This window comes from Microchirus variegatus (genome assembly GCF_963457635.1).
Source record: "Microchirus variegatus genome assembly, chromosome: 19".
Classification (NCBI taxonomy): domain Eukaryota; kingdom Metazoa; phylum Chordata; class Actinopteri; order Pleuronectiformes; family Soleidae; genus Microchirus; species Microchirus variegatus.
Window position 1 is genome coordinate 14,694,848 of NC_139820.1, and position 144,179 is coordinate 14,839,026.

The window sequence follows — 144,179 nt, forward strand, 5'->3', positions numbered from 1 at the left end:
TTTTTGCTGTGGTTCCCTAAGACTTATTATAGTTAACGAAAACTAACAAAATAATTAAAACAAAAGTAGAAAAACATTTTATAACAATAAAAATTAGAGTATAATAAATAAATAAAAATATAAATAAATTAACATGAAAACTATCTGAAACTGAATTCAGTGTTTATGAAACAAAATAACACAAACTCTACCCGTTTCAACTCAAAATGTGCTTAGTTTTTGTCTTTTTAAATTCATTTCATACATAATCCTTTTGGCTTCATATAAGTCTATTTATTTATTGATATTATTTGATTATTATATGACTGAAATTTAGATTGAGGGATGGTTGTGTATCTGTGCACATGCATTGTATGTATTTTATGATACAATACTTATTATGACCTTTTTGAATCTGGCACCTGGCAAATACTCCACATTACTAAAACTAAAACTAACTGTAAAATTCATAAAAACTAAAATTAAGCATTTACAAAAAAGACAAATGAATACAAACTAGCGAACCTGCTCTAAAAACGAATGAAACACATTTTAAAAACAAAAAGTCAAAACTAAATAAAAACTAAAAAATAATGAACTATTCTAACCTTGGTTAAGACCCACAGATGCATGGATCATAAGAGGGTTGTTCAGATTTTAATACCTTTGAGCTAGCATGTATGTATTTAATAACATTTAAGTAAATGTCATGTTCCTTAGGTAACACAGATAAAAGTACACTTGAATGAATGTACCAAACATCTCGCTGTACGACAGTATGCACACATTTGCTCTTGTCATGATTAGCTGTCTTTAAAAAGCGGCTCTTCATATAGAAACACTGCTTTATTTGAGTTTAAATCTCATGTTTCAATATTTTTGGGGAAAAGGAAATGACTCCACTTCTGGTCCTAACATTAGTTAAATCCATGCCATTTTCACTCAATGTTGTGATCTAAAACTTTTCAGACTAATTTAAATAATGATACGTCCACTAAAATGCTTTTAAACTCAGGTTACTTGTATTCAAATAATATTGACACTCATTTAGATTTTAGCCTAGAATTATCTAAATCTGCTAATATAATTTTAATCCTGCTCAGATCTGTGCCGCATGTGCACCCATGGTCTATGGACTCCTTATATCCTGGAGCTGTGTGTTTATAGGTCACATATTCAGGCTTTTAAAAATGCATATGTGTTGTTGAGTCAAAATGATGACTCATTTTATATCACATTTTTAGTAGTGATATAAAGTAGCAATAATTGTGCAGGTCATAAAATAGAGCATTTTCTTCTCTTTTTGTTAAAAACGAGCCAAGTGAGCTGTGATGTATTTCTAAATTTCACAAATTCAATCTGATTTGAAACATTTCAGAGTACTTTTTGCTCAGGTGTGTTTATATAGTTGTTTCATCAGATTGAACACTTAATAACAGAAGTAATGGGAACAGTGTTACAGAAGCACAATTACCTTCATGTTAACAGGCACATCTCACTTCAGTCATCAGAGCATGTGAATCTGAGATACATTTAATGGTTTTCAAATTGAAATAGCAATTTGAAACAACACAATTTGAAAATTGCAAAAACTGGAATTTGTGTTGGAAACAATTCATATGTTGAAAGTTCTTAACCTTGCATTAAACATGGTGAAATGTGTGTGATATGCAGGTATACACCATATACCCACTATAAAGGGCCAGACTTTCTGTATAAGCACGTAACAACATGCATTAATACACTGCTTTTTGACAGAACGATTACTTGCAATTTGTTTCTGCAAATAAAAGGGTGGGACATTGGTCAGTTTCATTAGAAAACTACTGTAGTTAAAACAAGAAATCTAGCCACTCAGTCCAAAGCCTGAGTGTTGCACTGCAAAGAAGCATCTGGCATAAAAATCGCTAACCAATCAAATATATGGCAAAAACAACAACACTTGGATATGCTGTGAAGATATACTCAATATACAGTATGAAATCATATAATCAGCACATTTTCAATCAATTCTATTAAAGTCTTTACATGTTGCTACACTTACAGTAGACCACACTTAACCACTGCACTGTAGTATTTCAATGGAATCTATGAAGAGATTTTCATTCATTCATAATCCACTTCCATGGAGTTCAGCCCTAGATGATACTAAAGCCCACATACTGGTCATTTGCCAATGCCCTGTTATGTTTCTATATTGAAATCAAGTTAACTTAAGAAAAACAACTTAGCACAAATCAAACTCAGAAAAATCAATGAGATATCTTTCGGAAATCTGCATCAAATTCTTTTCTGGAGCCACTGGGTTCACTTTGACAAGCACTGATTCTAAATATGTGTGAAAGTAAATGTTGATCCTAAAATCCTATAATAACGTCCGTCTTTACCAACAGGAATAAATATCATGTGTCTGTCTCGGTTGGTTGTGCTGCTGGGGCTGCTTCTGTGTGTCGGAGCTCAGCTGTCAAATGCTCAGCACTGGTCTCATGGTTGGTACCCGGGAGGAAAGAGGGAGCTGGACTATTTTGGGACATCAGAGGTCAGTGAGTGTGTACTTGTATTTGTTACTTTTTTGTGACCTTTACTGGAATTAAAACTGACCAGGTTGTGGAGGAAGAACCTGGTCTTAATATGGCAGAACCTCAATCTGAGGTTAAGTTATCCCTTAGGTTTAAGATTTGAATTGTTCAAATGAATAGAAGTGAGTGCAGTAGAATTGAAGTAGAATAGATGCGCAAACCTGTGTGTATGTGTCTCTTTGTAAGGACCAAAAACTGTATAAACCACAGCAGGGGTGTCCAAACTTTTTACAAAGAGGGCCAGATTTGGTAAGGTGAAAACGTGTGGGGGCCGACCATTCAGCCTGACATTCTTTGAACCAATAACATTAAATACAAATTATCTATTTTATTAAATTTTTATTGCAAATTACATCCTTAATTTTTTTTTAATTTTCAGGTTTTTACCAAAATAACTCTGCCTTTCATATTTGAAGACCACATAAAATGAAGAAAAAGTGAAGAAAAAATCTGCAAAGAAACACTTTAGCGAATATTAAACATATATCAGTTCATTTGAAACATTACATATTATTCACTATTAAATGTATTCACCTCAGAGGACTAAACAAATCATGTCTTCTGCATTAATGTGAAGTGTGATACTGAGATCTTGACTGCAGTATGTAGCTCAGTTCTGGCTCAGTGGTTTTAATGCAAAGATGTCACACAGGTGAGAGTCACTTAGGGCGCTTTCACACCTATAGTTCGATTGTTTTGGTCTGCACCGGACAGAAAATGTTACAAACAGACGTGGGTACGGTTTGCTTTCACGCATGCATGGACGAACCAAATGGCCGCGAAGACCATCGGCACCGGAACCAGATAACCCCCGATTTCCCCCTTTCAAAATGAAACACAATACGCAGGTCATATAGCCTGTCACAACTTCACATCAACATTACGTCGTGACCGGTGCTGCCAGGTCAACAGTCAATAATCAGAGCGTCAGAGAGTCACGACGAGAGACTGATTGTTGAAGTGGAGAAACATAAAATCATTTATGACACCAGATCAACAGTTCTTCCACGTCGGAGAATGAAAAGAAGCTGTGTTGTTGTTTCCTTTATACACACAGTCTATCGCGGGATCTCAAGAACTCACGTCCGTTCAAGATCATCGTGCGATCTTCCATGAATACCACTTGCTCCCAAGGCACCGCGGCGCTGCTGGGGATTGACACTGGGCAGAGGACGAAGCAGAACCGCACCGCTTACTTGGAGCGGCTGTAACGCGTCAAGTGGAAATCCGGCTGCGGGCCGGTGAAAATTTGAACATGGGCTGTAATTGGCCCACAGGCCGGACTTTGGGCATGCCTGCAGGGAGTGAGGACATGTGTTGCACCACACATGGCTACTAGATGATGCTCAAGCACAGAAACACTGACACCCACCCAAAAAAAAAAAAAAAAGTCAGGCAAAAAAATTAATTAATTGGCAAATTAATTGGCCATGGCTGCCTCTACAGACGCGTCTATTAAGCGGTACTTCAGAATCGGCTATAATAATAATCATGTACACGGTGTGGTGATACGTATTAAGACGCTGAAGAGACTGTGTCGGAATCTTGGTTTGTTCAGGAGGATAAACCATACAAACTTGGAGGAGGTGGCCGCATTCATACAAAATGAAATAGGAAAGGGGCAGATGCAGGGGTACTGATGGTTGCACCTGCGTGCGATCCAGAGAGGGTATGTTGTATCACAAGATACAATAAGGCAACTGATCAAGTTGCTTGATCCTGTCGGTGTGGAGCTCAGACAGACGCGGTGTCTGAGACGCAGACACTACCACACCAGAGGCCCAAACACACTTTGGCATATGGATTCCTGACAAGCTGAAGCCATATGGCATTGCCATTAATGGTTGCATTCGTTTTCATGTGATGGATCTTAATTTTTTTGCCAGACTTTTTAATTAATATGATCCTTAACTTCATTTGAATAATAATCAACTATAATGCCAGTTGTTTAAACAGTGGATGAACTGCTGACAGATGCTGAAGACTTTCAAACTGTTTGTCTCTTATGTTAAAAGAAAGAAAAGACATAAAAGCTATAATGAGCAGCATCTCCATGACAAAAGGATCTGCTCTCGCTCTCTCTCAGTGTGTGTGTACTTGTATTTATTACCTATTTATGACTTTTTCTGGCACCATTAATCCCTCAAAACCTGGTCCTAATTATAGACAAGACCTCGTTTCTGCAGAACTGGTTATATTTGAAGATTTGAATTTGTGGTGAGGTTAAAGGGTTTAGATATAAAATTATTCTTTTGAAGTTGTGGATAATGCTTTGTTCAGGCCCGTGTGTGTGTGTGTGTGTGTGTGTGTGTGTGTGTGTGTGTGTGTGTGTGTGTGTGTGTGTGTGTGTGTGAGAATTAGAGCTGGGTTTAGGTTGGAATAGGTTAAGGTTAGTAATTTAGTTCTGACAGTTGTAACAGTCAGGGTAAGTGAATGCAGTGTCCTTACTTAGATTGCTGTACAAGAATGTGTGTGCGTGTGTGTGTGTGTCAGGTTGAGAATTTCCTTTTGTAAATAGAGAAATGATTTAATTGTTTTCTCTCATATCTCCTCTTCTCTGCATATGCTCTCTCTCTCTCTCTCTCTCTCTCTCAGATTTCAGAGGAGATTAAGCTGTGTGAGGCCGGCGAATGCAGTTACTTGAGACCCCAGAGGAGGAGCATTCTCAAAAACATTATTGTAAGTAAACCCATCAGTGCACCTACTGTGGTGCAGGCTCTACTAATATATCATTTCCCACATTCTCACACACCTTTATATACCAGCAGCATAGGCATGAAATGTTTTTTGGGTGGGCCAGAGCAAAAGTGGGGAGACCATCTTGTTGTAGAATAAGTAAAAATAGAAACGGACAACGAACAAAGCTGTCTATTAAGGCTGTACACAATCTTCAGGCCAGCAGAACCAGCAATTCATGAGCTGTCCAATAGAACTGAAGCTGCAATGGCTGAAATAAATGCACAAGGGATACCGGACATGTGTGATATTGTGCATTCCTTACAGCCATTGCAGCTTCAGTACCATTAAACAACTCATGAATAACAGCAAATGTGCACACAGCTGCTTTGATGGTAGTTCATCAAATGCAGATAAATTGGCCAAACCAGCGTCAGCCTGACCAGGAGAGGACACCGACAACATGGAGCAAGTAGCCGAGTCCGCCAGGCGCCTTCTCGTGAGCTTATGTCTGAACTGAGCTGGGTCGGGGGATGGAGGCGCTGGGGTTGGCGGTGTATCTTCTTCCTCAACTCTTTTGAAGTAACGCATTAAGGAACTTTGTTTAGCCGTTGTAATAATAAACAATTTTTTTATTTTTTTTTATTTTCATTCACTGCTTTATTATTGGCGTTGATAAAGGGCCCCAAAATCTAAATTAGCATAGGGCCCCATTAAGGCTTGGGCCGGCCCTGGGCAAACAAACAAACTGACGCCCTTGCAACTACTAGTGTGTCTGTGACCCAGAACAACACCATTACTCTCCCCAGGTGTCTGACCACTTGTTTCAATGGTTCAGTTTTAATTAAACACAGAACAAGTTAATAAATCATGTTTATATTTATCTCTTTCGAATGTTTCATTTTTGTAATTGATTGTTTCTTTGGCTGGAGATGGCTGTGTGGGCCAGTGAGTCATATGGGTGACACTGATCAGGGACATCCTTTATAGCAAAGCATCACTTACAGTATCACAAAGATGGGCATTTTTCTATAAAGCACTAAATATAGTTTTTTTTGGGAAGCTGTCATGTTGGAGAGTAAGGAACTTCATAACAGCACCCTTTTTGATTGGAAGGGCACCCATAGGAAATAAAGTTGCAACGGTATCTTCCATCTTGCCACCACAGACACCCGTTTAAAAACAATCATTTTTTATATTTTGCTTTAGAGGCCACATATGAATGGAAGATTTCATATGTGGCCTCTAAAGCAAGTGGAGTCATGTCTTCACTTTTTATTCCACGCTTAGACGAGTGTTTTCGGGAGGAAATCTGCGCGTGCATACGGTGACGCAAAAGTGTGGGGAATTGGATTGGGTATGCATGCCAGGCGGCTAGGTGGTGCTGTGATACACTATCACACAACACTGCCATGTCTGAGTGCATGCATACAGTAGAATCTTCCTTCTTCTCATATCTGTGCCGTGACAACCAAAACATATCCTGTACACTCCTACAAGTTTATTGGTGCTGCCAGAGCAGCTTGAAGGTCCGATGCATGGAAATAATCTGACGTGTTTGTTTATTTCCCTGTACTGGCGCATGTACTGTATGTGACGTAAATGCCTACGGGACATGAGCAGATCTGAGCAGTTTTGCGTCTTGGCAGTGTAGACTGAAACGCTATGGCGGAGTATATTGAAGTTTTCCACTCTGGAGGGTGATTTCAGATTTTTGCATTTTTCAGTCCCAAAAAACGAAAGGCACTTTTTATAAAATATTTTGTTCTTTTTACCCGCAAGCATCCTCGTGTAAACGGGGCCTGAATGTGATAGAAAATGCAGTGCACATAGATGTGTTGATTGAATGGGTGAATGGCAAAACTGTAGAGTAATGTATAAAGAGTGGTCATAAAGACTAGAAAAGCACTTTATAATTACAAAACCATCTTTGTACTTGTTATACACCTTCATCATATACCTTCCTAACCTTCTATCTTTCCACAGCTGGACGCCTTAGCCAGAGAGCTCCAGAGAAGGAAGTGACAGTTTTCCACCTTCCACTGCTTTTCTACCTAGTGATGCTCCTCAGTGTCAGTGTCCTGATGGTGTCGACATAGGTTTAATCCTCTGAACGTGTCTGTTATGTTGTAAGCAAATTTGTTTTTTGTGTTGTTGAAATTACAATGTCCCAGAATAAAGTATCTATTTTGATATTCACATCTTTTAGTTTTTTTCTGTGTCCACTGTCTACGGCAGAGACATTATGAAGAGTATAATGTGGAATAAAATAAAGTGTTGAGTACTTAAAATCCAAACCAAAACCTTATCATTGCTAGATGCACTTTGCTAGATGTGAAACCAGGATTGGATTTTGACACCTAATTCAGCCTCATTGCACTGGCTCCCATAATTATTTAGACATTGATTTTAAGATTTCTCTTACAATTTGACTTTTGAAGTTTGTAATGGCTTTATCTGACTTCTTGGTCACATAAGAACTTTTATCTATTCATGAGGTCAGAGTCCAGACTGAAGACCAGAGGTCAGAGAGCTCTTCTAGCACCAACTGAGGAAATCAGATCAGCAGAATCACTGACCTCTGTTAAAGCTATCATTACATTGTATTTATTTATTTATTTATTTATTTATTTATTCAGTCATTCATTGTTTTGGTTTTATTTATTATTTTGGTCTAATTTGTATCTATTGCCCTGTTGTCTATATTATAACATTTGTATGCTACTGTTTTTGTTTTGTGGTTGTTGTAGGCTGTTGTAAGTGAAACATTTTAACATGTTGGAAACAATTCATATGTTGAAAGATAATCTATCATTATATTATATGATATCATATTATAATGATTGTGCTGTTGTTGTAAGTAGTGTGTTTTGCTACTTGTGTATCCTGATGTGTCGAAAATGAACCCTCTGTTATGACATTAATATTGTATTTACTTGTACAATGAGGTATATGACCAAAAGGATTTGGTTTCAGGGTTATTGATAAATATTATTGGGGAGGAAGCGCCATTCATCAAACCCAACTCAAACAGCAGGCGTCAGCACGCACGTCACACTAGCAAGAGAGAAAAAATGGACTACGTGAGTGTCTGTGCTCCGCTGCTTGCGGAGTCAGACACTCAAAATAACACCAGTAGTGCCCCTAATGCGGCTTCTGTGATAGATACTGACAAAGTAATAAACACTAAAATAGATCATTCCCAGGGTGAAGGTGAGTTTTGTCTAGAATATGAAAATTCAGCCACACGGCGTTCTTTCTGCCGAGCCAACCGTAGTACATTAGCTAACTGGCTAGCCAGCTCAGCGATCGAGTTAGCTAGCTCCTTAACTTAATACTCTAATGTCGGCTGTTCGGCGCTAGCTAAAAGTTGAGTTACCCAACGTTTAAACCAGCATGGTCGTTGAACCACATAAAGTCCGAACTTCGTTTGTCTTCACATGCCTCTAAGGGTGGTTGTCCGGTTGCTATTTGGCTAGCGACCCATACGGCCGTACGGCCCGTCGAGGTTTGCTGGTTGGATAGCTAATAGGATCCTGCAGAGACAACATGGCAAACAGCTTATTATCCAATTGTATTTTTGTAGTGTGTGACTAGGTACGTCAATGGCAGTACATGCTTACTAAGATAACAGTGACGCAGTTGGAACAATTAACTGCACTACCTACCAACACTGTAGCAAGTGCGAAAGTTGAATAGCAGTCACTTGCTAATTTGTAGCATTCGTTCCATTAACCGCTAAAGTTAAATGTAACTTAATGTAGCTAAAGTTAAATGGCTAATGACTGGAGTTCAGACTAATTAGCTCTGAGAGTAAAGGCCCTCACAACTTCCCAACCCTGTTGTCTTTCATTGAAATAATAATTTGGGCAAATGCTTAGTCGCCCCACATATCACAGTAGGAGAATAAAAATGCAATCAGACCAGATTGTGAATAGACAAACGATTATCCCCACTGTCAGACTCTACATAGTCTGGGATACAGAATCTACAATGTCTGTAATCTCGTTAACTTCTACTGTGATTATCGTTTGGTAAGTACAATGTTTGACATGTATACGTCAGGCAGATACAATCACTGTGTATGTGTAGTTTCGCTCTCCCCGTATTTGCTTATATTTACGTAAACAGGAGGATTGTTGTATATAAGAGTGGAATTATTCAGTTGATTGCATTGCAGAAATACGTTTTGAAAGTCAAGCACATCACATGGGGGACTAGGGCTGAACAATTTTGTGGAAAAATTCATATAATTGCTATCATTTGCCGTCCAGTTTTTGTTTTTATATCAACTTCATCGCAACAATTAGTGAAATAGTAAAAATCTAGAGGTGAAGTTGCATATTGCAACAAACTGAATGGGGAGTCATTGGAAGAACCTCCATCATGTAATAGACTCAAAATCATAAGACTGGGGGAAAATAAGAATTATTCGCATTTCACGCTGTTGGATCGTAACCAGGCTTTAAGCAGAGTCTCAAAATGGAAAAAGAATTTAACAGCATTTAAACTAAAACAGGCTGCTCATCAGCTGATCAAATATTTTAGACCAGAGCCTTAAAAAGTCAAAAGCAGAACTAAAAACTCCGTTAACTGCTAACCTTAACCCTCCTTAACCTGTAACCCTACCCTTGTGATGCCAGTAACATTGGAAGAAACAGGATTGTCAAGGTGTTTTTGTCCGTCTTCGGCAGCGACGGCACATTGTGAGAGGCAGCTCAACAGTCCTGCCACATTCAAAGACAGACATCCTCAGGCAATGGTTGTTGTTTCAAACTGTTTCATATTGAATTCAATAAATTGCCTTTAAAGCTGTATTTGCACTTAAACGCTTTAGTTACGACTCACCAGCGTAAAATGCCAAGACTTGTCAATTTTCTCCCGGGCTTAAGATTTTGATTGTATAAAGGGCTTTTTATAAGTTAATCGAAAACAAACTGTTCCGAATTTAGCTGTGATAATAAATAAATAACATGTTTATATATATATATATATATATGTTCATGTGTGTGTGTGTGTATATATATACATATATGTATATGTATATGTATGCATAAATATATGTGTGTATATATATATATATATATGTGTGTGTATATATATGCAAAATTTTGGGCACCCCTGTGCTGATTGAGAAGTGAAATAAAGTTTATATGATTTACAGAAAGGGTGCGAGAATTATTTAAACCAAATTAGGCATGTGCATAAGTTCAAGCAAAGAAAAGTTTTGTGCATCCTCCTTTTGCAGAAATCACAGCCTCTAAACGCTTCCTATAGCTTCCAATTAGAGTATGGATTCTGGCGGAGGGTATTTTGGACCATTCTTCTTTACAAAACATCTCCAGTTCAGTCAGGTTTGATGGTTTCCGAGCATGGACAGTCTGCTTTAAATCACACCACAAATGTTCAATAATATTCAGGTCTGGGGACTTTAGATGGCCATTCCAGAACGTTGTATTTGTTCAGCAGCATGTGTCTGCAAATCTAACATGTTAGAGATACATATTATTATCAAGTCGAGAGAAGCAACCAAAGAGCACAATTGTCTGCCTGGGCTGATCAGTGTTTAGGGTCGTTGTCTTGTTGAAAGATCAAGCTCTGGCGCGCTTCAACTTTGTCACTGATTCCTGGACATTGTTCTCCAGAATCTGCTGATATTGAGTGGAATCCGTGCGACCCCAACCTTAACAAGATTCCCAGTCTCTGCACTGGCCACTAGAGCTGCAACTAACGATTATTTTCGTAATCGATCAATCTGTCGATTATTTTCTCGATGAATCGATGAATCAGTTGGTCCATAAAATGGCTGAAAATGTAAAAAAAAACATTGATCAGTGTTTGTCAAAGCTAGAAATGACCATGTTCTTGAATGTCTTGTTTTGTCCACAAACCAAAATGATTCAGTTTTAATGATTTCTTTGTTATGTGCAAAGACGAAGAAAATATTCACATTTAAGAAGCTGAAACAATCAGAAATGTTGTTTTAATCATGAAAAAAGCTTCAAATCGATTATCAAAATAGTTGGCGATTAATTTAGTAATCGATTAATAATCGATTCATCGATTAATCATTTCAGCTCTACTGGCCACACAGCCCCACAGCATGATGGAACCACCACCAAATTTTACTGTAGGTAGCAAGTGTTTTTCTTGGAATTCTGTGTTCTTTTTCCGCCATGCATAACGCCCCTTGTTTTGCCCAAATAACTCTATTTTAGTTTCATCAGTCCACACCTTATTCCAAAATGAAGCTGGCTTGTCCAAATGTGCTTTAGCATACCTCAAGGGACTGTTTGTGGTCGGTGCAGAACAAAAAGGCTTTTTCTGCATTGCTCTTCCATACAGCATCTCCCTGTGTAAATTGTGCTGAATAGTTGAACGATGCACAGTGACACCATCTTTAGCAAGATGATGTTCTAGGTCTTTGGAGCTGGTCTGTGGGTTGACTGTGACTGTTCTGGGCCTTAACTAGAGCTGTGCCTGAGGTCTCCACATTCCTCACAATGTTCCTCACAGTTGAAACTGAGAGCTTAAATCTCTGAGATAGCTTTCTGTATCCTTCCCCTAAACCATGATTTTGAACAATCATTGTTTTCAGGTCATTTGAGAGTTGTTTTGAGGCTCCCATGTTGCCAATATTCAGAGAAGATGCAAAGAGGAGAAACACTTACAATTGGCCTCCTTAAATACTCTTTCTCATGATTGGATTCACCTGTGTATGGAGGTCAAGGGTCACTGAGGTTACCAAACCAATTTTGAGTTCCAATAATTAGTGCTAAAGGTATTGAAATCAATAAAATGACAAGGGTGCCTACATTTATGCACATCCCTAATTTTGTTTCAATAATTATTGCAGACATTCTGTAAATCATATAAACTGTATTTCACTTCTCAAATATCACCGTGTTTGTCTCCTATGATATATTTAACTTTATGTTAACTTTGACATTTCTTATCCAAACAACGAATGATTTATAAAAGAAAATCATGAACATTTACAGGGGTGCCCACACTTTTGCATACCACTGTATATAGTACTGTATATATGTATAACATTTTGCAATGTTAAACATTTTTAAAAATTTTCCTCTAAAACTTATTTTCCAGTATTTTCCAGCCCTAATTGGAACATGAGAAATTTTAATTCAAGTTCAAATTGCAGCTTGAAACAGTTGCATATGCTTTAGAAATGCAATAAATTAATGTTGGAAGCAATTCATATCTTAAAGATCTCATCCATGCATTAGAATATAGGTTGGTTAATAATTTGAATGTTGATTTATGATGATCCTGCTGAAAATGTTTCATCCTGTTTTTACACAGAGAATATAGTGCACATTATGAAATGATTAAAAAAAGAAAAAATATATTGAAAATCAAATTGTAAGTTCAACCCCAATTAATGTCAGTTATTTTTTCATTTTAATTTTTTAAATTCTCAATGTGAGAAAACCATTGCAATTTAGATACTGAATATTTGAATATATTAATATTTTAAGAAAATAGACCTCAAACATAGATTTTTTGTTGTTGATGATGATTGTGATTATGTAATTGAATAGTGGATTGTTCAGCTTAAATTGAAAATTAAAGCTTATAGTGATTATGTTCTATGATTAAAACAGCATACCACACATCAAACCATGAGTATTGTCACGCTGGCATGTCAGAATCCGTAAATATACCATATTGTTGCACGATATTGCAACATTTAGTCTGTGCTAAATAACTGTTAAAAGTGAATATGAGCAACAACAAATATTTTCATCATTGATAAATCTTTTTTAATGGATTAGTTGTTTGGTTCATAAAATGTAATAAAAAGTTGAAAAATGTTGGTCAGTATTTCTCAAACCTGGAAATGATGATGTTCTCAAATTTCTTGTTTTGTCCTCAAACCTAAATGATTCTGTTTGAATGATTTCTTTGTTTTATGGAGCAAAGAAACCAGAAAATATTCACATTTTAAGGAGCCAGAAAATCTAAATATGGTTTTAATTATGAAAGAAGGAAGTTGCATTTTTGCAAGTACTGCCATGTTTTTTGTAACATTATTAACATTACTTCATCCATTTTCTCTGTTTCTTCTTGATGCTTAAGAATGTTAAACTGAATGTAGAATATGGACAGAGAGCTCTGCCCATTTCCATTGATTTGAACGTTTCTGAAAAAAATTGGTCCCTTACTGATGAGGCTGAACAATTCATTGTTTTCAAATTCAAATTGAAACAAAAATTGAATATTCTGTTATATTCAGCGTTGGTAAACAATTATGGATATTTAGCACCATTGTCTGCTTTTTATGGATAAATCTTCTTTCGGCTGCAGCGAATCAACCTCCTTAGGGTTAGCCTAACTCTAACCCTAACCCTACATTTTATGGATAAATCAACCAGGTAAAACAATCATGAAAACAATTGTTAGTTGCAGCTCTTGTCCTAACCTACAAACACAGGCTATGTTTATGCTCAAAAAATGTAGCATTTACTTGTCTCAAAAGTAATCTGTTGTAATCAAATGTGGATCAACAGTCAGTGTCTTGAGTTTACCCTTTGTAGAGTTCTGTTTGTTTATTTAGACCTAATACAGGTTTACATTATATAAAAGTCTATGGAAGTAAATGGTTCACTTGGTAAAAATGTATGTCACCCAGGTATTTGATGAAATTAATGTCAGTTCTTCTGGCCAAAATACTGCAATTTACTTTTCATTGTTATATAATTGTAAATATCAGTTTTCTATGTCTGTATAACACACTGAGGTCGCTTTACCTTTCATTTTGGTGAGAAACAAATGATGTTTGTTTTATGCATCACAGATGGGACATTTTTAAGTGGAAAAACAAGAATCGTAAATAAGATCATTATAAATCATGAGGTTGTGGAATGATTGGAAAGATGCAGGCTCCCCCAGGTGGCTCCTCAATATAAATCACTTGGACTGTATGTTAGCGATCTACACAGCATTTTCACTTACTTATTACTTATTATCACTATCACTGGAAACAACACTCGCTCTCTGACCATAACTTATCGCTGGTTACAACACTCGCTGTCTGACCCAGGCGTGCTGGCAGGGTGTATTTTGTAGGCACTGAGCTGCCTTGGTGAAAGTCTGTGCTCTCCGAATGCTTTTTGAGTTTGTTATTTGTTTGTCACACTTTATGAAACTATTAGTAACAGTGAACTCTTGTACACAGGAGACACAGATGAAGATGAGCTACTTCAAAGCCTCCTCGCTGACACTTACTGCCATGTGTGTGACATTGTGCTGAAATTCAAATCTCAGCGATTGGCCCACTATGAGGTGTGTACCACTTCTCAAACACTAATCACTGAACTCTTGTCCAGTTTATAGTATTGTTTTTTTATATACCCACCATATGCAGGGAAAGAGACATGCTCAGAAGGTCAAGGTTTACCTGCAGACTAAGAGAGCAGAGAAGACCAAAAGAGTGTCTACAGGAGTCCAGGTTAGTGCTCATATTTAGATTATATCTGATTTGAATATATTGATCTATAAGCAATGTAAAATGTACAAATGCAAGTACATTAAAACATTTTGGTGTCAAAAAATTGGTTCATGTAAAAATTCTTGTCCTTAAAAAGTCTAAATTTATTAAAAATGTCCACATTTTTTTGTTATTTTTTTCCTTCAAGTTTGATTGGATCATTTCAAAGACCTTTATAGAGTAGTAAAAAGGCATACTCGCCAGAAAAACACATTTTAGCCACTTTCCAAAGTGGTTTGTGTCGTTGAACTAAATCTAAATGAAGGATTTTAAACGCAGATTTAAAGGTGAATTATGTAATAAATCTAAAGCAACTGGCCATAAAATCCTCCTAATATGTCACAGAGACTCAGGAATAATGTTCATATCACAAACTGAACTCACCAACAACAACAGAACAGCCAAAATATTTGCATAAAAAAAATATTTTGCAGACTGCAAATCATGTTTATGTTTTGAAATCATGTGTTGGCATGTGGCGCCACCTACCGCCGTCTACCAATCATTGCAGTCAGTAGAGTCTCAGCTGCCGAGCAACCACAGGTTGCCAGTTACGTCAGAAAACGAAACCTAAAAGTCCTTGGTATTTTGAATTTGAATGTAGTAACCGTTTTTGGCCACATTCTTACATATGGCACTTTTAAAAAAATAACCCATTCTCTGTGGGACCCTAATTAATGTTACTGGTACAGCCTGTGTTTGTTCTACTGTATATTCTGTGAAAAAGGTATATTACAACATGTTTATTCAAGACAGACTTGAACATTACGTGCATATGTTGTATCAGTTAGTTAATAAGACCAACTTTCAGTCGCATCAATACAATCCAAATGCCTATGATTACAGAATTTGACAGACACAAACACATCACAGCGAGTTGTGGGAGCTGACAGTTCTATTTTTTATTTTCATTTTTTAATACTAATTTCCTTTCCTACATTCATCTGTCTCCTGATCATTTTGTCTTGTGTTTGTCCTGTTTATTGCAGAGGACCATGACCACCGATAAAAGCCGTTTCTGTGAGCTGTGTAATATGGTGTTTTCTTCACACATGGTGTCAAAATCACACTACGAAGGCAAAGTCCATGCAAAGAATCTGCGTAAACAAGGTTTCCAACCCCCAGGTAAGTGCAGGTACACATGAAAACAAGTTCAGTAGAATCCTCTTAGTTTCCAATACGTTTTTCATCCATTTATGGGAGCACTGAAACATGATTTTTGCAGAAGAGAGTGGGAAAATTTAAATGGCACCCTTACGTTTTCATGTAAACAGCTAATACGCTACTTACAGTTAACAATGATGTCATAATCCCACCTTGCTCTATTTTTGGTGTATTGCTGTAACAGTGCCACGCAAACATTCTTGCAATGATGCCGTGTTTTATGATAAACAAGGCCAAAGCAAAATATAATATCGGGACATTTCTGTTTCTATGTTGATAAGGCCTAACAGTGAATTTTGTATGATTCAGTTGTTGGATGAAGTTGTTGGGGGACATTACCCTGTATCAAGTGAGGCACCATCAAGTGGGGCTTTTTGTATCAGTTATTGGCTATCAAGAAACAACACTCAGAGAGAACAGACCCCACACGGATCATGGCCAAAATTTTATCACTTGTTCCTGGTCCCAATGAGGTCAATAATAACATTAACATTAAAAATATTAATATAAGGGGGGCGCTGTTGAGCTGGCGATGGAGTAGGACGTGTTTGTTTGAGCTCCCGTCGAACTTCTTTTTTATTTTAAGTTAATAAGCGCGCAGTACATTAAAACATCGACTAATCTGCTCTGAAATCATTTCCGAAGCTGAGAAACAGCAGCAGAGCGAATGGCGACGAATCCGAAGCTGAAAAAATTTCAATATACTGGAGCAGCGAACACGAGGCCCAACACCGCCGGGAGCTACACTGCTACTAGCACCGCGGCAAGACCATCTCCACCACATCTACGGTCAGCTAACGTTAAACCAGAGATGGACGCCAAGTCCCTGAAGTCGGAGATTCTTCTCTCGCTGAAAACAGAAATTTCGGCGGTGATAAAATCAGAAATGAAAAACGCACTTGCCGACGACTTCGACTTCCTTAAAAATGAGCTGCAGGCATTAAAAGCAGAAGTTAAAAATAGCACGGCGGCGATTCACTCGGAGATCGACCAAGTGAAAACCACAGTCCGAGACATGGAGACCGGATTGTCAGCATGGTCAGACGAGGTGGTGACTTTGCAGACCACGGTGAACACCCTAAAGACGGAGGTGGCGGAGCTCCGAGACAAGTGCGAGGACATGGAGGGAAGAGCGCGGCGGTGTAACATCAGAATACTTGGGCTGCCTGAGACGCCAGGATCAAGCTCAACGTCATCGGTCTCAAAGCTGCTGCGAGAGGCGCTGCAGCTGAACAAGGATGTGCTCATTGATCGCTCACACAGGAGTCTGGCTCCAAGAAAACCCGGCGGGAAACCACGAGCGATAATAGCCAAACTTCACTATTTCCAAGACTGTGTTGAGGTACTGAACCGGGCGCGCACCCGTGCTCCACTTCGGTACAACGGAGAGTCAGTTGCTATCTTCCCGGATTATACTACAAGAGTCGCCAAAGCCAGAGCCGCGTTCACCGAGGTCAGAAAGCTGCTCCACAACCGCAAAAACGTCCGGTTTGGCATACTGTTCCCAGCCCGTCTCCGTGTCACACACAACGGGGAAGAAAAGGAATTCACCGACGCAGAAAAAGCGATGACCTACGTGAGGAACCACATCATCCCCGCCGAGGAGCCAGATGTTGTAATACTACAATAACAATGCGCTGAATTGGTTTTCATGAAGCGTTCGATGGGAGCCTGAACAGTTGGCTCTATAGAGTTCCCCAACACAAACACATATGTGTGGATTTGTTCTTGAGGGGTACCATGTTCGCCTTGTTTCTCTAGGCACTAGGTGGGGTGGGGGAGGGTGGGATTATACCAGACTTGTTTACTTCTTGGATTTATTTTATGTATGTCTTTCTTCCTTTCTATTGGCTCAGCCAGATGTAAATTTCAAGTGCACTAAATCTCTTACTCAGTAGGTTATGACTGATCCTAATTCTACTAGAGGGCTGGATGGACTCTCATCAGTGAACTTAGTGAGTTGGAACGTGAAGTCACTTAACCATCCAATTAAGAGAAAAAAGGTATTTACACACTTAAAACAACTTAAGACCGATATTGTGTTTCTTCAGGAGACGCATTTGCGCACAACGGACCTGTTCCGAATAAAAAGAGGATGGTCAGGACAAGTTTATCATTCTAATTTCCACACAAAGACTAGGGGGGCAGCCATCCTCATTGATAAAAATATACCATTTACAATGACTAATGTCGATTCTGATTCTGCAGGGCGCTACATTATTGTGACAGGGCAACTTTTTTCATTTCCGGTCATCCTGGCCAATATTTATGCACCAAACTGGGACAATCCAGAATTCTTTTCAAATTTTTTTTCTCGTCTACCAAACATGACATCACACCATCTTATCCTTGGTGGTGATATAAATTGTGTACTTTCCCCTACCTTAGATCGCAGTTCCTCCAAAAAGACGTCCTTGTCTAAATCAGCACAAGCAATCCAGCTTTTTCTTAAAACATATGGTGTAGTGGATGTATGGCGATTTCGTAATCCCACTGCTAGAGCATACTCCTTTTTCTCCCCAGTGCATAAGAGCTATTCTCGCATAGATACTTTTTTCCTGGATAAAAGACTTCTATCTTCTGTAACTAAATGTGATTATGATGCCATAGTCATTTCAGATCATGGTCCGCTAACCACGAAAATCAGCATTCCTAACACACAAAATAGTTACCGCCCTTGGAGACTCAATCCCCTTCTCTTATCAGAAGAGTCTTTTACCAACTTCATTTCATCTGAAATACAATTTTTTCTTGAAATTAATCAAACGCCAGGAATGTCATATTTAACTATATGGGAATCTTTAAAAGCTTATCTACGAGGCCAAATCATTTCTTATTGTGCAAATAAGAAGAAAACAAATACAGTACGCCTTAAAGAACTAACAGATCAAATCCTGGAACTAGATATGTTATATAGCCATCAACCATCTCCTGACATAGTGAAAAAACGTCTGTCTTTGCAGACCGAATTTGATATCCTATCAACGCAACAGGCAGAATATCTCCTCTCCAAATCTAGACATGGATGCTATGAACATGGGGTTAAAAATTGGACGTATTCTCGCACATCAGTTACGACAAAGAACTGCCAATCAGACTATACCTGCAATCAATGATGAACAAGGTTCAAAGTGTACAGATGGCCTCAAAATTAACTCCTGTTTTCAAAATTTCTATCAAGTATTATACACATCAGAATGTCCAACTGCACCCTCAGTGTTCGAGGATTTTTTAAGATCCCTACATGTTCCATCCGTAGACCCAAACATGGCTGATTCATTGGAGAAAGACTTCTCGGCCCTGGAAATAATATCTGCAATCAGATCTATGCAAAGCGGCAAGTCCCCAGGGCCGGACGGATATCCGACAGATTTCTTCAAAAAATTCTCAGGCCAACTTGCACCTTTACTATTGTCAGTTTTTGAAGAATCACTTTCACTTAAGACGTTACTTCTGACCATGCGCCAAGCAGTAATCTCTGTAATTCTCAAAAAAGGAAAAAATCCTCTAGAGTGCAATTCATTCCGCCCAATTTCTCTCCTTAACACGGATGCAAAAATCCTTGCTAAGGTTCTGGCACGCCGACTAGAAGGGGTTCTTCCTTCCATTATATCGCCTGACCAAACAGGCTTTATTAAGAACCGTTACTCTTTTTTCAATGTCAGACGCCTTTTTAACATCCTTTATAGCCCCTCTCCACCTGGTGTGCCAGAGGTCGTCCTCTCACTTGATGCTGAAAAGGCGTTCGACCGGGTGGAGTGGGGCTACCTTTTCAGCACACTGGAGAGGTTTGGATTTGGCAATAAATTCATATCATGGATCAGACTTTTATATACTTCCCCGGTGGCTGCTGTTCGTACTAATAATAATTTGTCCCCTTTCTTCGAGCTTAAACGTGGTACAAGACAGGGATGCCCCATGTCACCGCTTCTTTTTGCGGTTGCAATGGAACCACTAGCTTTAGCTCTGAGGCAAAATACTGATATCAGAGGAATTCACCGAGCAGGGGAGGAGCACAAGGTCTCGCTTTACGCGGACGACATGCTACTATATATATCACAACCCCTTTTGAGTCTTCCTAAGCTAATGGTCTTACTAAAAGAATTTGGCAAACTATCCGGCTACAGGGTCAATGTTCAAAAAAGTGAGCTGATGCCTGTTGGCACTAGTAATGATGAGACATCCTTAAATTCACTCCCCTTTAAAATTAGCCCCAAAAAATTCAAATACCTCGGCATATGGATTACAGATAAACATAAAGATCTTTATGCTGTTAACTATCAGCCCCTGTTATCAAACTTAAATCAGGATATCGAACGATGGGATCCCCTGCCTCTATCTCTGGGTGGAAGAATTAATACAGTAAAAATGAATATACTGCCCAAGTTTTTATATATATTTCAGTGTCTTCCCATCTTCTTAACTAAATCTTTTTTTACAAAATTAAATAATCAGATATCAAGTTTCATTTGGAATAAAAAACCGCCCCGGATAAAAAGAAGTGTACTTCAGAGACCTCGCTCAATGGGAGGAATGGCACTCCCTAATTTCTTGTATTACTATTGGGCGGTTAACATTCGAGTACTGTTATATTGGATGGATAACGATAATGATAACACTGACATTGAATGGCTAAATCTGGAGGGGGCATCTGTAAATTCCACATCTTTAAAAGCCTTATTGTGTTCTAAGTTGCCATTCACACAGCCCATTTCTAACTTTACCTCTAACCCTGTTGTTTTGCACTCAATCAAGATCTGGAACCAATTCAGAAGATCCTTTGCACTTACAGATCTTTCTCAGACTGCCCCAATTACACTGAATCATATGTTTGTCCCATCATTAATAGATGGGGTCTTTGATATGTGGTCCAGAAGAGGTATGGTATCACTGTCTGATCTGTATATTGACGGCAGCTTTGCCTCCTTTGAACAGTTGGTACAAAAATATCACATTCCCAAATCACATTTTTATCGATATCTGCAACTTCGGAATTTTGTATTCTCAAACTTTATATGTTCTCCCTTACGTCCTCCAGCTGGCCTGTTGGATTCAATTTTTGATTGTAAACTAGTCAGAAAACGAACTATTAGCACAATATACGAAATACTATATTCTCATAACTTGATGCCTTTGGACCTCCTCAAAAATAAATGGGAGACGGACTTAAATGAGCAAATCACAGACGACATTTGGCACAAAATAATACAGGGAATTTTTTCATCTTCCATCTGTCTTAGACATGCTGTCATTCAGTTTAAAATTGTACATCGTCTGCACTGGTCTAAAGTAAAACTCTCTAAGATCAATGCTGATATAGACCCCACTTGTGATAGATGCGGGCGAGATCCAGCCACTCTCCTACACATGTTTTGGACATGTCCAAAGCTTGGCACTTTCTGGCAGCGCATCTTTGAGACCTTTTCTAAGATCTTTGCGAAAAGGCTGGCACCGTCTCCATTTATTGCACTTTTTGGTGTAACTCGGATAGACTCCCATCTAGAGACGTGGGAAAGAATTATGGTGGCTTTCTGCTCTCTCCTAGCTAGGAGACTGATATTATTGAAATGGAAAGATCCAGCACCTCCAACATACAGTCATTGGGTCCGGGAAATCATGTCCCATATCAAGTTGGAGAAGATCAGATACACAATCAGGGGGTCTACTAGAAAATTTTATAACATATGGCAGCCTTTCTTAATGTTTATTGAAGATATGGAAGCAGACAATATAGTACTGTAATCCTCTGTTGTTGTCCTCAGTCATCTTTATTATTGTATCTCTTTTTTGTTAAAGTTACTGTTTGTTTGTTTTTTGTTATCTGGCTATATGAGTTCTGTATATTGAACTATGTATTTCACACTGTGTACTTTGTATGTCTGGTATTTGTGGGTGATTGGGCGATGGGTTTTACGATTTGTTTGTTTTTTCTTCCTGTGTGTTCTGTTGAACTTATGTTAAATTGTAAGCTATAACTTGTAAAACTAAATAAAAATACCTTGATCAAAAAATATTAATATAATATGAATGACATTACTTCATTAAGTTCCTCAAGGCACCACCCTTCAAAATAAGAGAAAAGATTTACTGATTCAGTCTCATGAATTCAGCCGATTACCAGTTTAGATTATGTATAATAATTAACTCAACAATTGATAAATCACAATTCAATTGAAGGATTGAAGTTCTGCGGGGAAGAAGTAGGCGACAATCCCACAATATTAATCAGAGCAGAATGTTTGTTTGTTAAATAGCTGTGTTTTTTTACATGCTCCCAGTGGTGAAGAGGCAACACTCTCCTGCGAGTAGCAGCCGGAGTAGTTCTCTTTTTATATTGTGATGTAATGTTTTTCTCATACCACCCAGCACCAGAAACTAAATACACTGAACAAAAATATAAATGCAACACTTTTGTTTTTGCTCCACTTTTTCATGAGCTGAACTCTAAAACAACTAAACGATCTAAAACATTTTCTATATAGACAAAATCACCATTTCTCTCAAATATTGTTCACAAATCTGTCTAAATCTGTGTTAGTGAGCACTTCTCCTTTGCTGAGATCCATCCCACCTCTCAGGTGTGGCATATCAAGATGCTGATTAGACAGCATGAATAATGCACAGGAGTGCCTTAGGCTGGCCACAATAAAAGGCCACTTTGAAATGTTAAATTTTATCTTTATTGGGGGGGTCAGAGAACCAGTCAGTATCTGGTGTGACCATTTGCCTCACGCAGTACAACACATCTCCTTTCGCAAAGAGTTGATCGCGTTGTTGATTGTGTCCTGTGGAATGTTGGTCCACTCCTCTTCAATGGCCGTGCGAAGTTGCTGGATATTGGCAGGAACTGGAACATGCTGCCGTATACGCCGATCCAGAGCCATGTAAGAAATGGGATGTTTTCAGCTTCCAGGAATTGTGTACAAGGAGAAGTGCAGACAGATTTGTGAACAAATGGTGATTTTAGAAAATGTTTTAGATCTTTGAATTCAGCTCATGAAAAATGGGAGCAAAAGTGTTGCATTTATATTTTTGTTCAGTGTATATTCACGTGTGCATGAATAAATATATAAAGAAAAGAAAAGAGAAAAAGATTTTGTTTGTCGTTTTGTTGAGACAAACGGCCACAAACAAGCTGCTGGATGTCCTCCGTTGTTGTCCGATGTGTTATTGTCTGTTGTGTAACATTCACTGTCACCTACCAAGTAAAAGGTACTGTTCTCAGTCTAAATACAAGTAGACCGAGGGCTTTACCATTCCAAACCGGACCATACTATACCATGATGGAAATACGGCTTTTGTTTTTGAACAAATGGATTATGTGGTCTCCTGCAGAGATGCATGTTCATTTTTAATAAGCTCATTCTCTACAAAATGTTGTATGTTTTCAATAGCTCTAACACAAATGAGACTAAATGTCTTTCATTTCTAACTCAAGTCATTAACAGGAACACTGAGGTGTCTACTTTACCAAGGCCTACTCAGGACCCTCATAAATCTCTCCAGAGCTTAGCAACAGAGGGGGGTGTGCAGCATCATGTGGACCTTGGAGCCACCACAACCACCTCCAGCACAGAGGTTGATCTGAAGGACCCAAATAAGTACTGTGCTCTGTGCACTGCCTCCTTCAACAATCCTCAAATGGCTTTGCAGCACTACAACGGACGCAAACACCAGAGGAACCAGAGCAGACAGGAGCTGATGAGACAGCTGGGAGATGATGTCCAACAAGGTACAGGCTCCTGCCTTCCTGCAACAGTAGAGTGATTGTGATTATGCATGCATTTTAAAGTGATAGTTCATACTGTGACATACTGTCACATAGCTCCCTGTGGATGCACCCAAACTTGCAGAAGTAATGAGAATTCTCTTTGAGTGTGAATCAGAGGCTAAAAACTCTCTGTTGTCTGCAGCCAACCACCTGATGTGTCAGATGTGTAGTTTGGAGTTCAACTCTGTGGAAATGTACCAGGCACACGTTCAGGGAAGCAAGCATCAAATAAGGTAAGATCCAGAAGACTCAAAAACAGTAGGACTGCAAAAACTAAATGATTATGAATTGATTTCTAAAAGAATTGCCAACTATTTTGTAAATCGATTAATTGGTTGGTTTTAACATTTAACATTAAACAGAATCCTGTTGGTTTGGACAAAAACAAGAAATTTGAAAACATGATATTCCAGGTTTTTATTTGATGCACCAATCCACTTTTTTTCACTTCAGATCCGATACCTGAATTTGGATATCTGCCGATACCGATACTATTCCAATATGGATGCTGTTTGCTTTTATATTATTATTATTGATTTTATATAAGGCTTTAATAAACTCTTTTATACAGGCAAGTATGATATGTACGACTTTACAGACCCCTGGCGATTGTTTTTTCATTTTTAAAAACAGTGACAAATCTAGTGAATTTATGTCATAAATCTAAATACTACGAGAACACAGAATTCTGCTGCACGAGTGAGATCCATCTAACTTTATTTACTCACACACATGCACACAAGCGCTGTGTGGGCCGAGCAGCGCACACACAAAATCACAGACACACACACACACACACACACATAAACGGAGTCCTAAAAAACTGTCTCCATGTGGACAGCCCCTTAATCATTGATTTAATTATTTGGCTTTTTTTCCACTTGAAATATTGGCGAGTAACAATTATTTTTGCCGGCCAAATTCACGTGACAACGGCCCAAACCCGTAAACCCTGACTTGGAGGAGTGTGATTTTCAATCTTTTTATGCCGCTGTCAGTACTGTTCTCCTCAGTGAGCAGGCGTTTTAAAAAGGTGATGGCTGGGATTACGTTGGCTGCAGGAGGTTGCTGAGCTGATGTTCTTAAATTCTGGTCAATAATGCTCGCCTGCTGGCTGGCTGTAAACTGTGGGGTTTCCCGAACGGAGGCGTGCATCAGTACTCCACGCCTCATTGCGGCGTGCCTCCGTTCGAGAGGTCCGTTCCACTTTTTGCAGCCAGCTAGCAGAGCAGTCAGGGATTCACCTGTGGAGACATTTCAGCAAACAACATTAAAGCACAGACGGATCGGATCGGTAATCTCTACAGTTGGATTTTTACGTCTGTATCAGAACCTGATACTGGATTGGATCGGCCCCATCTCTATTTTATGTATCCTTTATTTAGCCAGGAAGGTCCCATTGAGATACAAGATCTCTTCTTCCAGGGAGTCCTGGTCAAGATGGCAGCACAGATAATACAAATAGTTACAGAAAACATTATTTCAGATACAAAACTCAAAACAGAGTATACAGCTAAAGGGAAGTAGTTAAAGTACAGTAAAGAGACAACCAACCTACAGATTCATACAAAATACAATGGTGAGTGCGTGAACCAGCATTTGTTACAAAGCCTATTGCAGCATAATATACAGAGTCCAGTTTCTGAAGCTGCATGCATGTAAATTAAAATCACCATAATCTAACACAGCTAAAAATGAACACTGTACAATTCGCTTTATTGTCTCTAAGGGAAAACATTTCTTAGAAGCAAGAAGGTTTGATCAACACTTTTCAATATTGTATGGACATTTTATTGACCAAACACCTAATCAATCAATCAAGAAAATGTTGTTAGTGTGGTTGTATATGGTGATGATACATAGTCAGTGTTGAATGTGTGGTCTCCCCCTGTTCCAAGAACCACCTTGAGAAAAGGAGGCTCACTCTCACTAAAAAACATGGCTTTTGTTTCGATTTACCACAGTGACACAAATTCACCAAATGAGGCAGCAGTATACCAGCAGCTCCTGTGTCCCTGTGAGCTCAATACACTGATTTATTCTATGGACTTTGATACAGGAGAGTGAGTGATTACAAACTCTCTTATTGGAAAAGGATGTCTCATGGTAAGATAAGGAGGCAAAATAGTCTCAAGACATATAGACATAGTCATAGACATGCAGGCATAGATTTTTTGTGGCTAAAACTGTTCTCGATTGTCTCTCCGCTGGCAGTCATGTTCTCAGCAAGAATGAGTGTCCGTGTCTGGTTCTCAGTGCAGGGGGCGAGCACAGTGCAGTCAGACTGACTATTTTCAGTACCTCATACAACCTCAGGCCTTTGTGTGATTTAAAGTTGAATAAACTAAATGAACTAACTATGACTTAATTCCTCCTCACAGAAAGAAGAAGGTCATTGACCTGTGCAAATCCCAACAAAAAGTCTACAGCACATTTGCAGATGAACTGGCAGATTATGTCCAGGTTCAGAAAGCTCGTGGAATTACTCCCAATACCACTCAGGTCCTCCTTCAGGGTGACACTGTCAACAAGGAGGAGGAGGAGGAGGAGGAGGATGAAGGTGAACAGTGGGTACAACAAGTATTAAATAATACTCCTACCCCTGACCCTCTCCATCTCTCTGACCCTGATTGTTTCTATCCAGCTAAAGAGTGGCATCCTTCATATCATCCTTACAACTGGGATTATAGCTGCTCTCCACCAGTCCTCCCTGGACCTGGCTCACCTCAGTTCACCAGTCGGCCCACGAGTGGAAGGAAGCGCAGAAGGCAGTCAAGCTCCTCCTCCTCGTATACTACCTCATCATCATCATACTCCTCCTCTTCCTCTTCCAGCAGTAGCCCAAGTGAGGGTGCTGACAGTGAATACAAGCGGAGGGAATGTAAGAGGATCAGAAGATCCAAGAAGGAGCGAGGCAGGAGGACGAGAGATAAAGATTCAAAAGAAGAGGAGAAGAGGAGGAGCAAAAAGCAGAGGAAAGAACAAGAAAACGAGGAGAGAGCAGTGGCAAAACGTGGGGAATTGGTAGAGTCAGAGCAGGAGCGGAGGAGAAGACAAAAGGAACATGGCAAGAGGCAGAAAAACAAAAAATCTCAGGAAGTTGAATTTGAGGAGGGAGGAGATAAAGCTATGCACAATCCAAAGCCGGAAGACAGTGTGGACAGTAGAAAATACAATGACGTGCATATTCAGACTGAAATGAACGTTGAGCAGCAGGAGGGTGGGCAGGACGAGGCCACTAAAGCCAAATACAGGAAAGAGAAGAAGAAAGTGAAAGAGAAAGTAGACACAAGGTCTGAGGAGGAGAAACTGTGGGACGACTCCATCCTGGGCTGTTAACACGAGTGTGCTTCCTCTGAACTGCTGACACATGGAGATCATCAACATGACTGTCAACACTCAAAAAGTTTTAAGTCAAAGCATTATGTGTTTGATAACAGTAAACAAAGCAGTGTTGAACATCTGCTACAAACTAGAAATGAGGGTGATTCTTATTTTTTAAATTTAACACAATTATAATAGCTTTATTTTTTCTTCACATTGACACTTATCTCAGCCACAGTTGTGGACTGTAATCATATTTAAGATCTACTTTTTTCTTTATGTTTTAGAGTCATCAGTGAAGTCACTTCACTTCTTAACACTGAAATATTACATTTGATTGTGTATGTAAGCTCCTGGCAAGGGTGTACTAGGTTGTGATCCCTTAAGTAGCCTGTGGTTGGCGCTGTTGAGCTTAATTCAGAGCATCAAGCAATTAAAGTGTCATGTCTTTTGTGGCCAGGGGCCTCATGTACAAAGGTTGCTTAAGCACAAAAACGTGGCATACGTCCTTTTGTATGTATTAGGGATGCACCGATTAACCGGCCGATCAGTCAGAATATTCCGATTTAAATAAGCCGATCAAAATGCACCCGCATCGGCATCAGCACATGTAGTAGAGTGTAGGGCTGGGCGGTATACCAGTTCACACCGAATACTGTTTTTTTTTTCAGTTATGATATGAATTTTTAATATACCGACATGCCGATGTATTTGATTACACAACATCCGCGCAGCCGCGACGCTGCTGTCTGCTTAGCGAGTGAACGCTCTGCATGTAAACGTTTCATTAATGTTTATATATTTGTTTCAATCACTGAACGAAGCCTGTCATATTTGGGACAAGAGTCGGGATCTTAAATCACTTGCACAAAACTTTTGATCAGCACTCAGCATTTGTTTGTTTGTCATTTAAACCAGTGTGAGCAGAGAGCGCGAGGCATTGTTGTCACGGGGCGGGAGAGAGAGAGAGAGAGAGGTCTGCGCTCTTGGTCATTAGTTCATTTACTTATTTATGTGTAGGTATTATGTTGTGAAATATGTCTAAACTTAAATAAACTACACATACAGGTAGTGATTCATTTTTGTATTTTTAGTTGGATATTGGATGTGAACTGATTGTATTTCTATGTTAAAATGTTCTATTAAAGATTATGCGAATATATATATTTCTGTATGCTGTAAAGTGGTTTAAAAAAATTGAAATCGGCTAAAATCGGTATCGGCAGGTCAAACTTCTTGAAAAATCGGAAATCGGAATCGGCCCCAAAAATGGCAATCGGTGCATCCCTAGTATGTATGAAACATGAATTGACTGTGGAAATGTGCGGTGCCCACGCCAACTTCATGGCTGGCGTACACTTGTTTCTACACCTATTGTTCCTTTAGCGACACTTAGTGGTGATGCTGGGAAACTGTTAATAATGTGAAAACAAATAGTCATCATAGTGATGTGCACATCAGAGACACACTTATGAACAATTAATACACCCACGTGTTTGCAATTACATGTGTGGATATAAAAGCAGGCTCAATGTGATGAGAAAACGGTATTAACAATGGCAGCGTTATGTTAGAGGACCTTGCAAATGGTGCAATCCGACGTGAGCGAGTATTTAATGAACGCAAGGATTTACTTGCAAATGATGATCATTGGCTCATAAGCCAATTTCGCTTACCAAGGTCAGTGTCACTGGAGTTGTGCGCAGAGCTTCGGTCAGCCCTAGAGTGCAACACGGCGAGGAGCCAGGGGTTGTCTGTGTACAGGTGCACGTGCGCATTCATATATCAAATATCATGTTTTTTTTTTACTTTCTTCTGGTGAAATTAGAGCTACAGAGCTTTCCAACAAGCCCCTGATCGTCTCCCTGTGTTCAGTGTTCATGTCAGTAAAAGTGGGCGTAAAGTTGGAAATGTCAGCTGTGGTAATTGTGTGGTTAATTTAAGTGGTGTAATGTATTCTGACTTCATGTGACCCCAGGGGACCATGGCTACCCCCTAAGAACGTGGCTGATGATGGAGAGGGCAATCGGCCTGCTGAAGGGACTTATCAGAAAGTGAGATAATAGATTTAAATGTGCCTTTGGCCTACCAACATAAAATCATACAGTGGTATGCAAAAGTTTGGGCACCCCTGTAAATGTTCATGACTTTCCTTTATAAATTATTGGTTGTTTGGATAAGAAATGTCAGTTAAATATATCATATAGGAGACAAACACAGTGATATTTGAGAAGTGAAATAAAGTTTATATGATTTACAGAAAGTGTGCAAGAATTATTTAAACAAAATTAGGCATGTGCATAAGTTTAGGCACCCTTGTCATTTTATTGATACTTTTCAATACCTTTAGCACTAATTATTGGAACTCAAAATTGGTTTGGTAACCTCAGTGACCCTTGACCTCCATACACAGGTGAATCCAATCATGAGAAATCATTCAACTATTCAGTAATGCAGAAAATGCCTTTTCTCTGCACCTGCCACAAACAGTCGTTAAAGGTATGCTAAAGCACATTTGGAATAAGGTGCTGTGGACTGATGAAACTAAAATAGAGTAATTTGGGCAAAACAAGGGGCGTTATGCATGGTGGAAAAAGAACACAGCATTCGAAGAAAAACACTTGCTACCTACAGTAAAATTTGGTGGTGGTTCCATCATGCTGTGGGGCTGTGTGGCCAGTGCAGGGACTGGGAATCTTGTTAAAGTTGAGGGTTGCATGGATTCCACTCAATATCTGCAGATTCTGGAGAACAATGTCCCGGAATCAATGACAAAGTTGAAGTTGTGTCGGGGCTGGATCTTTCAACAAGACAACGACCCTAAACACTGCTCAAAATCTACTAAAGCATTCATGCAGAGGAACAAATACAACGTTCTGGAATGACCATCTCAGTCCCCAGACCTGAATATTATTGAACATTTGTGGTGTGATTTAAAGCAGACTGTCCATGCTCAGAAACCATCAAACCTGACTGAACTGGAGATGTTTTGTAAAGAAGAATGTTCCAAATTACCTTCAGCCAGAATCCAGACTCTAATTGGAAGCTATAGGAAGCGTTTAGAGGCTGTTATTACTGCAAAAGTAGGATGCACAAAATTTTGAGTTAATTGTAATTTTTTTTCTCTAAATTTATGCACATGCCTTATTTTGTTTAAATAATTCTTGCACACTTTCTGTAAATCATATAAACTTTATTTCACTTCTCAAATATCACTGTGATTGTCTCCTATATGATATATTTAACTGAAATGTCTTATTCAAACAACCAATGATTTATAAAGGGAAATTTACAGGGGTGCCCAAACCTTTGCATACCACTGTATCCACTTAGGTCCATAAATATTGGGACATCGACACAATTCTCTGTATTTTGGCTCTATACACCACTACAATGGATTTGAAATGAAACAAAGAAGATGTGGTCTAACGGCACACTTTCAGCTTTAATTTGAGGGTATTTACATCCAAACCAGGTGAACGGTGTAAGAATTACAATACTTTCTATATGTGCCTCCCACTTTTAGGGGACCAAAAGTAATGGGACAATTGACTGAAAAGCTATTTCATGGACAATTGTGGGCTATTCCCTCATTATTTCATCTTCAATTAAAGGGACACTGTGTAGTATTTATGGGTTTATATAACCCAAAATCCACCTTTTTATACATATTATGTGCTCCTGCATTGTCTAGTCGCAGTATAATAGTTTTTGTTATGTAATGTAAAATAACATGGTCACGCTGTTGCATTGCCACTGTTAGCAGCCAGACGCCATGTTTCTACCGGAGCCTGTAAGGACAAACCCGAGAGAACAAATCAAGCGTCGCTTTACTTGTAGTGGAAGTCCCGCCTCCACTCTCTCCGCTTTGTCTGCTACAGCCGCAGTAGCTCGCCCTCTCCCTCACTGGCTTCTGACAGCTCTACCGCGGCCACGAAGATCTGTCCCTCGTCCTCGTCCTCTCGTTGTCTGAATAAATACTAGAACCTCATCTGCTGACACGGAGAAAGAGAGAAAGACGACGAGGACGACATTTGACCGAGGATACCGTAGCGCTCAGGGAAGGGAGGGAGTGAGCAGAGGAGCAGTTCTTTGTTGTAAATTTCAGCCTCTCCTCTAGATGTCACTATAAACTACTTACTTCACCTTTAAGCAGGTAAAAGTTCTGGAGTTGATTCCAGGAGTGACATTTACATTTGGAATCTGTTTCTGTGAACTTTCTATATGAGATCCAAGGAGCTGTCACTGTCAGTGAAGAAAGCCATCATTAGGCTGAAAAATCAAAACAAATCCATCAGAGAAATAGCAAAAACATTAGGTGTGGCCAATTCAACTGTTTGGAACATTCTTAAAAAGAAAGAATGCACCAGTGAGCTCAGCAACACCAAAAGACCTGGAAGACCACAGAAAACCACTGTGGTGGACGACAGAAGAATTATTATTTGAGTGAACGAACTAACTGGGATCACTTCATGAACTGATTCATTCCTTTCTTAGTTGGAGTGGCCGGAAGTGAACTGCCACGTTCTGTGAATCACTTGTGAAGTCGTTCGCCGACGTCCTCACTTACTCGTGAATCTTTGGCTCATTTGGATGGCTGCTAATGGAACAGGGGTCCGTTTCACAAAGCAGGTTCAACAAACTCTTGAGTTTAACCCTGAACTCTGAGTTGATCTACTCTGAGATAGGAAACTCTGAGTTTTCGGTTCCACAACAGCTGATTTGAGTTAGTTTGTTCAACTCAGAGTAGTTTCACCCCAAGTTAAGCGCGTGCACCACACGTCTAAAAAGACAGCATCAATGGAGCCCCGTTTCAACGAGTCACCATGACAACGGGGAAGGGGAGGGTGACGTTCTTCACCGACTGGAGTTGAAAATATTAATGTGCTCATACGGTGAATTTGAGCATGTTTTTAGAAGGAAGTGTAACAGCAGCAAAAGAGAGGGAGACGGCATCGGAGAGAACACTGCTGCTGATGCGGAAGTTTAAATGTCGTCCTTTGCACAATCACAATAATATTACAGGGGGAAACTGCTTGAGTTGTAGATTATTAATTTATTTATTTAGGTGTAATCCCACGGGGGAGAAGTGCACTTGGCAGCAGTTTAATATGAAACATAAAAACATTGTTCAAACAGGTAAGACCTCTGGATAATCTCATGGGATTACCTCATTTTGATCATGTTTTACATAAAGTAAATATGAAGTGGCTTTTTGACTGTACAGTTGTTTTATCACCAACATAATGCTGTTTTCACACATAAATTACTTCTCATTCTTTATATCACGCTCAAGTGCTCTGCATCTATGACGTTGTATAAAAGAAAAATGTGTAAATTGGTAAGTAATTTTAAAAAAATGCAGCGCAACACACAATATCTGCTGTGATGTGAGAGCGTGACTCTGGTTGTTAATGTTGAAATGTAAGGACAGATTAGGTTGTGAATGTAAATGATGAACTGTGACGTGAAACAGTTCCGCTCAAAAAGAAAAGTGTCTGGAAATGTAAGAACATCTATGAGGTCTGATAATCATCTCTTGACGAATATTTAATTCTCTGCGCAGTAATGCTGCACCTTTATCCACATGAGCACTGTCAAAAGGACATGGTAGTGAAAATAGTCTCCACCTAATATAACTTCTAATGTAGACGCAGAACAGACGCAGAACTATACTACGCCAAAACTCTGCTGACTGAATGAATGAGGAAATCAAATACCGTGTGTGTCTGAAAGAGGGCGGAGACAGAGAGAAACTCAAGGTTTGTTGAGAAAAACCTGCTCCCGACCAGGTTAGGTTCAAAGAGCATGTTACCATGGTAACTGACCGAGAGCTTAAGTTACCTCTCTCTGTTAAACAAGCTAGAGTTACTCCTCTTTCTCTGGTTTGACTTACCTCAAAACTCAGAGTTTCCCTCATTTCAGGGTTAACAGACTCAGTTTTCACTAAACCTGCTTTGTGAAACGGACCCCTGGTTCCCTGAAGTGAAGTGTTTCCAGCAATATTATCTGCTCATATTCAGCAAATGCTTCACAACACATTGGACAACACTTCACACTGCAGATGGACAATGACCCAAAGCAAACTGCAAAAGCAAAGAGTTTTTTTAAGAAAAAAAAAGTGGAATGTTTTGCAATGACCAAGTCAATCACCAGACCTGAATCTGATTGAGCATGAATTTCACTTGCTGAAGACCAAACTGAAGGGAAAATACTCAAAGAACTAGCAGGAACTGAAGGCCGTTACACGAGAGGCCTCACAGAGCATCACCAGGGATGAAACCCAGTGTCTGGTGATGTCTATGCCTTCCAGACTTCAGGATGGAATTGACTGCAAAGGATTTGTAACCAAGTATTAAACAATGAAAGTTTGATTTATGATTGTTTACTTTGTCCCATTACTTTTGGTCCCCTAAAAAGTGGGAGGCACATATAGAAAGTGTTGTAATTCCTACACCGTTCACTTGATTTGGATTTAAATACCCTCAAATTAAAGCTGAAAGTGTGCAGTTAAAGCACATCTTGTTCGTTTCACTTCAGAATCCCAGGTCTTTTTTCTGTCAGAAAACCCCCACAGTTTTCCCATAATGATTCAGCGCTAGTCATGATATTGTTGCAATAATTAAAAAAAAAAGATTTTAAATCTTATGCATGTGCTATGCATTCATTTGATTTGGTTTGTAACATCACCTGTTTTTTCAGTACCACAATGTAAGGCAGAGGACTCAAACCGGCAACCCGTGGGCCTCATATGACCCTCCAATCGATTTCACACAGCCTGCCACTTAATTTCAACTTATATAGCTATTTCTGTATGGGTTTTTTTATGGAAGTAAAAGTAAATGGTCTGTCCACTTAAACATTCATAAAACATATCTATGTGTGTTACATCTTTCGTACACATTTTCATGCCAACACAGCCATCAAGAGCAGCGAGGCGCTGTGCTCTAGCCCAGCTCCAACTCCCTGACTGATGGCGGGAGATTCTGGTCAAGAATTTGTTGATATTCCAGAGAATTTATGGTTCTTTGGATAATATGGAGTCATCCAGGTCCAGAAGCAAAAAAGCAGCCCCAGACCTTCATATTTCCACCACCATGCTTCACTGTTCTTTTCTTCATATGCAGTGTTCGCTTTTCTCCAAACATGGTGGTTTTGATTGTGACCAAATAATTCTATTTTGGACTCGTCTGTCCAGAGAATGGTTTTCCAGAAGGCCTCAGGTTTGTACAAGTGCTATCTGGCAAAGTTGAACCTTCCCATGAATGCCATGGCTGTTCAATTTTAGTCTGATTGTAGACACATACACATTTGTCCCAGATGCTACGAGAGAGGTCTTTTTTACTGGTGCATCTGGGTGATAGTTTTGATTAGCTTCCACTTCTAGGCAGAGTTGCTGTCATTTTGAAGGCCCTCCATTTGTAAATGATTAATCTTACAGTGGATGGATGGAGCTGTAATCTTTTGGAGATGGTCTTAGCCCTCCTCAGACTGATGGGCTGTCACTACCCTCTTCTTCATGTCCTCGATATCTCCTCTGCTCTCGGCATTGTTGATTTGTATGGGGTCGCAGTGGTTTGGTTGGTATCCTCTTTCTTTTAATTAGTGCAGGCCAAACCATTTCCCAAGGATGTCTCATTTCATTGAGTCTGTTACTTGCTTGGCTTAACCAATGCAGCTGGGACAACAAACATCTAAACTGCTCAAGGGGTTCACATACTTTCAAGCAGCTCTGTATAATATTGGATTAGATCTATATGGTGGCATGAGGCAAGATATGGTCTTTGATTTTGGATGAAGGATTTGACTTTTCCTGGTTTTAAAGGCTGTTTCATCGATAATCATCATCCCTCCATTTTCTACCACTTTATCCTCAACATTAGGTTCACCGGTGGTGCTGTGCCAGATCACCAGTTCTGTGATCTGGTGATCTGTCCAGGGTCACAACCTGGACAGATCACTAGTTCATCACAGGGCCACAAATAGACAAACAACCATTCACTCACACACTCACACCTATGGTCCAATAGAGTGTCCAATTTACCTAATCCCCATATTGCTGGTTTTTGGACTGTGGGAGGAAGCCAGAGAACCCGCACAGGAAGACACCTTTATTCAGTACAGATGCAAGTGTTGAGAGGGTTTGTGTGAAAAAAAAAAACATGATAGCAAGACTAAGAGGACACACAGGGCTCAACCTCCAAACTGGGAATTGTGCTTACAACTACACATGTGGTCCTTGATAATCATCATATTATATTAAATAAATATGTGATGTAAAAAGCATGGAATGTAATGTCACTCTAATGTCACTTAATATTTATTTAGCCTAATTATTTGTGTTAAAGCAGAATCTGACCATATTTATAGTCAATGTCATTGTTTCTAACACATAAATATCCATTATAAAAGCCAAAGAAATAAAGCTGCTATTACCAGAAATGAATAACAAGGGTATTTTAAGATCATGTAATGCAGATTGCAAAAAGTAGATATTTTATCTTAGAATGTATTTACAGTGAATAGTCACGCTCCTGTGAAAAGTACAAACATCTCAAAAGAAAAAGTGTACAGCTTTATATCCACATATATCTTGGATATCAAGATATATTCTAACAATATCCAGATATCATTAAAAGGCCATGTTGCCCAGCCTTACATGAATACTGATTTGATTTATTATGTGATGTATAGATATCCCTGTTTTTTTAAAGCAGTTGTGAACATTGTGTGAAAAGGGACAACGTGTATGACACTGTGGGAAACAACTGATCAGCCCAGGCAGACAATTGTGCTCTTTGGTTGCTTTCTCTCGACTTGATAATAATATGTATCTCTAACATGTTAGATTTGCAGACACATTTATTTAAATGTGGGCCGGGTCGCGGGGGCAGCAGTCTGAGAAGGGACGCCCAGACCTCCCTCTTGCAGGACACTTCCTCCAGCTCTTCCGGGGGGACCCCAAGGCGTTCCCAGGCCAGCCGAGCGACGTAGTCACAGTGTGTCCTGGGTCTTCCAGTGCGGACTCATTTAAGACTTCAAACTGAACGAGTGGTCGTCTAATATTTGCACTCAACATAAATTAAACAGTTGATGTAATGGACTAGGACATAAAAAGGATTGTTTATTATTCAGGATAAGAACAAACAAAAACAAAAAAAACAAAGGTTTAAGTTAAATTTGTGTTAAATGGCAAACTTGCAACTGATGAGAAGTGAACATATCTGTGGAGAAGTAAAGTAAGCTCGGGCTGGTGACAGGATAAGAGAAGTGAAATAGGCCTCCAAGAGTCGGTGGAGAGAGACCAACAAAGGCTTCACAGCTCGTCAGTGTTGAAAAGAGCAGCTTAGAAGCCCTTGAGATCTCCTGTTTTCAAAGAATCCTGTGGTCTTGTTCCCTGTCTCGCTCGAAGCTTCGACCCCCGTACAGCTATATGTCAGCCACATCCTCTCGTTTTAAGACCCCCGCCCGACCCAGCTACAACCTAAGCTTACTTAAACACTCACACACGGGGGAAAAAAACAGCTTCATGCTCATCAGTGCGTGGATAACAGAATGTAAAACAAATAAATTCAGGCCTGATTTTATTCAAGACTGCTTTACTGTCTTTAAGTCAATTCAACATGATTAAATAATAAAGGTACAGTGTGTAAAATCTGCATTCCATTTATAGTGGGACATTTCCCAGTTAAAGGTGTCGTATTTGTTTAACAGTAAATCAGTCATACACATAAAACTGGACACATGGGTAACACTTTACAACACGTGTCAAACTCAGGGCCCGGGGGCCATATTAGCCCGCGAGTGATTAATTGGTCTTAAAAATCTGAAAGTTGATAAAGTAATGCTTATTTACAACTGTTATGCATTTCCTAAGGGATACATGTTTACACTTTCCAATAAGGGTCCAAAAAGCACTCAGTAATGGTTAATTAATGCTTATGAGGCAGTTATTAAGGGTTGGGTCAGGTTATGTTTAGTAATACATTACATAACGTTAGGTAACGGCTACCCGATGACATACACAGCATTAGTTAACGATTAAGATTAATTACAAAGTTTATTAATGCTCATCCAGGTAACATGTACACGATGTAGTGAATGATTAGACAATGCATTAGTTAGCTGTTACTTAATGCTTATTCACTCCAAATAATGTGTTAAAGGTCCCATATTATACCCTATTAACCCAAGTTAAACTAGGTCCTGGTGCCCTAATGAACATGTCTGTGTCATGCTTTAGTCAAAATATCATAAGGATAAAGCACAATAGCAGTTCAATAACTCTGCCAAAACGTTTTTTTTCAGAACGCTCGGTTTTGTGCCTGATCATTTACATGTGAATGAGACCCAGGTTAATACACATCCACTGCTTCCAGGGGAGTGTCGCCACTTATCACCTATTATTAGATTAGATTAGATTAAGAACCCTTTAAGTCCCGCAAGGGGAAATTCAATTCTGCAGTGAGTTAGTGAACACACACAGCACACAGTGAGGTGTAGAACATGTAACCCAGCGCAGTGAGCTGCCATGCCAGTGAGCGGCGCTCGGGGAGCAGTGAGGGGGTTAGGTGCCTTGCTCAACAGCACTTCAGCTGCGGACTGGTCGGTCTCGAGCTCGAAGCCCTAACCACTAAGCCACAGCTGCCACTAAGCCATTGTCATGCAGCGTCGTCACAACCCCCGCTCCATATACCCCATAGTAATGTCCGTTTACCTGTTGTTACTGCGTTTCACCGTAATGCATAGAGTGACCACAATTTTGGCTTCTCGCGATCATAAAAAAATCGAAGAAAAACGATTAATGCGCCGTGCCGCGCGGCGTGTATGTAAATTCCCATGCTAGAAAAAGACCCTGAACGCACCAGTGTAACTGCGGCTCCAACTGGTGTGTGGATCAACAACACGAGGAGAGAACTGGAAACACGACAGAAAGGCAGCCTTTGGTTGAGAAGAAATGTAGGACAACATCTACATCTTTCTGCAGTGCTTTCAAACGCGTGCTCCTCATATCACCGATCCACACGTCACTCGCTAACCGCAGGCACGTAACTGGTGCGCTCAAGGTGTCCCTCCAGCATAGGAATTTACATACACGATCAAATATATCCACTGGACACAAAAATCCTCTGAGGCTGGAAGTTTGTATAAAACACTGTGCTCTGCTGTGCAGCCACTCTTCCTCCCTCGCCTGCACTCTCGTATTTCACAGGGACAAGGGGGAACTACGGTGGAGCTGTGAAGTACTCTGCCTGGCGGGGTGCCAAAATTCACGGTTAAATGTAAGCACTGTCGTCATTTGGTCGGGAGGTGTAAACATCGCATGTTTTATCGCCTATACTTACACAAAGTGGAACCACTAAAACATGACTGAGTCTTGTTTTTTCACATTTTGGGGACTGGTATGGCCCCCTGAGTCCCAAATATAAGTACTAAAAGATTAAAAAGTTGATTTTGCATAATAGGGGACCTTTAATGCGGAGTAATGCATACCTAATAATTAATTACAATATTAAACTTTTATTAATGCTTAATTATTGATTAACTAACTGTGACTAGTAAACATGAATTAACTGCTTATTAATGTGTTAATATGTTTACTAATGCTAAGTAATACATAATAATGATTGTAATATATTATTAAACTGCTAAAAGACCTCACCAGAGCGGGTGGATACAAACGGAGACTTAAACCAAATGCCTGTCCGACAATTCTCCCACATAAGGAGCCTAAACGCCCGCGTGAAGCGAGTGAAATTCGCGTTATAAAGCGGCAGAGACGCTGGACGCTCTCCTGAGCAGCCAACCCGCCTCTGCATTCGCCGCTTAACTGTATATCCATATATGGAGACGCAGTTGCCGCACGTACACCACCGGTTTTGTCCCACTCTCGCCTCATCCCGTCTTTCTTGCTCTTCATTTTGATGCTCGTTTTGTGGAACATTGTCAGTGCTGTCCTCCTCCTGTATGTTTCGCTCGGGTTCAAATTGAAAAGGCTGAACATATGACATGTTTATGCTGAACAGTCACAACAGGGTCCCGAAGCCCCCAATACAACCTTTATACGTCACTACCCAGAGTGCATTGCGACGTTAACAACAATGGCGACCTACGAGTTAAACTATTTTTACAAATTTTATAAAAACGAAGACATCAATTTATTATAACTGATACTAACATTTATCTTATAAGAACTACAAGTCTTATAGCCAGGGTTCCTTTTAAGGGACCCTTATTGTAAAGTGTAACCAACACGGTAGCTACACACTGTCGAGTGTTTTTATCAACTGCTATTGCTAACAATCGAGTCCTCTAGTTCACCGCTTCTCAGGGGTGAACTAGAGGGTGATGTCACTCCCAGTCCTGACTTCCTAGTTCCAATTTACAGTGGTATGCAAAAGTTAGGGCACCCCTGTAAATGTTCATGATTTTCCTTTATAAATCATTGGTTGTTTGGATAATACATTTCTGTTAAATATATCATATAGGAGACAAACAGTGATATTTGAGAAGTGAAATAAAGTTTATATGATTTACAGAAAGTGTGCAAGAATTATTTAAACAAAATTAGGCATGTGCATAAGTTTAGGCATCACAAAAGAAACATTTTGTGCATCCTCCTTTTGCAGTAATAACAGTCTCTAAACGCTTCCTATAGCTTCCAATTAGAGTCTGGATTCTGGCGGAAGGCATTTTGGACCATTCTTCTTTACAAAACATCTCCAGTTCAGTCAGGTTTGATGGTTTCTGAGCATGGACAGTCTGCTTTAAATCAAATCACAAATGTTCCATTATATTCAGGTCTGGGGACTGAGATGGTCGTTCCAGAACGTTGTATTTGTTCCTCTACATGAATGCTTTAGTAGATTTTGAGCAGTGTTTAGGGTCGTTGTCTTGTTGAAAGATCCAGCCCCGACACAACTTCAGCTTTGTCACTGATTCCTGGACATTGTTTTCCAGGATCTGCTGATATTGAGTGGAATCCATGCGACCCTCAACTTTAACAAGCTATACTCACAATAATGACTATACGCTCCTTTCCATCTAAAGGGAGAATCCTGAAGAAGATTTTCCCCCAAACAAATTTGCTGAATTTTCCTAACTGTGAAGCTCAAAAGCGTACATATTCTTTAAATAACATAGTTTGCTGTCTTTGAAAAGAAGAGTAAGTTTGGGAAACACTGTCACACTGTCAAATATAAGTGTCAGTGGGAAAGAGAGGCACGTGAGAAACATATTAAAAATGTCTTCATGAGGTCAAACATGCCAACGTTTTTCATAGTTGATTAAAAATCCCAATCCTTCATTGACTCCAGTCTTGTTTATAATGTTTAGATTTGCAGTTTTTCTTCCCTCTGTTTTATCTAAAATGAATGATTGTTGCAAAACAATTCCATTTTATAATAATTATGGTTGATGCAGCACAAAATGAGTTATTCTAAATGACTGTAATTGTGATGACAGTGAACATTCATAAAAAACAGCTTTGTCGCTCTTTTGTTTTTTCTAAGTGTGGTCTTCTGTCTCTTCATGATCTTTGTTTCTATAGTTAACTTGTCCAAGTAATAATTGTTATTATTACTTATTTTAATCATTATCCGTTTGATTTGAACTGTCAGTGATTTGAGGTTAAAAAAAACTGAGAAGAAGAAGTTCTTTTAAAATTTAAAATTTCAAAATCCAACCCAGCGTTATTTATAAAAAAAAAGGCGCTGAATTGAAATACTTAAAAATAAGCAATATTACAAGACAAACGATTAAAATATTAAAATACTATTAAAGTAAGTTCAAACAATTAGAAGCTGAAAAGGGCAAATTTCAAACCCATACAAACCACACTGGCTTTCATTCTAAAAATGTTGAATTTTTTTAGACCAGTTTGAAAAGCAAATTAAATTAAAATGTCATTCATATATCAACATTCAGTTTGTTGAAATAATAATAATAATAATATTAATAATAAACATTTTCACAGATGATTGATGACACTAATCCTCATTCCTCATCAACTTCATATGAGAAGTTCAAATGAAAAGAGAATGACGCGTCAGTGCGCGATTGCGCTGTGCTGTGAGGCTTGATGTTAGCATACATACAGATTGTAGGGTATATGTAGGACTCTGCTCAGCTCTATGGGTCACACACCTGGGCAAAGACCACAGCACTCACTGCAACATGCACAACAACTCTCTCATTGTTCTCAGCTGTTTGTCGTGATCTGTGTGATAAACAATACAATAAATGCTTGGTAGCAAGCTCAGCTGCAACTCTGAGGCTTTTTAAAAACTCTTCTTTCTTTACACCGCTATTATTTTTTTTCCATCTTCTGGTTTGGTTATATGTCTTATACATATACATGTGTGTGTGTGTGTGTGTGTGTGTCATATTGGGGTTTCACCTTGTCATCTCGTGGCTCTCTCAGCTCAGCTCAGTTCCTCCTCCCATCACCTCTGATAGATAGACAGCAGGAAAAGAAACTATCAGCACTTTTTACTCAGCCACCTCAGAAGAAACAAAGCCACCCGTATACACACTGTGGTGATCAGACAGAATGACCACGCTGCTGTTGGCTTGGTCACTGCTGAGCGTCTCTCTGTGGTCGGCAGGTAGGACCTACAACCTTAGAAACTTTTTATTTTGTAAACATCCAGTTCTGGCCACACCAGAACTCTGTCAGCCATCTGCAGCGATGGAGGCGTCATTGTCCTCGTAGACTGAAATGAATCTGTACTTCTTCTTAAATTATATTACAATGTCATTATTATTAATAATAGTAATATTATGTGCAGTTTTTGTATCTTTTTCCCCAACATCAGGCCTCTCCTGCCTCAAAGAGTTTGAGAAAGCCTGTTAGATGATGAAGTTATTATATAGATGCGATATTTACTGTCAGGATTAAAAATCACACTTATCATTATTGTCATAATTCTTCTTATTTAAGTTTTTATTCTGTAAATGTTTCTATCAGGGCATTGCAATGAGCATTGTTCTTCTGTTAGGTCGCTGAAATGAAGTTTGTGTTTTTTGCAGTGTAAACTGTAGCTCATTTTGAAGAATGATTTAACACTACAATATTCAAACATTTCGTAACCATTTCCAGTTATATATTGAAGTATAATTTGGTGAGAAGTTTGTGATCATCCAACAGACTTTAGAGGTGGCGAGTATTAACCTTTCACACACACACACACACAGCCTTTAAATTGCTGCTCACCTTTCGAGATTTTCTTTAAGACGAGTGACAGTTGTGCCGTATGCCAACATATACGTACCTGCACTTCAAAACAAAGACAGGCCTCAGAGCTGATCAAAGCTCTTACAGTGATACAGTGATGACATTGCTTAAACGTTGCATAAATCAGCCTCCCCCATTTTGCTATTTTCAAAAATGTCAACTTCACAAAAAAAGATTTCCTCATAGTTCGACTTCTTTAATTCGTGCCACACTTATTATTGGTGTATTTTGAATCACCGTTACTTGAAAGTAACTTTACCTTACAGTTCATTTTATGTAGGGAAAGTAAACGACTTTGCCTCAAACCTCTCAGAACACTGACATGATTTTATTAAACTGTCATTTATTGAAATCTCTGACATCCCTCTGTTTCTACACCTGCAGGCTCCAGCCAGCTTCTGCTGCAAGAGCCCGTCACAAACCTTTACCCTAAAATCTCCAGTCAGGAGACTGTTGAGTGTGGCTGTGGTAACTCCTCCTGTGACTCAGTCTACTGGTTCAGAACCATTCCCCCAAAAAACAGCTTAACCTTTTTAGCTAAATGCAACAACGCTGAGCGTGTGATCTACGGGCCGAATGTCAAGGACACACGGATCAAACTGAGCAAGAGAGGTATGTCCTTTGTGCTGCGTATCCTCGATGTGCAGGAGGACGACAGAGGGATTTACTCCTGTGTCATAAAGGACAAGGCCAACACAGAGATATGGAGGCCGGGCTCTTTCCTTCAACCAGGAGGTTTGTATCCTTAAACACCTCCATGCACTTCTCTCTGCCGTTAGCTGAAGTTAAGATAATATATGGTATGATAAGATAAGTTTTGATAATGTACAATATAAAATAAATTAAGATAAGAAAATCCTTTATTAGGAAATCATAAACATTAATTTTCCCATCTATCAGAATATACAGTAAACCACTTTATCCACATGAGGGTCCTGATATTGTCATATCATATTGTGATGTGAGTTCATTCCGCCCCCTTTTTTCACTGCACTGTCTACATTTACAAAATGTCATAGTTTAATGTGTGATTTAACAAAGTTTAATTCACTTTTCTCTTGTTATTAATAAGAGAAAACTCTGACCAAAGTCTACACTCACCTGCGGCTGTGGTTCAGTGGTAGATTGGGACGGGGTTTCATCACTTTGTATTTTTTATTGCTGCTGTATGGAAACATACTTGGGTGATCACCTACCCTTCACAAAACAAGCTCATCTATCTGTCAAAAACTGTAGAAAGGAAATTACTAAGAGAAGAACAAACAGAACCGGTCAGCATGGAAGTGTCAAGCTAGACTGATTTGATGGTTTTCGTACACAGTCATTAATAATGGATATTGGATGTAGGAAATAATGACATGTTGGAAGTGATAGGGATCCATATATAAAATTGAATGAACTTGATGGATATTGGTGTTCTCTGAGTGCTCAGTCTTGAGGCTTTTGTTTTGGTGTGGTTGTGACAGTGACTCCTCCAACACCACCTCCTCTGACCAAACCTCCACCTGTCAAGCCTGGCTGTCGCTGTCCTAAGAAGAAGCATCCTTCACACGGTAACTTCTAGCTTGTTTGCGTCAGTGAATTATTTGTGTACTATTTACTGTATGTGTGTTTAAAGAGATAAATCTGTTTGAATGAGGCTGACTACAATGTGATGAGACACAGAGGAGCAGAATAACCGATTATTGCCTTTTTAATTTGTTTTGTAAATCCAGAAGACATTTTGAAAGTCACAGGGTAACACATCATGTCTCACAATGCCTAATAAGCTATAATACATAGAGATGGAGTAGTGAACTAAATCAATGCCAATAAGAACCAAATACACATTGAAATATATATGTATTTTATATAAATCTTTGAACTATTTAACTTAATGCTAAAAAGAGTTCAGTTTTATCACTAACCCATGGTGGATTTTGTCCTAAACTGAACGGGGACTTCATTTTCTATGTGGACTTTGGTGTGGTTTATTTCGATCAATACGGTGCCTGAAATCAGTTTTTCAGTTACAGCCATCATACATACAACCACAGTGCATTCATTATCCCTGTACCAGGACCCAAAACAAATCATATGTGATGATGTCACATGGCAACAAAGCAATAAGCTATAATTCAACGGTAACGGTAACTTTTCTGTAAAAAAAAGGAATATAAAAACAGTAACTAACGTCATAAAGGACCAAATACAGTTTGAAATAGAGTTCGATTTGAACTATTTTGGTGTTAGTTTAATGCTAAAATTGAACTCTTTTAGTGTTGCATTAATACTTAGGTAAACAAACACGTTTGACTGTGTGCTGCGTTTGCCGTAGATGAATCTGGATGCGACTCCCTGCTTCTGTGGCCATTGGTCGGATTCACTGTGGTCCTGGCTGTGACTCTCATCTTCACACTGTACTACTTCAGCCGTGAGTAAAACATCAAATAAAATTGAATAAAGTAAACTAAAATTATTATTTAGTCATTTAAATAAAAATAAAGCCCTCAACTTTCCTTTTTTTGCAGGGCTGCCAAAAAAATGCTACCACCACTTTGGAAAGTAAGACGATTACTACAGTATTATTTTCCTTTTCATATTATTATTTACTATGAGGTACTATAATTGACCATTCATTAATCAAACTTTTTGTTTTCCTCTGTCAAGAGTGAGACAGATGTCCTGAAGAGCTGCGTCGACTGCGTCAAACTATAAGTAGGTTTAAGTAATAAAAAATAAAACGCCTATTGCCCAATGTCAGCTGAGACAGGCACAGCACCCCCCACGACCCTCTGGTGGAGGATAAAGCGGTAGATAATGGATGGATGGATGTTTTACTGCCATGTGGTTGTACACTAATTCTCTTGTATTTGTGTTCACAGTTTCCCTTGAGCTGAAGTCCAGTGCAGCATGAAAGTGTGGTCAGAGAAGAGTTTTATACTGAGCTTTCAGCAGCAGAAGCTAATGTAATGATGTAGATGTAATTACAGTGTCAAGTGTTTTGTGTGTTTGTGGTTGTAACAGGTGTCCTCAGGCTCCAGTTCAAGACACACACCATTGTTCTCAGTGGACAACTTGATTTGAACTCAACTCATTAAATCACTGTCACTGAAGTCTGCATCTCATTGAAAACTGCTCCAAAGTCCACAGAGAAAACCAGTGATTTTACTTCACAGCGTGTTTGAAACCCTTCATTAAGTTTACCCTGTGAAATGAGGCAGAAGACCAGCAGCCTCTTGTTTTCTCTGTGGACTTTGGTGTGAGAGGATGAGCTGTTTACACTCCACAGAAAAGACAAAACACCTGGAACCATCACTTTAATTTAACATACAATATATGTTGTCATTTTCCATCTATAATATTACCATGCTTCCATTTAATTAAGGAATGTTTTCAGTTCACCTGCTTTTTTAAAAACATTTTTTTAATGAATTATGAAAAAACACAACATTTTATTTTATGTGTTGGGTAGATGATCACACAAGAAAGTATGTCAGAGTTTACCTATTTTTATAATGGGCCAAACTATAGAAAGAATCTGACTGGATTTGAACGTGTTTGTATGCAGAATCAGACACTCCACATGTATATGTAACATAGTTCAGATGTGTTTATCTCAGTGGATGAATTATGTCATGTAAAATGGTAGCAGAGATCTTTTTTGTCTTTCACTATTATTTCTTAATGTAAACGTTTCATATGGAGGAAGAGAATCAAAATGATTTATTTCACAATCTTTGTAATTATTAAATTCATCTCAAGACATCTTTTTTTTCCATTACAACATACTGTGTGTGTGTGTGTGTGTGTGTGTGTGTGTGTGTGTGTGTGTGTGTGTGTGTGTGTGTGTGTGTGTGTGTGTGTGTGTGTGTGTGTGTGTGTGTGTGTGTGTGTGTGTGTGTGTGTGTGTGTGTGTGACACAAGAAAGGTTTGGAGGTGGGTGTTGAACTTCCATTGTCAATATTGTGTTAAGAGGAAGTTGAGTAAGGAGGGAGGTGAGTAACAGGGTTTCCTTCTGATGTCTAAACTTGCATCACCTTGGAGCCGCCTCTAGTAATGACAACGATACGTGTTGTTCTAACCTTCTAACCTTAAATATCTGATGGTTGACTTTCATCTGGGACCTTACTTTGAGCGTGTAAACAGAACTGTAAGAGCAGGAGCAGAAGTGTCATTTTCTCTCAGATCATTTGATTTACTTCTCCTCACTCATGGGAACTCTGGGTTTCATGGGATTCCACAATGAACTTTTACCATTAACAGTTCACAGAGAACTGTTTCAGTCTTAACCATAGACATGTTGCTAGTGTTGTCTTTGCACACAAAAAAACATGGTTTCTAAAACTGGTTTTACATCATAATTAAAGTCAACATCAACTTTATTGTCAATTCAGTCACACAGACAAGACACGGAGGAAATGAAATCACATTTAAAATATTCAAAGTGAATATGTACATGAACAAAAAGAGATTCATTTATATGGCACAAGCCTTTTTAATACACAGAATTATATTCAATCTTACATCTGTTCATGTTATGATCAGATCACAAAAAAGCTTTTTCATCATAATAAAAAAGAATCAAACAATAATAATTATAGTTATATTATAGTAAATCTTTTGCTCTCTCTTTTTTGATGTCACTCTCTGTCTCTGACACACACACACACACACACACACGCACGCACGCACGCACACACACACACACGCACGTACGCACACACACACGCACGCCCGTACGCACACACACACTCACACCTGTGCTGTTGCTGTGTGTGTGTGTGGGTGTGCGACCCTTTCCTGTGTGCTGGAGAAACAGGAGAGACAGAGACGTCTTCACTGAGATGTTATCGCTACACTCAGCTTTGAGCTCTTCATCTAAGTCTGAAACAAAACAACCACAGAAATACCACAGAGCCAACCACAGGCACTGACACACAGACACAGGCACTGACACACAGAGACACAGACACACAGAGACACAGACACACAGAGACACAGGCAGTGACACAGACACAAACACTGACACACAGAGACACAGGCACTGACAGAGACAGAGACACAGACACAGAGACACAGACACACTGACACACTGACACACAGAGACACAGGCAGTGACACAGACACAAACACTGACACACAGACACACAGAGACACAGGCAGTGACACAGACACAAACACAGACACACAGACACACAGACACACAGAGACACAGGCAGTGACACAGACACAAACACTGACACACAGAGACACAGACACACAGACACACAGAGACACAGACACACAGACACACAGACACACAGACACTGACACACAGAGACACAGATACACAGAGATACAGGCAGTGACACAGACACAAACACTGACACACAGAGACAGGCACTGGCCGAGAGACAAAGACACAGACACAGACACCCCGACACAGAGACACAGATACTAACAGAGACAGAAACTGACACGGACAGAGACAAAAATTAAACTCTATTTCTGAACGCATTCAACACTTTTTTGAACTCGTTGAGTCATTTTCTGGACCAGCTGTCCTGAAGAAAACCAAAACCTGGTCCTAACTATGATAATCCACTAAAGATGGTAAACTATTGTGAGCTAAATAATAATAGAAATTAAAGAAAATTCTGCTAATATGTTTTGGGATGAAAGGGGAAAACTCTGTGACACATCAATGGGCGCTATACAAATAAATCTACAACAAGGTAAACCAAGAAGACAAAACCCAAAAACAAAAGTGTGGGCCCCACTATGTGGAACTATCCCTTTAATAAGAACAATTAACCATAAATCAGAACCATGTAGATGTTTTATTCATGTTTCAGAAAAAAATGAATTAATTCAAGTAAAGGAAATTATTTTTTGTTGTAAAGTGTCATGCTATTAATAAACAATTGTATTGTATGCTGCACATTATTTTGACAATTATACAAAAAATACATACAACTACAAGAAAACTACAGAAAACTACAAAGAAATTACAAAGAATTACACAGCAATCAAATTTGATTTTATTTATTTTTTAATATCCACTCTTTAGAGAGAACTACTGACGTATAGCTACAAGTTTAACAATGTAATTACCAAATACTTTCAGATTCTCTATTTGTCATTTTTAAGATGTTAAAAAACTATTTTGAATCATAATACAATAATTTAACAACGTACATAAGCCCCACAAAAAAAACATTTTGCTCTTTCGTCACGATGTTAACTCTGACTTTACATAGAAGAGTCCCAGTTTTCTGCTTGGCGTGACATGAACCTTCATATATATATATGTTATTACAGTTATAATAAGATGAATAATTCATTTTAAAAGATACAGCATGCTGTATATCACTGTGAAGCATATGTAGAGCATCTTTGAGCACACTTCAAAACCACTGTATAAATGAAATGTATAATTATTAATTGGTAAAACAGAAGTCAATGGCATCACAACACTATGACTGTGGGTCACATCGTGCAGGACAGTCAACTGCACATGTTCAACAACAGACGTTCAACCTTCAATAGCTTTCCCCATAAACACTGGCAGATGGGAACCAAAAGCAACAGGAGTTCACACCAAATATTGATTTCATTTATTTTTTTCTTCTGTTTCCTCACTTTGCATTTTGTAAACTGAATAAAAGTAAACTTGAATGTATAGTTGTGAAGGTATTCTTACTACTTTCAATAAAATAACCTCGTAATTTAAAACAGCATATGAAGGTAATGGTTATAAGCAGAGACAGTCCATATCGAGGACCCACTTTTGTAAAGATGTCAAACTCTTATGACACAAATCAAGCAAAATGTGCATATTTTATTGACTAATTTACAGACACATCCACCTAATATCATTTGAATAGCTTATTTTTTCTTTTTTTTCAAGAGATGTTTGAAAAACAATTAAAAATGCATGCATGTTGTTTTTTTTTAAACATACACAAGAATCTTGGCCAAAAGGGCCATGTTTATGTAAACCATATCCATACAATATGCCCACAATGGAAAATCATATTTTTCAGAACAAGAATCGAGATAATCTGCCACCACAATTCAAATAGTTACCACAGGTATAAACTGTATACATGACGCACATAATGGTCCAACCATCCAAAGTCATGTGTATCAGAGAAATAAGGAGGAACTTGTTGTACACAAGTTCAAGCTGAAGCCGTACAGGCTTCTTCTATCGTGAGTGATTCTTCTACATACTCACCCTTTTGGTTTCATTTAACAACTCCAAATCCCACAATTTCTGAAACTACCTGAGAGACGATACTGATGACCTGCACTGTCCAGAGACTGCAGCTGCTGCTCCTCTGACTTCAATTTAATTTCACCTTGTGTGACTCTACGATGGGCTTCACACACACACTCACACACACACACACACACACACACACACACACACACACACACACACACACACACACACACACACACACACACACACACACACACACACACACACACACACACACACACACAAACTGGTTTCAAGTTGGATCCCCCTCGTGTGACTAAGACAGGGAAGCCCATGCAGCAGGTGTGTGTTTGTGAGTGAGTCAAAGCTGAATCACCGGTGTGGAAGCTGAAGTGGGCTCACTGAGAGCGTTTTGACTGGGTCTCCCCTCTTAGATAAAGAGCATCAACATAATAATAATAATAATAATAATAATCATAATCATAATCATAACAATAATTATAATAAAAATGTAATTCAACATAACATCTGGATTCAGAGGGAGTTATGTTTTTCTGCATCAGATAATTATATACAACATGGTCTCAGTCTTGTTCCACCCACCAGTGGAACAGATACATCGCCTACACACAAATGTCAGCAGTTTTTACCATTACTGAATAGTTGACTTTCCATCGGTGAACAGGAAACTGGAGGTGAGGCCTCCAGTTCAGAGCCTCACCTCCAGCGTTCAGGATCTCACCAAGGAGGTGAGGTCCTGAACGCTGGAGGTGAGGCTCTGAACACTGGAGGTGAGGCTCTGAACGCTGGAGGTGAGGACCTGAACGCTAGAGGTGAGGACCTGAACGCTAGAGGTGAGGACCTGAACACTGGAGGTGAGGCTCTGAACACTGGAGGTGAGGCTCTTAATGCTGGAAGTGAGGTCCTTAACGCTGGAGGTGAGGCACTGAACGCTGGAAGTGAGGTCCTTAATGCTGGAGGTGAGGCTCTGAATGCTGGAGGTGAGGCTCTGAATGGTGGAGGTGAGGCTCTGAATGCTGGAGGTGAGGCTCTGAACGCTGGGGTGAAACCCTGAATGCTGGAGGTGAGGTCCTGACCGCTGGAGGTGAGGCTCTGAGCGCTGCGGGTGAGGTCCTGACCGATGGAGGTGAGGCTCTGAATGCTCTGAACGCTGGAGGTGAGGCTCTGAATGCTGGAGGTGAGGCTCTGAACGCTGGAGGTGAGGCTCTGAACGCTGGAGGTGAGGTCCTGACCGTTGGAGGTGAGGACCTGAATGCTGGAGGTGAGGCTCTGAACGCTGGATGTGAGGTCCTGACCGCTGGAGGTGAGGTCCTGACCGTTGGAGGTGAGGACCTGAACGCTGGAGGTGAGGTCCTGACCGTTGGAGGTGAGGTCCTGACCGTTGGAGGTGAGGACCTGAACGCTGGAGGTGAGGTCCTGACCGTTGGAGGTGAGGTCCTGACCCAGTGGAGGTGAGGACCTGAACGCTGCAGGTGACGCTCTGAACGCTGGAGGTGAGGTCCTGACCGTTGGAGGTGAGGACCTTAACACTGGAGGTGAGACCCTGAACGCTGGAGGTGAGGCTCTGAAGGCTGGAGGTGAGGTCCTACCCTTCTTAACTGAAAATTATTCTCGTATTTTTTGTTTTTAATACCCGTTATTTGATTGTGTGCTTTTATTATTCATTGTATGTGAAGCACTTGACTCTAAAGTACTATAAAGAAACACATGTTAAAAGTCAAATTTTACTTGTCTTAAGACAATAATTCAGTTTTCTCAATGTCATGTAAACACATTAGTCTGACTAAAATGGAGGAGTCTTAGTCAGATAATGTGAGTCATAGACTGATTACTCTTGCATGTAGACACTTAGTCAGACTGGAGTCAGACTCTACACGTGCACCAAAATGTACTCGTGGAAGTAGAAGGAGAGTATAACCACAAAAGCTAATTCTAATTTGTATCAGGATTAACATCCACAGCAGATACGAAACATACAGAACCACAGCATGGCACGGTTTGTTTTTCTGTGATGTAAAGGTCAACGGGAAACTGGATTCAATACAGTGCCACTCATGGAGGCGGAGTCAAACGTACATGTTGATTTTCTCCTCTACATGTATACCATAGCTTGTTTACATGTGACTTATGACACTTGAAATCCTCCATTTCTATATACCTCAGTGACACAAAGTGACCACTCGAGGCAGCAGCAGACAAGCAGCTCCTGAGTTATTGCAAACTAACAGTATGAAGCTACTGTTAATGTCAGTAATAACTGAGAGTTAAACATTGAAATGATTGAAGTAACTGTACATGTCATTTATTAAAGGTTTCTGTGTCTGTAAATTTGATAAGAAAAATTGTTCCTTAAAGTGACACATTAATTTATAAATTAACAAAGGTTAATAATGGTTCATTATAATTAAGTAATGTTTATTATGTAATCACATACATTTATGAAGTCATAGTTAAAGGGTGCTTGTTTTACTCTTTACAATGATGGTCATAATGAGCATTAATTAACGTGAAGTATGCTTAGGTAATACTTAGATAACAGTAACAATAACAGAGTTAAACTAAAGACAGACATTTGCACGTCATTTGCAGGTTAAATGGTCTATTTAAAATGACCATTTAAGAAATGGTCATTTGAAGCAGATTAAGAGACGACACGTAAACACTGTTGCACTGATAAAGAATAGAATATCATATTTTATAATATGTGCGCTGGGTGCGTGTTAACTTTGTACGTGACAGTGTGTGTGTGTGTTTGTGTATGTGTGTGTGTGTGTGTGTGTGTGTGTGTGTGTGTGTGTGTGTGTGTGTGTGTGTGTGTGTGTGTGTGTGTGTGTGTGTGTGTGTGTGTGTGTGTGTGTGTGTCACATGGGTACACATGTGAGTACACATGGGTGGGCTCCACTTGACAACATGTGGCAGACCACGACTGTGCTGCACGAGGCCTCTGCACTGCTCTGCTGCAATGGTGCCATTGGACAGAGAAGCAGAGAAGAAGGTTACAGGTGGGGCGTGGTTTGATATCTCACTGAATTATCTCTGTATGCAGACTCCAGCAGGCACCGCAGAGACTTGCTTTGCAGCTTTTTGTCATCTGTCACATTAAAATGGACCAGAAGTGGATTCCGATTCTGGTGATTCTGGTGTTTTATCAAAGTAAGTTCACTGAATTATTCTTTTGACAGCTTTATGCTCCATCCATTTTCTTTAGGGTACTTGATATTGAGGGTTGATGTGAATTAATGCTTCCACTTCATCACATTTGTGTTTAGAAATGGCTCATGGAGATGTGGCCACAGTAGCAAATGAAGGGGATAAAGTTGAAATCAAGTGCCAGCCTGCTGACGTTGGCACCATGATCATCTGGTTCCGAGTTCTGGACGAATCAGGGATTGAGTTTATCGCATCTTTCACCAGTACTGGCATCAGAAAGACCACACAGACGCCTTTCTCCCCAAACTTTGGCCACTCAAAGATGGAGCAACATATCCTGACAGTGAATTCCTTCAGCAGAGCTCGTGACAGTGGCTCTTACAGCTGTGCCAGTATAAAACTCAACGAGCTCAAGTTTGGCGAAGTGACCAAACTGATTGGAGGTGAGTTTTTTTTGTCTTTGTTCCTGGTCTAATTTAGGACATGATGGATTGATTTTTCACATCACACCACCCCTTAGTCTCAGAAAAAAAAGCAGAAGTTGTGACAAAAGCACCTGCTGTCACCACCCAGAGAAATCTCCCCGCGACCACCAAGGCCTGTCTTTGTCCAAACAGTGAAGGTAAAACATCCAGGCCTCACTTGTCAGTGTTTGTACAAAGTGTTTGTGAGCAGATGCTAAATGAGGACATTTTTCTCAGAGAAAACCACTTTGCCCCTGTTTTGCTCCCCGCTCATTCTGGGCCCGGTGGCTGGAAGCTGTGGCCTTCTTCTTCTGCTCCTCATCATCGCCATCTTCTACTGCAACCGTAAGTCCAGCTGCATCACATGCTTTTAAAAGATGACCCCTGACCCCTGACAGCTTAGCTCTTTTTTCACTGTGTGATGTCATATGTACTGTATTCTAAGCATTGTTATTGATAACATTGTAGGTATAAGGACACGCAGATGCCCACACCATCACAAACGAAAGTAAGTCATTTATTTCCATTTTTTTGTCTTTACATTTAGAAAAACAGAGTAGTGTCAATTATCCAAACATTTCTAAATATTCTATTTTTCCTTCTTATATATCATATGTAGACGTGTTCATTCAAGGACACTCATCACAAACGTCATCTATGGTGTATATTCCATAGTGAATTATACTTTTTGAAATACAGTATTTGTACAAAGGATTGAAAAAAATATATTGAGTGCTTCACACTTTTATATCAACATATATTTCAAATCTACTTTTTTTTTTAAACCTATATCTTTATATTTTCAGAGCATGAATGTATGTAAGAATAAAAAAAATAAAATAAAAACATATGTGGGACATACTGAATATGGAAATTTCCATACTGGAAATTAAATAATTGTTCATGAATTAAAAATAGTGAACTCAGATTACTGTTAATGTAAAGCCTGTGAATAACATCCTCTATTGTTTGGTACTTGACACTGACTTAACAATAATTAACATTATTAATGTTTATTAATGCTCTAAACACACAGACTTTACAATAGTATATTATAATATAAGGGTCAGAAGGAACATTAAGGATTATAATAGTTTACAAATGCTTCATTATAGTTCTTTTCTGAACACAAATATTATTATTTACTTCTATTATCTTGTCATGACTGTGATCAGTGATGTCTTTTGTTTGAATAATTATTTGAAAATGATGTGTTTTGTGTAGACCGCGGATGATGGCTCCTCAAAAACAAATGATGACCAACCGACACGTTTGATTAATGTCTTTAAAAACAGAGAGCAGTTTACAATGTTTGCTTATCTTCACATCTTTAAATGCACAGTGAATTGTTTGCTGGGAATGAATAAATAAAAAGCTTATTTTCAGGTATTTACTGCATCATAAACTTTAAAAGCTTTTCAAATTTAGTCGATTGCGGATTGTTGCTGCTCCGTCACACGCATTGCTGAGTGGCTGTGGATCATAGTAAACTAATTAAAACCTGGTATATTCTGTTTAACTTGTGAAAAGAAATGTATATATGTATTTGAGTTTTTTAATATAAATTTGATTTATGGTCACATTTACAAAATCTAAAACCAGGAGACATATCATGGTCGCAGAAAAAGGGCATTTCCATTGTTTCCCTTTTGTGGATGCATGTACAGTCTCTAAATTTGTTGTAACTTTAAATATTGTATAAAAAAAAATGTAATAAAATGTACTCAACTCAATACTACCCAGAAAAGCAGTATTTTTATTTTTTTTGCAATGACTTGTGTTTGCTTTTATTCATGTTTCTGAATCCTTTTTGTTTCACACATCCCACTTGTTTGCATTCACATCAGTTATTCAGGGTCTTTACACATATACACATATACGTGTATATATATACATATATATGTATATACACATATACATATATATGTATATGTATATCGACATTGTGAAGCCCCCCCGCCTTGAGTGAAGAGGAAGTGGCTGCTACATCTAAACGAGTGAAAAGCAACAACCACCGATTCGGAACGAGAGAAAAATTAGATTCTGTGTCTGTTCACTTTAAGACAAACACAATTCTCTTTCAGAGTTTAGTGATTTTTAAATTGAATATATTGCTTTTTCTTGACATATTTAGCTTTTGTTAATTCACCCACAAAAAAACCTTTGACATGAAAGATAAGAAAGTTGGGGAGAAATAAAGTGGAGGAAAACCAGATTATGCAGTCTTGTATATGTAATATACTAATAGAACTGTAATAGAACAATTTTTTACAGTTTACAAAATGGCCACCTTGTATTGTACAAGTTGAATTGATGCTGGGGACTTGTAATGACATTTCTTTAAACTAGAACCAGTTTCCATGTAAGTAGGTTACTTCTCATCGCACAGCAAATATTCTGTTCCTGTTCACTTGAATACAAACACATTTCTCTTGAAAGGTTTATTGATTTTTATCTTGAATATACTGATTTCTTCTTGACATATTCACTTTTTATTGTTCATATCTTTTTGACTCACACCCACATAAAAATTGACATGAAAAAAGAGAGAAAACTTGGGGAAAAATCCAAGTGGTTTTACTTCACGGATGAAAGCCTGATGTAAATTATACAGTGTTGTCTTATATATTGCAAAAATAGATTTTTTTACAGTATACAAAATGGCAGTTTGCAACCATCTTGGCTTACAAAGTGCACTTGCAGACACCAGTAAAGGTCAAACACTACATAAGCCTTCTCTTGACAGATATTTCTCTACAGAAAGAAAAAAAGGCACTTGCAAGAAGCTCTGAGATTCAGAACAAAGCAGAACACCTCCTGAAAATCCTCCACATATTTCATCATGTAAACGAGAGTCCAAAACTTGAGCACACTAAGCTGTACACTAGTGTCTTAATGGCAGCTGACCACACGGTGATAGAAAACTATTGATTTTTTGTGTACATGAAGATTGCACAAACTTCCCGATACTATACACCCAGTCCACCCTCCTCCCACACAAGCTGTCACAACACAACCGCTGTGCTCGCATATTAGACCATCACTGGAAAATTATACATGCAACGCCTTCCTTCTGTCAGGAACATGTTTTTTGTTTTTTGTTATACAGGTCTCTCAAACTATTCCCTTCTTTCTTTTCTTTGTCTGTTCTCATCACTTTCGTCACATCCATCTTGTTTCAAAAAGTCAGAACAGAAACAGAAAGCTCCTCATCCACAGAGAGATGAGAAAGAACGGCGTTGCACGCATAGTGTGTGTGTGTGTGTGTGTGTGTGTGTGTGTGTGTGTGTTGAGCAAATGTTATGGGCATGTCTAGGTGTGGTCTTTTATCCAATAAACATTCTTGATGATTTAGAAAAATAGAATCGACATCCAGAGAGCAGCTTGTGTCTCCAGGATAAATTGCACCAACAACCTGCAACAACATAAAGAATAATAACATGTTAGAAATAGGAATGGCACTACGTGTCCTCAAAGACTTAATTCTCTAACTGTGGAATTAATATTCTTCTCTCATGAAGAAGAAATAAACAGCCCACAACAGGACTCAGCTAAAATGCTGTTGCTGATTTTATTTACATTACTCAGTTTATTTACATTTTTACAGTCTGTAATGCATGTTGGATTTTCCATTTAACTGATTATTAGAATCATATCAGCTATGTTATTTATGATGCATTTAAACATATTATTCTAGTATTCACAATCAGAATCAGAAAACTTTCATAATGAACACTTCATTCATCCCTGGTTTGATACAAAACATTTGCTCCAATTAAAATAATAGAAATAAAATTAAGAAAACACAATATTAGCAACAGCTAATATATACAGTATATAAACATATATATATATATGTGTGTGTGTGTGTGTGTATATATATATATATATATATATATTCTATTACAGTTTTTCTCAATTGTTTACACACAAATACTGGTACTTGAGACACAATGACCACAACAGGTAACTCATGCACCAACCCCCTGAACCAACTCTGCTAAACTACAAGCACAATTCCTGCTTTACTATCAAATTGCAGTTCTAAAACACACGTTTTTTTCAGAACACTACACACAATTCTCTGCATTTGGCACAATTTTCATGAAGAAAATCTCTTGTTTTCAAAATTCTAAAGTTAATTTCCCTACTATGCAAACTGACTCATCACATGGGAAAACACCTGTCACACAGGTTTACAATCTGCAATCAGAGCTTTAGCATAAAAGGGTTATGTTTTGTATGTAGACCACTGTATGTGCAACTATGTGTTGGTTGGGATAGACACTGTGTGTATTGTTTCTGTGGGAAATATATAGGAATAAAATATTATATAATATACACATCAGTGTTCAACTGGTTCTTATAAATGTCTGTTCATATGATGGTTTGTGTGTCATTTGAAAATAAAATACCATTTTGAGAAGAAATAACATTGTTTTGAATGTAAAGTTTCATTTTGCAGGAGAATTGAGGGGTTTTGCCCATTGTGTGTGTGTTTTTGGATTTGTGTGTAGAGTTCTGAGAGCATGAGGCATGCTTTCAGAAAATGTGTGTAAACAATCGAGAAAAACTGTAATACAAAAGTACTTCATGAGGCAGCACATACAGTAAAACAATAGTTAAGATGCATTATTATCATAGAGGAAAGTATAAATACAGCCTGACTGAGCCTATTTCTCCTTGTGGTGTTCGTCGTCCTCAGTCACCAAAGAGGAGGAGAAGGACTCACCTCTCCTCGTGGTCTAGCTCTTGCCTCCCTTCTTTGTGGACAATGGCACGACGTCTGTGCTGAGCTGAGCTGAGAGCTGCTCAGCGGCAGACGGCTTCTCCTCTGCATGATGTTTCTGAAACACAAAACAAGGTTTCACTTACAAATACATGGAGGAAGAGTCGGAGCAGCAGCAGCAGTGATTCCAACAGGTTTGATTGAACATGAGGCAAAGCAAAGACAGACAGTGTTTCACATGCAGCGTGAGCCTGAATTTTAGTGCACTGATTCATTTGTCCAGCTGGTTGCAGGTCTTCATGCAGCAGGTACAGTTGTTTGCTTACTTTAGACTTTGACTTTGACTTGCTCTTGCCCTGAAACAAAGTCGACACCATGGTTAAGTGCAACTGTCCCACGTTGCTCTGATATTGGTGAACACTGACACAGTCAGTGCTTTAGAGGGCGCCCTGCAACTGTCGTGTCTCAAGAGCAGCAATGCTGGGTTCTATTTACATCACAAGTCGGAACTTGGAGTGACGTCACCACCATTTGAGATGTCAGAAAAGCTACGTGTCTCAGGCTAGCCATTGTTAGCTACTGTTAGCAATTTCAGCCAAAAACAGCGCTCTACATGAGGATATTTGGCAGAGAGACATTAAACAGCATGTGTACAAATGTTATTAATAATAAAAGTGTCAGTGTTTGCCATCATAACTTGAGGTAATCTGGGACACAAATAACAACAGATGTTAGCCACTTTAACCACTTAATAAATGTTTTCAGAATATGTGTTGCTTTATCTTGAAAATGGTGGTTTTTAAGGAGTTGCTGCTCGACTGCTGCACTTGTTTAGGAAGTTTGAGTCACATGTGCGGTCGGCTTTGGTTCACTGACAGAGTGGGTCGTCTTCTAAATGGAGGGTAAGGATTCGATCCCAGACTCCACTAGTCACTTCACCTCAACTATGTGGAAGTGAATGAGTTATCAAGACTAGAAAAGTGCCGAACAAAGACTTTCAACACTGACTGATGGAGGCAGTGAGCTCACCAACATTTTACAATACGGGTACATAAATGAACGTTATTAAACCGTTATTTAAAGCTTTTAATGCCATTTTAATTGTCAGTTAACAGTTATTACTGACATTAACATTGGCTTTATAGAGCCTTGAATAATTCCTAACTTTACTAATGTTTTAACTAACCATTATCGATGTTATTCAGGTTAATGAACTGTTAGAAAATGCTTCTAACAACATGAACATGTACAGTTACTATAAAGTGTAAACAAATAGTTTATAGTTTATAACATCGTTAATAAATACTGAAAGTCATATGATAACACTTGTTGAGTTTAATTCTTATTGGTTTGATTAGAGGTTGTAGGAGCCATACATGTACATACAAGTTTTGCTTATTCATTCTGTGTTGATTGATGCTGGAATTGGTGCGCACTTGGGATTGGTACATTGGTGATGGGTGTGTCACGACCGGGAGTATGTGGCGATAAATGACTGCTGCCCCCAGTTCACTGGTTGCTGGTTGTCAGTCGTGACATAGGGTGAGCACGGTGGAGCGAAATCTTATAAAAATGATTTTAGTGTTCTGTGAATTATTTCCCTTTTTGTTAATAGCACGAGTACAAGTAGAATGGTATGGAGTCTAATGTGCAGCGTGTAAGCCACAGACAACTACATGCGTTCGTGTTTAGCCTACAGCGGCTCGTCATTGAAATCATTTAAAGCGGAACTAGACCGGAAGTTCCTATTAACGCTGTTTTTTTGGTGTGTATCTGCGTCATTACCTTGTTTATGAAGCCCTGACGGTTCGAAACAAACAGTTCGGCCACTGCTGAGAATGTTGTGTTTTATTGTAAATCACTGAAAATCCCGTAAAAGTTACGTAAGCAGCGGTTCTCCTGAACAACCGATCGTCCTGCTCCGGGCGGTAGTCCGGGCACATCCGGTTGCGTACATTGAACCGCAGAAGAAGAATAACGTCCGTTGTGGAGGTGTTTCACGAGCAACAGCGTCTTTAGATTCTGGGTCTGACTCCGGTTTAAAGTCATAAAAGGGACTGTGGCGGGGAGTCGTGACGAAGCTATTTTTAAACACTGTTATAACAATGTTTTGATAATGAGTAGCAGTGCATCCACCGTTCCAGAGGGGGGCGCTGCGCTTCTGAGAACGGATGTGCTGAATAGTACTGGCCAATCACAAGACTCTGTCTTCTGGGGGTGAGAGTTCACTCGGAAATCTCGCAGCAGAAAAACACCGTCAGAAAAGAGGATTTCTATTGGCTCGTTTATAGAAACTAGGAGGTTTTTGACCATAAAAACAAGTTAATGTATGTAAGTAGACCTCCATAACTAACATTTATGTGCAACAGGACCACTCTATGTGACCTTTAATGTCGATTGGCCGCCATAGAGGTCCTGGTCTTTTCTTGTTGTGAAAGAGTGATGTATGATGGGAACTGATGGAACAACGTAAGACAAATGTTCTTTTTACCTTGGGTTTGTCTGTTTTGGATTTGGACCCCTGGGCGTCTGGGAGCAGTGTGCCAGTCAAAGAGTCCAGAACAGGACCTGCCATTGGCTAAAAAGAAAAACAATTTCATCAACTCACATTTCATCTCCCCAACTTGTTGTTTATGCTCTTCCTCTATGTGTTCTTATTTTGAAGGGGTCCCTAATTCCAGAGCTTCAACATCCAGACACGACGCTACAGGTCAATTACTGTTACTATTACTACTAACATTAATATTGCAGCGTGTCCTTTACTGAGGTCACATGACGAGCTGGAACCAATCCCAGTTGACACTGGGGCGAGAGAATAAAGATGATAGTGATGATTATTGTGAATGTTATTGATTTTTGACATGCTCCTGTCTCCATCCCTACTGTATCTTATTCTCTCCTTTCCATTCTTTTTCTTACCCACATCTCCTACACACACTAACCTCCTTCCCTTCCCCCTCCTTTCCCGCCGAGGCAGATGTTCGTACACTCTGAGTATGGTTCTGTCAGAGAGTTTTTTCTCTCCACTGTTGCCAAGTGCTTGCTCATTGTGTGAAGAGTTGGGTTTCTCTGTATTCATTGTGCAGTCTTGACCTTACCAAATGTATGTTAGGAATTACTGTTATACAAATAAAATTGTGTTGAATTGAACTGAACAACTCTTAACAAGATGACTTTGTAATTAACCTGAAGCTATTTCATGGTATTAGCATGAGGAAGCAAGAAATGTTGGTGTATTATGATTTTTTCGCAATGATTTATAATGATTCATACATTGGCTTTATCCTCCACATGAAGGGGCCACTGGGCGCCAGAGTAAATCTCAGCTGACATAGGGTGAAAGGCGGGGTACAACATGAACAGATCATCGGTCCATCACAGGGCCAACATACAGAAACCAACAACCAGTCAAACTCACACTAGTGTCCAGTTAAACTCTGCATGTCTGGAGACCCAGGAAAAAACCCATGGATACACAGGGAGAACATGCACACTACCATTGATCGTCTTGCTTCGAGGCAACAATGCTATCCACATGTACCACCGTGTGGCCCTGATTCATAATCTATCCCCAAGCACGCACGCACGCACGCACGCACGCACACACACACACACACACACACACACTCCTGATTTTTTCTCTACCTTCAGAGGCTCTGAGTCAAGCACAGGAGGCTCCTGCTTAGTTGTGTCTGCAGATGCTATGACAGGTGCAACAGGTTTAGGAACAGCAGTGAAATCACTGGACAGCAGGTCCAAGGCTTTATCCTCATCCATGGTCTTCTACAGGCAAGAGAAACATGGCACATTAAACACAAGCTGCACACTTTTTGAATATCGTTACAGCATTCTGTGATGGACTAACCTCCTTAGGTGCTGCAGGCGTTTCTTCTGCCATTTTCTTTCAAATAAGATCAAAGTTTATTATTAGATACATTTGTAATTATTTTTTTCTCTCAAAGAAAAATGAAATTTTATCTCCAAGTGGGAAAAATGAAGGCATAGAGGGCCAGTTACATTCTGCAATAATAGCACACACACAGTCTACCTTGAGGTCCTCCTCAGTGGGTCTGTACTCTGGGGGCAGTGTGTCATCTCTCTCTCCCATCTTAATCAGCCTCTCTTCAACAATCTTTTTCTCCTGCAACAACCAAACAAATCAGAACACTCAGACTCTTTGTTTTTCTGAAGAGAATCCAATCTCCCACACAGTAAAATAAAATCAGATTCTTTCCCCACTTGGCTGAGCCACTGAAAATGTTCACGTGCCAGCACATTTCTATTTGATTCTATTTCTGAAGAGTTCACTGGCCGTGCTGCATTTGCATGTTATACTTTATTCAGACTCTAACTGAGGACTCCTCAGAGCTTAGTTTCTTTTGTATTTGTTGAAAACTGCACTGTGTGCCTTGAATTGCCCCCCTGAGAACAAATAAAGTTGAAATAGAGAATTTCAAGTGAAGCATGCTTTACCTTGACGACGTCTTTGGCAGGGACTGGGCTGTGCTGGTGAGTGGTGGGTGTGATGCCCTCCAGTGTGTCTGATAGAGCATCCAGAGCACTGTATCCTCCTGTCACCGACTAAGCATAGGAACACAATTCACATCATCACCATAAATAAACACTGACAGTTTGTATTCACATGAAGACTTTGATATAGTTTGTTATTTTGGCCTGAATTTTATTTGAGTAAATAAACCTGCATCAACTTTTCATTTCTACCTTACTTGTTTTCTTTTTCTTCTCTTGTTGCTGATTGCAGAATCTGTGACTACTTTATTCATTCTTTATTCAACAAAAAACAAAAAAAAACATTCAGGTGTGTTCACCTGTGGATCAGGGACTGAGAGAACAGCAGCCTTCACAGTTGAAGCAGAAGCGGAGGCAACGAATTCCCCTGCCAAGGCATCCAGAGCAAATTCTGTAGATGGCTGATGGAGGGAGCAGAGGGATATTTCTCAAATCTATGCAGGCAGGAATGATCATACTATCATCAAATATATCAACTGTATAGTGCACCTGTGCAGGAGGAGCTGACGGGGCGACGACAGGAGACTTAACGGTCGGAGCTGCTGAGCTGGTCTGCAGGTGGACGGAGAGGAGAAGAGGAAATGATGAGGATCTGTCTGAGGTTTTGGTTTTTAAGAATATTGCTGCTAATTAGAGCCGCAACTAATCAAACTTTTCATAATCAATGAACCTGTTGATTACTTTTCTTAATGAATCAATTCATTGGTTGGTCCATGAAATGTCAGCAAATATTCGTCAGTGTTTTACGAACCTTAAAATGATGATGTTCTCAAATGTCCAGTTTTGATAATTAGAAAATAATAATGATAATAATAATAATAATAATGATGATAATAATAATAATAATAACAGTATGAATCCCGCTTAACCTCACTGTTAGATGGACTTTTCAAACAGGAAACTGAACCAATGTTCACACAGAGAAATCAAGTGTACAGTGAGTGTACCTGTGCAGCAGGAGCTGAGGGAGTGACAACAGGAGCCTGGACTGCAGGAGCTGCTGAAGAGCTCAGGAAGTCTGCAGACAAGATGTCCAGAGCGTCACCTGTATCCATGGTGGGCTGCAAGAGACACAGGGAAAGATCGGTCATTATCAAATAACCCTCGTCATTATAAAATCAGTGAAAAGTGATGAAAATATCTCTTCTGACTTTTTCACCCCACAGAAAAACAACTTGCAAAATCTAAATCATCCAAGTTGCTAAGTGTTTAAAAATGAGGTTTCAATTCATGTCAACTTCAGCAACATTCAACATTCAACAGCAAACATGAGACGGAAGTCTGTCCTCTCCTCTCATTCTAAACACATACTAAAGTACACAAAGGTGTCTGTTACTGAGTTTTTGTACAGACAATAAATGTCAACGCTACAGTATTCAACCTCACATTAATTTTCACTAATCTGGTGACAGTTGAACAACATACTGCACACAAACACAGCTGGTTTGGACAAAGGCCTGCTCTCTGTCTCCCTCTTACTCTATCAGTGGTACTGCAGCCACCCTTTCTGTTCTTCTTGGCCTCATTCCCACATCTTTAGAAATGTAATGGTGTTTTCTGTGTGGTTTTAAATCATCACATTTTCAGGACAAAGACCCCTCAGCTATCTGTCGTCTGTAGTTACTCACTTGTTAGCAGGTAAGCAGCATCACTACCCATTTTGAACTGGAAATGCAGAAATTTGTGAAGTGTGACTATTTCCTGTTGAGATTATTATGGCATATTGAGGGATTTTAAATAAAATAATTTAATATTATTTTGTATAAGTCATTCTTATAAAATAAACATGTTTTCATACCATCTTTTATTTTAGGAGATATTCTTCTAAAATGATCTGTCCAGGGTGTGACCCGCCCTATGTCAGCTGAGTTTGGCACAGTTTGAGGAGGAATTATGGTAACTAACAGCTGCTAACAGCTCCTGTGTGTTATTGAGCCATACTTTTTAGACAAACTTGTGAAGACAAGACTCTAGAAATACTATTTCTACATGATTCTTTACTCCCATTGTAATTCTTTCACACTGTTCTCCTGTATTTTCTGACATATATATTTTGTGAAGAGGATAAACTCTGTATTTGTTTTACAGGGACTTTAAAGCCATGGAGTGAATTAAACCCAGTCTCACCTCAGGTTTAGGAGCAGGCAGCTTTTTTAGTTCCTCTTTATTAAACCTGTACTCTGGAGGAAGTGTGTCCTCCCTCTCTCCTACAAGAACACCCTTCTCCTTATTGAGATTGTCCTCCTGTGACAACAGAGAAGAGGAGGAAATAAGAAGATCTTCAGGTGAGAATGTGATTATGTGTGGAAGTTAAACAGGAGTAGAGTGATAAGAGGCTTTCAGGAGGTTGTTTTTGTCCCATACCGAGACAATGTCCTCAGGTCTGGGTTTGGGAGGTTCAGGTTCAGGTTTTATAAATGCAGGCAACAAATCACAAAGATCACTGAGAGCATCCAGAGACATAGAGGCGCCCTGAGGAGAGACCAGTGGAGTAGTTTAGAGAAACATTACAATAAAAACAGAGGACAGTGAAAGAAATGAAATATCTCACCTGATTAGTCTTGGGCTTGTTATCAGTTGTGTCTGTTTTAGCAGGTGCTTTCTTATCAGCAGGGGGCGCTGCAGAGGATTCAACTTTCTACACCAAACACAGATGAAAAACCATCACAGAAATGTCCTATAGCCTTGCTTGTGATCACATAACATGATAAAAATCTGAGGTTGTGTGGTAACTAACAAGGTGTCATGTCTTTCATTGGAATACATACTGCAGACAGAATCACCTTAAAGAGGAGGAGCAGGATAATTTAGTCATGTAATCTTTTTCATAAAATAAACTATTGCTATATGAAAGTAATAAACAACAAGTGAAGGAAGTATAATATTAGAGGTGAGTTTAGTACTTCTCAATTCTTCAAGTCTAAACTGTGGTAGTCAAAGAACAATAATGTACAATTAAATTAAAACATTTAAAGAAACAGTGCATCATCGTGGTTACCGTCACAATCTTGGGGGCATCAAAAGTACAAACTGCAATCTGCAGGAAAACAGGGATACATAGATTTAAAAAGACATGAGAGGACATCAGACTGATGATAGTGAAAACAACATGGCATTCATATCATTTATTTGAACTGTGTAAGGAGAGTCGTGTAACATTCAATGCAAACACTATGACAGCTGTAACTTTACCTCTGGCTCCTTCATGGTAGGGCTGGGTGCTTGAACTCCAGAAGCTTGAGTTGGTGCCACAAAATCTTCGGAGAGCAAATCGAGAGCTGACAAATCCTCTACTTTGGCCTGGAGAATAGAAACAACATGATTTAGTGTTGAATTAAGAGTTTCATATCAACTAAAAAGACAAACCCTTCATGATTCTAACAGTCTTACAAGTTTGACAGTGTTGGAAAAACATTTCTTTTCTGCCAACATTCGCTAACTTTAGGATACATTTGTGGGATAGTTCAGATGAGTTTTAAGTGTCATTGTATGAGATGCTACTACACAATCAGTGCTGACTGCATCAAGTACATCCCCTGCACCGAGAGCCAGCTTGAGACACATCGCTCGCTATCTGTGAAAATACACCTGATAAAAGCTACGCCAGCTTGTCTATGATAACTTGTGTTCAGAAGTTAGCAGATTTATCTCACTGTTAGACAGACTTTTTCTGAATGAAAACTGAAGTTTCTCTCACTTTGTAAACCATTTTCCTCAACAAACCAAAGTCCATAGTAAAAAAAAAAGGACAACACAGGACATGGGAGTTGTCGATCCACTGTTGCTTTCATAAGTAAGTTCAAATGTGTTATTTTGTGACTTCAGTGTTTGAAATCCTTCTTTCACCTTTACCTCAGGTACATTAAACCTACCAAATAAGGCAGCAGCATATCAGCAGCTCCTGCGCCCCATGAGCAAAAATCACAGATTTTCTCTATGGATTTTATTGTGGGAGAATGAGCAGTTTACAGATTTAGATTTCTGACTGGAAGAGGCTGTCTAATGGCCAGATAAAGAAACAAATATATTCATATATCCAGGAGCAGTCATGTTCTCACTGAATCTCTGTGTCTTGGTGCAGGGGCCACACCACACTTCAAAAAAATACTACTTTCAATATGAACCTAAGAGAGAGCTTGCATAGTTTTTGAAACTAAAGAAACCCTCTGTCACTCTGCCTTTTGGCTGCAGGTAGTAAACACAGTTCCACATTGTACCTGTATAACAGGAGCTGAGGGAGTGACAACAGGAGCTTGGACTGCAGGAGCTGCTGAGGAGCTCAGGAAGTCTCCAGACAAGATGTCCAGAGCGTCACCTGTGTCCATGGTGGGCTGCAGGAGGAGATAGAGTGAAAGATCAATCATTACTGAATAACCTCATCACTCTCAAGTGTCATTTTAAAGCCTTGAATTGAATTAAACCCAGTCTCACCTCAGGTTTAGGAGCAGGCAGTTCCTCTTCATTAAACCTGTACTCTGGAGGAAGTGTGTCCTCCCTCTCTCCTACAAGAACACCCTTCTCCTTATTGAGATTGTCCTCCTGTGACAACAGAGAAGAGGAGGAAATAAGAAGATCTTCAGGTGAGAATGTGATTATGTGTGGAAGTGAAACAGAAGTAGAGTGATAAGAGGCTTTCAGGAGGTTGTTTCTGTCCCATACCGAGACAATGTCCTCAGGTCTGACTTTGGTCGGTTCAGGTTGTGGTATGTCTGGATCCAACAAATCACCAAGAGCATTGAGATCATCCAGAGACATAGAGGCGCCCTGAGGAGAAGAGAGGAGCTCATCAACTATCCTTTAACTACCTAAATAAGAATGTTAGAGTTAGATTGGGGTGTAGACTAGAATACTGTTTACTTCATATCCAGTGCAGGTCACCTCATTGGTCTTGGACTTGGTGTCCACTTTGGTGTCCATCATAGCTTTTTTCTCAGCAGGAAGTGCAGGATCCTTAGCCACAGAGGGAACTGCTTTCTACAACAGCCAAAAGAGAAAACACTTAACACTGTACACGTCCATGCATATATTAAGATGCCTTGGAACTGATGCTTAAGTTAAAGGTCCAATATGCAACATTCTGCTCAACAAGACAACAGGAAACAAATATTAACTCTGTAAATATATGTTGTGAGCAGATAATGACAACACACTGTGTTGTGTTGTTGACTGTTTCCATGAAATAAATTAACCTCTTCTTCCCTGACCCTCTTTTTGGAGTCCCTGCTCGAAAATGACAATGCCTGAAATAGGGCAATGACAGTGTGACCTGGAGAGGCGTGATTGGGAGGAATGGCCTCCCCGATCTGAACCCGAGTGGTGTTTTGTTACTGGACTTCAGTGCTAGTCACAGTTTGTCCATAACAAACACCATGTTCGAGCATAAGGGCGTCCATCAGTGCACGTGGCATCAGGACACCCTAGGCCGGAGGTCAATGATCGACTTTGTGGTCATGTCATTTGACCTCCGACCGTATGTCGGGTGAAGAGAGGGGCTGAGCTGTCAACTAATCACCACCTGGTGGTGAGTTGGATCCGCTGGCAGGGGAGGAAGCTGGACAGACTTGGCAGACTCAAGCGCGTTGTGAGGGTCTGCTGGGAACGCCTGGCGGAATCACCTGTCAGGGAGGACTTCAACTCCCACCTCCAGGGAGAGCTTTGACCAGATCCCGAGAGAAGCTGGAGATATTGAGTCAGAGTGGACCATGTTCTCCACTTCCATTGTGGACGCGGCTGTTCAAAGTTGCGGCCGCAAGGTCTCCGGTGCCTGTCGCGGCGGCAATCCCCGAACCCAGTGGTGGACGCCGGAAGTAAGGGATGCTGTCAAGCTGAAGAAGGAGTCCTATCGAGCCTGGCTGGTACTAGGGACTCCTGAGGCAGCTGACGGGTACCGACAAGCCAAGCGAACAGCGGCCCGAGCAGTCGCAGAAGCAAAAACTCGGGTCTGGGAAAAGTTTGGGGAGGCCATGGAGGAGGACTACCGGTCGGCCTCGAAGAAATTCTGGCAAACCATCCGGCGCCTCAGGAGGGGGAAGCAGCACTCCGCCAACACTGTTTACAGTGGAGGTGGGGAGCTGTTGACCTCGACTGGGGACATTGTCGGGCGGTGGAAGGAATACTTCGAGGATCTCCTCACGTCTTTCCTAGAGGAAGCAGAGGCTGGGGACTCAGAGGACTCATTCATTACCCAAGCCGAAGTCACTGAGGTAGTTAGGAAGCTACCCAGTGGCAAGGCACCGGGAGTGGATGAGATTCGACCTGAGTACCTAAAGTCTCTGGATGCTGTAGGGCTGTCCTGGTTGACACGTCTCTGCAGCATTGCGTGGCAGTTGGGGACAGTGCCTCTGGACTGGCAGACCGGGGTGGTGGTCCCTCTTTTTAAAAAGGGGGACCGGAGTGAGGGAAGGATGGAGCGTGAGATTGACAGGCGGATCGGGGCAGCGGCAGCGGCCGCAGTCTGTTGTGGTGAAGAAGGAGCTGAGCCGAAAGGCAAAGCTCTCGATTTACTGGTCAATCTACGTTCCTACCCTCACCTATGGTCATGAACTTTGGGTTATGACCGAAAGAACAAGATCCCGGATACAAGCGGCTGAAATGTTTTCTCCGCAGGGTGGCGGAGAGCTCCCTTAGAAATAGGGTGAGGAGCTCTGTCACCAGTGAGGAGCTCGGAGTAGAGCCGCTGCTCCTCCACATCGAAAGGAGCCAGCTGAGGTGGCTCGGACATCTGTATCGGATGCCCCTGGACGCCTCCCTCGGGAGGTGTTCCGGGCATGTCCCACCGGGAGGAGACCCAGAGGAAGACCCAGGACACGCTGGAGTGACTATGTCACTCGGCTGGCCTGGGAACGCCTTGGGGTCCCCCCGGAGGAGCTGGAGAGAGGGAAGTCTGGGCATCCCTTCTCAGACTGCTGCCCCCGCGACCCGGCCCCGGATAAAGATTAAAGATTAAGATTATTAATCTTATTAAAGATAAGCGATAGAAGATGGATGGATGGATGGATGGAACTCGCTGTAAATAGATGCTCCCTGTGCAGTGCGTAATAACAACTCTGTGACTCTGCAGCGTCTTCAGTCAAAAGGACACAAATGCATATGACGCATTTGTGTGGACATTTGCCCTCCTCTAATCAGAACGATCTAATGTCGCTCTGTAATGATCAATCAGACCGGGAATAGTCCCCAAAGCATGCTGGAAAGTGTAGTTCTTCATTAGAAGCAGTTTTGTTCTGGTGGAAATAACTTGTTTTGATAAACAACAAAGGTAAGACAACATTTCTGCTTGTATTTCTTGAAAGTCAGTTGTTGTTTTGCTCTTATTTTGGGGCTGGATCCGTGAATCTTGGTCGTAGAGTGTTACAAATGGTACCGTTAGAATCTGTGAATTCTCCGCTGTCCAGTCGACACGTTTTTCTTTGTTTACATAATCACGCTGACGCTCCGGTGCCGCGTTTCTGACCTTTCTGTGGGTATGTAGCATGTCTGTGTTTGTTAGATAAGGTTTTATGACGCTTTTGTCGCTGAGTGTGATGCTGCATTAAACAGTCAAACACAACCCTATCATCTTCAAAACCTGATCGTTGGGTTTCCTGAAAGCTTATAGTTCAGGTTTATGTTGTGTGTGCCATAATTACGAGAATGCCACAGTAAACACAGCCAGTAACAAGCCACACACGTCACACAGTTAAGTGATGGTCATTAAAGCAAGATGGCAGAAGGAAAAGCTGCCTACTGCAGGGTTTTCTTCATACTCTTTGCTCCACAGTTGTAAAATCTAGTTTTTTAAACATATGCCTCATCTCTGACTATTTCAAAATAAAAGTTATTCATGTGGAACTGCAAAACAGAAATGTTTGGTGTGTGTTTGCAGTGTCTCTATAAATGTTTCACCATATCAGACTTTTAACAGACTAAAACATTCTGAGGCAACCTATAATAATCGTAAGGTCTTGATAATGTTATGAATTGAATGTCATAAATTGAACCTTTCCATTTCTGAGGCACTCAGCTCCAATTCTCACGTCGGACATCTCTGTTTGCAGGCTGGATCATGTTGCCCATGTGTGGTATAATGTGTGAAGTGTCTGCATTTGCTTTGCACCCACTTTAAATTCTGAGCATCATTTTTTTACTTCAATATAAAGACAGCGATCTGACCGGCCGACACATTTTTGCGTGAAAAGTACCGTGGTAGTTACAGAGGGAAGTCCAGCCGCCAGAGAGAAATCATCTGAGACTTCCATCTTGGCTTTCTTATCAGCAGGAGGAGCAGGAGACACATTTACAGGTGGGACAGCTGCAGAAGTTCCCTTCTGCACACAGACGACAGAGGAACATAAAAGTCTTAGCTTCTCTTGTCAGAAGCCGCATTCACATTATCACAGAGACTCAGAGATTTGTATTTATTTTCTTTTTAGTTTACCTTAACAGGAGGCGGTGCAAAGTTAGCAGGGCCAGCAGATGAGGCACTGACAACATGATCTCTTTGCTTCATGTTTCATGGAGAAAAGAAGAAAGAGAAAAATTTTTTGGGGCAAAATGCAAACCAAGGCGCTTTACACGGACAAAATAAAAACACAAAGGCAATCAAACAGAAATAACTATTCTTGATCTGAGGTGGTTAAAACTCTGTGGCCTTTTGAGAGAACTATACTTTTATTGTGATTTCTATTATGCAAATAGCATGTATTGGCATGTCCACCTCCATGTCCAAAGCATCTAAAATCACTCTCTTCGTCTCTCTTCCTTTGGCTCCACAAAAAAAGTATTTTTTTAATTATTATTATTACTCAACTGGGTGTTAATTGTAAATGTAAATGCAAAATTGGGTCCATGAACTATGAAACAATACATTATAAATATTCTGAATTCTGAATATTTTCCTGAGACTAAGCAGGGAAAACAAATGATGGTCCGGCTCAACCTGAATTAAAAGCCAAGGAGAAAGGGTAAATCGAGGGGCTGCTGCCTCAAAGTCTCCTCTCGTCTTCAGTTTAGTCTTCAGGACTTTCAGCAACAGCTGGTTAGCCGACACAGTAAAAAAAATACTAAAATGCAATAGTAGCCATATCAGATGAAGGGCATTGTACCATCTATGATTAGACAGGCCAATCTTGAAATTTTAACTATGCACCCCTTAAGACCGAGTATGAACAAGCAACTGAATGCTTCATGCTTTTCATATTTGTCTTGCAGACTCTAACCTCTGGCTTCTTGGCTGCAGCTGGAACCGTAGAAGTCATGAATCCAGATGAAAGGGAATCCAAGGCTTCGTCTGTGCTCAGTGGTTTCTGAGAAAAAGAAAAAATATCATGTCAGAAAACCACAGACAACCTGCTCTGATCAGATCTGTTTTTCTGTGACTAAAGCCTTTAATATTGGTTTTCTGACTTTAAAATGAATTACGACAATATCAGCTGCATGGTTCTCCACTAGAGGGCATGCCAGGCCAAACAATACCGCATACAAAAGCTAAACACTGTAAACCAGATGGCATGGACCAAAAGTGAAGGAAAAGTACAGACACACCCTTAAACTTTCCATGGAGACAACCAAAAATATAAATAAACTCCTCAAAAATGATGCAGACACATAAAAGCTAAGTCGATCCAGCCAAAATATGAAACATTTAAAACACAAACCTCACACTGGAGAAAAGTGTGGAAACAGATCATGAGACAAAAGCAAAGAAGACTCTTCGATAGCAAAGAAGGAGGGAGGCTAATGTGTGAGTAAACAACATATGGGTGGACATGGAAGTGTGCAACAGATGTATCAGCATGTCTGTGTGTGTGTGTGTGTGTGTGTGTGTGTGTTGCTGCACACATATTTGGGACTGGCAGAACATGAACAAACGAGTCCGAGCAGAGATGGTGGTTGTTGTTTGCTCAGGCAACACCCACCAATGCAATACAACATTCCCCACTGTAGAGGAAGCAGCAGATCACAGTCAAACAGCTTCCTGTGTGTGTGTGTGTGTGTGTGTGTGTGTGTGTGTGTGTGTTCATTTTGCTGACACATACAAGTTCAAATGAAGCCTCAGTCTGAACTTGAGCTCATTTCACTTACAGGAACATCCTTGGGTTTTACATCTGCAGGAACTGGAGCCTGGAAAACACACAAGAAAACAAGTCAGATAGCTTTAGTTTCATGTGCCTTTGATTTAAGATCCATTTCTGACAGTGGCAAAATAAAGTGTTGAGCTAAAAAGTCATCTGAAATAAGCAAATGCACAAATGAATGAATTAAAACTAACACAAAGCAGAAAATGTTATGCTCTATGCTTCAAACTAGGGATGTCAACTATTAACCATACCATGGTAAACTACGGTAAAGAATTCTTAAATGAATGTGTTTCAATTCAGAAATAAAAATGAATATTATATTGTATAGGGCAAGATGGAGGCAGATGATGATATGTGGGCAAATTTTAATTTAACCAACAATATCTGTTTGATTTTGTTTGCAGCCTCTGTGTTGCACCTGCATGGGGAATAGTGCGACTCGTCTGCAAAACAGTGTGGCGACTGCTTGTGGATCACCACTTTTCAAATGCATGTAACAGCATGGAGTTTTTTTTAAATAAAACATCCTCTCCACTGGATGTCGATCTTGTTGACTGGTGGAAAGAGAACAATCCCTAAGTCAAGGGTGATTGAACTCAAATGTACTCAGCAATGCATTTAAAACATACAATTGTGTGGAGCATTACCACACCAGATTTCATCAAACTTTTAACGATAATGGATGAAAACCTGGAGATATAAGAATATGAACAAGTGTCAAATGAGCTGCATAAACTGCAGGATTTGTGATTTGTCCATTGCATTTTTTCAAATTGTCATTGAAAACTATTGACTATGTGCATGGTCTCTTCCCTAAACCCAGCCGGACTATTTCCAGTAAGCTGTTAGCCATAGATGCAGAGATGTTCCATAGTCAATGTCTGAAGAAGTTACCAAGACTGTTTAGCAAGGAATTAAAGAATTGAGTGGAGGCTTGGCACAGAGGGATGCAGCAGTAAATGCAGCAGTGCTCTGTTGTTGACCCCCCTACAACGCTTAAAACACATTTATGGCCACGTTGAATCCTAAAAAACAATGTCAACTTTTTAACCTATATCACAAATTTGAATAATTGACGTTACCTTACAACACCCGGAATTCCCCTTAGCAACAACTGCTCGCCTTAAAGGGATACTTCACCGATTTGAATGTGGCTTTGTATTGCTAGAATAGCAGTAGTATTTTTAGAAAATGTGCTTCCCTCCCTCAGTTTTTCACTGAGTTGTAAAAAAATCTGTTTTCCATTTTCAAAATTTGCCCTACTGTGATGCAAAACGCGTCATTTGACTCACAGTAGGGCACAATTTGATAAGGGAAAACAGATTTTTTTTTTACAGGTCAGGGAAAAACTGAGGGAGGGAAGCACATTTTCTAAAAAATACTACTGCTATTCTAGCAATACAAAGCCACATTCAAATCGGTGAAGTATCGCTTTAAGTTATAAGTGATGCTTCATCCATTTACTGTTCAATTCAAGCCATGAACACTCCATGGTTCCCTGGGTTTGCCAGATAATATATTTGTATCCCAGGGATACAGACAGTAGATTATTAACTGTATAGATTACATATATATATATGTGAGGGGTTATAAGGGACATGAGGGAGAACTGACCATATCAGTGAATCTGTATCCTGGAGGCAGCGTGTCCTCTCTTTCTCCACACTTCTGACCCTTCTCAGTGGTGACGTCATGCTGTGACACAATCAATGCAACACAATCACTCACACCAGGTCCATGCTTCAGATTAGTGCAACCACAAACCTGCACAACTGATACCCACAAACACACATACACTAGGGCTGGGTAATATATCAATATTATATCTATATAGTGACATGAGACATAAGATATGGTCTTAGATTTTGGATATCATCACATCATCTCTACTTTTCTATTAGATTTACATCCTGATATATATTGATATGGAATGATGGAAAAAAGTATATTGCTCCAGGACTTTTTGGCCACATCACCCCAGCCCTAACACATGCACACAGGGGCTTTGCTGTACCTCTTTGACCTCTGGCCCAGTGTACACTGGCTGTGGAGGCACGACACGATCCACTGATGGCAGACTGCTGGCCAGGGCTTCAAATGGATCAACTGCAGGAGCCTGTGCATGTAACACAATTCAGTACACTCTAGAGCAAGCAACATGCTTTTCACAGCAACGTAATACTGCTTTAGTTTTTACCTCTTTGGCTCCTGTCACTGCAATGGAAGGAACCTCTACTTGCACCTGAAAAAACAGACCCACGTGTTCATGTAACATGGTTGACATGGTGGAATTAATCTGTGGTTCAAATTTGAGTGAAAAGAGGCGCTGTGAACAAACAGGTTTCATTTCTGCTATGTATTGTAGTGTAGGGACAATGGGATAATTTCATATCACAAAGTAATAAAGCAGGGTTTCTCAATTCTGGTATCATTATCAGCTTTTTATCGTGATGTACGATGAGATAATTATCTGTGTTTATGGGCGAATTGTTGTTAACTTGAACACTGTATGACAGAGCCCTTCTTGTTTGCAACTTGAGGTCAGGTTGGAGTCTCTGTGGACTATGTTGTTTGCAGATCATATTGTAAGACAGAATACATGTGTGTGAATGAGAGTGAGACAAGTGGTGAAGATGTAAGGGGTGGAGTGAGAGAAAGTGGACTGGGGAGTTTAAATACCTGGGGTCAACCATCCAGTGCACAAGAGAGGTGAAGAAGAGAGTGCAGGCAGGGTGGAGACGAGTGTCAGAGCGGATGTGTGACAGAAAGAGAGCAGCAAAAGTGAAAGTGAAGGTCTACAAGAAGCCAGTGAGACCTGCTATGATGGATGGCTTGGAGACAGTGGACCTGTCTAAAAGAGAGGAGGTGGAGCTAGAGGTGTCAGAGCTGAAGATGCTGAGATTTTCATTGGGAGTGACCAGGATGAATATCATTAGAAATTAGCATAATCAAGGGAAAGCTCAGGTTAAACGTTTGGAAAGAGGAGGTATAGAGATTATATTGGACAAAGAATGTTGAAGATGGAGCTGCTGAGCAGGAGGAAAAGAGGAAGTCCACAGAGAAGGTTTGTGAATGTTGGGACAGTAAGAAGAAATCCCTACAGTCCATGAAGACAATAATCATGTGATCTTTTCAGTCCACAACAGAGAATAGGACAGAAGTATCAGATAGCTTCCACCTTGCTTGGTTTAAGACTCCTCTACCTTTGCCTGTGTCGATTTAGCTTCTTCTTTCTTCCCCTGCATGGATGCACTTCCTGCTGCAGCTGGAACCGGCATTTTGGCAGGAGCAGCTTTGAGTGTTGCGGTGGCAGTGGTGCTCTAAAACACAAGAGTGATATACTCTCTTATCCCTTAAGTACGAGTAAAACATATCAAAATCCTCGATGAAAGATAGCAAATTCAGCTGATGAAAAAAATCCACCATCTTATTGAGTCAGCTAAAAAAGTACAATCCAAAAATCCTATATATTTCATGATTCACTATGCACAAAGACTGTAATAATGGAAATCAGAAACAGCCTTTTAAAGTTTCCAGGTCTACCTTGGCTATGTTTTTAGGTTTGGTGACAGCAGAGGCTGCAGCTGCTCCAGCAGCAGGAGCAGGACCTGTGGCAGTAGCTTTGACTTGGGCGACGGGTGTCGTCTACAGACAATCAGCCACAGCATCATTATTATATTATTGAACAAACACGGTGATGACAGATACACTGCCTTTTTTACAGCAGTGGACAAATGACGATGTGTAGAGGAATTTTGACAGTGTTAGTGAAAAAGGAACATTAGCTGTATAATGATCACTGATCATTATTTCAGTGCTTTACCACGCTTTAGCCCATTTAAAACATCATTTTACCCTACTGCTGAACACTATCATTATTATTATTATTATTATTATTATTATTATTATTATTAATAATAATAATCATTTACATTAAAGGGGTATTCCTGGCTTTTTTTTTAAAATGTGAGTTTGCATGAGGTTCTGTCACTTAATCAGTGCTGAATGTGTATGCATCCTCTAATTTAGTAATGGACGAATTGTTGCAGCCCTAAACAGCAGCACAATCTCAACACCACTCAGCGTGAGGAATATTTCTGCAGAGCTCGCTGGCTGTTGTGAAATATGAAAGTGATGTCAATTAATTCACACGTTTCAAATGATAATCAGATTACAGAAGTAACAAAAACAGCACTGAACAATGCTTTGACCATGAGGACACCATTACCTGTGGCATCTGTTTAGGACCGCCCCTCACACCTGTTGATGTCATGTCAATAACAGTAGCACCAGCGGACGACATGTCAATAACAGTAGCACCTGCCAGTGCGGTGTTAGTCTACAAACCAAGGAGCACGTGTTTAGAGAAAGCCATGAGAAGGTTACTGGTTATTTATGAAATCAGCTCCGCAGTCTGTGAAGAGCAATGCGAATGATATGAGAGCTTATTAAAGCGACAGTTGTGGACAGAGCTGTCCATTTCTTAGGGAGTCAGGGAAAACCTGCAGAGGTTCCATAATAAGAAGATGAAGCCAGTGGAGAAGAAGTGTGAGCTGCTTCATGTTGAGCACACACACCCACACAAAAGTGACACTTCCATACCAGGGAAACTGTGACTCAGGTCACATGACACCAAGCAGCCACTAAAAGCCTTCACCACTCCGATTTCGGCATCCACAGTTCTTCTACCTCTGCTTTAGGTGCTACTCTTCCTGCTGTCCCAGCTGAAGCACTTCCTGCGCCGCCCCTTCCTGCTGTGGACCTTGTAGCCATGGTGGATCCAGCAGATGCCTTCTGCAATGCAGTTTACTCATCATTAGGAGTTAAACTCAGCCTATGTAAACAGCTGTATGTTGGATGTGATGTTTTCTCGGTAGAGCTGAGACCATGATGACATCACAGTGACATCATTCGAGACATCTGGACACTTCCTACACATGCCTGTGCTAAAAACTGTAAAAACTGTGTTAGGAAAAAGAGAGCGTGGGTGGCAGGGAGGGGAGGGGCAGTGACATCAAGCCACAGTTGCATGATGACAGGTCTTGTTGGTGCTGCCCATCACCTGTCAGTCGAGCTCATCCTGGTGTGTGAGAGCTGAATGATGAGGAATCATTGTGTTTCATTACCAAGATGTGTCTATGAGCGATAATACCAAATAAAGTTTATTTTATCTGTAATTATACTATATAGATATGTATATACATTTCAGGGTCACTACGGAGGCCTTCTTCGTGCATTCTTCGATACCATTCGATGCAATTGAATTATCTTGTGTGTGAGTTGAATAATTGTGTGCATAATTGTGCACTGAATTTATGTAAACAGTCTATGTCAGCTGTGGTCTGTGCTTAATATATGGCTGTAGATTATTTATTACTGTTATAATCATCATTATTTTTTATAATTTTCTTCAAGATTAACTGAATACCTGTCTACATCTTGTCCAACATCGCACACCAATGCTCAAAAGTATCTGCTTCACTTTTCAAAAAATACATTTTCTGACAACTTCATGAGGCAAAATCCATCCTGATCTGTTAAGATGTTGCTGAGATCTGAAATCTGTGTCTGATCCTGTAAACATACACCAAAATGCATTCAAATCCGATGAGTTTTGAAAGCAATATGATATTATGGATAGATTCTTACCAAAATGTAATGGGAACATACTTGGGTGATCGACAACCCATCACAAAAACTGATTGATCAATCAAAAACTGTAAACAGGTAGTTGCTAAGAGAAGGACAAACTTACAGCTAAACCAACAATGATGATAACACAACCTCTTTGGTGGAAATAACAATGATAAAAATGATAATTATGATAGTTACAATTACAATGAGTTCTCCAGTAATTCTAATTGCTGATGACTCACAGCCAAATAACGTACTGATGGGGGACCAGAAATCCATCTGAGGTTGCTTATCATACATGATTATTATACCGTTTATAATACCACATTGATCATGTCCGTGTAGAACATCAGTCAATTGTGTAATTATCGAGGATTGAAAGGCACAGAGCTTACAACACTTGACCATTCTAACACTACATTGTGTCCACATACAGTATACTGCTGCACTTAATACTCTGCCACTGAAACATGAGGAGCTGTTCACAGTTATGGCAAAGCTAACACAAAGAAGGATCACCAAGGTCAGATGCTAACAAGAGTCCCTCACATTTGATCTATAAATACATGAGCACCTTCTATTTTCAACATTATAAGACCTATTTTTTGTACACAGCTGCTTCCAGATATCACACTAAAGCCTTTCTCTTAAGAGCAGACACCAAAATAGACAGGTGATGAAAAGACCTCGAGCTGACACTGTTGGTTTGTCTGAACCTACACTGAAAGACAGTCAGGCTGTGCAGGCGGCCCGCCAGGCTTTACCTGCCCCCCCGCCAGGCTAAGCGTTGCTTGTTTATTTATTTTAAATAGATTTTTTTATACACCACGGATTTTTCTATACCGGGGAACAAGGGCGCATGCTCCCCCATGTAATCAGCACAGCGCACGCTTGTCCAGGTGCCGATTGAAACCCAAGTCACACTATCAAGTGCGTCATTATTACGGTTACATTGTTCTTGTCAATAAAGATGTTATATTTAGGAATGCACCGATAATTTGGCAGTCGAAACAGAGCTAGAACACTGTGGAACAGCAACTATTAAACGCTGGAAAGTCTCTACGCAAAAGCAAAACTTGGCTGCATACGGAGCAGATTATGAAATCCCCACGATATTCACTTCACAGCAGAGAACATTCTGTCTCTTTGAGCAGTCAACTAAAGACATCAGCTCATCTGATGCATCTGTTATTCCCCTAACTAGCCTACGCTGTCGGGGGCCGACAGCAAGGGGTATATCCGCGAACTTGTCCAATCCTCAACTTTCCAATATACCCAAAGTATACGCACTCGCACCTGCCACTAACTGCTTTAATTAATTATTAATAAATTCAACAAAATAACTGTTAAATATTATGATATAATGCTGACTACACTTTATATATGTTCAAAGTATCCATATAAACTCGATATTGAACACAGAATACCTGAACTCATAAATTTCTCTCTAGTTTTTAATAAAACTAGTTAACCTATTATACCTTGTTAAATATTATGAATATTAAAATGCTAACCACACCTGCCATATCTTCAAAGTGTCCAAATTTCATGAAAAAGCATACACTATGTTTATTAAATTTCATGAAAAAGCATACAATATGTTCAAACTTTCTCCATTCAATGCATTAATAAAGAAATGGAGGCTTAACTATTTTTTATATGATCTTTAATAAATGTATATTATAATGTAATTAATATTATCAATAAGTGCTAAATAAATCCATGATATCCTCAATGTGTCCAAATGAGCTCAATAATAAAGAAAAAATGCCTTAACAATTTTTTCTGTGTTCACTAATAAGTTAACCAGTTAACTTATTATGTAACTATTACCAATCATAGCTAAAATGTGTTTTTAGCATAATAAATTTATTAATTTGCTAATTAATAATAAAGCTACAAAGATAGGGATAATTCTCAGGTGGTATGTGATGCCCATGCAAAATTTGAAGACAATACCTGCAATACTTTGGAAGATACAGGCGAAAATATGTTTTTTATATCATTAAATAATTAATTAACTAATTAATAATAATGGTAGACAGCTCAAAATCCATAGGGATCATCTACAGGGGGTATGTGACCCATAAAAAAACATAAGAAAATGTAATCTCAAACGCCTTTCCAGTTATCGCGTTAACGGCTAAAATCTGCGGACGCGGACGCGCGAGACCGATTCCATAATATCCGCATTTGTCGTGGATATAATTACAGCGCTAAAGCGTCTTTTACATAAATATTGAGACCAAGGAGTAAAAACAATGAAAAGTGCGCTCTGATCTTTAGAGTCAGTCACCACATTTTACTGAGATCTACTCGTATAACCTGCACTTCATCGCGACTGTACTCCATCCTCATCATAAAGATCATTATTTTTATATGGGGATCAAACACATAGAGAAATTATCCAGTCTGCTTTGGAAGAGACCGCTTGGAGACGCAGAAGCGCAGAAATAAAAGGGCCATTTGTCTGCACCAGATGAGGCAGATGAGGGGGCACTACCACTTTTGGATTTATAATAATAACAATAATAATAATGCATTATATTTCATGACACTCAAGGTCGCCCTGTTGATTTATTTTACCTTTAAATGTAACCATTGAATGGCTTGGTTTAAGATTCACTGGCCGATTACTTAATTAGTATTTAAGTTAAAAAATGTATATTATTTATTTAATTTCAAGAGTGTGTCTTTTTGTAAGACTCTATTGTTGCCGTTTAAGTATTGTTAATAAATGTCTTACAATAACGCTGTGGGCCGCTGGTGGGCTGCCCTAGAGGTCCTACCACCAGGCTTAGCAGGTTTTCTGGGAGAAACCCTGCTGTGAACTTCAAGCACTGACAAGTCAAAGAAAATTATTTCACTAACAGAAGAGAATAATAGTGCAGAAAACATTTTTGGCAAATTGAAGAAGACTAACCTGGACTGACAGTGGACATTGTGGTGTTACGGTTGGGATAACCAATATATTTTTTTTTAAGTTGTACGACATAGTGACACATCCATAGTCTTCCAAACTGAAACAGATCCTCACCTGTACAATTGTTGTTTTTTTAAAGGTTTATGTAAACACAGCATATGCAAATGTTGTTATCCACACAAAATGACTAAACACTGTAGTACATATGCCAGGCCCGTACATGGTGCTGTAACACTGTTACAGGAATACACCAAAAACCAAGAAGAGATGTTGAATTTTTAACAAAGCTTTACACAGAAAACAACTAGGGCAACTAATGAAAACAAAAGCAAAGTTATCATTAAGCAAAAAATCCCAAAAAATAGAATATTGGATGTATACACAAAACCCTGTTTTCAAAATAATAGCATTCCAGTGCTATCAAAACACCAGTTCTGTGTGGATAAAAAGCCAACACACAGAAAAACATGCTTTAGTGGATTCTCCTGAACTCTTTTTCCTGTGTAGGGCCCCAGTGTGTCAGTACCTCATAGACACACACTTCAAAAATCTTGAACTCTCCCTTCAAAACAAACCAGAAAAACAGCCATGTAGGGAAAAACAAACATTTACTTTGATCCATTGTTTGGGAGCAGGAGGGGTTTGACTAAGAAACTGGGTGTTTCCTCTGAGTTTGAATGGAAGGAAGAGAAGAAGTTTTCTTTTCTGTTCAGTGACTGAGGGCAGGGGGTGGGCTCAGGAGTTCAGCCAGACACGGGAAGTGAACAAATGAGAGCGAGAGAGAGCGAGAGAGAGGGGGACTGGGTAGAAGTGGAATGATAAATACCTCAAACTGTGCAGGGTTTCCAGTGGAGACCTGAGCTGCTGGTTTGGGTGTAGCCTGGCCTGGCAGCGACTGCAGAGAGAGAGAGAAGGAGCGAGAGAGAGAGAGAGAGAGAGAGAGAGAGAGAGAGAGAGAGAGAGAGAGAGAGAGAGAGAGTGAGAGAGGGATCATAATCATTTCAAGATTCACATTGGGGGAAAAAAGTAATGCTTTCACAAGAGGAACGACTGGTGGTAAACAATGTCACATGACACTGTGCATCCCTCACACCACAGAGGTGCTGCTTTAAAACACTGCATTCCACATGACTGGGTGTGACTGTTGTTCTTCGCTGGAGTGTTGTCTGTGGTCACCATGGCAACTGACAGCAGTGACAACAAATATAAGTGTAGAGAAGCTGACGTCAGAGACTGTAAAGGTATCACTGACATCATTTTAGATGTGATCTAAACCCAGGAGAACACAGCCTTTAATTCTGGCACTCTTGGAACTTTATAGACAAAATCACGCAAACAAGACTTTCCAAAAACAATCCTCTTCTTTGCCATTTTGAAAAAGTTCTCCATTAACACAACATCGTTTCAGGAAATGTCTTCATCCACACAAAACCAAAACCACTCTGAACATTGAAGTACATATGCCAGGCCTGTACGACGTGGCACTGTAAATTTATTCAGCTTCATTCAGACAAGTACACATTACAATGTACACACATACAGAAATTGAGATGGAATGAATGAAGTCATGGTGACTAGGAAAATAAACGACAATAGACCAAACAATCTCCAAACTAAATGAAAGTTTGAATGAATGAAAATAATTGTTAGTGGCAGTCCTGCTTCAATTAACAGTGTGAAGAGTTTGTTTAACAGTGAGGTCAAATGGCAAACATATTCTTAAAACATAAAAGTAGCTAGATTAGATTAGATTAGCCTTGTGTGAGGCCAAAGTGTCCATTTCTCACCTGGTCACCTCATACAACCACATGTTAAAAACCTGATCAATCCCTTTAAATGTTATCCTCCTCAGGTGTCTCACACACATAAACCACTGCATTGGCGCTTGTCACATGATATTGTTGCCATGACTGAATATGTTTTAATATTTTTACTTTCTTAAACTTAAACAGGGGCAGCCTTCTATCTGCACTTACAATGACCAGATACTATTTTATTTTTGAAAGACTATTAATTTATTAAGGTCACAATAAGTCATGAGGAAAGATGCAGCTCCCCATTATGGTACATTCATAAAAGAAATCACTTTACATTGGTATGAGTTTAAATCACTTAGATGAAATATAAATGTTTTTTTTTCATTCACGATTATGAAGATAATAGAAATTCACTATGATTAATTCGAGTGCTGATGAGTGCTTTTATCACAATGAGTGATAATATCGTATAATATACGATATTATGTCACAATAAGTCATGTGACGTATAATATACGATATTATGTCTCATCACTCAGAATGATTTCTGCAAAAAAAAGTTTTGATATCAAATTCTGTTGTCAAATATTTAAATACACTTACAAACCTGAAAAAACAGAATGACAAGTGAAATCTAGAGCAAGTACTCACTCTGTTGTCTCTGTGTGATTTCCTAAAGTGTGTGCAGTCTGAAATTGACATATAGTAATATATACTGTGATGCCAATCTTGTAACTCAATTCGTATTTAACTGTGGAGCCCAGCCCTGCTCTTCCAGGTACTGCGTGTAAAAAAAAGCACAGGGCCTCCACCCCACTGACACCATGTCAGTGCTACTGGTTTCACATCCAGCCCATTACATTGTACACCACAGTATCTTTGGATTTGTTAAGAGACATGATTTACTCTTCACATTAATGTTAAGTCTCAAGGTGATTAGTAATTGTTGCGTTCATTGACAGACACCATAAAGTCCCATGACAAAAAAACAAACTCAACCAATTATCATTATGGCATGTCTTAGCACCTATAAGCGGTCGTAGCAGCTGTGCGGCATGGTTTACAGTCATGCTGAGTGAGCTGGATGAACTGGATGCATGTCTTTGAAAGACTGTAGTGAGTGAAGAAGAGGACGAAGAGTACGAGACAGAAAGATGCTACTCACGGTGGATTTCACCACTTTGACATGCTATATGTAATTTAGAACATTTGAATTAAGAAATTACTGCAGGCTCATCGCCATTACTGCCAAATTGCTGGTGTTACATTTATCTACATATATCTTTTCAGTTTTCTCTTATATTTTACCAGCAAAATATGACTGAAGATGCAACTGAATAAAAGCCAACATAATGAGTAAAACATGACTTGAGTTCTTCTTATAAATATAAGTTATCGCTTGCATTTGTATGAGTCCATAAACTCGATATTGAACACAGAATACCTGAACTCATAAATGTCTCTCTAGTTTTTAATAAAACTAGTTGACCTATTATACCTTGTTAAATATTATGAATATTAAAATGCTAACCACACCTGCCATATCTTCAAAGTGTCCAAATGTCATGAAAAAGCATACACTATGTTTATTCAATTTCATGAATAAGCATACAATATGTTCAAACTTTCCATTCAATGCATTAATAAAGAAATGGAGGCTTAACTATTTTTTATATGATGATTAATACATTTATATTATAATGTAATAATAATTATGAATAAGTGCTAAATAAACCCATGATATCCTCAATGTGTCCAAATGAGCTCAATAATAAAGAAAAAATGCCTTAACTATTTTTTCTGTGTTCACTAATAAGTTAACCAGTTAACTTATTATGTAGCTATTACCAATCATAGCCAAAGTAATAATGATTGTACTTGTAGATAGTTATTACATGAATCATTGTACAACATTTGAAGGGAATATCTCCATCAGTCTGGAAGATAAAGCCGAAAAATGCGTTTTTAGCATAATAAATTTATTAATTTGCTAATTAATAATAAAGCTACAAAGATAGGGATAATTCTCAGGTGGTATGTGATGCCCATGCAAAATTTGAAGCCAATACTGGCAATACTTTGGAAGATACAGGCGAAAATATGTTTTTTATATAATTAATTAATTAATTAATTAATTAACTAATTAATTAATAATAATGGTAGACAGCTCAAAGTCAATAGGGATCATCTACAGGGGGTATGTGACCCATAAAAAAATAAGAAAATTTAATCTCAAACGCCTTTCCAGTTATCGCGTTAACGGCTAAAATCTGGGGACGCGGATATAATTAGCCAGAATTCAGAGAAAAAGTCAGAATTCTGACTTTAATCTTCTGACCTCAAAATGTTTATTTTAATCTCAGAATGCTGACTCTAATCTCAGAATGCTGACTATAATCTCAGAATACTTACTTTAATCTCAAGAAACATGGACACAAGTCCAATCATGACCAGTGCTATCACCAAAGTCACAGACATAGAAGAGGCATTCATTTACTACAGACGCAGAAGTGAAGCTTCTTCTTCTGCTTCTACCTCTGGAGAATTAGACAACACTGTTCATGTCAAAATAGTCCATTCTGACTGAACATTTAACACGTGCGTTCACACACCACAATCCGATCCGTCCATGTAAACAATGGAATCATAAATTCCACTGTTCCACAATGAAGACATTTAGCACATGAAAACATAGCTTCAGAATTCTGAATATTTCTGTTTTATTTTGTTTCCAGAAACATTTTCATGTGGCACTAATCCTCTTCCATAAAAACTGTTCATATTACATAAAAACATCTTAGTTTAAGTATATCCTAACAAATGTGAAGAATGTATGAAATGTAGTCCTACAAAGAACAAAAGCAAAAACTGTTACAGTTTTATCATTTAACTGACAGTGTTTGGAGAGAAGGAGTAGGAAATGGCACACACAGAGGAGAAAGTGAGGTCACAGGCAGTGAGGGCATCCTCCTGCAACAGGGGAAGTCAGTTTGCTCCTGTTACTGCAATAACTGCTGTTGTCTCTATGGAACCACAAAACACTGTAAACACAGTATCACCACCTTTCCATAAGGTCATTAATAATGAGTCAGATTATAATGAGTGTTTCACAAGATGGATTTGCATGTGACAAAAATAAACAACAATTTAATGACACAACTGTGAAGCTAAAAAGTCAGGTTTGAATTATGCTTATATGCTTCAACCTACACTGTTTTGTTTTTATGTACTATAAATGAATTGAAAGAATGGTAAATGGTCTGTATTTACATCAAGCCCTTCTAGTCTCGATGAACACTCAAAGCTGCTTTACCTACAGTCTTCCCATTCACTCACCAGCCTATTCTCATGAAAGATTCTGACTGAACGCTACGATGATTAATGCACATCATTTTCCCCACAGAGCCTTGGTCACGTGACAATGCACTATATCACCTAACCCAACCCTAGCCTCCGTGTCTCTCGAGTCGCAGGAGACGTGGTGACCTGGAGGAACAAGTGGTGACTATTCTTCAGGGAGTCAAAGGGCCAATTCCAATTCCTATCTTAACCCTCAAGCTCAACCCTTAATCTTAACTGGCCCTCAAAACCAAGTGTTGAGGGTTATTTTGTCACTTAGAAATGGGACACTCCTTAAATGCAGATACGTCTTCAGACTGTGGGGGGCAGAATAACGCCAAAGCTGCGTCCAGTCTGGCGCGTCCAGTCTGGCGCCATCTTTGTTGTATCAAGACACACAAAGCATTCTGGGTAGCCCTTGCTCCCAAGGTTGGTCTCGGAAAATCTCGATATTGAGGGCGATACAGCCCTTAAACTTGCCCCTCAACGTAGTTTTTCTGAGAATCGGGACAGCACTTGCACTAGAGGGAGCGCGCATTTTTGAGATTGAGGGTTAAGCAAGGAATTGGAATTCACCCTAACTCTTTTTTCAAGTCCCTGCATTGGTGGCAACCACAATTGAAGTGAAAGAAGCATCTGCCTTTGTCTGAACCTCACACAGTCACAACCTGGGACCACTGTGCAAAATACATGGGGGTCTGGGGGGGTTAGACCCCCCTGATTAACACGCGAGACCCCCTGTAAGCCTCAAAGGCAAAATTTGAGGGGGGTCTACACTAAGGCTGGACAATTTATTGAATTTTATTCATGATTTCGATTTTGGCTTCTCACGATCATAAGAACATTATAATCGAAGAAAACCGGTTAATGCACCACGTGTATGTAAATTCCTATGCTGGAAAAACACCTTGAATGCACCAGTGTTACGTGCAGCTGCAGCAAGCGTGTGACGTGTGTGGATCAATAATATGAGGAGCGAGCGATTGAAAACATGGCAGAAAGGCGGCCTTTGGTTGAGAAGAAAGGTAGGACAACATTTTGGCTCCAATTTGAAGGACATTGAGCAAAAGAAAATTATTTGCAAAGTTCGCGCTGTCGTGTCTGCTCCTGAAGGCAACACGAGCAACTTATTCAATCACTTAAAGTTCAGTCATAAAGTGGTCTGTGACCAGGCGATAAAGCTCCTCAGTCAGCACCACTGCTATCATTATTTTAATTTACTATAATGATTATTATTTTTTTAATGGTTACTAATGTATTTCTGGCTGTTCTTTTGTTATATTTAAAGTTGAGTTTTGGTGGTTCAATAAATACTCGTTTTGAAATCAAAGAATATCGTGTCTATTAATCATGATTTCAATACCAGTCAAAAATAATTGTGACTAATATTTTTGCCATAATCGTCCAGCCCTAGTTTAAACATGTTACAGTGTCATTGAAAAACATGTCTTTTTTCCTAATTTTAGTTTTACATATATGATCTACATACATAATACACTTTGCATTCTTTCTTATCCTTTATTACCAGACAAAATGTAATTTATTTTATTTGTAATTTTGTATTTTTAATGTTTTAATGAATTGCTTTCCAAATGGCGCTGTGGAAAAGGCCCTCACAAGCCCACATCTGACAGGGAAAATAGCCAATACTGCAGTGTGGCACCTGGGGTGGTGAAACAGTATTGCGCACAAATGGGAGATGGGAGATGGGACCCCCCCGATTATTAATGGGTATTTTGCACCAACAAAAAACAATCAATAAAATAGTATATCAAAACACAAGCAAACAAGTAGTGTCCCTTAAATACTGTGTGCACTAACCAGTTTAGCAGAGTCTCAGTCAGTGACTCGTGGTTGCACACTCTGAAATAAAAGGTCATATATTAGCTTGTGCTGGGATTGTTGTTGGAAAATAGCTAATCTGTCACCAGCATCTGTGCTCACCTCAGACCCACCCAAATAGTTTATGTGTTTCAGGTCAGCTGTGACTCCCAGCTGCACATGCCACAAACATTAGGACTGCTGCTTTCATGGAACACACCTTACAGTATGAATGCAGGTGACTCTCAGCACCAATAACAGACCAATCAGAGCTTAAGAATGGGCCTCCCTCCTGCCTCTGCTCTGGATCAGGTTTCTGCTGAGTTTGTTTGTCGAGAAAAGCAGGAACATGACGTTTAGTTTCTGTCCCACTATTAAAGTGAGACTGTTTTTCATCACATAGGTGACATTAGATAGAATTTATTTGGTGTTACTGATCAACTGTGAGAGAACACACCTCCTGTTCACATCCTTATAACCATATATGTAGCATCATGGAAAGGATTTGACCAATCATAGGCCAGTTCAGACAGACAGCGGGTGATTCGGTGGACTGATCCAGCAACAACTTCCTATGCTGCAAAGAAACTGAAAAGAGTAAAGTCTAAGGAGAGAATCAGATATTAAACATAATAAATCATCAGATGATGAAAGGAGTGTGTATTTCTCTGATGACAGGAGCTCAGGACAGAGCAGCAGCTTTCCTTACTGGATATGGAATAGGGCTGAATAATTTTGAATAAATATCTACTTGCACTTATTTTTGACTGAAATTATGATTGTGATATGATTCACATTATTAGAGGGAATGGTAATCTTTACATCATTATTCTCATATTTATTGAGAAACCCATCTAAATGACTACTGTGTGAGCAAATCTGTGCAAAACAAATATGTTGTATAGAATATTTAATATTTAGTCTGCAGTGGTATTTCAACATGCTTTAACAAATATTGCGCCTCATGTGTAAAAAAAAATTTGCCTAAGAAAATGATGAAGTATCATACTTCCATCCATCCACTGTCAACCACTTTATCCTCCACATGAGGGTCGCGGGTCAATGGAGCCAATCCCAGCTGACACAGAACAAAAGGCGGAGTCACACCCTGAACAGGTCGCCAGTCCATCACAGGGCAAACACAGAGAGGAACAACCATTCACTCTCACATTCACACTTACAGGCATTTTCAATGAGCCTCTACATGGTTTTGAGCTGTGGGAAGGAGAACCTGGAGAACCCCGTCACCCATAATCATTTCCTTCAGATTTCTCTGCAACATATTGCCTCCCCCATACATTGTACCCTACACTGTAGATTTTTTTCTCCACACTGCACTCACTCACACCACCACATAAAACCTAAGTGTTGTCGTTTATTTGCTGCCCCGTCACCATGAATCTCACACACATCTATCTTTCTGTTCACTTTACAAAAAAGTTTGTAATAGATAAGTGTGAAAATCAACACAGATTTGTAAGCCTGGCTAAAATCTTACGGGGCCATTTGAAAATCTCATGTCACAACCATCAAGACAAAAATAACTGCACAATTACCACAATCAAGTTACTCCTATGCTGATGCTTGACCACAGTGACCACTGAGGACTAACCCTCACCCAGGCTGGCATGACAGCACACTGATATCAACCCCGTGATCATTCTGGCAGAAGCCGGCACATTTCTTTTTTAAACCCAGTGAGTGAGGCCAAGATTAGCCATACATATGACCGGAAGCACCTGTGACTGTGAGGTAATGTGGCACTGAAAGGTGCATGACACAGACTAATGATGTGTTTAAGGTTTGACTCCGGATTTATCAAAGCATGTTGCCATCAGAATCATCGCCCAGGAATAAGCACAACTCACAGCGTATTTGTCTGCCAAGTCTTAGAGACCATGAAGCACATTCAGAACTCATCCAACTAGAGAGTGTGTAAAGCAGCAGCTTGTGTCTGCTGTGAAAACTGATGACTAATACTGGGCCCCACCCCAAAAAACCACAAACATACACATGAATGTGGCTGAAAATGGATTCCAAAGTTAGCTGCATCCAGTGCTTTTAAATAGTTTCAAGAGTTGGGCTTGACTCGGCTATGACAATGTGGACCAGTAGAAATGACCAAAGCTTCTGTCTGTGGTACAAAGAGTTGCGAGGTGACTATGAAGCAGGGGGTTAAAATTATCAACAGAGCTTTACTTGCTGTTGTGCAACTGCAGTTTGTTGAGCTACATGGAGGAATAATAATATCGCTGTAGGGAAGATTTCATGAACAGCTGGGTAACCTCAAAAAATGCTCATCCACCCCAATATAAGAGTCTGCCTCATTCTACAGAAGGTTGGTATAGGCTGTTCTTCTATATTTTATTCTCTAACTCTGTTTTAAACTTATATGCACATTACCAAGTTGATCAGACACAGATAGACATCAGCTGCTGCAAAGATCTTGTATTTTGTCACATATTTGGATTATTTTAGCTACAATAACTCACTTTACACAAGTCTGAATGGTTTCAGATTAAAGCAGACCATTAAGTTATGCATGCCTTAGTTGTGACTCGGGTAACAAATGCTGTCATGGTCCATACATGTAGCACAAGCAGTAACACAGCACTCCCCGGGTCCCTTTGCTAACACTGCTGAACTTGACTGACAAAAAGTTCCAGCTGAACATGATTTACATACTAGAACACATCAGTCATGCGTCAGCCTGTCTCTGACACACAACAGGTATCAAACAGGAAGCCCTTCCACACACAGTACGAGCACACAGCACAGATACATACCATAGGGTTGGTTGTGAGTGTGTATCCTCTATATGCTGTAATACTACCAATATGCTTTCTTGATTTCCCTCTGTGGAAACACACACACACACACAAGCATGCATGCACACATGTAAACACGCAGGCAGACACACACACACCCTGCAGTGAAAAACTTGACAAGCTGCCCCGCCTTCCTGAAAGAGGCACAACAAGTCTGAGCTGTTCAGGCTCCACCTCCTCAGTCACAAGGCAACAGAGCAGGCTCAGTGATATTGGACAGCCAGACACGCAAAGACCCACCCACTCCTCAATGACTGCCAGGGGGGGGGGGGGGGGGAAGTATTTGGGCTGAGCCAGACTTGGTGAGGAGGGTTTGTTGTTGGTCGATAACAGATAAGATGACCCACAGCAGGATGTTTGAGGCAGAGTTTAAGCATGAAGCAGGTGAGGTGGATTTGCTGCAGTAGTGTTATTAGGCAAAGTCTGGGTGTGACTCAAAGTCTCACTGCTCAGGAATCTGGACATTAGAGTCACTGGGACAGCCGAGACTGTGTGTGTGTGTGTGTGTGTGTGTGCGTGCGTGCGTGCGTGGGTGCGTGCGTGTGTGTGTTTGTCGGTAAAGAAGAGAAGTTAGGGAGGAAGGTCACACCACACTGAGTCCAATCCACACCCAAAAACTAGCAGAGAAGAAAGAATGTGCATTTTAAAAAGGTTAAGGAGGAAGGGAGAGACAATAAAACAAGTTGGTCATCAACACAAGTTAACACAGATCTGTGTGGCCTTTACATTTCAGAGGAGCTGACAGAGCTTATGTAAGAATAAAAAAGCTTTTCAAACAGGGAGGCACGCATCCCTGCATCACTGCAGGGGGACTTCAAACACTGACATGTTTTTTTACAACATTATTAAAATGATATGTGTAATGTGGTTGAACATAATATTCTGTTTGTTCTCTCTCTGGTTTCTTTGCTCCTTCATAAAACAAAAAATACACATTTTACTGATATTAAATATTGAACAGATTAACCAAGAATACAATCAACAGATTAATCAATAATAACAATAACTATGGTCTATGTAGTCATTCCCAGAGACTGGGTTAGGATCCACACATGGCTCAAAGAAGATATTTTTGGTCTCCAGCTTTTTTTTTTTTTAAGATATATCAAATAACACATGCATAAAATGAAGACATGATTCATCTCTCTGAAATGGCTGTTTTACCTATTCAAAATAATGTAATAAGGTGTTAAAATAGAAGTATAAAATAGTCAGTTATATGTTTTTATGCACACATTTTCTCTTAGTTGTGAATAATAATGTGAATGATGGACCAGTGGACTGTCCAGAGGGTACGCCGCCTTTCCCTAGTGTATAAAGTGAGAGTAAGTTAGTAAACTGGTGTGAGGGAGCACTATTATCCAGGTGCACACAAACACATACAAACACACACAGGTTTGTGCAGCTATTCTTCTCAGGACTCCACATTGGCTTCCATTCATTTAGACAGACTAAACAAAGCCTTTTCCCTAAAGTTGACAATGACCAGTTAATGTCTAACTCTAACCTTAATCTAACTGCAAATCAAACCGTAGTCTTAAACTTAACCAGTTCTCCAGAAATGAGGTTATGCTTCATTTGGACCAGGTTTTGGTCTCGGTGAGGACTACAGGTCCTGACTAGGTCAGCGCTAATGTCAGAAAAGGTCCTGAACACGCAACAAATATAAGAACACACACAAATGATTGTCCAGTACCTGCTAAATTTAAAAGTCCACTCCCAAAACCATGAAAAAAATGTCAAGGTGGGGACCTTTGTAAAACAGCACCCCCCTGTGTCCTACAACACTCACAGCACTTATGTGATAATGGATAAGTGAGTCATGTGAGACTGCTGTGACAGCTCACTGTGTCTGACTGACAGTTTCAGACACAGTGTTGTGTTATGTGTGTTTACTTTGCCTGCACTTTAAAATACACAAATGTAAAACAATATATTTTTAGTTGTGACTAATAATCATTCTTGGAAGCAGTAGACATGAATAAACTTACTAAAGCAGGATAATTACCACACAATATTGTAGTGGTACTTTCTGTTTTCTTCAACAGCAACAGTCTTGACAAATCTTCATACTAATAATATCTTTGACGGAAGCGTTAGCTGCTGCTCTTTATCCCAGCGTCTCCTAGTGTTGTGTCGGTCATGAGTGATTTGTTCGAAACGAACTGACTGGGATCACTTCATGAACTGATTCGTTCCTTTCTAAGTTCAGTTGAGCTCAGCAGCGATCGTGGCGGCCGGGAGTGGAACTGCCGCGTTCTGTGAATCACTTGTGAAGTCATTCGCCGATGCCGTCACTCACTCGTGAATCTTCGGCAAACGACGCCAGCCAACGTACGCCGAGTGGGGAGGGAGTGACTAGTAAGAAGAACTGTGTCACTCACTCTATGACCCGCGGCGCGAACGTACTGCACTCAGGGAGGACGTGAGTCACGTAGCAGGGCACTGGGCTCCTGCTAAGCACTGAACGATTCGGTGAACGAATCTTTTGAACGAATCATTTTAATGAACTGATTCTAGTGATTCAGTACACTCAAATGAACTGCAGATCCCCTCACTAGCGTCTCCTTGGTAAAAAACAAAAACAAAAATCCATGTCTGTTTTTCTTTCAAAATAAATCTCCTTTAACAGCTTTCACTTTCAGAATACAACAGTGTCTTTCCTCTGCTTTGTGCGACATGCTTGGCTGCATCCAAATGCCTTCCTTGGTAACCAATAGCAACACTTATCTTTACTGACAACTACTGAGCTAAATCAGACCCACCCACCCTCTGTGAGCTACCAATCTGAACTCTAAAACAGTGTGGGTTAAAGAGGAGTGCCTGCAATAACTCATCTATGTGACAAGGAAACAAAGAGAGCAGCTATTAAACAAGATAAAACACAGTGAATGTACCCTTTAAACATCTGTTATAGGTACAGCAGAGGTGTCACTGATCATAGCAATGGCTCTGTTCGTGTAAGTCACAATATGTGGGACAATGATCATCATGAGTTTGACTTCTTTACACCTGTGGTTTTCCCACTGTGACCTGTGCAAAGGGCCAATTTAGGACCAATAGATTCACTAAAACTAAAATATTAAATAGTACCAATAACTAATAAGAAAAATAATTTTATTTATAAAACGTTTTTATAGAAGTTTTACAAGTGGAAGGCGGTTCTAGAGAGAGAAAGAGAGAGAGAGAGATGTGGGGGAGGTCAGTGCAGTCAGTTCTGTGTTTGTGGAGAGTTCCTGACTGAAGACCAGAACTGAGACCACACAGAATGAAAACTAATTCCAGGAACAGTAAGCAGGTTTTTTTTTAACTGTGTACATTATTGGTTCTCTATGTGCTTACTGCTAAGTAATGCTCATTGCTGCAGTTACTACCATAGTTACTTCTTCAGCTAAGCATTTTGCATGTGTGGTGCAACCCTGTCCAACTGTGTTTTTCTTTGCCACATTACGTTTTCATGTACCGGTCTTATGTATCAGTATATGTACCAAATAACGCCTCACCACTAATTTTCGCATTTCCACCGGCTCGTCTCGGCACGGTTTAGCGAGTGTTTCCACTAGCGTAGTACCTGGTATCAGGTACTATTTGTAGTACTTGCTCTGGCGAGGTTCCAAGCGAGCTGAGACACTCAAGGTCACCTTACAACAACAAAATAATAATAACAATAATAACAACGGGTAGAGAGTTAGAGAGTTAGAGGGAGTAGGCCTGTTTGGGATGGGGAATGAGATGGGATTTGAAGATGGGGAATGAGACAATGTTCCTGATGCCGGGGGGGAGGGAGTTCCAGAGGCGGGGGGCAGAGCGACTGAAGGCTCTGGCCCCCATGGTGGTCAGACAGACAGATGGATGAGCCAGATCTTAGTGTCCGGGAAGTGTCCGGGAAGTGTCCAGGAAGGAGGTCAGATAGGTATGGGGGAGAGAGGCTATGGATGGCCTTGAAGGTGTGAAGCAGAATTTTGAAGTCGATGCGGAATTTAACCAACCAACTGAACCAATTGGAGTTTATAGATGGACTTGTGGGGAAGACCAATGAGAAGGGAGTTACAATAATCAAGGCGGGATGTGACCAGGGAGTGGACCAGGATAGCAGTGGAGTTGGGAGTAAGAGATGGGCGGAGATGTTGATGTTGACTGTGACTAAACTGAACTGAAGTCTCTGTGAGAGGTAACTGCAATTCATATGTTAAAGGGATAGTTCATGTTGTGTTAAGCACTTACATATGTGAGCTATGTGATGTGACATAATGTCATATGGGCAGCCCAGGGCTGAGTGGAAAGGGAACATGGCTTGTATGCAGATGGTTGATGATTTGAGTCCCAACAGGGGAAGGGCTAGTGTACCTCTGAGCAAGGTACCCAATCCCCATTGACCCAAACCACTGGGGGCACATCCAGTGTACAATAAAAGCGTGGATTGTGTCAGGAAAAACATCCAGCCTAAACTATGTGGATCGGTGAGCAAGTGATCCACTGTGACCACACTTCAGAAAAGCTAAACTATTTCTTTAAAGGTACAGTGTGTAAAATTCAGCAACATTTACTGTTAAAAGTACAGCTATCCCTCACCTTAGGCTTTCCTTCCAAGTGTGTTGGAGAATGTATGTAGCCTTCAGGTCAAATCAAATCTCAAAAAGATCACTGTGGGCTACTCATAAAATAAAAACAAGTACAACTATTTTAGCTTAATTTCCTGCCAAATGACCAGACTTTTGAGTCATGTTCATGCCGTCAAACATGAAACTCCAGCTAACACAATTGTGTTATATAAACATATAGTATTTACATATACAAAGGTTGATAATGTGATATATATATAGTGTCTTCTATCCTTTTTTCAGAACAATGTAGGCCAGGGGTGTCAAACTTATTTTCATGGTTACCCTCAAAGGGCCATATGTAACTGTAAGAGAGAATAAATTTAACTAAATGTAACCAAATATAATGTAGAATAAAGGTAACTACTCCGCAGCATGTTACTAAATAACTTTCTGTATTTATTACTTATTCAAGTTACAAATATGATGCATTATAGATGTAACCTGGTCTGCAGTGGTGTTTCTTCAAATTAACAGCATGCACTGCTTCAAAAACACATCCTCAGAAAAAGACTTTGAAGCATGGGGGATTCTTCAGCCACAATTGAGCTAGCTTCCACTGCCACGTCGTTTTTGGTTGTGGCTTTTGTGAACGCATTCTGATCACAGTCTCAATCTCAATTTCACTCGTCAAGTAATGCATATACAATGATACACTGCGATCTAGTGGCGGGATGTCATCACTTTTCGGGTAACACAATCACCATGCATTATGGGGAATGTAGTTTATGGTCAAGCCACGCCTTAAAGCAGCATTTTCAAGACCAATTAACCAATTAAAAACGCTCTATTTTGTGACTTCTGCAGAATTATTAATACTACTTTATATCACGAAAATGCTATATAAAATGAGTCATAACTTTGATTTAACAACACATAAGAAGACGGAAAAAACACATTTTTAAAGCCTGAAGATGTGACCAATATACAGATCTGTGTCACGTGAGCCCTACGGGTTTACCCGTGCAGCTGAACCCACATTTGTCTCCATCAGAAACAGTTTTAAAACAGTCTTTATAGACTGTTTTCATACATGTGAACATTTCATGAGAATGTTGCACACTGCAAAACCATTGCAATGATTTTAAAGTGCAATCTGTGCTGGGAAGATGAGACGTGAGAACTGTCAAGTGGCAGCTAAGAATGTGGATCCACAGCCTACAGTGAACATCCATCACATGGTTGTAAGAAGATCATGTGAAGCACACGATTCACTGCTCATCAATATAATACATTTAGCAGCAGTTTATTTTTCTATATCTATAATTGTGGGTGCAGGGAATCAAAACAACAAAAAGTGGTCTGAAGAGCTTTATACTGGTGGGAAACTCTGCTTTCCTCTTGTGCATTCACGTCCCTGACTATTCCAGGATACTATAGATACCCTTTGCTGCTTATCTGATCATAGCTACATTTAGCACTGCACTTTTTTGACCTACACGTCATCACACTGTCTCGAACAGTGTTCTTCAGCCCACATGTCATAACCACCAACTTCAACCTTAGCGTGTTTATGTGAAGTTACTCAGAACCTGAGTCATTATATCACTTAACAGTTCCCAGTAACCGTCAGGCTATTTGTTCTTTATTACCTATCTGTAAACATCATGAGGCAACGAGCATCAGCTTTCCCTCTAGCATGACTGATAAACTGGTGCATCATGGTGTTTGACATGTCGAGATGTTAGTCCAAGTCAGACTAACACATCCACCCAGACTGACCTAGAGGTTCTGTACATATGCCTCAGTTAAATCTTTAACCCTGAAAATAACAGAAGAAGAAGAAAAAAAACATGGTGAAATGAAGACCAATAGATTATGACATGATTTCATATTTTCCCCTCTAAAGTCTCAGTTTGTGATGTAATAGGTCGACCTAGGGCTGGGCGATATGGAGGGAAAAAAAATCTATATACTGTATATCACAGTGTACATCAAATTAATATTTATGTAAGGCTGGGCAATATGGCTTATAAATAATATATTTTATAAAACAGATATAACGTTTTCTTTTGCGATGTTCGGGCTTCTCACAGGAGTGTGAAAAGACACTGCAAAATAAATATCTATAACATACAGTTTTTTCATTTCAGATAATACCTGGCCCTACTTTTAGGCAGGATGCCCTATTTTCTCCTTCACTATTTTCCCCGGTAACTGATGTGACTGAAATCTCAGTTCTTAGCTCACATCTCACATTACATTGGTCGATTTTCCGCGACGCATCGTGGACGGGTGCTGTTATTTGTGGAATATCTGACATCTCTGTAACCTTTTTCATGGGAAGAAAGCACAGATAAGCTTGAAACAAACCAATGTTGAAAACCTGATAACTATAGGAGTATGTCGCAGTTTTTCGGCTTCTTTGGTGGCAATAACTGTCGGTGCACCGGGGGAAAAACAACAACAAAAAAAAAGCCTTAACTTTTAAAAGGTGGTTAAATTGATGTTTGTGGAGAACAGTGTGCTTAATTCCCACTATTGACATATTTACAGCTGATAATGTCCTTTATAATATGAAGGCTATAATAAAATAACTTTTTTCTTCAAGATACAAAGTCACTTTTGTGAAAAACGAGGAAGGAGACAGGCAGTAATTAATCTCCAGCTTCTTCCAGAAGAGTAATAATGTAAGAATGTTTTTTTTTTGTGTGTGAATGTTCAAAGTTGTGAAAGGTCAGAAAACCATCACAAACACAGCTAATACAACTGTATGCATTAATACACGATACAATGCGATGCGATGCAATAATACAGTGGCCCTGAGCCCTAATCACTGAAGCAGACAACACAGAAACGTTATCGCACAACGGAAACGCAAATCAAAAAACGCAAACACTAAAGCAGACAACACAACAGAAATACATGTCAAAATGGAAACGCAAATCAAAAACCACAATTATAAATTCTTAATAGGAACAATAACAACATGTTAAAGTATTATTATAACTGGTGTATGTGTGTGTAAAACGTCGTGCATTTACACATAGTACATCATATGAATAATTATTTTGTCTTTATTAAATGAAAAAATGATTTTTTTATTTTTATAAATAAATCGGGGATTTTATTTTTAGGCCATATTGCCCAGCCCTAATAATAAGTAGACAATAAAGCTGGTAGTCAGGGAAGAGGGAATAAGACATTTATAAACTGGAAAACACCTCAAAATGCAGGAAATAGTGTGTCAGAGAGTTGTGAATATCAAAGTGCACCAACCATCAAAACCAAGAAAATTCATCACTGATACTTCTACTCATAAAGATATGATGATATCCAAAATACCATATCTTGACTCATGTCACCACATAGATATAACATCAGTATATTGCCCAGCCCTGCTCCAGGGTTACTTTTACAGTGTACAACTGACAGGATAATGAGTGAAGCTGAAGCCAAACTCAGAGTGAGGTGAGGAATCTGACAACACAAATCTCACTGAGAGCTGGGAAATATCACACAGCCTGCCAACGGGATAAACACCAACATTAAAAAAACAAAAAAACAAAACACTTCGAACAGGGAGTGGGAGGGTAATATTAGCTGTGTAGGAAGTGTCAACATTAAACAACTGTGTATTTATGACCTACTTGCTCTCCCTCAAACACACACACATGCAGCCGGAGGGTTTGTTACACGTGACCAAGCTTCTCATCAATACAGCTGATGTCATCATGTCTGTAGTCTTTGAACATAACAGGCAAACACACAGGAGAAAACACAACACAGTGAGAATAAGCCAACATGCGCTCTACCTTCCAGCTGCAAGAATGACCTGCTGCTTCTGATGCATTCCAATATTCATAGTTCAGGTTCATAATGCAATAAGTATGGCTGCAACTCATTATTCCTCTCTGCCCATTATTTTTGCAAATAATTGATTAGTTGTTCCACAAAATTTCAACCCACATTATTCCGTTCTAATTGTTTATTTGTGATATGGAGCACGCTGCTCACGCCCCCCGAGACACAGGAAAAACAGTCAAGCCACTGAACTCACACCCACAATTGACTGGAAACTGACACATTTTGTGACACTTTATAAACCGCTCATTCCCTGTACCAAAGTCCAAAGAGAAATTCAGTGATTTTATGTAGTGATTTTTAGTGTACACAGCTACCTCCACCAGTGAGTTTAGATGTGTCGTTTCATAACTTAAGTGTAAGGGCAAGGTCACACCCTGGACAGATCACCAGTGGGGGAACTTGTGAATATATTTATTAAGAGGGTATCACCCCATTGACATTGTACTGTTCAAGTACTGCTTAAATACACAATTATAACTGATAAATAATACATCCACTTCAGCAGGAGTATTGCTGTCGGGCTGTAAAGACGAAGATCTGTACTAGTTCATAATGGATGTGTGTGTGTGTGTGTGTGTGTGTGTGTGTGTGTGTGTGTGTGTGTGTGTGTGTGTGTGTGTGTGTGTGTGTGTGTGTGTGTGTGTGTGTGTGTGTGTGTGTGTGTGTGTCTGTGTCTGTGTGAGAAAGTGTACTGTAAGTATGTGTAAATGTTCAGCCATTGTGTTCTGATGGACAAGCATTGGCATTCAACAATGTTCTCATCCCTGTAGTCATTTCCTGTTCCTCTCAGGACTGTGGAGCAAGATGAGTTTGTTGTTTCCATTCAACCTTTCACAGATAAAATGACACTAACACAGCCCTGATAACAAATGGCATTGCAACAGCATCGTTGACCTGATACAAATCCCACACAGAGCTGCTGTCTGTGCCAGACGTGAAACAGGAGCAAAATATAATGATGCTGAGGCTCCAGGATGTGACGACATGCACATCCCAAGGTTCTCATGAAAAGAGACATAAAGGGATAGTTGCAACAAGAACCAGCCTATGATCACTCTCATTCTGTGTTTACATGACATAAGAAATATTATCATAGTCACACTAAAGCTGAACTTTTAAAATCCATTAAAACACACTCAGATAGTCTATCATTAGTGCATCTTTACCTTCAGTTCACTGAGAATATCTGCAATTTCTCATAATGGGACACAGAAGTTGTTGATCTGCTGCTGCCTCTATCAGTAAGTTAAAATAAGTTATTTTGTAACTTCAGTCTTTGAAATCTCAACCACACTTAAAAAAATGGAGGTTTTGCTTTTAATGGAATTTGCAGCTACACGCCCAGTAAGGCTGTCCTGGCTGCAGATTACCTCAGGGGAATGCTGTATGGGCGAGACAGTGAAATGTTCTGTCACAAAGCTCAACATTTTTGGTTTTGTTTTGTTCACTCCTGACACCATCAAAACAACACCATCGACACAGTTCTGCAAGACTTTCCCTGTGATTTGGTGCTTGTAGCAACTGGTAGCAAACACTGCACACACTGTCCCAGCCTCAGTTTAATGACTCACTCCTACAAAACACACACACACTGAACTCTGAGAGGCTAACCAGGAGACATTCCAGCAGAGAGCGAGCGAGAGAGGGGGAGTGAGAGGTCCAACACAGTCTTCCTACTTATCTGTCTTTCCCTTCTAACATATGGGAATAACAAGACCAACAGCAAACAACCACCTTTATATTCACATGCAAAACAAAACACACGTGTGGATTCCTCAGTGGCTCAGCACATACCATGGCTCAAGCACTTTCTGTAACTCTCTCTGTCTCTCTCTCTCACACACACACACACACACACACACACACACACACACACACACGCACACACACACACACACACACATTGGCACACACCTGCTCCTCCACAGCCACATCATGCAGGGTCGAGGAGTCCCGAGGGCCTCTGATCCAGCTCAGTATCTGGCCCATGTTGGCTGAAAAGTGCCTCCAACTGTTTATATGTGTGTATGTGTGTGTGTCAGCCTCTGCTCTGTCTGTCTGCTTGCAGCATGTTTCAACCAAGCACGGAAGGGAACAAGAGAGGGAGAGAGAGAGAGAGAGGGAGAGAGAGAGAGAGAGAGAGAGAGGGAGAGAGAGAGAGAGAGAGAGAGAGAGAGAGGGAGAGGGAGAGGGAGAGGGAGGAAAGGAGGGGTGTGTGATCAGGAAGTGGAGCAGAGGGGCAAGGCTCAGAAAAGGGAGTGACAAGAGGCAGGGCCATAAAACTCAGTGAGCTATAAGGAGAAGTGAGCTGACTATGCACCTGATGAGGGGGCACATGTCGCTTCTCAGGAGAACATTCACACACACACACACACACACACACACACACACACACACACACACACACACACACACACACACACACACACACACACACACACACACACACACACACACACACACACACACACAGCATGTAGGAAAAAACTGCACATATGGCCCATGTGAAACTATTTTTTACAGTGTGGAACACATTCTCAGTTTAATCTGAGACAGTCAGCGCACTTACCTTGACGTTAGAAAAATTGATTACTGAATTAGTCTGACTAAAAAGACTTTCATAATACATGTGAACATGTTCAACTGAAATAGTACCAAGCAGAATTTCTTAGACTAACACGCCCAGACAATACAGCTGGGAGTTGCAGGACTAATGCAATATGTTCAACTGGACCCAAACAGGTTTAGATGCTCTGCACATGTTGAACAGTTCCTGCCCCTGGGCTTTGACCCAGAATTAATAAAAGAAGGCAGTACACAGAAGACGGAGACGACAAGAGTGAGAAAAACATGGAGAAAACAACACCCATGCATTTAATATTATAAATATGATGAGTATCAATACAACAGGCTCTAAAACTCATCTCATCAAATTATATAACAATATCCAAAATCTAAGATCATAGCTTGTCTCAAGTATAAATATATTGCCCAGCCCTAGCTTAAACAATGTAATATTAATATGAATATTAATTAATATCCAGTGTCCTAGTGCCGGTTCAAACCCCAGAGATATGGAGAGGAAGGGCATCCTGTGTAAAACCTTTGCAAATCAAATAATCTAACCAATAATAGAGCCACATTCAGAAAACCACGGAATATCGCACGACATGATATCAACTAGCCACCAGATAAAGATGCTTTGGTTTCTGATGTAACAGTAAGTCAATCTTACATCAGAAGTCGGAACTGGGAGTGACGTTTTTTGGATCATAATGGATTTTCCATGATTTGCTGTCAATGTCCAATCTGGTGATTTTGACCAGTTTGAGATTGATGCCAATATAGTTTCATATGGGCTCATCCCTAACAATAACAGTCAATAACAACACTACATGATATTTTGCACACACTAACAGCATAGCAACAGTGTTCCGGGTTTCCCCCAGAAAACCTAATAAGCCCGGTGGTAGGACCTCTCGGGCAGCCCACGGCTTTTTTGTAAAAAAAAAAGAAAAGTTCACAGGACATTTTAAATTATGACTATTATGTGTTATTGTAAGACATTTATTAACAATACTTAAACACCAACTACAGAGTCTTACAAAAATAATTGAAATTAAATAAATAATATAAATGTTTTCACTTAAAGGGACAATGTGTAGTATTTATGGGTTTATATAACCCAAAATCCACTTTTTTATACATATTATGTGCTCCTGCATTGTCTAGTCGCTGTATAATAGTTTTTGTTTCATTTTCGTAGTGTTTCAAAAAGTCATGTAAAATAACATGGCCGCGGTTGCATTGCCACTGTTAGCAGCGAGACGCCATGTTTCTACCGGAGCCTGTAAGGACAAACGCGAGAGAACAAATCAAGTATCTCTTTACTTGTAGCGGAAGTCCCGCCTCCACTCTCTCGGCTTCGTCTGCTACGGCCACAGTAGCTCGCCCTCTCCCTCGCCTCACGAACCTCATCTGCTGACACAGAGAAAGACGACCAGGACGACATTTGACCAGCTGCGGATACCGTATCGCTCAGGGAAGGGAGGGGGTGAGCAGAGCAGCAGTTCTTTGTTGTAAATTTCAGCCTCTCCTCTAGATGGCACTATAAACTACTTACTTCACCTTTAAATACTAATTAAGTAATTGGCCAGTGAATCTTAAAACAAGCCATGCAATGGTCACATTTTACAAAAGTAAAATAAATCAACATAAATAAAAAAGTGGTAGTGCCCCCTCATCTGCCTCATCTGCTACAGACAAACGGCCCTTTTATTTCTGCGCACCGTCCCTGCGCTGTTCTCTTCTCCCTCTCCTGCGCCGTTCCTGCGCTTCTGCGTCTCCAAGCGGTCTCTTCTGGATCATTTCTCTACGTGTTTTATCCCCACATAAAAATAATGATCTTTATGACGAGGATGGAGTACAGTCGCGATGAAGTGCAGGTGACTCAGTGGTCTCGGTATTTATGGTGAAGACGCTTTAACGCTGTAATTAGAGGAATAACAGATGCATCAGATGAGCTGATCTCTTTAGTTAACTGCTTAAAGAGAGAGAATGTTCTCTGGTGTGAAGTGAATGTCGCGGGGAGTTCATAATCTGCGCCGTATGCAGCCAAGTTTCGCTTTTTTGCGCAAAGAGACTTTCCAGCGTTTAATAGTTGCTGTTCCACAGTGTACTCGCTGCGTTTCGGCCGCCGATATATCAGTGCATCCCTAAATATAACATCTTTATTGACAAGAACAATGTAACCGTAATAATGACGCACTTGATAGTGTGACTTGGTTTTCATCGGCACCTGGACAATCGTGGCTGCGCCGATTACATGGGGGCGCATGCGCCCTCGTTCCACCGGTATAGACAAATCTGTGGTGTATAAAAAATCTATTTAAAATAAATAAACAAGCAATGCTAAGTGTATTATAGGCTTTGCTTGCCCCCCCGCCAGGCTTATAATACACTGGGGGAAACCCTGATGTTTAAATAATACCAATCTACTGTGAAACGGTGAAAGTGGCAGTGCTTGCACAGTGGCAGCCATCTTGGAGCCCTAACTCGTGGTGTATGCAGCTGCTCCGAGTTTCCCAGATGGAAATCCAAGGGGCAATCCCTTTTCAGGCACAGAAAAAGTCTGAGTTCCAGCTACAAATGGAATGCAGCATTATACTAATAATAACTAAGCTGGAAGGGGCCATATCTCCCTAATTCAGTGAATCAATTCCCACCAGTGCATGTAAACTGGGATGAGGAGCGTCATCCAGTTAAATGGCAGTTGAGCTACATCTTAACCGTGCATGGAAACGCACTGACTGTCAACAAGCACACACCCTGATTTGTGATGAAAAACAGGCCTTGAGCACACATAGAGACAGACACATAGTTACACACTTCTTATCTACATGCAGCAATGAAGTAACACTCTCCACTGAATACTAGCTTAAGAAAATAATGAGTGCAGACTTTAGATTTTCCTGCCAAAGTGCGATCAGCCTCAGCTGAAACCTTTCAATCATGAGTCTCTGTGACAGTAACGTAACCTCTTCTGGTAAATAACAGAGTTTATTGACCAGGCGTGGGTTGTTTCAATATCTGGTCACATGCTCTGAATGTTACCTATCAATCAATAGCCATTCACTGAGCCAGAGAAGCACTGTCTATCTACTAATATTTCAACATGGATCCATGCATTAAAACAGATGAGGCGACAAAAGCAAAAGGTGAATTAATGCCCAGGAATGTCAGGAGTGTTTGTTTGCACATGCTAAAGGCATAGGTGTTGGCTTCCTCAACCTTCACCTACAATCATCTGTTCAAGACGGATGTTTGATTTTGAACTTCATTTGATCCATAGCCAAAATTTAATGGCATATGAAATATCACATGGTGTGGAAACGTGCATATAAATCAAGCACAACTGAAGCCATTGTTTTATTGTTTTCCCCTTTGTGTTCATGTCATTTAAGAGCAAGTGCAAAGGGCAACTCCAGGCAGTCATATCACAGAGGTGTTCAGGCATGACCTGGGTGTAGTGTCTGTCTCTCTATGGGCCATTCTTGGGTGGAGTGAACAAACAATGCTGCCTGTGAGTGAGTCACAGTGGAGGAATAAGACAGCCAAGCCTTTCACTTAATAGCACACCTCAGCAAAATATGAAAATAATGTTCAAACCAGCCATACGTGAAACTCCCGTCTGTACAGCACACAAACTGAACAGTCATTAATGACAGTCCCTTTAAGCTTAAATCAATTAAACTATTTACTAGGGAGGGGAGAATATACAATTTTATCTTGCATAGCAATAAAAATCACACAAGATGAGTAGATCGTGATGAATTTCCATGAGCAGGATAATCGTGATTGTGAGACATTGTTTAAGCTGGGAGCTGTGCTACTGAGAGCGGGTGTGCTAATTACATCACTTCCAGGTGTTGGCCAATCACAAGAGAGTTGGGAAGGCTCTACGCTGGCTGGCCAATCACAAGACAGTCTGTCTTCTGGGGGTGAGATTTGAGTCTGAAACAGCACGACTGACAAGAGCTTCAGTGAGTGATCGGCTCATTTACAGCAAGTAGGAGGTTTTTGACCGTAAAAACAAGTTAATGTATGTAAGTAGACCTCCATAACTAACATATATGTGCAACAGGACCTCTCTATGGGAGCTTTAATGGATCTAAAATAATTTATGATTTCAGATTTCGAGACACTTTAAGGGCTTGAAGCAGACTTACGATTTATCAACATAATATAGTGAATCACAGTTATTTTGGGCAGGATAATTGTGACTGGAAACATTTCATATATCGCAAATTATTACCAATGAACTTGGATGAGTAAAGGCTGTGTTGCACCAGTAACTTATGTTCCTGTCCTTTTGATAATACAAAACTATAGAAGCAGTTAATTTAGATTTTATAGATCCGATTAAAAACTCAAAACTGCATTTAGCTGAAGTAAGTGTTGTTAAGTGTTGTTTTCCATGTGTTTTTTGAATTACAGTTCATGGGGTACAGACAGAGGTGATGAAGGGTAAAAAAAAACAGCCTGAGGTGTAAGTTGTTCTAAAAACATCAGGGTTACGAACCTGTTGTACAAACTTCTTGCAGCAGCAGCAGCAGTGGTGACAGTTTATGGGTGCAAAAACCCTTAATGGGGATCTTACCAAAAAATAATTATCTCTTCTCTATGATCCCCACCCAACCCTTGCCAACCTGGTTTAAATCATTAGATTCAGCTACCACAAAATTACTGTGGAAAAATAAACCAGCACGCATCTGTTTAAAAACCTTTCAAAAAGCAAAAATGTGTGGAGGACTTGAATTCACAAACTTTCATAATTACTTCCTGGCTAATAAACTACAGTATGTCCAAAAATGGATAGATGGATAGGACCCTATGGACAGTTAATGGTTAGACATAGAAAAAACATTCAGCCAAGATATCCAAATCTGTGATCTACCTTTCATCAGCACAACCATTAAACAGCACCAATGTTTTGAAAGCATTAATAACTGGTTAGTACCTCCCTCTCAGCCTGGTGGGAATTTATTAATATCACTAGATCCTCACATATACCTTGTAAACTCACCCCAATCTGGAATAATCCTGACATCCTGCAAAATAAAGTAATGTTAAATTTCTACGCCTCGGTGGCCTACCCCTACGGGGGTGCGGGGGCGGGCCTAGCCCTGCCACTCTCTGGTGGTGCTTGTGGGGCGCTGCAGTGTCGCCCTGGTCTGTGCGGGCTGGCCTCTTCTCTTCTCTCAGCCGACCCTAAGAGGGTCCTGGCCGTGGCTCGCCATGACTCCTAGGAGAGGTGGTGGTGCCAGTCACTCAGTGGGGGCCAACTCTGGGCGCCTTGGCCCCTGGATGTTAGGGGTGGGAATCTCTTGGCACATCACGATTCGATTCGATTCGATTACGATTCAGAGGTCAACGATTCGATTCTAAACCGATTATCGATGCATCTCGATGCAACAATTTTTTACTTTAATACTTTGCTACTCATTTAAAAGTAAGATAAAGCAACATAAATATTACAGTGGTAGTGCCCCCTCATCTGCCTCATCTAGTGCAGACAAACGGCCCTTTTATTTCTGCGCACCGCCCCTGCGCTGTTCTCTTCGTCCTCTCCTGCACCGTTCGTCGCTCCTCTGCGTCTCCAAGCGCTCATTTCATGTCTAAAGCAGACTGGATCATTTCTCTACGTGTTTTATCCCCACATAATTGGAAGATGGAGTACAGTCGTGATGAAGTGCAGGTGATCTGAGTGAAACGTGGTGACGGACTCTGAAGAGCAGAGCGCACTTTTCATCGTTTTCACTCCGTGGTCTTAATCTTTGTGAAAGAAATTAGAATTATCGGTGCATCCCTAAATATAACATCTTTATTGACAAGAACAATGTAACCGTAATAATGACGCACTTTATAGTGTGACTTGGGTTTCAATTGGCACCTGGACAAGCGTGCGCTGCACGAATTACATGGGGGAATGTGCGCTCTTGTTCCACCGGTATAGAAAAAGCTGGGGTGTATAAAAAATCTATTTTAAATAAATAAACAACACGCAAAGCCTGGCGGGGGGGCAAGTAAAGCCTGGCGGCCTGCTAGGGAAACCCTGGCTCTGCAGCGAGCGAAGCGAACAGAATGTTGCAGCAGGCGAAGTAACTACATTTTTTTAAATTCCGATTATTTACTTATCCGCATCGATTCGGAATCGTTCTAGAGAGAATCGCGATGCGTCAAAGAATCGATTATTTATCCCACCCCTACTGGATGTACGGTGGGTCCCTGTACCAGAAGGGCGCGGGGTCCGCCATGGCGGATCCTCGGGCCTCTGACCCATGTCTATGCTTGGGGGCCTGCCCGGGATCCTGCCGTCTCCTGTTTCCTGGGGGCCTCTGGCTGGGATCCCTACATGAGCCTCTGCCTGTTTCCCTCCGGGTGTGAAGTCGTGTGGTTGGCTCCGGGGTAGGCGTCGGTGGTGGCTGTGGCAGGCTCTGGTCTACCTCCTCGCAGTCTGGGGGAAGCTCTGCTGTCTCCGGCGGTAGGCTGGGCTGCCCTGGGGGCCTTGCGGCTCCCCTCCCTGGTCCTGTGCGGGGTGAACCTTGGGACTGGCGGCTGCGGGTCTCTCCTGGCCCGGGTGACCTGTGGACACTCCACGTGCCTGGGTTACTGGCAGCCTTCTCCTGGGGAGCTGGGGGGTGGTGACATGGTTTTCATCACGGATTCCCGACCAAACCAAGTGACAACCTCTGCACATACATGTACTAGACGTGCGCACACACAGCCATATAGATACATGCTTCAGTTCATGATAGAACCAATACAAAGTGGTTCAGCCGTTGTAAACTAGATCACCTTTACTAAATGTGTCTAGCCATGGCAAAACTGGTCACAAGTCTACGGAGTAAGACCAAGTATCTGTGTCTCAAGATGGAGTGTTTACTGCAGTCAGTGCTGACACTGTGAAAGTACCTGATACATAAACACAGAAACTATCACTTAAATATGAATGGATTTCTGGTCCTGTTTTGATGAAACTGAAGATACAGGCTCAGGACATACAGTGATGCAAAGAGCTTAGACATCAGCTGCCAGTCACACTTTAAAACAGACATCTGATCAGCCACTGTGCTCACATCACACTGGAATGAAGTCTTACAAGTCTGTATTTTACAAATACAAACAAAGCAGAGCAAGTACAAGCATCATGGTTCTACAGTATGTGTGCATTTTACTGTTACATGTTGCAGTGTACATGCACTTATATAATGGTTGTGACTGCACATTATGTGCACACATGTACACACAGACTTTTCCCATCTAAGGCATGTTCCCTGACGAAGACACACCTTTGACAATGTGAGGCAACTGAACCAGCCTGCCAAACCAGCTGGTGCACCATGGGAAACAGGTGATGTCTTGTACCAGAGCTTTATTCGACATGGGGTTGTACCACTTGTGCAACATGGTTATGATCCAAATGCTTTTTTTAATCCATAATTTGCAATTGCATTGGAAAATTCTAAATGGGTTATTGTTAGGTGTAACAGTGTATGAACAGTATGTATATATGAGTATGTATATGTAACTGGACTCGTCTGCTAAACTGGTGCTCATCTCTATATTTAGACACGTCACACTATAGTCACCACTATCTCCACACACTGGTCCAGACTCCAGACACCTACACACTCTGCCTGTCACCACCTTACACACTGCTTCACCTACACTCACTACATTTTCATGCACAGACATTTAAGTGGACGACTGTCCTCGTGCCAGTATACAGGTATGAGTACTAGCGAGGAACTGATTGAATGAAGTGTGTCCAACTCCGCTACACTAGGTGGCGATATGCCCCATTTCAGCTTGTTAGTATCCCAAGTCAATGGGGCCAGACCAAAACAACTTTAGCAAGTGGCTAGTTGGTACAATGTTGACCAATATCCTGTGTCTTTCTACCATCTGTTAACTTCAAAATATCTGATTCTTTAAGCTGACAGAACACAAATTCAGGGACTGTCCACACGAAAACCAGTCTCTGTGAATCTGCCATGTTTTTTTTTTTAACCATACAGAAAAGCTGTTTTGGGAGAACTGAAATAATATTCTTTTAAAAACAGGTCCTAGAGTGGGAAAATCTCAAAATGCCACTCTTGCTTTTTTGTGTAGACAACCAATACACTACGTCACAGTAGGGCTGGGCGATATGGCCTAAAAATAAAATCCCTGCGCTGTAGTAAGAGGAGAAAATAATCGATGTTTTTATTTTTTAAATCGTCCAGAACAAAAAACTCGAATTAATCGATAAAATCGATATATATCGCCCAGGCCTACGTCACAGTACCACCACTCACTGGGGGCAGACAAGTCAGACTAAAACAATGGTCAGACTAAAGTCAGACTAAAACAATGATACAGTGTGTATAGTAGGGGTGGGAATTTCACACATTTTTTGAGTCGATTGTCGAGGTTTTTTTTTTACAGCAGCAACTGCAGTAATGCGGGGGTGGAAATTAATCTACAGTGTACTACTTCATTTTAGGCTTAAAAACATGGCTGTAATGTCCATTATTGACCATCAGAACAGCGGTAATAAATATGAGGGGCAAAAAAAAAGGAAAAAAAGCTGGAACACGTGTGTCGCCACTCGCCAGACGGCTCAGGTTTTTGAACCTGCGCTTGTTAGGTGTCCACCAGAGTGAAGTACAGTGATCCTGACTGGGTGAGATGCCGTCTTCATTTGTGTAGCGCTTGTGTTATGTTGTGTAGCGCTTGTGTTGCGCGTGTCGATTGTCGGTTGATTTGTCGACAAAAAAGTCCCATCCCTAGTGTATAGATACTGAGCTTTTATCAGAGTGACCAGGAGTCATTCACTGAATACAAATTACATTACAACAAAAGTAAACTGTGAAAAAAGGAAGTACCAGAATCTGGTCTAACTGAATCTGAAACCTGAGAATGTGTGTACATATTCTCAAATTTTACATCTTCAACTATGAATCGAACCCGACAAAAAAAAAGTACTGTTAGAAACAACTTCTTACACAACTTGTAACTGCATACATTCTTGGTATTTTTTGGCTGAGAGGTGGAGCAAATTGCTCGCGGTACATGTTTGTCTGTTCCGCCCTGTTCTACTGTTTCAGTTTCAGAACGGTCAAAGTCCATACTGTCCATTTGTGCAACTCGACACCTGCTTTTAATTCTAAATCCAGTCTTTGGCTCATCATCGTTGTCGTCCGGACATACAAGACTTTGCTCTCAAGGAAAAATTAAGAAAATAATGTACTTTCATTAATGTTTTAAAAAGATGGAGAAAAAGCTGTAATAATAATCATCATTAATTCTAAGTAAAGATAAAAGGTTTACTACAATGAGGGTTCAGTGAGCACAACAACAGTAGATGCTCACTCACTCACTCACATGAACCAGATGATATATTGATGATATTTTATGACAGGTGAACACACTGAGTGTTAGTGTGTCTCTCACCTTCTCATAAATACGAGTGAGAGCAAACAACTGTCTCAGGACACAGGTACACAGACGAGCAGCTCTGATCTGACAAAGACATATCAGCGCTTGTGAGCGCAGACACGACTACACACAGCAGAGGGAGACAAACACAATGCAAGGATGTTTCACATTCCTGACCTGTGGTATCATTTTAAAGCTGGCTAAACAACACAGACTTAATACTAATAATGCAATCACATGAAAAGTATATAAAACACATCAGGTTGTCTTTGACACAAATGCCACAACCTTTATCTGCTTTAACCCCTGAGTCCAAGGTTGAGAAACTGAGGCACCTCAGGTTATTACATAATATTATGTGATAGAATCTGTAGAAAGATAAGTACAAGGACCAAAGAGAAGTGGTGAAAGCTTTTTAAAAAATAAATAAAGGTTATGCCAACATGGAGGGAAAACATGTAGATTTTTCTTCTTATTGTGAAAGAGTGGAAGTCTGTACCTTGACATAGTAGTAGCCCACAATGGGATAGTTGGCGTAGGGAAGGTAGGCCACTGCTCCTTTATACTACACACACAAACACACACACACCCGCATGTTATTTAAGAGTGAAAGCTGCACACTTTTTTTGGCATTAAATTCAATGGAAAGGTTGAAACAGGAAGCAGTGATTACCACCTATTGTGCGAGTAGATTACTTTAACATCTTGCAAGAAAGAACACCTCACATAAAAGTACTTTTTAACACTTAAGATTGAAATGACCTATTTTGACTTGCTAGTATTTAAGTATTTATATCAGCAGTAATGACTGCATGGTTCTCTATCTGCGAGCCATTATGCAATAATACATGTCTAGGTCTGCAACAAACAAACTGACCATGATTTCCTTATTTACTGGACTAGCTGTTTGGTCTGAAGATGTCAAAGCCTTTAAAATGACCTCCTCAAAAGTCATATTTTGTCACAAGACTAAAGATATTGTTTTCTTTCCTGGTTTGTTTGGTAAAGAAAACCAGGAATATTACATTTTAGAAGCTGTTTTTGTTTGATGAAGCACTCAAAATTAATATAATAATGAATCAATGACTGATTCATTGATGCAGCCCTGTAACATGTGAATGTTTTACAATGTTTGAAATTTATTCATTTAAAAAAAAAAAAGTTGTTGTCTACATCTAATCTTCATTTAAAGCCGTGTGTGTGTGTGTGTGTAAAGCTTATCTCAGTTCAAACAGTCTCACACCCTCGTGTTTACAGCAAATACGGCGTGAGACGGAATTTGGGCAAAGCCCTTGACAAAAGTGTATGAATTAATCCAAAAACGTATATCTGCAGCCTTTGCTGCTTGAGACTGACTCTCATACTAGTGCTTGTTGGGTGCAGCGATGTTACACACAGAGACATGCAGCGTCTATAAAGCTTGATTTAAGAGCTGAATATTGCCAGAGGGTCGAGGTGGAGACAAGAAAAGTAGCACATGTACTTACAAGATGCATCCAGTACGCTGCGTACGCCATGAGGGACGAAAGCAGAGGAGAAGAAACACTGCACTGCCACTGTCTCTATATCGCTCCTGTCCTCGCTGTCTTCACCACACGATCTCTGCTGACATTCCTCTCCAAACAGTGTGCGTGCCACTCCCCTCACACTTCAGGTGATATGCAACATCACACAAACATGATGTGTGTGCTGGAGGACGCCATGTCTCACTTACTCACTTCATAGAAATAATACTATCCAAAAAAAGAAATCATTCTTTCCCAGCAGGATCACTGGTTCTGCCTCAAGTACTGACCTCAACATACGGTATGTGAACCACCAGCCTCTCACTCACTCACTCACTCACTCACTCACACACTCACACAAGGAAAGAGAAGGGATGGAGCTATTTCCAAAGAAGGAAGTGGATAGACTTGGTCATGGTTTTATTCTTTTCCACTTCACCCACAGAGCACTACGGGGGTGCAGTGCAGCATGATGAGGTTCCTTCTCCTCTCTTTTACTGTTTCCACAGGCATTTTAAAGCTAACCCTATGTCCCTGAGCAACATACACTTGGGTGGAGTCCTACATGGAAGGGTTATCATTTTGAAATGATGACTCTTTTGGCAGCGAGTAAAATGTGGAATGTGGAACATTGTCAGGGGAATGATGTTACTGCAGCCTGCTGTGCAGCAAAGACTTGATTGAGTTAAAGCCATAATTTCTTTCTGAAACTTTTTAGTAGAGTATTTGTTGACAAGCACTTCGTGGCTGGATAGCCACCTTTAACGTAAGTTATCCGTCAATTTTTAATGATGTCCTTCTTATATGGAGCAAAGAAACCAGAAAATCTGTAAACTGATTTATTTAAAGCTCACATAGAGTGGTCCTGTTGCACATATATGTTAGTTATGGAGGTCTTCTTACATACATTAACTTGTTTTTATGCTCAAAAACCTCCTAGTTGCTGTAAACGAGCTGATAGAAATCTGTCTTTTCTGAGGCTGTTTCCCAGCCGCGAGATTTCAGACTCAACTCTTACCCCCAGAAGACAGGGTCTTGTGATTGGCCAGTATATAGCGCAGATCCCCCCTCTGGAACGGTGGATGCACTGCTCCTCATTATCAAAACATTGTTTTAACAATGTTTAAAAATAGCTTCTTCACGACTCCCCGCCGCAGTCCCTTTTATGACTTTGACCCAGAGACCGAAGACACTGTCGCTCGTGAAACACCTCCACAACGGACGTTATTTCGGTTCAAGGTACGAAAACGGATGTGCCCGCACTAGTGCCCGGACCAGGACGATCTGCTGTTCAGGAGAACAGATGTTTACGTAACCAGACCGGGTTTTTTCAGAGATCTCGCTGAGCCCGAGATTACAATAAAACACAGCGTTCTCAGCAGTGGCTGAACTGTTTGTTTCGAAACTTCAGGGCTTCATAAACCAGGTAATGACGCAGATACACACCAAAAAAACAGCGTTAATTGCAACTTCCGTTCTATGGGAGCTTTATCAGAAATGGGCAGTAAAATGTTACCAGTAAGAGCATTATAATCATGGCTCCCCCTTGTGGCACATTTAAACAATGTCTCACAATCACGATTATCCTGCTCATGGAAATTCATCCTGATCTACTCATCTTGTGTGATTTTTATTGCTATGCAAGATAAAGTTGTATATTCTGAACTGTTTGTGTAGAACCTTCGGGGCTTTGTGAACAAGGTAATGACGCAGATACACACTAAAAAACAGTTCTCCTCGTTCACTTGCTGTTTGTTTACATTGGCGAAGCCATCAACATGGCCGCCACGTTCCAGAAAGCAAGGCGGTGCCTGAGCCCTATAAATAAAATACTGTGTAGAGCGTTGTTATCAACTGCTATTGCTAACAATGGCTAACAATGGATAGCCCCGAGATATGTTATTGTCCGTGATTTTTTTCAACTTCTCTCTGGAACACGATGAACTCAGATGCTACGAACTCCAAGCTCGGACTTCCGACTCCGACTGTAAATGGAACTCAGCATCTGTGTGACCTCACTGGGGTCAACAGGGGATTCCAAGATAGCTACCACCATTCAATCCCTGCTACTTTTACCATTAATATCATTCCTGTTCTATTTATATCTGTCACTCGCAGTTCTGACTTCCAGTGGGTAAATGGCGCAGACATACCGCAGTAATGCAACATGACAATTGCTGACAGCGGAAAACAGCTCAGTATAAAAAGAAGACGTCACATACACGAGGATGACAGAGCTGTGACTGTGTTTTCAGTCCAATCTCACACACTGAGATGCAGCCAAACACTCAACTTACCTCCGTCGCCTCTTTCACCTCCTTGGTGTTTTTATGGTGACCATGGCTTCTCTTCTTGTGAGGCATCTTTCAAAGACAAATGTGAATGTCACAGCTCCGTGTGTGTGTCCTGAGTCTGTTACGAATCCGAGGCAAAAAGTTGTCGATCTGTAGCCCGGAGCAAAACACGGTGCCCCTCCCGCTCAGGAAAAACTTGTGTGTGTGTGTGTGTGTGTGTGTGTGTGTGTGTGTGTGCGCGCGCGCGCGTGTGTGTGCTCGCGCGCGTGTGCGTGCGTGTGTGACTTCAAGAGTTACATTAAGTTCTTAGGTCAAGTTCACGTTATTATCACGTCCAGCTTCTTGCACACATCCCATCACTACATCTGATTATTCTTCATCACAGAATAGTTTTCATCTTCATCGTCATCATCATCATCATCACAGACGAACTGCACAAACGTATCATGTTTATTCAGAGAGACTTAAATAGTTAAAAAGTTTAGTGTTTGAAACAGACGTGAAAAACGATCGTATAAAACAATCGGTATGTTTTTTGTTTTTTTTTTAGTCCTGGCCCAGTTTAGAGGACACGCCCCTCACACAGCTCCGGGAAGAGTTGAGTCACCGATCATGTTTATCCTCCGTCTCACTGAGCAGCCTTTATTATGAAGCACAATGCTGCCCCCTGTTGGGCTTCGCAAGTTATCGTTGGTGGACGAATTGATGCAATCACTCTTAGGGCGTGGTTTACTAAAATTCCAAATAGCGAGCGCTAAATTGCTTGCGCGAGCAGAAAGACTGCGCCTGTTACTGGATTATATTTTGCGGGTGAACTACTAAGATTGCGGCCGCAGCTCACTGACAGCTGCCAGGGAGCGAGTTCTGCTGTTTCTCTCAAGATTACACATAGGTCTAATTTCAATGGATGAGTCACTTTTTTGTCAATATGTAAATAAATAAATAAAGCGGATCATCAAAACGGCTTTCTAGTCCCAGTCCGTCCCTGGTTTCATCTGTGTTCATTCAGTCAGGCTGAGTTTCCATTACGCGTGCCAACAGCCTTTGATCTGACGTCAGAGGCGACGGGACAATAGATATAGATGATGTATCTATAGCTGATTCAGATAGTTACATTAAATAGTGATTGTTGTGATTATTTATTGCATTTAAATGTGTCTGGAACTGGAAGGGTAAGAGTTAGGGTAACCTGCCTGTGAGGTTTTGGTGACGTGTGCGCACTGTACCACCTGCGCTTCGCCGTGCACCGAGAGTGGACCAGGTTAGAGCTGGACCCGTTAAGGTAAAGCAGGGTTCCCCGTTCCTCCGGTCTTAGCCGGGGAACATAGGTACGACCCCTCCTTGAACCACAAACTGCAGACCAAGGTAAGCCCATACGAGTACAAACACGCATTTCTCCTCTGGATATCTATATTTAATTTATTCAGATATACCAAATAAGAAATGAATGTGCGTCATCTGTGAACGCGTAGTTGAACATGCTCTGGAAAAGCGTAATTTCCTGATTTACAGATATAACTACAAATAACCGCAGCCATGTCCGCGCACCGCTGTGCCAGTTAAGACCTGCCTTTCAAACGTGCTAAATATAGACGCAAAAATAAACACCGCAATCAGTTTCAGGTTTGATAAATCACTTTGCGCGTGCTAAAATAACATATTTACATTTTCTACTCCCATCACACGCAAAATAGCGTGTAAACGCCCCATATTGCATATGCATTAAGGCAAGAACGCTAAATGGGTTGCGAGTGCTATTTTGCCCGTCTGAGGGACGCACTCCTCGTTGCGCCCTGTTAGTAGATCAGCATCAACGCTAATCTGCGTGTGCAATCCAGTGTGCACACGTTTTTGCACGCGCAAAGCTTTAGTAAATCAGGCCCTTAGTATTTTACAGAACAGTCAGATGTTAATAATTTCTTCATTAACAACAACACCACCTAGTGGCTTACCTGCTCAAATGTTAAGATCATTTAGTAGTACAAATACAAACAAAAATAAATCTACAGGAACATCCCTGTCCAGCAGATCCGCCCATATTACAAGGCAACAATCTATGCAAAGGGGAACTATAATTCATTTTTTATGTTTTACTTTTTTACATAACTGTTAGATCTGACATACTGTATAAATGACAGTACATCACAGAAGCGTGTATTGTGTGTTCATATATATTTTAACACACTATCTAAATGTTGTTGTACTTGTGCAATGACAAAAAATTGATTCTGATTCTGATGATGGCTCAGGACGATCAACAGAATAAAAACTGAGGGGGAGAAAAGCAAAAAAAACAAAAAAAAAGGAAATTAAATAAATAAAATAAATTGGACACTCTTTTGGACCATAGGTGTGAGTGTTGTTTGTCTCTTTGTGGCCCTGTGATGGACTGGCGATCTGTCCAGGGTGTACAGCTGAGACTGGCACAGCACCCCTTGTGACTCTCATGTGGAGGATAAAGCGGTATAAGATGGACGGATGGCTGGATGGAACGATGGATGGATGTAATATCAACAATGCTAATATGTTTCACTCCTTTGTGAGCTGGTCTCCTCATTAATTTAATTTCTATATGTACATTATTGAGTCTGTACACTTATTTATACATTTAATGAATCAAGTCCTGTCTACTTTGTGAAGTCAATGACTGTTGCAACATTTAAGCAGATGATGAGTCTGAGAAAATTTTGCATTTCTATCCATTGAAACACAGTTTGTATTAACATCATCTCAACAGTGAAAACTGAGGTGGTCTATGAGGAATGTTTAATACTGGGAGTGAACATTGTAATATTTCTGATTCCTTTTTGAGACTTTTCCAAAAAACTGAAATCAATAAACACTGGTAGTGGAACTGTCTGGGTAAAGCATCTCCCCTAGGGACGTTTTTTTTAAATAAGTTTGACTGTTCATGCATATGGCATAAATATTGGCAAGGTTGTGTATTTTCATCTTGTAAGGCTAAAATGCTCCCTCCACACGTATATATCTATCAAAGAAAACAGCCATCATGGATTCTTTAGCAACATGTGCTTTCCTTATGTCTTTTTTTCCCAAACAATTTTATTTTTGCATTTTACATTAACAATTCAGTTACAACAACAATTACCTTTTCTCACTTCCCTATCCCCTGACATTTACAAGCAAAAATCATTAATTACTTTACTTTTAAAGTCTGCATATGCATGTAAACATTTCCGATGTTGCACTGTTAAATACTCACTTTCCCACGGTTACTCCCCTAAAGTGTAACACTTCATAACACTGGATAATATTAAATACCAAATATAAATTTTATTATTCTTGTCTTTTGTCTTTTTACTTTTTGTACTTTTACTCGTGTTATACTTTGCACTACATTTTTGTTCTAATTTATACTACTGTGTTCTATTGTATTCCCTGTCTTTTAGCTGTTGCAACATCACTACCTCGCATGTCCATCACTACACTTACAATTAGGTCCATAAATATCAACAAAATTCTCTTCTTTTTGGCTCTATACCATTACAATGGATTTGAAATGAAACAAACAAGATTTTAATTTGAGTGTATTTACATCCAAATCAGGTGAATGTGTAAGAATTACAGTACTTTCTATATGTGCCTCCCACTTTTTAGGGGACCAAAAGTAATGGGACAATTGACTGAAAAGCTATTTCATGGACAGGTGTGGGCTATTCCCTCATTATGTCATCTTCAATTAAACAGCTAAAAGTTCTGGAGTTGATTCCAGGAGTGACATTTGCATTTGGAATCTGTTTCTGTGAACTCTCAATATGAGATCCAAGGAGCTGTCACTGTCAGTGAAGCAAGCCATCATTAGGCTAAAAAATCGAAACAAACCCATCAGAGAAATAGCAAAAACATTAGGTGTGGCCAAATCAACTGTTTGGAACATTCTTAAAAAGAAAGAATGCACCGGTGAGCTCAGCAACACCAAAAGACCTGGAAGACCACAGAAAACCACTGTGGTGGACGACAGAAGAAGAAAAAGCCCTTCACAACAGTTGGCCAGATCAAAAACACTCTCCAGGAGGTAGGTGTATGTGATTCAAAGTCAACAATCAAAAGAAGACTTCACCAGAGTGAATACAGAGGGTTCACCACAAGATGGAAACCATTGGTGAGCCTCAATGCTCACCAAAGGGTTACAAGCAGGAACTGAAGACCATTGCAGTAGAGGCCTGACAGAGCATCACCAGGGATGAAACCCAGTGTCTGGTCATGTCTATGCTTTCCAGACTTCAGGCTATAATTGACTGCAAAGGATTTGCAACCAAGTATTAAACAATGAAAGTTTGATTAATGATTGCTTAGTTTGTCCCATTACTTTTGGTCCAATAAAAAGTAAATGTAAATGTAAATACCCTCAAATTAAAGCTGAAAGTGTGCAGTTAAAGCACATCGTGTTTGTTTCATTTCAAATCCATTGTAGTGGTGTATAGAGCCAAAATAAAGAGAATGGTGTTGATGTCCCAATATTTATGGACCTAACTGTATATTCTTGTGCAAAGCCTACACCTACCTCCTGAAATGAAACACCTTTCCTGATAGATATTGCACATCCTCCACCAGCCCATCGCTTCTGTCCCACCTGATGGCTGAATAGCCAAATATTTTGAAATCTAAAGTCAGTCTCCACCATTTCCTGTACACTAATAACATCAGGTTTCTATGTTAAATCACCTAGAAACTTTTAAAACTCTTGTCCATTACTCAATATAGATAATCATGAATAACAATAACCAGCACCTGACTGTTGCTGGTGGAACCAACATGATTGTTTATGTATTTTTAATGTGAGTAATTGATGAATTATGGTTAATAATTAGTATGTGTTTGTGCAGAGAGTCTGTGTTTGTACAGTCATATAGAGATAGACTACAAATTAAGATGGCAGCCGACAAAGAAACTACAATAAGATGGCAGAATCAAAGATGGCTTCCTGACTGCATAGCTGCTGTGTTACTTTGTTCAGCACTTTTGTAGGATGGGATGCCTGGTTAGATGTGAGGTTAGTAGTATGCACATCTAGAGCTGAGAGCTAAGAAGCATGGACATCATCATATTAACCTAAATTTAGACATAACAACAACAGTGTGTGCGAGCGAATACGCTCAATACAACATTTCATCTATGCTTAGCCAAGTAGTGTGAAGCAGACTGTGTACAGAGGTTGTTGAGCTCTGTACTGAAGGATCTTCCCTTGAAGAGCTGTTGTCTGTGTCCTTCCTCCACCCAGAAAGGAAGGGGGAGAGAAAAGGAGTCCTCCAGTTAGACGGAGAAGAGAAGAGCCAGAGGAGGCAGGGAAACCTGGCTTTTGTATTGCTTGTGACTCATAGGGTCACATGTCACTAAGTGACCACTCATGAGGTGGCTTTCACACTGATATGTGAAAGATAAGTGATCTTTAGAGACTGAGTTTTGTAACCCTCTTGATGGTCTCCATCCAAGATGCATGTGACTCCATCTTGATGAGTTGATCCCCAAAACCCCTCCATGTGTGATCCTGAGAGCACAGTGTACAGTCCAGAGAAAAAGAAGTTAATTCAATTTGTAACATCGGGTCATTAATTACCCTGTCAATTTTGGCTAAGCAATAATATTACAAATGAAGAACAGACAAAAATGGTATCATACAAAAATATGTAACCTTTGTCATCAGGTTAGTAAGAAGAAGGAAATCAGATGTGTTATTGTGATAAATACCATGGGGGCTACTGTAAATGCATATCAGTGTGTTCAGGAGTTTATTATCAGGAATTTAATATTACAATTGTTGAGAATCAATTAAATTCAATTTTATTTGTATGGCGCCAAATCCAATACAAATATATTATCTAAAGGCACTGTACATAGACAACATCAGACTTAAAATTGTGCAGCATCTGCCTCGACTGGTTGGGGTGAAAGGAAAAATGGGGAACAGAGGAGAGGTGGGGGAGAGAAAGGACAAGAGGGAGAGACAGAAGAAAGAGATCAGGAGCAGATATGCTGATATCAACTTTAATTATACCATAATAATAATGATGATATGATATGATAATAATAGTAGCCTCTATGTAGTAACTCAAACCGCCCCGAGCCTTTCCAAGCCGACCTAGAGCCGCTCGCGTCGCACCACCGGCGGAGGAAATAGAGATATATTGCAGGGCTGCCAACTTTTGAGAAAACCTTGGAGTGAGACATCGTGGTATATTTATGGCTGGCCCAGTCAAGGTTACCACCACACACCCAATATATTTATTTGTATTTAATGCTTTGTACAATTTGCTTTACGTATTACAGTTTTTCTCGATTGTTTACACACATTTTCTGAAAGCATGCCTCATGCTCTCAGAATTCCACACACAAATCCAAAAACACACACACAATGGGCAAAACCCCTCAATTCTCCTGCAAAATGACTTTACATTCAAAACAATGTTATTTCTTCTCAAAATGGTATTTTATTTTCAAATCTCACACACAAACCATCATGTGAACAGTAATTTATAAGAACCAGTTGAACACTGATGTTCTCAATGTAAAACACTATGATGAATGGAAAACACTTCTTCTCCATTGATCATAATGACTTAGGCCTTTTTTAGTGTTTAGTGTTACACTTACTACAGACAGTACATACATAAGTGTGTAAAATATTTTAGAATATTGTTTTTATAGGCCCTGTGATGGACTGGCTAACTGTCCAGGGTGGGACCCCACCCATCGCCCTATGTCACCCCGCGACCCTCCAGTAGAGGATGAAGTGGTAGATAATGGATGGATTGTTTTTATACTCAAAACACACAAATACACAGTAACAAATATATTTTATTCCTATTTATTTCCCACAAAAACAATGTACACAGTGTCCATCCCAACCAACACAAAGTTGCACAGTGGTCTACATACAAAACAGAACCCTTTTATGCTAACGCTCTGATTGCAAATTGTAAACCTGTGTGACAGGTGTTTTCCCATGTGATGAGTCACTTTGCATAGTAGGGAAATTAACTTTAGACTTTTGAGGGTGACAGAGTGTTCCTTGTGAAAACAAGAGATTTTCTTCATGAAAATTGTGCCAAACGCAGTTCTGAGAGCATGAGGCAAGGTTTCAGAAAATGTGTGTAAACAATCGAGAAAAACTATAAGGTGATAGGGCAACTTAGGGGAAAAGGTTAATGACATATAATAAAGTTATATTCACACCCAGAGTGTGAGAGAGTGAGTGCACCACATCAATTCCCCCAGCAGTCTAGGTCTAGCAGCATAACTAAGAGATGGTCCAGGTTTCCCTGTGCCAGCTCTAACTATAAGCTTTATCAAAAAATACAGAGAGAGGCTCCGTTAGGAAGGCCTGACCATTAAGTGCTTTGTACGCGAGGAGCAGGATTTTAAATTGAATTCTAAACTGTACAGGGAGCAAGTGTAGAGAAGCTAGCACTGGAGTAATGGTCTCTCTTTCTAGTTCCTGTCAGAACTGGTGCTGCAGCATTTTGAATTAACTGAAGGTTTTGAACAGACTTGTTGGAACATCCTGATAATAAGGCATTACAGTAATCTAGTCTAGATGTGACGAAGACATGAACTAGTTTTTCAGCATCCTTTCAGGACAGGATGTGTCAATTTTCACAATGTTCCACAGGTGTAAGAAGGCTGTTCTGGTAATAAGTTTTATGTGTGAATCAAATGACATGTCCTGGTCAAAAATAACTCTAAGGTTCCTCACAGTGGAACTGGAAGCCATTTTGATGTCATCTAAAGTGACAATGTGGTCAGAGGGTTTTTCTCTAAGGTGTTTAGGGCCGGGTGTAATGACCTCAGTTTTTTCTGAGTTTAAAAATTGAAAGTTACAGGTCATCCAGGACCTAATGTCTCTGAGACATTCCTTGAGTTGAACAACCTGATTTATTTCATACAGCCTCATTGATAAATATAACTGTGTGTCATCTGCATAACAATGAAAGTGTATGTTCTGCTTTCTAATAATGGATCCTAAAGGCCCAAGCATGGAGTCCTGTGGAACTCCACAACCTTTGTTTGTAATGAGTAGGGCTGTAACAATACACAAACTCACGATTCGATTTGTGTCACGATTTTTGACCCGCGGCTCGATACTTATATAACAATTTAATGTTACATTTAATAACAATTTTTTTTTTAACACTGTGAACAGATTTGAACATAAATAAATAAATAACCAAAGATTTCTCTCTTTTCTGTAACAAAACAATACTGTTGAAAAATACAAAGTAAATGATCAATCAGACTGGGATTTGTCCCCAAAGCATGCTGGGAAGTGTAGTTCTTCATGAGAAGCAGTTTTGTTCCGGTGTTTTGATAAACAGCAAAGGTAAGACATTTCTGATTGTATTTCTTGAAAGTCAGTTGTTGTTTTGCTCTTATTTTGGGGCTTCGTAGAGTGATAAAATGGTACCGCTGGAATCTGTGAATTCTCCGCTGTTTACATAATCACGCTGACGCTCCGGTGCCGCTTTTGTGTGCGCTGTAGCGCTTTTTTTCTCCTCCTGCGGGTTTGATCCATCTGTGTTTTAACTGTGTTTGGTGAACACAAGAATGGTTTATATGAGCTTTTAGCTGAGTTTCTGAACTTTCTGTGGGTATGCAGCATGCCCGTGAAGAAGAGGTTAACGCGATTAAAAACATAACACGTTAATGATGACAGTAATTAATTAATCAACGCGATAATTTAACACCCCTAATAAAAAATAATAGTAATTTGAAAAGTTTGGTAGCACTAACAGCTCATATCATGGGGCTGACTGGAAAAATAACTGGGAGTTAGAAAGGGCGTTTGAGTGTCGCGGTTTCAATTTCCATACGCATATCGTTACAGCCCTAGTATGAGTCATTATCATTAACATGAACAAACTGGAATCTATCAGATAAGTATGATTTAAAGCAGCAGAGGACAGCACCTGTGATCCCAAGGATCTCCTCAAGTCTCTGCGAAAGAATGTGATGATCAATGGTGTCAAATGCAGCACTAAAATCTAACAGGACAAGTAAACCTAGACTAGACCATTATCTGAGGCCAAGAGAAGGTTGTTGCTAATTTTAAAGCTCCTATGTGCAATAGGACCACTCTACTTACATACATTAACTTGTTTTTATGGTCAAAAACCTCCTAGTTGCTGTAAATGAGCCGATAGAAATCTCTCCTCACTGAAGCTCTCATCAGTCGCGCTGACGAGAGCACGACTGACGAGGCCGAAATCTCACCCCCAGAAGACAGAAGTGTGTTGTAACTGTCCAGCCAGCGTAGAGCCTTCCCAACTGTCTTGTGATTGGCCAATACCTGGAATTGACGCAATTAGCACCCCAGCTCTCAGATGCGCAGCTCCCCCCTCTGGAACTGTGGATGCACTGCTCCTCATTATCAAAACATTGTTTCAACAGTGTTTAAAAATAGCTTCTTCACGACTCCCCGCCGCAGTCCCTTTTATGACTTTGACCCGGAATCAGACCCAGAGTCAGAAGACACTGTCGCTCGTGAAACACCTCCACAACAGACGTTATTCTTCTTCTGCGGTTCAATGTACGCAACCAGATTTACCCGGACTAGTGCCCGGAGCAGGAGGATCTGCTGTTCAGGAGAACCGCTGTTTACGTAACCGGACCGGGTTTATTCAGAGATCTCACTGAGCCCGAGATTACAATAAAACACAGCGTTCTCAGCTGTGGCTGAACTGTTTGTTTAGATCCTTCAGGGCTTCTTAAACAAGGTAATGATGCAGATACACACCAAAAATACAGTGTTAATTGGTACTTCCGTTCTATGGGAGCTTTAAATAGTGATGTTTCTGTGCTATGATGTAATCTGTAATCTGACTGAAAATCTTCAAACAGGCCATTAAGGCGCAAATATTCACATAATTAATTGGCAACTGCCTTTTCTTAGATTTTAGAAACAAGTGGAAGATTAGATATAGGTCTGTAATTAGCTAAAACATCTGAGTCAAGGGTCACTTTTTCACTGAAATTGCTGTTGTTGCATACACAATCCGGGTGCCTACTCAATAAAAATTTCAATTAAATAAAAATGAACAAGGAAGATACCTTGTTCAGGACAGATTGGGTTGTGTCCTAAGTGATATCTGGAGCTCTAGTATCTAAAGCTTTCTGAAACTTGTGGCTCATGACTATAACACATGTAAGCTGGAGAAGTGGTGAGATTCAATGTCACAGTTAAATCATGTCATGTTCGTAACTGTGCTATCATCGGAGTAATTCAGAGGCTGATGATGTGTTTGGGCCAGAATCTCTGAATATGTCCTCCAACAACTTCTGTTGTGGGAGTTCCTCACTGTGTCATTCACACTGACCAGTGAGGGCAGAGCTCTGTCCCACTGTGAATTTGTCTAATGTGTTAGGATGCACTTGCACCCACCCATTTTGAGCACTTAAAGGTACAATATGTAGTATTTATGGGTTTATATAACCCAAAATCCACTTTTTTATATATATTATGTGCTCCTGCATTGTCTAGTCGCTGTATAATAGTTTTTGTTTCATTTTCGTAGTGTTTCAAAAAAAGTCATGTTAAATAACATGACCGCGGACCGCGGTTGCATAGCCACTGTTAGCAGCGAGACGCCATGTTTCTACCGGAGCCTGTAAGGACAAACGCGAGAGAACAAAACAATAGTCTCTTTACTTGTAGCGGAAGTCCCGCCTCCTCTCTCTCCGCTTCGTCTGCTACGGCCGCGGTAGCTCGCCCTCTCCCTCGCCTCACGAACCTCATCTGCTGACACGGAGAAAGACGACGAGGACGACATTTGACCAGCTGCGGATACCGTAGCGCTCAGGGAAGGGAGGGGTGAGCAGAGCAGCAGGTCTTTGTTGTAAATTTCAGCTTCTCCTCTAAATGGCACTATAAACTACTTATTTCCCCTTTAAGGGCCACAGAAAATAATTCCTCATCCACTCTGGAAGTCAACATCAGAAAAATGAAATGTCCCAAACTTGCCAAATCAAGCCATAGTTAGTCATATGGAACATAAAATGTGGTACAGGTGGCCCTGCGGTCAGTGATTCAGGTTGGAGGAAGTGAATCAATTCACCCCTCTGATGCCAGTCAGTCAATGTGACCTTCCCACTTCCTGATAAGAGTATGAACATCAGTCTGTCACTGGCACAGTGATGGCAATCAGTGTGACACCACAGCGACATTTTTACAGCTTCCTCTGATAACAAGTGACATTTATACACCGCTGACTGAGCTCTGGTGTCATGAATGAATGAATGAATGATATACTGTCTTAATCTTTGGTGTTTATTTCTCCCACAGTAATTACTCATGTTTTTAGAGTGAACTGATGATTTTATGCACAACATAGAGTTGTAGACTGTAATGGCTTCTAACTTAACAAGTACAAGAGTCAAAGCAGACATATTTTACCCTATTTCTCCAAGTTAACCTAGTTCCCTGGTGTCCTAATGAACGTGTCTTTGACATGCTTTGGTCAAAACACCTTAAGGATGAAGCACCATAGCAGCTCAAACATCCTGCCAAAACAGGGCTGTTAAAGAAACTTTAAATGCAAATGAGACACAGGAAACTATGATAGCGTCACTGAGGCTCCAGCAGCAAACAGCAGTTAGCATTTTGGAAAAGCGATCATTTGCCGACTCTAGCCGGCACATTGCCATCATATATAAAATGTATCCTTTGGACACATAGATCCTCTGAGGCTGGAAATGTGTGTAGATCTCTGTGCTGCACTGTGCAGCCAAGAATATAACATATTATTGCCCTCTCCTGCACGCTCGCGTTTTTTAGGGACAAAGCCGAGCTCCGCGAGACAACAATTCCAGGAATGTGTCATTGTGACGTAGCAATGAGTGTGGAAGTCAACATCGCATGTTTTATCTCCTGTACTTAGACTGAGGCGGACCACAAAAACATGAGTGAGTCATCTTTTTTCACACTTTGCCTACTCATTAGGCCTCCAGAGTCCCACATTTAAGTATTAAAATGATTAAAAAGTTGATTTTACATAATATGTCTCCTTTTATATTATAGATTATGTATTAATTACAGATTTTACAGATTGTACAAATGAAATGTGATAATCAAAGGCTTTTTTGAGTGCTTAGGTATTGAGATTGAAGATACAGTATGTGACATAATCCCACATTCAACACAACATTCCCAATATTATTATTACTGTTTTCAGTTGGAGACAACGCAGAGGCTCTGTGACAGGCTCTGCGTCAACGCAGAGTGCTCTGCGTAACCTACGTAGAGCACTTTACGCAGGAGTATAAATTGGGCTTAAGCCGGAGCTGCCTGCTCATCAGCGTCAGATCGTTGTTCTCCATTCGTTGGTACAGTCACAAGTCTCATTACTCTATGCTTGAAAAACTTTACTTCCTACTTACCTCACTTGTCTCCAGGTCACCACGCCTCCTGCTCCACGAGAGACACAGACCCTCGTCTTCCCAAGCCAAAGATCATATCGGATCTGGATGGCAGGACTCTGGCCGAGGTGACACACCGGACCGAACCCCTCACCATCATCCTGTCCGGCAGCCACCATGAGACTCTCCACCTGTTCCTGATTCCCTCCTCTTCGGCTCCTGTCGTTCTGGGTCTCCCTTGGCTGGCTCGCCACAACTACCAGTTCAATTGGACCAATGGACAACTCTCTGGCTGGAGCGTGTTCTGCCATTCCCGGTGCCTCCACTCAGCTCGTCCAGCATCTGCTTCCACACCTGAAACTACTCCAGAGCCTCCCAAACTCACTGATGTCCCCAGTGGGTACCACGACCTCGCTGAGGTGTTCTCCAAGCACCTTGCGCTCTCGCTGCCAACTCACTGGCCCTACGATTGTGGTATAGACCTGCTTCCTGGAGCCACTCTTCCCACCAAGACACTATACAACCTCTCCTGCACCGAACGTCAGAGCATGGAGGACTATATCAACCAGTCCCTGGCCGCTGGTCTCATCCGTCCTTCCTCTTCCCCAGTCGGTGCAGGGTTCTTCTTCGTCCAGAAGAAAGACGGATCCCTCAGGCCCTGCATCGACTACAGAGGTTTGAACAAGACCCCTGCTCGACACTGCCTTCAGTCCCCTCAGTAAGGCCCGGATCTTCTCAAAACTCGACCTCCGTAATGCCTATCACCTCATCCAGATTCGTGAGGGGAACGAGTGGAAGATGGCCTTCAACACCCCCATACCAGGAGTACCTGGTCATGCCATTCGGATTAACCAACGCCCCCGCCGTCTTCCAACACCTGATATATGACATCCTGCATGAAATGCTGGACAGGTTCCTCTTCGTCTACCTGGATGACATCCTGATTTTCTCAGAGATGGAGGAGGAACATGTCAAGCATGTTCGTCTGGTCTTACAGTGCCTGCTGGTCCCATTCCTGGGCTATATTGTCGAGCAGGTCAAGCTCTCACCTGATCCGGTTAAGTTTAGCGCAGTCATAGACTGGCCGACTCCTTCCTGTCGCAAACAACTCCAACGTTTCCTGGGCTTTTTTTTTTTAACCTGTCCTTCCCAGTGGACATGTGGTATGGTTGACTGCATGCCTTGTGGTGTTAAGCAGATTTGCTGTGCGCAGGGAAAGTCTCTGATACTTGTCATTTTTATTCTTCTTTATATGTTTAATGATCTTGGCAGGGTGGCGGGGGTGGACAGGCGAGGGAAGGGAGAAGGTGGGGACTTTGGGGGGGAGAGAGGCTCAGACAACATTAACAGTGACAGTGTCTAGGTGTGTAATATTAAATAATTAAAGTAATACAAAACAGACAGAATATACTTCACAGAACAGAACATAAACAACATTAGACAATTAAAGTAATACAGAACAGACAGGACATACTTCACAGAACAGAACATAAACAACATTTGACTGACATTAATTTGCTTAATGGGTATGGTTTCTAGTCATCGTTAACGACCATATCAAGAGAGGATGTCCGGGTTTACAACAGCTATATCAGTTCAAATTTATCTTATAGTGTAGTGGGGTGCGCGTGTGTGTGAGAGAGCGAGAGCATGAGCGCGCACGTGTATACATGTGCAGGTGTTGTCATTAGATGTGTTTGGAATCCGAGTGGTGGACCGAGTCATTGTCCGACCAACCCCCAGCAGCAAGCCAATAAGAACCTCAACGCTCGACCACACAGGGAAGGAGGAGCCCGCGGCCTGGAGCCCCACCAAACATCCAGGAGTGCCGATGCCCAGCACCGGCCACCCGCCGGGTAAGAGGTGCGCCATGATGAACAGCAGTAATGGCCCCCATTCCCCCCCAGGCGAGCGAAGGCGACCCAATTTCTACAGACGCTTCATCCGAAGTGGCCACTGACTAGACTCAGCTCCCCACTAAAGACATTCCTGTGGTCCGGTGAGGCCAAGGCAGCCTTCCTCAAATTAAAAGAACTGTTCACAAGTGCTCCCATCCTGTCCCATCCTGATCCAGAGCTACAATTCATCGTGGAGATAGACTTCTCCGATACCGGAGGACGTGGGAAACCGAGAGCTTCTGGCTGTCGTTCTGGCCCTCCAGGAATGGAGGCATTGGCTGGAGGGGTCCGTTCATCTCCGTTCATCGTTTGGACTGATCACAAGAACCTCTCATACCTACAGAATGCAAAAAGACTCAACTCCCGACAGGCTCGTTGGGCTCGCTTCCTGGGACATTTCAGTTTCTCACCCTCCTACCGCCCAGGCTCCAGGAACGTGAAGCCCGATGCCCTGTCCCGTCAGTTCTCTCCTGATCCACCGTCTCTGGAACCCGGTCCCATCATCTCACCCGACTGCATCGTGGGAGCAGCATCATGGCCAGTGGAGGAAAGGGTCCGGAGGGCCCAACAAACTGTACCCGATCCCGGAAGTGGCCCTCCGCACTGCTTGTTCGTTCCTGACTCCGTTCGTTCAGAGGTTCTAAAATGGGCACATTCCTCCAAACTTGCCTGTCATCCCGGAGTCGCCCGAACTATACACTTCCTAAAACAACGCTTCTGGTGGCCTTCCATGTCCCAAGACACTTCGACCTTCATCTCGGCCTGCTCCATCTCAGTCGAGGCAAGTCATCTAATCGTCCCCCAGCCGGGCTCCTCAACCCGCTCTCCCTTCCCTGTCACCCTTGGTCGCACTTCGCATGGACTTTGTCACTGATCACCCACACCGATTCTCCCCCCTCCATTTCATCCCTCTTCCCTACCTTCTGCCATTGAGACCGGGGAGCTATTAGTTAACCACGTCTTCAGTCTTCATGGTTTCCCATTAGACATTGTCTCCGATCGAGGATCTCTGTAAGCTTATCCTCCGGCTACCACCCACAGTCTAATGGCCAGACCGAGAGAGCCAACCAGAGTATGGAAAGCGCCTTATGATGTGTCACTGCTCGTCATCCCACTGACTGGAGCTCCTTCCTCCTTTGTGTCAATTCCCTCACGTCAGCCTCCACTGGAGTCTCCCCTTTCATGGCTTCTCTCGGCTACCAACTGCCCCTCTTGGATTACCAGGAGGACGAGGTTGCGGTACCGTCTGTCCAGGCAAACCTCCGTCGCTGCCAGGCATTCTGGCAACAAGTTCGAGCCTCCCTTCAACGCTCCTCCCTCACAGAAACAAGCCAACTGTCATCGGATCCCTCCACTTACAATCTGGGCAGAAAGTCTGGCTATCATCTAAGGACCTCCCACTCCAGGTCGAGTCTCGCAAACTGGCTCCATGGTTCATCGGTCCTTTCACAGTGGACCGCATCATTAACCCCATCTCCCAGTCCGTCTCAAGCTGCCAAAATCCCTCAACATTCACCCCACCTTCCATGTTTCACTCCTCAAGCCTACCCTCATGCCTTGGTGCCAGGAGGCGCCCGTTGAGTTGGAGTTACTGACACGATCCCCGTCGCTCGATTCACCTCCGGCTCCACAAGTAACACGGCTCTTCATCAGCGACTTCTCTCGTCTCCATGGTTCTCCAGCACTCGACTCCATCGTCTCCTCACCTTCCTCTCCACAAGGCACGAGTCTTCGCCAGCGTCTCTCTCGATTCCTGGGATTCTCTCCACGCAGATCCTGCCTTGAGTGAGTGTGTTCCGAGACAGAACATCACCTACGAACTTTGACTCTCGCCTTGAGTAGCTGTCCTCACCTGGCGCTACTGCATCGACACTTTCACACTCACTTCCTGTTTTCGGATAGCACTTGAAATGTATTATTGTTTAAACAAACATTATTTTTAATTTTTACTCCTCGTTGTCTGTCTGCATTACGGGTCCAAAAGCATTCAGTCGATTCTCTTCAGAGAATCATAACAATAATCCTGCATCAGATTATAACACTATTTGCATTTTCTATGAACCATAGTGTTTCTATGCCAAATACTGTTAGGTATGAAATGGTGATTGCGAAGAAAGTCATCTTGTGGCTCTGGAAATCAGAGACGGTGCCTCAGTTTAAGACCTGGTTAATTGAGCTTACTGGCAATGTAATTTATTTTGTTGTGAAATTGGTGTAGCAGTGTAATTACTTTTTATTCTGTATACCTATATTTCTAATTTACAATGTGAAAAAATATGAAAAACTATAGTGTCATACAAACAAAACCAGGGATTAGAAAACAACCATTGAATAAGACATGTAATTCTTCATGTCATTGAACCACTAAAAAAGGAAGTGCAGCTTCTAGACATTGAGTCTTTCACTTGGTTGATTTTGGTTGGTTGGTGGAGGAGGGTCCCTGTCACTTTGGCTTCATGTGCGTCATCCTGTGGCTTTTCCTTCACTGTCCGTCTGTGCAGCTGGAAAAAGAATTAGCTGACCAAACATGGTTGGACCTCTGACCTCATCTGTGTGTGTGTGTGTGTGTGTGTGTGTGTGTGTGTGTGTGTGTGTGTGTGTGTGTGTGTGTGTGTGTGTGTGTGTGTGTGTGTGTGTGTGTGTGTGTGTGTGTTTGTGTGTGTGTGTGTGTGTTTGTGTGTGTGTGTGTGTGTGTGTGTGTGGGTGGGTGTTTGTGTGTGTGTGTGCGTGTGTGCGTGCTTGCATGCGTTGGTCAAAGCAAACAGCTGTTGCTAGGTAAGGGTGGATTATAGCACAGATCTGGCACAGACCTGTTTGCACATGGCCATATGAACAAAGGCCACAGACATCATCAGTTCACTCACAGTTTCAGTCACAATGATTCACTATTCCACTGTGGACAATTACAGTGTGTATGTGGACTAAAGAGGAGAGTTGTTTTGTGTGATATAGTGCTGTTATTTTCATGTCTGTCAATGATGAACTGCTCCTTCATTGTGTACCCGAGGAAAACAATAGAACATCCTCACTTACAACATCTTCATCTGTGGATCACTGTGCTCACCTCCATTCAGAGCAAACCTCCCAATCTTCCCGTCAGTAAACCATCTGAACAGTACCTCAGGTGGACAGTATCATTGCCTGTAAACATGTGTGGCAGAACAGGAAAATCAGATCTTGTCCTGCTCCTCCAGTCCATCACCACACATACAAGTTTACTGATCTGTTTATTTATAGATTACACACTCCCAGCTTTTAGTTGATGTCTTGGCTGATGATTTTATGTTTTTAGATTGCTATCTTCAGCTAAAATGCTAAGATAATAGAACAGTCCATCCATTTTCTACAGGAGATTTGCAGGGATGCATGTGCACAAAATGTACAATTATAATCTGCTTAATGTTCACATGAAAAGACATGTCTTATTTTTTACAGAATGTGTAATTCACATCTGATATAAAGACATTAACCCCGCTGTTGTCTACATGATTGGGACTGATTTATTACAGTGTATAGAAATCTTGTTTTAGCGCAACTTACATTATGACATGATAAAATGATATGTTGGTATATGGTATTATCTATAAATTCTGAATTTAATCTCCAAATATCAAATCATTTTTTTATTAACTAATTAAATATTGATTCAAATGAATGGGCTTCTGCACATTTGAATCAAGTATGTTGGAGCAAGGTAACATCTGAGATATGCAGGGCAGTGGATTGAGAGACAGAGACACTGAGGGACTGAAGGACAGGATTTGTATTTCTCTATCTGACCCTTATCCTGGCCGTTTTTTTAATGTTTTATACTTCTAAAACTTTGTTTTTTAATAACAAATCATTTATTTTAATCTGGTATTACCAATACCACTGTGCTTTTTATGTGTTTGTTTCTCGTCTGTCTTGTGTGGCTTTCATTCATGCGGTCTGTGAAATCACTTTGTAAATTCTGGCTTTAAAATCTGTTCTATGATATTGTTATTATTCATTCAGTCATTCGTTCATAAAGTAACATGTTATTATTAACATCAGGTGCTGATCCCTGTCATCCTGTCTTGTAGGTTTTACAGCGAATGAACACGTGTTGTTCTAGGTGAAACCATGAAATATCTGTAGGTGTGACGTCAGCTGCTGCTGCAGGCACAGCCAAGGATTTTTTACTGCTTCATTTCATCGATGAGAAAAAGGAGATGATCTGTCCGTGGTGCTGAAGAAGCCTCTCTCTCTCTCTTGATATATATATATACATATATAAGTATATATATATGTAGATAGACAGACGGATAGACAGGTCTGTTTATATATTCTATATTTGTATATTATGGTTTTGAGAAAAAGGAGATGAGCTGTCCGTGGTGCTGAAGAAGCCTCTCTCTCTATCTCTCTCTATCTCTCTCTCTGTGTGTGTGTGTGTGTGTGTGTGTGTGTGTGTGTGTCACTCACTCTCTCTCTGTCTGTATATATATACATATAAATATACATACACATATATATGTAGATAGACAGACAGATAGATAGATAGGTATGTTTATATATTCTATATTTATATATTCTGGTTTTGAGAAAAAGGAGATGAGCTGTCCGTGGTGCTGAAGAAGCCTCTCTGTGAGTGTGTGTGTGTCACTCACTCTCTCTCTGTCTGTTTATATATATATATATATATATACATATATACATATAAATATACATGCACATATGTGTGTATATATTTATATGTAGATAGACAGATAGGTCTGTTTATATATTCTATATTTATATATTCTGGTTTTCCTTCTTCTCTTCCTGAGACAAACAGTGGAATATTTTTAGTCTCCTCCTCCCGTTTAGACTTTCTCCTTCAGGGATTCAAAGTAACACGTTACACCGTGGTGAACGCCGAACTGACGTCAGAGCACCCGTAACCTGACGTGTGAACACCCCCACCCTCACTCCTACTCCCACAGCTGAGCTCACAGCGCACCAACCCTCCTCCCAATCAGCATCATCTCCTCTCACGGTGCAGAGCCGCGCAGTTTTCACGTCACCTTCCCCTTCAGAAGCAGCTGTTTCTTCAGGAATAAGCAACACAGCAACAGCTGCGGCAACAACAACCGGGACATTTTTCTTTATTCTGATCACACTTATACAAGGAGAGTGTTCTGCTGTTCTCTCTATCTCTCTCGGGATCATTATCGTCTCAGCAGCAACAGCGTCATCACACACACACATACACACACACACACACACGGTCTCTGAAATGGAAGTGAGATGTCGTCCAGCGGTGATGTGTTGTGTCCTCGCCGTCCTCTGCTCAGCTCTGCCCCGCTCTCTGGGCTCCTCTTACACGGACAGACAGTATGTAAACCAGTGGGCAGTGGAGATCCCCGGAGGACAGTCCGTGGCAGAGGCTATCGCGAAAGAGCTGGACTATCAGCTGGTCCGTCAGGTGAGCAGCACCTACACCACATACATCCATCATCAGTGTCACTGGGATGCAACAGAAATTAATATTCCTAATGACACATTTCATTTCGTTTGATCTTATTACATTTATACGCAAATGTACTGAATTTCCTTTTATGAAATACGCGTACTGTAGCGACTTCCGTAAAAAACCAAACAAGTCGATGAGGGACTGAGGATGGGCCTGATTGTCTGACGCGCTTGTTGAAATAATCCACTGAGATTCAAAAGATTGAAGATTTATTAACGAAAAAGATAATCAACTCATGAAAAAGGTGCACAACTTATAATTAAAGTAATCTCAGATAAATAGCGGTCAACAAAAAATACGGTGACCCAGCTCACCCCCTCTCTCTCTCACACAAAAACAAAAGGACATGAACAGGTGTACAAAATACGTTGATATACGCCCCGGTGCACGTGACCTGCTATGCCCCTACTCCATATGACCACATAAAATAAACAATATCCTAGAAAAAATGCTAGAATAGATAAATAGATTCCTGTCTCATACGTACATATGTAAAAGTACATGCACGCATTCATTTCCATTAAATTCCCATTAAATGTATGGACATGTACTGAATTTCCACTTAAAAAAAATATATTCTTATAAGTGGAAACGTACAGAATGTCCATATATGAAATGCATAGGCCTATAAATGCATGATCTTGCCTATGTAAACGTATATGCACACATGTTGGATTATATATGTACATACATGGGTGTTTTAAACTCACTATATACTTCAACAAATATGATATATATCATACTACGGGGTCATGTGTCACTTTGTTTGTTAAAGTATATCAGATATTACATGTGTGCATGGGAACAGCCACCAAACACTATACTATACAACTATAAACCACCTAAAAGGAATGGTGAGATATGAGTGAGTTATTACATCTCTTATCATCTCATCGTCTGTGGCTGTGGTTTGTGTTGGAGCAATAATGGAACAGACAATGGCTCTATCAGCTGTACATCTTTACTTGCACCATAAGAGTGGAAACTCACTGCTTTTATGAGAATTCCCACCACACACACACACACACACACACACACACACACACACACACACACACACACACACACACACGTACAGTATATTGTTGCTAAATGAAAGGAGGAGGTTTTGAATCACCCTGTGACATTTGTGTTAATAAAAAAACAGCATAAGCTTGGACTGTTGTTTTCCAGTGTATCACTCTGGTCTTATTCTTTACATGAATTCAGCTCAAGTGAAAATATAGCTATACAGTATGTGCCATCAGCTATGGACAAGTGGTATTTTTGTTGCTAATATCAATCAATGTATTTGTGATCCTGATGATGGGATGTATTTACCACTTCAACTTAAAACTGCTCTGCTACTCAATTGTGAAGATATAGTCATGAGTGAAGAAAATCAACGGACATGACTTCATTATCATTTCAAGTGAGTGACTTGAGAATACTGTCCATCTCACCAACATACAGACCTAGTGATTTAAGTGCCCACAAGGGGGAGCCAGCGTCTTTCCAGTCATTCAAAGTCCTCATGATTTTTTTCTCTCTGGATTCTCCTCACAGTGGATCACATGCAGTGTCCACATAAAACACATCTTATTCTTTTACTCTAAAATGTGATACATGATACCTAAATGTTTCAGTGTCTTTTCTAGACATTATTGTCTCTTGACTTTCTTTCTGTTTCCTCCCCCTTTTTTTTTTATTCCTTTGGCGGCCTTCAGGCCAATGTTGGGTTCCTAAATTGGCCCTCAGGTATCAAAACTTTGAGAACCCCTGATCTAAATCAAGGTGGCCAATGGAGGGAGAGAAAAGCCAAATAGCTCAGGAATATCCTGCCAATCCTTCTATAATAGAAGGTAACATTGTAACACTGTCTAACATCTAAGGAGTATTTTTCTTTTTTTTCTTCTTTTTTTCAAAGGTAACCCTAAATCTAACCCTCACATGTTTAAAAAAAAAATGAAGTTCAGAATATTTTCTTCATGGCCAAAGCCTAACCCAAATGAAAAAACATAATTCATGTATGAAAGTGTTAAAGCTAGTGAGTGTTGGGTTCTATACCTGATGAAGCGATCACTCAACGTGGAATCTGTTGTATTGCAGTGATCCACTTCTGCTGTCTCTCGGGATTTTTGTTTTTTATCCCTCGCTACCAGCCAACACTGGGGGTTGTGATTCTTAGTGACATGTTTTTGTAATTGATGAAATGATTTGAACCAAATGACTATCTAAAGAGACAACTGTGGGTAGAATCGTAGCCAGCCATCTGTCGCCCTATTTTACAAACATTTGAAGAGTTTTTAAATGATAATGGGTGGTTTTGATCATTCATACAATCATCAAAATTGACCCGGAGTATCCATGTATAGTGCATCTACAAAAATGTATACCACAGCTGGGAATTCTGTACATTAATGGAAATAAAACTGTAAATTAAGCATGTGTTAAGCATTCTCTATGCTTAAAATACACTTGAGTTGTCATTTCTTTTATTTACTGCCTGCACGACAGAGCTATTTTCATCATGATTTCCCTTATTCTGAATTCCAGTGGCTGTTTGTGGACCTGTATTGCATGCATGCATCAGAGCGCAGATTGAGGTTGCTGTTATGTCATTCCCTATAAAATATTCAGCCTGTCTCATATATCACGTCTTCCTGTCTGCAGATTGGGGCCCTGAAGGACCATTTCTTGTTCAAACATCCCAATCATCCTAGCAGGATGAAACGAAGTGCCAGACACGTCACCAGGCGGCTGTCGGAGGATGATCGGGTGAGTGCTCTCTACCCACTGTTTCTAGAGGATTACTTCTTGTTGTTTGAAAAGAATCAATCGACTAAAACTCTCTCCATCTCTGGGTGTGTAGGTGCTGTGGGCAGAGCAACAATATGAAAAACGTCGCAACAAGCGAGCGTCCCTCAGTGGCTGCAGAGACTGCCCAGTGGACAAGCTGTTTGATGACCCCATGTGGAACCAGCAGTGGTACCTGGTGAGTCTCCAGTTAACCATCCATGACTATCAAAATAAAGTCATTCCAAATGTTCTACAAGTATGAACATGTCCCCATAAGTATGTCCATGTCCCCATGTCCAAAAAGTCCCTGGAAAATATAAATGATGCTGTTTAAAATGTTCATTTTGATTTAAAGGAACTTAATTGTTTGTGCTTAAAATGTCTGAACACGTTGTTCTCAGTGCTCCATAAATCACAGATGTAGCTCGATATCCACTCTGCTGTGTGTGTGTGTGTGTGTGTGTGTGTGTGTGTGTGTGTGTGTGTGTGTGTGTGTGTGTGTGTGTGTGTGTGTGTGTGTGTGTGTGTGTGTGTGTGTGTGTGTGTGTGTGTGTGTGTAAATAACGCTGCATGATATGGAGCAGTTCTGACAAAAAGAGGTATTTGCTTAATTGATAACACAGTCCATGTGGAGATGAGAGCAGTGGAGAGATTATAATTCTGCAGGATGGAGAAGAGTCGAGCATTAAGTTACCCTGAATGGAATGTTTTAACTCTTTGACAGTGTGCTGTCACAGCTGTGCGTCCTTTTCCATGTCATTGACTTTCTCTTGACCATAGGCTGAGCCCAGCCTTACACTCTGAATGACACAAGCTAAACTCACCAACATATACTCAGTTATGTAAATTAAGAGATTAGCTTGAATGTACTGTACTGTTCATGTACTGTAAAGCACACGAATCTACAGTTAGTGCTACAACTTATCATGTATTTTTGTCATTAAATGATCGTTTCCTCTATGAAGAAGTCATGAGATAGTAATAAATAAATGAATGAAAACTTTACTCACAGATGTTTCAAGAAAGGAACAAACAAAATTTTTAATTAAATGTAAAGTGGGTGGGATTTTTATTTTTATTTTATTGATCAATAACTCCCATAATTCACTTTTAGTAAACTGTAAATCAAGTGAAGTGAGAGCAACGACGCTTCTGACTTTGACCAATCACAGCACAGCTCAGAGAGAACGGACACTCCTATTGGCTGTTCCATGACACCTAATGATCCCATATTAGACAACCACACGTTTCACTAAGAAATGTTAAAGCATTTTAAACGCTATCAATGCATTTGACTATTATATTACCCATCGATAAAAAGGTCCATACATAAGATGATTTAGTCAACATAGATAAATGTGAGTGAGTGAGTGAGTGAGTGAGTGAGTGAGTGAGTGCATGGAGAGAGAGAGAGAGAGAGAGAGAGAGAGAGAGAGAGAGAGAGAGAGAGAGAGAGAGAGAGAGAGAGAGAGAGAGAGAGAGAGAGAGAGAGAGAGAGAGAGAGAGAGAGAGAGAGAGAGAGATCTGAGTACATGAAACTGGTAGAAATAAAAAAAGAAATACATTTTTGTGATTCATCTCAATTTCTTTTTTTATTCCCTGTATGAGCGTGTGACTCATGTTCAGTCAGTGCAGGTGTGTGTGTGTTACAGTTAGTCTGATGGATAGTGATTCATTTGCCTTGTCCATTCAACAAGGACGAAGCAATGTCCTTGTTGAATGTGATGATGATGATGATGATGATGATGATGATGCAATAGTGAGGGTGGAGCTGTGTGTGGAGAAGCTGGCTCTGTGAAGTGCATGAATGTCTTTCAGGAGTGGGTGACTGCCTCATAATTTGATCACATTGTGACTCATACTAGCTTGAAATTCCTCCTGCTCCGCTTGGATCTATCTCAGTTTGTGCTACTGAATTGTGTGTGTGTGTGTGTGTGTGTGTGTGTGTGTGTGTGTGTGTGTGTGTGTGTGTGTGTGTGTGTGTGTGTGTGTGTGTGTGTGTGTGTGCGTGCGTGCGTGCGTGCGTGCGTGCGTGCGTGCGTGTGTGTATGAATGTTTTTCATTCACTTTGAACTTGTTGAGAGTGTTTTGATCACAGTGCATGTGGAACACACATGTCCTTCCATCCCTCGTTCTGCCTCAACATGGAGTAAAAGCCCTTTGAAGAATTTAACATCTGCTGAATATTTACATTGTTCTCTGTCAACTGCTACTGATCCAAAGCAAGACAAAGGAAACATGGAGAATGATGAGGTGGGACATCACAGGGATGAGTCATATGTTGATGTGGCAGCCTGCAGTGTCTATGCATAATGTGCAAAGGGCAAAAGGAGGTCTTTTTTTAGTCTTCCAGCTCTGAATCTGACTCTTCTCCAGAAAGCAATCTGCTGTTGAGTCACCGGACCGGGTTTTTTCAGAGATCTCGCTGAGCCCGGGATTACAATAAAACACAGCGTTCTCAGCAATGGCTGAACTGTTTGTTTAGAACCTTCAGGGCTTTGTAAACAAGGTAATGATGCGGATACACACAAAAAAACAGCGTTAATTGGAACTTCCGGTCTAGGTCCACTTTAAATTACATAAAATTTAATAATGTGGACAATATGGGTAATTAAAATTCATACCCGGAGCCGTTTTGGCTACTGCCATTCATGGCTCGGGCCCTAACAAGTTTATTTATATATGTAATTGAATGTTGTATACGATATATTTAATAATGGGATAATGACCAACTGTCTTATTATTACTGTTATAAAAAACATTGCTAGCAAACATATATTATATTCTAACACCTCGCTGGCAGCTGTGCCTCAGCTACACACTGTGTTTAAAAGATGGTGAAGTCATAATAACATGATATTAAGTGGGGGGCCACATGTAATCGATTAAGGGGGCCTCATGTGGCCCCCGGGCCACCAGTTTGAGTCCCCTGCTCTAAGGACAAACACCAGCTACTGCATTCAGATGTTGCCGTTCAGCACCCACTCATCCAATCACTGCGAGACTCCTCCCCCCTTTTATATGGTACATGCCAGAGCTGTGGTCAGATCACTGCCAGGTCCCTCACTCAGCTCTCAGCCTTCTTGGCAATTAAAATCAATGTTAGCCTCAGAAGAGGTTTCTTAATAAATAGGAAATATGCAGACTCCCTCTTGTGGCATTTATCCTGACTATGGAAATTCACATTATTGTAAGTGCTTTTATCGTGCATATAATGCGATATTATCACATTTTGATGTAAAGTATTTTGCGAGTTAAATCCTTTCGTTGAACAAGACAAAAGCCTGTATTGTTGTGATGCAGTGCCAGCAGTCAACCGACAAGTGGTCATACAGCAGGCGTCTAGTAATGAATTTGTGCAAAGGTCAGTAGAAGAATACCCATCTGAAACACTTGACTTCTGCTGAGCCTTTTAACATATAAGAGCCATTTAGATAAGTCACCATATTAGCTCTGAAGTGGCTTTGTATGGGGTCAATATTAGCCACTGATTTGCATTCAGTTACTGACCTGAGAGTTTTTAAAATTAAAATCAACATATATTTCTTGAGAGTTGCCATTGTTTTTATTGTTTTATTGTATATATTTTATTCCTGCTCATTTATTTTGTGTTTTCGTTCTTTCTGTTTATGTGAAATTTATGTGACCTTGGAAAGTTCTATGTAAATAAACACTGATTGATTATAGTAAGACTCTTAGCTGTGAATACGCATGCACCCTCTGTGAAAAAGTGACTGCAATTGGGGACTTCTTAAATGATCAAATCTGAGCCAATTTAAGAACATGTTTCCCAATATATCTCAACGTTAGACTTTTTGTCTGGGAATGGATGTTTGCAAAGAACTCACTCCCTTGCACCATTCCACAGAAGAAATGAACAATTTTAGCATGCAGTGACACAGGAGCTCCTGGGCGACTGCTGCCTTATTTTGTAAGTTTGTGTCAGGTATGTGGAGGTAAGATGGAGGGTTGATCAGACCAACCTGACCCAATGTGTCTTACATGACTCTTTAACCCATGTCTTTAAATTAACCCATGAGTCGCGAGTCACTAGCATCATTAACCCAGATCAGTTGAGTCATACTACAATTTAATTTAAACAGCGCCACACAAAAACATCTTGCAACATTAGCTACTAGTCCTAGCCATCTTAGCTGTCAAAAGTTGTAAACTTACAATTTTGAAGGCAACCACAACTCCACAAGTCAAGTCAAGTCCGAGATAGGAACCTCCTCCAAAGCCATAAACAGCCACGACTCGCGCTAATCAGCCGGTTACGTCATGAGTGGATCTGTTTCCTAGCTAGCAGATGAGAGGAAGGCTATTTCCCCACGAGTCAGCAAATCCACAACAAAAGCCATACTTTCACTTATGAAATAGCATGTTTATAGGTTATAGGCCTAGGTTTGGTGTAAAGATGTAGCATATAAAAATTATGTTGGTCGAGTTGTTAAATAGCCTAATAATAATAATAGGCTAATAATAATAATAGGCTAATAATAATCATATTAATCATAATAATAATAACATTAATAGGCTAATAATAACAATATTAATCATAATAATAATAACATTAATAGGCTAATAATAACAATATAAATCATAATAATAACTAGCACCGCGAGCAGATCTGAACGGGTGAGTCACCGTGCGCCCACGAACCCGTTCATTCACCACTAGTGCTGGTTATTTTCAGCTGCGTCCCCGCGCATGTCGTTCTGAGGAGCCATCGCGACGTGTGCAACGAACACATCAGAGCGGGTTCCTAGTCTCGAGGGGATCTTGCAACGTGCAGCAAACTTAGAGGGCACTTCCTGTTTAAAATGGCCAACTTCCTGTTGGTCAAAGGCGTCTCCGTAAACGTATTCATGGAAGTTCACTTGCCTCACATGTCAAGTTTTGGAAAGATCGGACAATGTTAGGCTTTACATCCTGTTATGGGTGTTCCACTTCCTGTATGGAGGTCATCTTTTACAGACATGTTAAGGGTGGGTCTCCAGGTCTCACAGGTGGATACAGCAATCCCTGTTCGAGCAGCATGAAAAACTGTAAATGTAATTTTGTCTGCTGTCACCAGGGGGGCGCTGTTTTCAAATTGTATATTTTCATATAGACATGTTCAGGACGGGTCTATAGTCTCACATATTAATGGGACACTGTGTAGTATTTATGGGTTTATATGACCCAAAATCCACTTTTTTATACATATTATGTGCTCCTGCATTGTCTAGTTGCTGTATAATAGTTTTTGTTTCATTTTCGTAGTGTTTCAAAAAGTCATGTAAAATAACATGGTCACGCTGTTGCATTGCCACTGTTAGCAGCCAGACGCCATCTTTCTACTGGAGCCTGTTTAGACAAACCCGAGAGAACAAATCAAGCGTTGCTTTACTTGTAGCGGAAGTCCCGCCTCAAGTAAATAATAATAATAATAACTCCTTCAGTTTCAAGAGGGTTCTTACACAGTTGTGCTCGAACCCTAATAATAATAATAGGCTAATAATAATAATAATAATAAAAATAGTAGGTTAATGCTAGACAAACCTTTCATTGTTAACAAAACTGCTCCCCTTGACCCCTTACCATCATCATTTATTCACTCCACTTTCATCGAAGGGAAACTCTGCTGACTCTGACTGCTGACTTATGACTCTGCTGTCATAATAAAGCCAGTAACATCACAGATTCAAAAATACCAGATCTGAAATAGTGAGTCCACACTTTCTACTGTGTTAGTGGTTAGAGACAATGGGGGTAGGACAGAGTTTTCTTGGCGAATTAGCAATACTGACTCAAGTAACTCATCATTTGAGTGAGTGAGTGACTCAGAATAAGCCGAATCCTTAAAAATAATCGAGTTTGCCAGGCCTAGCTCTGCCTCTCGTCAGCTCGAGTCACCTTAAAACTACATGCTCAAATGTTTCTAATCATTTACATATGATAAGGAACTCTCCTGCTCTTCTTGTCTTCCAGCAAGACACGCGGACGTCCTCCTCGCTGCCAAAGCTGGACCTGCATGTGATCCCAGTGTGGCAGAAAGGCATCACAGGAAAAGGAGTGGTCATCACAGTTCTGGATGACGGGCTGGAGTGGAACCACACCGACATCTACTCCAACTACGTAAGACACCGTTTCCATGGAGACAGCCTCCATAGTCTGGGTCTGTTGTTGTCATAGCGACGTCACTGGTGACACCTCACAAGGCGCTGCATGGAGACAGTAATAGGTCCTCTACATGATCATATCTGCCTCACAAGTGCTTTAATCTGTGAATGTGAGACTAGAATCCTTCTGTGTGATGATGATCCTGATGTGCATCTGTCTATTCAGAGATGGAGAAAATTTGTGTTCACTGAGGTTTCATTCTTGACCAAATTTCTCCTGATGTTGCATCTGTGGTGCAACAGTGTCTCAAAAGATCTAATGTATGAGGACTGATGGAAATAACTCATTTTTTAATCTAGTTAACACAGATTAATCAACCAAGATGCTCATCCTGTTCTAAGGTGACAGGTACAGGCATATGTACAAACAGAAGCTTTCAATACACACTTTAATTTGCACTTTAATAAGAACATAATCTGTGAGGTTTATCATATTTCCCAGCACAGAGGAATGACAGGAAAGACAGAAACAGACACAGTTTGACAAATCACACACATTTATATGCTGCAATGACACAAGCCTCAGGCAAAAACTGCATTTCCAGGCAGTCTGAAGCTTTCAGCAGATCACTGCACTCATTCAATTTGTGTTTTTTTCACTCTTTGTCTACGTCACTGTCTCC

At 40.4% G+C, this 144,179-nt stretch overlaps 5 protein-coding genes and 1 long non-coding RNA gene across 19 annotated transcripts in view; 4 read left to right on the forward strand and 2 right to left on the reverse strand.

Moving 5' to 3' along the window:
- Positions 1 to 2,383: 2,383 nt before the first annotated feature.
- Positions 2,384 to 7,259, forward strand: gnrh2 (gonadotropin-releasing hormone 2; the record flags this gene model as incomplete). Its single annotated transcript, XM_083906458.1, has 3 exons — positions 2,384 to 2,518; positions 5,154 to 5,237; positions 7,221 to 7,259. The coding sequence occupies 3 exons, from the start codon at positions 2,384 to 2,386 to the stop codon at positions 7,257 to 7,259; spliced, it is 258 nt and encodes an 85-aa protein (XP_083762584.1).
- A 1,049-nt stretch (positions 7,260 to 8,308) lies between these two features.
- zmat1 (zinc finger matrin-type 1) lies at positions 8,309 to 27,118 on the forward strand (the record flags this gene model as incomplete). Of its 2 annotated transcripts, none has more annotated exons than XM_083906417.1 (7): positions 8,309 to 8,447; positions 14,434 to 14,540; positions 14,623 to 14,706; positions 15,735 to 15,870; positions 23,348 to 23,641; positions 23,823 to 23,913; positions 26,062 to 27,118. In XM_083906417.1, 7 exons carry the CDS (start codon positions 8,309 to 8,311, stop codon positions 27,017 to 27,019), a joined length of 1,809 nt encoding a protein of 602 aa, XP_083762543.1. In that variant the 3' UTR covers positions 27,020 to 27,118. The 2 variants fall into 2 exon arrangements, with proteins under 2 accessions (XP_083762543.1, XP_083762544.1); XM_083906418.1 differs by lacking the exon at positions 8,309 to 8,447 and adding an exon at positions 8,789 to 8,831.
- A 25,241-nt stretch (positions 27,119 to 52,359) lies between these two features.
- cd8a (CD8a molecule) lies at positions 52,360 to 53,575 on the forward strand (the record flags this gene model as incomplete). The annotated part of the gene is made up of 6 exons (XM_083906065.1): positions 52,360 to 52,451; positions 52,496 to 52,602; positions 52,719 to 53,042; positions 53,120 to 53,221; positions 53,301 to 53,408; positions 53,532 to 53,575. The coding sequence occupies 6 exons, from the start codon at positions 52,360 to 52,362 to the stop codon at positions 53,573 to 53,575; spliced, it is 777 nt and encodes a 258-aa protein (XP_083762191.1).
- cast (calpastatin) lies at positions 53,563 to 115,026 on the reverse strand. Of its 13 annotated transcripts, none has more exons than XM_083906226.1 (32): positions 114,875 to 115,026; positions 81,764 to 81,832; positions 77,070 to 77,174; positions 76,609 to 76,719; positions 75,584 to 75,700; positions 74,578 to 74,622; positions 74,395 to 74,496; positions 73,995 to 74,075; positions 72,385 to 72,423; positions 71,520 to 71,606; positions 70,739 to 70,804; positions 70,503 to 70,628; positions 67,180 to 67,296; positions 66,982 to 67,086; positions 66,754 to 66,861; positions 66,540 to 66,653; positions 65,515 to 65,622; positions 65,321 to 65,359; positions 64,874 to 64,960; positions 64,687 to 64,794; positions 64,450 to 64,566; positions 63,270 to 63,383; positions 62,812 to 62,874; positions 62,622 to 62,723; positions 62,266 to 62,373; positions 61,841 to 61,933; positions 61,658 to 61,693; positions 61,438 to 61,575; positions 60,284 to 60,370; positions 58,119 to 58,148; positions 57,796 to 57,910; positions 53,563 to 56,478 (listed from the first exon to the last, which is right to left on the reverse strand). In XM_083906226.1, exons 1-31 carry the CDS (start codon positions 114,938 to 114,940, stop codon positions 57,809 to 57,811), a joined length of 2,790 nt encoding a protein of 929 aa, XP_083762352.1. In that variant the 5' UTR covers positions 114,941 to 115,026; the 3' UTR covers positions 53,563 to 56,478; positions 57,796 to 57,808. The 13 variants fall into 13 exon arrangements, with proteins under 13 accessions (XP_083762352.1, XP_083762351.1, XP_083762353.1 ...); XM_083906225.1 differs by lacking the exons at positions 76,609 to 76,719; positions 114,875 to 115,026 and adding exons at positions 75,924 to 76,025; positions 101,005 to 101,163; XM_083906227.1 differs by lacking the exon at positions 114,875 to 115,026 and adding an exon at positions 101,005 to 101,163 and having other exon boundaries at positions 67,201 to 67,296.
- Positions 87,855 to 88,426, reverse strand: LOC310940759. The gene is made up of 3 exons (XR_014593077.1): positions 88,312 to 88,426; positions 87,978 to 88,170; positions 87,855 to 87,896 (listed from the first exon to the last, which is right to left on the reverse strand). It is a non-coding gene; the product is annotated as an uncharacterized lncRNA (long non-coding RNA).
- Positions 115,027 to 134,377: 19,351 nt separating the features above from the next.
- pcsk1 (proprotein convertase subtilisin/kexin type 1) overlaps positions 134,378 to 144,179 on the forward strand; it is a gene marked incomplete at both ends in the record, with an annotated part of 21,318 nt that continues 11,516 nt past the window's right edge. Inside the window, 4 exons of the mRNA XM_083906066.1 lie at positions 134,378 to 134,566; positions 137,267 to 137,371; positions 137,466 to 137,588; positions 143,366 to 143,512. Of these exons, the coding sequence (XP_083762192.1) occupies positions 134,378 to 134,566; positions 137,267 to 137,371; positions 137,466 to 137,588; positions 143,366 to 143,512 (564 nt within the window). The remainder of the gene's footprint in view (positions 134,567 to 137,266; positions 137,372 to 137,465; positions 137,589 to 143,365; positions 143,513 to 144,179) is intronic.

Bases quoted from the DNA above. Each gene is read 5' to 3' on its own strand.
- cast (XM_083906220.1), bottom strand. From the start codon at position 101,079: ATGGGCCAGATACTGAGCTGGATCAGAGGCCCTCGGGACTCCTCGACC. The intron at 70,805-71,519 runs GTTAGAGTCTGC...TGAAACATGAAG, and splicing joins CTGCAGCCAAGAAGCCAGAG to CAAAGAGATCATGTTGTCAG. The intron at 66,862-66,981 runs GTATGGGACAGA...CTGTTGTCACAG, and splicing joins GACCTGAGGACATTGTCTCG to GAGGACAATCTCAATAAGGA.